This window comes from Diabrotica undecimpunctata, chromosome 5, assembly GCF_040954645.1.
Source record: "Diabrotica undecimpunctata isolate CICGRU chromosome 5, icDiaUnde3, whole genome shotgun sequence".
Lineage (NCBI taxonomy): Eukaryota > Metazoa > Arthropoda > Insecta > Coleoptera > Chrysomelidae > Diabrotica > Diabrotica undecimpunctata.
This window is the reverse complement of record NC_092807.1, coordinates 114,324,435-114,450,570: the sequence shown is the minus strand read 5'-3', so window position 1 is coordinate 114,450,570 and position 126,136 is coordinate 114,324,435. Positions and strand designations below refer to the sequence as shown.

Below are 126,136 nucleotides of genomic sequence, written 5' to 3'. Positions count from 1 at the left end.
TAGGTTTGATAATCGATTTGATTTGATATTTGATTTAATATCCAGCCACCATTGGGCTGTGTTGTTTTTTTAAATTATATTGTGAGTGTTTTGCAGTATTGCTATAGCTCATCAGATTACTTTTCTACTTGTTATTCCACGAATATATTCCGTGATTTGACCAATATTCCTACGCAACAATTCAATCTTCCTTAGCAGCCCTTTTTCTCGAGGTGTAGCTTTGTTATTTGTCCTAGCAATATTAGCAACCCGTCGTGTTCTGATCTTAATACCCGTAACATTAGCAATAGCTGTTGCTGCATAGTATGTTAATATTCCAATGTATGGGCTTCCATGACGTAATTATGTAGGATTTAAGGTTCACAATTTGTAACAGCACACCTAGTTTCTTACAAGAAACTAGTGGTCTACTAAGTGGGTTGGTTCCTTTGAAGTCTTTTATGGCATATGCTATTTCGCTCACTAGACTATCGTGCTACTCGTTGTTGCCTGATGTGTGTTATGAGGTTGAGTTTTTTGTATGTCAAGCTTATGAATCTGGTCATGTGTTTCAGTGGATATTTTGTCTATAACTGTGTCTTGATTGTGAATCTTCTTTTCGACTTCGCTTCTAATTGTACCACGCCTAGTCTCTGGGATAAAATTTTCTCGTATAATTACCCGGTATTAATCTGCTATTCGTTGTTCAGATACTTGAATTTCTGAGTATTTTCTGAAAATTTTGGCATACGATGTTGTCGATAACCGATCGTTTCTTGACTGAGCTTTATCACCTTGTAATAGAAGCGCAAAATGTTTTCGTTTATGGACACAGTCCATTTCACGAGCTGTCTCGTTTTTCCGGCTTAGGTGAGCGCCAGCTGATTCCACCGCATAACCTTCAGTCAGTGGAGCTCTTGTTGTTATATTATTATTAATATTAATATTTAAGACATCTGAACACGTTGTCGATTTAGCATAGCAAGACATATAGCCTTCAATACATAGATAAAGTGTGTGTTGTACAAAGGTAAACAATTAGTTTTTGGTATTTTACCATTTATTTACAAGTTTTATTAAATGTAAGCAAACTGATAAGTTGATATTCAAAATAGTATTGTAGAAGGAATAATTGCTAATATTAAATTTATTGAAGCAAAGATTTTTAAAAATAAATAGTGTGACTTTATACTATAACGTTTTTTCGTTGATTGATTTCAGGTTCATTAATTTCTTCTGAATTTCCATAATCTAAAAGAAAAGATAAGTTTAGTTCAACAGCGATACTGTAAAAAATTAATATATAAGTTTATAAACCTACAAATGATTTTGCAAAATAACAAAACATTAACCTTGCTGCTAACGTTTTATGCTATAATGATCAAGCTAAGTACTAAGAGCCATGTATAACATACAATTTGAAACCTTTTTACCATTACTTAATTTTGGTTTCAAGACAGAGACTTTCAGTAAATATTTTTAGTCTTTAAGAATCCACCCCCTGGAAAGGTAAGTTTTACCCTTACAATTTTAAACAGGACGGTTTCAAGTACTCAGAAGTTGTCAAAAAAAGGAGTAATTAAAAAGTAGCTGCAAAGAGATTATTAGTTTTACAGTTATTATTATAAAAAAAAATATAAGGGAAATATGCCTATGATGGCATGCTGCCTTTGATGGCATACCACTTGTAATTTGTAAATCTTTTCCTGTCGAACGATATCGGCTGCATAGGCATGCGCATAGACAGTGTTTATTTGCAACGGTAATGTTACAAACACTTATTAGTTCCACAGATAAATCTGTAACGGAAAGTGTGATTTGTTGAGTGTTGAACTATTATAACACACGTTAACACAAACAGTTTTTGCCTCTTCTCGTCTGAAGTTGAAATATCCAAAGTAAGTATGCAATTTTGATTAGTATTAAGCTTCAGTAGGCAATGCATTTTAACTTCTGCTTTGCATTGTGGTGCTAGAAGATAACGCTCTGCTTTAAATCTGGTGCGTACTTGCCTATGACGGCATAGCAGATGTGTTCCAATGATAGCACAGTATGCCATCATGTGCACATGTTATATGCCATCAAAGGAAAATGAATAATAATTCAAAAATTTCAAAAACTCAACTTTTTACTTATATTAAGGTAAAAGTAGATAAACAATACCATTTTGTAAGGTTTTTTAAACAAATTTGGAGCTTTCAAATCGCACAAAATCTTCAATAGTAGATTTAAATGTATGTCCTTAAAGGTTTAGTACAATCCTTAAAAATTGAATTGTCGTTATCTAGTTATACCTGAAACAGTCGAATATCTCCTGATATCAGATATATAGGCTTTGTTTTGTTGCAGGGCCTTTGTTAATATGGCGTCTACCAAGAAACATAGGCAGGAGTGGTCGGAAGAGAACATGAATATGGCAATTCAACACATCCAAGAAAAGAAGATGGGATGGCTGTTGGCTTTCAAAACTTTTAATGTTCCTGCTATGACACTTCGTAGACGTTTTGCAAACAACTCCGGTGGAAGAAAAGTAGATGTAGTGGCCGAAGAATTACACGACCTCCTCATCTTGAGAAAGAGTTAGCTACTCATGTGATTGATATGGGATCAAGATTTTTTGTTCGCACTTTGGCAATGCCTTTGCCAAAACAGGGATTCAACCTATTAATTCTGATATTTTTGAGGAATGGATGTTCGCTCCATCATTGGTTACAGATAAACCTATAGAGAGCAATCAAGATCGAACTCAAAACATTAATCTAAACAATCCAGATTTTAATCTAGAAGAAAACCTAAAAAGTGGACAAAATCACCAAACTAAATACTGCCAACGGGTCCTTCTAGAAAATACTCAACAGGATACTCTTCACATAACAATTCAAGATTTATCACACATTCCAAGTATTTCGCAGTCAAACACAAAAAAACAAAAGAAGCGTGGAAAAACAGGGGTAATAAATTCAACCCCTGAAATTCAAGAGTTGAAAGATAAGGTTGTTGAAAAAGAAAATGTAGAACGAAGAAAACTGGCAAACAAAGTTAAACGGCAAATAAAACAGAAGATAGAACCTAAAGGAAAAGCTACGTACAACAGTGTATTAGAAGGGAAATCTGTGGATGACACTTTTCCTGAAAAACGAACATTATACCGAATGGCAAAAGAAGGGATAGAGAGAAATGATGAGAAGGAACAGGAATCCGCGAGCGATAACGAAAATTTTGAAGATGATGATTCCGACGTCGCTTGCTTGTATTGTAATGGCCTGTATTCCCTCTCAAAGTCGAAAGAATGCTGGATTAAATGTCAGGAGTGCCAATCCTGGTGTCACTCTGAATCCGCTGGGGTCGATAAAAAATGTAAGATATTTTATTGTGATTTATGTTCTTAATTGTTTTAATGTATGTTACTTTTTTATTTGTTGTATTATTGTTCTCTTTGAATAAAATGCGAAAATTCCACTAAAACATATTTTTTTCTATTATACTGTGCAGCCATGTCATCATAGGCAAGGAATGTGCCTATCATGGCACACTTGACATTTCTGATATTTCAATTTTTTAATATAAAAATCTACATTCTCTTTGACCTTTATATGTCCAGCCTAATTGGTACATTCAACTGAACTAGAAAAAAAATTGTAACAAATATGATCATGTATTTTAATAAAAAAACGAGAGGTGAAGTTAGGTATGCCATCATAGGCATACTTCCCCTAAGACTTATTTTAGTTCAAATGCAAAATATATATTAAATATTGATGGCAAATAATTTGCGTTAATTAAATGTTGCTTTTTGTAGAGGAAAGTCGCCTAATGATGAATACATTTTTTTCAACCGATATTTTTTACAAAAAAATAATTCTCATTTTGTTTTGTTCTTAGTAATTTGCTGGTATAACTATGTATTATGTTCTCGTAGGTTTAAAATAATTCCAGAAGATACCTTTAGGCGATAATAAAATGTTTAAACCAAATTAGACAGTTAACGCATATTTCATGTACAAGTACAATGTAAATAATTTATTTGTTATTTTGGTGATTACAAAAATATATAACTTTTATTTCAGTAAATGTTATTTATTATCCTGAAATATACCTGTACAAAAATAATAAAAGGTAAAAAGTGACTATCCATCCATACAAAAGTCTCAAATGAAATTATCGTTGCCTTTAGCTCCACTGCATGCTTCATGACACCATCTGTAGCATTTACAGCAGAGTAGCCATTGTTACCCAGGTTTGTCGAAAGAAAAAAACATTCAAAGCAAAGAAGCCCAGGTTTGTCGAAAGAAAAAAACATTCAAAGCAAAGATACATTCCACATCCTCTTCTTTTTGATCCACGTCATGTTCAAAATCGATAAATGGTATTTCTTGCTCAGACTCTTATGAATCCGAAGAAACTACTTCTGTTTTCCTTTTATTTTTGGATTTAATTTTTTGCTTGAGTTCTTGGCCTAAATGAATACCAGCGTTTCTGTTTTCTTTCATTTTATTTAATTCTCCTTATGTATTCGAGTCAAAGTTCACCACTTTCTTAACCCTACTTGCAGTTATTTATAGGTAATTGTGCTTTTTCAAGAGCTTTTTTATAAGACGATTCAGTAATTAAAGCAGCTGCACCAGTTCTTTTGTTTAATTCCTGATGGACCACTAGATATGTAAGGATGATGGCTACTAGATATGTAAGGGTGTAAAAGTATTCAATGGCTGTACGTGGTAAACTACATGATGCCGATACAGCACTGTAACAAGGCAGAATAACATAGATGTTTTCTTTTGGATGTTAGTTTGGGTGTTCAAATAATCCAAGATGCATTTATCAAGTAAATAAAAATCCAATCTTGGTCTATTTTTTTAGAAAGAGCAGAAAGAAATTATTGTGATGCCAGATAGTGAAATAGAAATAAATTTCAAGAAATTAAAAATTAAAAAATATTTAAAGAACAAACATTCAGGACAGAACATTCAAAAGACTAAACAGACAATTAATTTAAAAAAGGGAGTAGTTTGTAGGTTGTACACTACATTAATTGTGTGATGGAGAAACTGGCTAGAACGAATGAGGATACATAGCAACTTATAGTATGCGAAACCGGTCGTTGGTGATAGAATGAATTAATTGTGAGTAAGTCTTATTCTTACTTATTTTACCTAATTTGACCTATATTACTTTACATAACTTATAAAAAGAAACTTTTTAAATTTAATTATTTACTGTTCCGTTTCAAAACTTCATATCTCTGTAATATTGTTCCCAAATTTTACTAAACAAATTAACTTCCATTTTCTATCAAATTCCAAAATTGACCCGGAGACTCTCTTGTCAATTCGCTAACTAAAATCTCTTCTTGGATCTGCGCTCAAATTGAAAGTCGATCTTAGGTCCTAAACATACTTCCTATCTTCTTTTGGACACTAAATTACCCTAGGTTAAACTTCTGTCGATGCAGTGATATAATTTATTGGTACTTACAAATATTAACTTCTGCGCTGCTACCAATCAGCATACATGGAATCTTTATTGCTACCACTTTTTCCAACACTTTTGGAAACAAAAATTACTTTTGAATTCATACAATTTAATTTCCTTCTACCGTTCAAATTCAGCGGCATTCAATCTCTTTTTTCTTCAGATGTTTTTCTTTTTAAGACCAGGAAAAACTTCCTTTTTCTCTGATTTCAAAATACCATCCAACATAAATAACCTCTTCCTCCCTCTCCATTGTTAACCAATGATATCCTATTAGTATTTCAAACAAACACATAATTTCCATATTCTACTAAATCCCTTAAATTAATATTTTCTTGTTTTCGATATGCACCCAACAATAGCATCTGCATAAATTAAATTTTTAAACTTTCCCATTTTTGACAAGACAATAGCTGAATATGGTTAATCGCTTTATTTTATAATCCCCTTATCAAAAAACAATCTCAACGTGGCTTTTCCCTGAATTTTGAAACGAAACATTTTCTATTGATACACCATTTAATAAATCTACCTAATATTTTAAATCTATTAGGTATACCTATATTACAATCTGAACTTTCGAAATTAGAAACTGAAGTGGAAGATCAAGTGAATAGAGCAAACATAGCCGCAGGTTGCCTGAATGAAACAATATAGAGAAATAAAAATATCGGGAAAGAAATGAAAGGCAGAATTTACAAAACAGTCAGACTAATAATGACATATGCGACAAAACTGGAAACAAAACTCAAATCGTACATGAATTCCTACTTACAGTTCTTATTTGCATCTCGGCTTTTTCAGCTTCAGCACCAGGGGAAAGAGGATCATATGAAATTTGCATGTTCTTCAATTGCTCCATCAAACTATTAATCATCTTCTGAACATTTATTGTCGAGTAAGTAGTTGGTTTGCTGCTTACATAACCTTTTTCTTTAAACTCGCTAAATTGTTTAGCCAGATCCTCTCTAGACGGCATTTTGGAATACCTTTCGTCTGTATCGTAAGGTGGTTTCGCGTGGTCTTCACTAGAAAATTTCGGATACATTTCGCTTTCTGACTTTTTCTTCATCCTCCAGCTGGAGATAGTTCTAAGGTTCCTAATTAGATTAAAAATATTATAAAATGTAAATAAATGTTTAAATATATTATTTAAATGTGTATACAACATAAAACAAACTGGAACTTAAAACGACGACCAAGAGATGAAAAACTCTACAAGGAATTATGCTGGGAAAATGACATATACTAAGAAGCATCAAACTAAAACGCCAGACGGAGCAAAATCGTTACGAACCAGGTAAGTCAAGGACAAGTAAACTAGAATTACGGATAATATAAAGATAGCTACTTGACATTATAGAGAATTGTGATCAGGGCCATTCCGACCTGGGAGTGTACGCACTAAGGAGTGCGGGGCACCCGGGCAGCAAGTCCAGGGAGCGGCGCGAGCCGCCCTGAAAATAGGGAGAAACTAATTATGAATATTATAAAAACAAATTATTGATTATAGTTGTACCTGCTAGTAACAGAAAGGATGAACTTAAGAAAAGAAATTGTAATTGTATATTTAAATATCAATTTTTATATAGGTATACATATGATTACTGGCATAAAAACATACTGTTGCCAGTAATCCATCTACCCCCATCCGATTCCTTATTTCATCGTTTCTAATTCTGTCTGCCCTAGATATTCGAAGTGATTGTCTAAATACATCCATTTCTGTTGCTTCGAGTTTTCTTTTATTGCTTTCTGTTAGTCTCCATGTCTCTGTACCATAGGTTAAGCTGGTTTTTATGAGAGATTCATATATATTGTATTTTCGTCTTTTACCAATTTCTGAGCTCCAAAGAACTCCGTTAAGGCATCCAATTGTTCTACGGGCCTGGGTTATTCGTTTTCTAATTTCCCTAGTGTCTGTGCCTGTGGTGTCGAAATCAATTCCTAGGTAGGTATATTCAGTGCAGAATGGAATTTCGGTTGTGTTCATCTGAATGTTGGATAGTTCTGTGCCTATTGGGAGATATTTTGTTTTTTGTGTATTGAGTTCTAAACCCCACTTTTTGTATTCTTCCTGTAGTTTTCTGGCCATATATGTCAGGTCTTCTTTATCGTTGGCTATAAGGACTTGATCGTCTGCAAACTGTAGGGTATATAGGCAAGTTTCTCCCAGGTCAATGCCCATTCCTCTGCACTTTCTCTTCCACTGATACAGTGCTTTCGCCACGTAGATTTTAAACAATGTGGGGGATATGCAACACCCCTGCCGGAGTCCCTTGTTTACAGGAAATTTTTTTGAAAGTCTATTTCCAATTTTTATTCCCGACGTTGATCCTTCATAAAGCTGTTTAATGGCGTTAATTACTGTGTGGTTAATGTTTGTTTCCTGCAAAACTTTCCATAGCTTTTTAGCGGGTACAGTATCATAGGCCTTCTGAAGGTCTATTAACATAAGGTGGGTTTCTTGGTTGGTACTTGATCTTTTTTCTATTATTTGTTTCAAAACAAACACATTATCGGTGCAGCTCCTTCCCGCTCTAAAGCCAGATTGTTCCTCTTCTTCTTGTTCCTTATATTCTTGTTCGATAATGTCTCGAAGTATCCTTCCATATAGGCGACTTAAGTTACTGGTTACTGATATACCTCGATAGTTTGAGCAGTCCAGTTTACTTCCCTTCTTATGTATGGATGATATGAAGGATACTTTCCACTCATGCGGGACTGGTGCACCGTTTAGATATTGGTTTATACACCAGGTTAATCGTTCAAACAGTTTGTTAGTGCCGCATTTGATTAGTTCTGCTGGAATTCCCTCCGGACCTGCAGCTCGACCATTTTTTAGTAGTTGTATCGTTTTTATGACAGTCCTCTCATCGATGTTTATCGTTTCTCCCTGTATGTGTATTTCAGTTGGAGACATTTCTCTATATTCCTCTCTGTTTTCTGTTAATAGATTTTCGTAATGTCGGATCCAGTTCTCTGTTGTTATTAATTGTATGTTTGTTTCTCTTTTTTCATTTGATTTAACTTTTGTCAGGAATTTCCACGTCTCTGAGCATTTTCTACCTCCCATATATGTGTCTATCTCTTTGCATTTTTTGTCCCACATTTCTCGTTTAGCTGTGTTTACTAGTTGTCGTGTTCTCTTTTAATATCTTTGTATTCATCTTTATCCAACTCCTGTTTTGTGTTTAGCCATTTGTGGTATGCTTTTTTCTTCCGAAGTACTAGTTCTTCAATTTCTTGATTCCACCAAAGTTTTTTACTAGCGGAATTAGTTTTTAGTCCAATGGCCTCCTCTGCTGCTTCTTTGATGCTACTCGTTATGTTTTCGTAAATTTGTTCTACTGACTGGTCTTCTATATTATGTAGCAACTTTTCGTCTAATCTGTGCTGGTATAGGTTTCTTGTGCTTTCGTTGATAAGGCTGTTTAAGTTATATCGTTTGTTCGTTATCACTTCTGTTTGTTGAGGTTCCTCATTAACGTTATTGTTCTTGTTAGATTTAAAAGGAAATACCATTTTTGTCCTAACTATATAGTGGTCGGAACCACACGTCGGTCCTCTAAGTACTCTTACATCATTCACTTTTAAGGTAGTGCTTTGTTTGACTATTACATAGTCAATGATCGATTTTAAATTCCTTGTATGTTGTACCCATGTGTATTTGTGAATATCCTTGTGTTTATAGAAGCCGTTCATTATTCTCAGAGTATGACTCTGACACACTTGGATCAGCCGTTCTCCATTGTTATTCAGGTTTATTTCACCGTATGGACCGATCACCTCACTGTTTATTCTTTGGCCCACCCGGCTATTCAGATCTCCCAGTACTATCAGTTCTCGTGACTTTCCTATGTTGGTGATTATGTCGTTCAATTTTTCGAAAATCTCGTCCTTAGCAGCAATTGATTCGTCATCTGAGATGGCGTAGACTCCTAGAATTGTCACTGGCGTTTGATTTATGTTGATATTAACACGTATGATGTTTTCGTCGATTGTCTCGAAATCAGTTATTTTGTGTTTGAATTTTTTGTGTATCATTACAGAGACTCCTCTCTTTGCTCTTTGGTGTTTTGGGATGCCACTGAATATGTGTGTATAGTTATTTACAGTTTCTGTGCCAGTTCCTTTTTTCTTAGTCTCCGTCAAGACTACTATATCCATGTTGGCGTTTTTCAGTTCATGAATAACTTCTTTCATTTTTACTCTTATTCCCTGGACATTCCATGTACCAATATTCAATATCCGTTTCCGTAGCTTGTGTCTTTTTCCATACATTCCGTCCGAAATTCCGAGGCAAGCATTAGGCTTTTTAGTAATTTCCAGTTTTTACAAGTGACAGGGAACTGGCCTGACGCCTAAACCCCCAACCTGGAGGACCAGGTAATTTTTCCTCAATGTTTTCTTCCTCTAGATCGACTGTCTTTCGGGACTTTAGAGATCGATCTTCCCTTCTTGTTTTTTATTCCTGCCACTTCCGCCGACTTCGCCATTTCGATTTTGTTCTCATCCGCCTTCATCGCCGTTGTGGTCTTAGAATAGAGTATTGATTTTTGATAGAGTGTTGAGTAGATTTTTTGATGAGTATTGATAGAATCCCTAAAATCCAGGGATGCCACTTCCGCCATCGTGGAGTTACCCACGTGAGCGACAGAGAAGATGACTCTGTGCTCCGTGGGCCGAGTTAATGGGCATGTATGATTCCATACCCAAAGGAAAATATATGTACTTAGTCTTATATTTTTTGTATTTTAATACGTTTTAACCTATTTTTTGTACCACGTCGAGAATTTTTCAGGAAAATACTTAGATTAAAGAAACCAGGATTTCTTTAATCTAAGGGTAAATGTAATAAGTGTAATCGTAGCAAACTTGAAAAAATTTTGTTACATATTGTGTTGTGGTTACAGAGACAGAAGTAATAAAAGGTAAGTACATACATTAACTTGATTCTATTTATATAAATAAATAAAATTATATATTTTCTAACTTTCTACACTATGATGGCGAATTTATACTTTAAATAAAAATATTAATAATAAAACATCGTTATCCCAGAGACTAGACGCAATACCATCAGAAGTGAAGTCGAACGGGAGATTAATAATCAAGAGGTAAATGTGGATCAAGTCCGTAATGAAATACATGAGCAGATTCCTGAGCTTACCATACAAGAAACTCAACCTGATAATACACAACACGACAACAACGGGATACGCTCATCGAGGAAAAAGACAAAAGAGATAATCTAATCGTTGGGAAAAGGAGACTAAAATTCATAAAAGTGGCCTCTTAATATGGAGGACATATCCGGGAATACAAAAGCGCCAAATTTAAAGTAGCTATAAAATATTTTTCAGAATGAGTCTTAGACGAGAAGGTTTTAATTAAATAATAACGATAATAGTCTAAAATGTGACACAATTGTTAAAAAACTTCAATAGAAATAAGCTTTCATGTAGCAGTTGGGACAAACAATAACATAACCCAACTAAATTTGATTTCTTAAACAAGGAAAGTGACTCTCTTTCCTTGTTTAATGTGGCCTCCCAAAATAGCACTTCCCGTCTAACAATATTTTTGCTCCCACTACCTTTACATTCACTCTTCTGTCTTTTTGCTCCATGGTTACGCTATATCCTGGTAAGCAAAATGGCACGTGCTGTACAAGAGTTTAATGGAACAAACCCACTTAGCAGACCACCGCTACCAAAAATAAACTCTTCTAAAAAACTAGGTGCTCTGTTACAAATTATGAATACTGAAGTCCTACCCAATTACGTCGTAGAAGCCCTTACGCTGGCATATTTCATATGCTTATTTACTGTGCAGCAACAGCAACAGCTAATATAAAGAGAATTAAGACCAGAACACGACGGGATACCAATGTCGGAAGGACAGTTAACAGAGTTGCACCCTGGGAAAAACGGCTTCTAAACGAGATTGGATTATTGCGTAGGAACATTGATATCGTCATTGATGACATCAAATAACAGAATAGATACGGGGGATAACAAGTAGAAAAGTTATTAAAAGAGCACAGATAATGCTGAGCACTGCAAGACACTTGCAATATGATCCAGATAAAAACACAGCCCAACAGTGCCTGGATACATTAAAACAAAAACTCTCCATTTATTCAGGAAGTTAAGGAGGTACAAAGTTAGTAAGAGCAGGAAATGTGACAATGCGCTTTTTGAGCGTGCCGAGAAAGCGAGAAACCAAGCCAAGAAGAAATCCAGGAGTTTTGGAGAAATCAACTTTCCACACCAGCTGCGGAACTACCAATGCTGGATGGATAGAAGATACGACGCACAGCTGTCAACACTACCGTACAACTGTCGATGAACCCTTCACCACAGAAGAAGTCTCTAATATTATCAAAGGGCTTCATAACTGGAAATCTCCTGGACTAGAGGGAGTTCAAAACTTCTGGTTTAAGAAGTTTTGGAATGCTCATGAGTGTTTATCAACATGTTATTCCTAATCATGTTATTCCTAATCCACGGGAAATACCATCATTCCTAACGCAGGGAACAACTTATTTAATAACGAAGGATCAAAATAATACCCAAGATCCAGCCAAATACCGCCCAATTACTTGTTTTCCAACTCTGTATAAATTGGTCACATCCTGTGTAGCCCAGCGTATCTACCAACACTGCGCTCTAAACAATATCATAGAACCTCAACAGAAAGGATGCGCTAAGGGTTCCATGAGTTACAAGGAACAACTTATTATCGACTAAGTCATTTCTAACCAGGCATACACCAAAAAAGGAACCTCTTCACTGCCTTTATTGACTACAAGAAAGCCTTTGACTTAGTTCCACAGAAATGACTGGTAGATATATGAAATATATAAACATATATATATATATATATATATATATATATATATATATATATATATATATATAGAGAGAGAGAGAGAGAGAGAGAGAGAGAGAGAAAAGGAGTACGACCGTCAATCCAAAATAAACTAAGGTACACTCGAAGAGTGGTGGGTTTTTCGGTCAAAGTGGAGAAATAAAAGACAAAGAAGGTGGCTACTTCATCTATTTATTGAAGACGTTTCGCTTTCTGCAAAGAGGTTGGTATTTTGCCTTGCTGTTCTATCATTTTGACCTCAAGGCCATATCTATTCACGTTGTTTGCGTGGGTGTTAAACCTGTAAATTCATTTACTTGCGAGATTCAGTAAGCTTAAGACTGGTAACTTCATTTTTTATCTTTATTACTATATTAATCTTAAATAATTCAATAATGTTATATAATAGTCTCCCGTTTTATACCGCTGTCGCGGCTTTGGGAGTATAGCAGGGTAGTCTGCTATATCTAGGGCCTACGGTATACAAGGAAGGTAACATGGCCAGTGCTACGCTTCAACCGTCTATTATTACCCCTGGTTTTACCCAAGGTACTCATTTTTATTCAGGCTGAGTCGACCTGGGGCCTATAGACATTTTTTAAAATGTCTAGATGTTCTTGCCGGCGGTGGGATTCGAACCCCGGACCACCGGCTTGCGAGGCAAGCATCCTACCGCTTGCGCTATTGCGTCTTCAACCTAAAGTTAAAATTAAAATCTAATTGATTATAAGTAAATTGTTGGAAGGGCATTCTCATGATCTTTCTGGTTCTTTACACAATAAAATAAACCTTAATGTTTTTTACTTAAGTTCTCATAATAACTTTTTTATATACATGTATGTTTATAACATGTTCTTTTGCTGTGCTAATTTTGTTAAATTGCAAACTATACCTAGTTTCAATTAATTGTTTTATACAACTTTAACTCTAAATGTCCAGTTTCGTAAGCTTTTTCATATTTTTTACATCATTGACTGCTACATGTCTTTGTAAGGTAACACACATTTTGTAACTTCTCTATGGATGTTTGGTTTCATATTGTTCTTTTTAGATGAACTGATGATGCTTTCTGAGCAGAAAGCGAAACGTCTTCAATAAATAGATGAAGTAGCCACCTTCTTTGTCTTTTATTTCTCCACTTTGACCGAAAAACCCACCACTCTTCGAGTGTACCTTAGTATATATATATATATATATATATATATATATATATATATATATATATATATATATATATATATAAATAAGTCGCACCTCCTAATACCTGGTGAAAACAATATCGACACGGAAAATATAACAATTAACCGCGGCCCAAGGAGACTCGCTGAGTCCATTGTGGTTCTGTCTAGCGATGAACCCACTATCCCAGTTATTGAACTCCACTGACTCAGGTGTTAGCATTAAAAACACCAATACTGTAGTCGCCAAGCTTGATCATCTGTTGGCTTCCACTCGAAATCACTTATATCAAATGCTAAAAACTGTAGAAACTTTCTCAAATTATATCAGCATGCACTTTGGGCTGGACAAGTGTAGTGTACTAAATATAGTCAAGGGAAAGGTTTAAGCTGGAGGATTCGATATGCAAAATGGCCAAAACATCAAGGCTAAGGCTACTCAAGGAGTAAAGCATGCGCGGAAAATTGACCACAAACAAATGAAAATCGAATTAACTTCAGAGTTCATACGAAGGGTAAAACAGCTACTTCGTTCACATCTTAATAGTAAAAATTTGTTTAAGGCATTAAACACCTACGCATTTTCTGCGCTTAGCTACTCATTTGGGATTATTAAGTGGACTAAAACGGATATAGAAACTCTTCAGCGAAAAGTACGAACAAACATCACAAAGGCACAAAAACACCATCCTCGAGGTGCAGTAGAAAGAACGACATTACCGCGGTATTTAGGAGAACGACGACTTATGGATATAAGCGAGCAATGAGAAAAACAGATTACTAATTTAAGAACTTATTTGCAGTTGTAGGCGGAGACATCTACTCTTCATCGCGCGATTTGTGCAGTAGATGACACAACACCAATCAAACTGAGGGAACAAGAAATGCGCATAAACTATCTTACTAAGAACGAAAAAGTGCGCATCTGGATGGGTAAACCTCTGCACGGGCGACATCCCAATGAAGTCAGTCAAGACTATGTCGACAATATAGCGTCAAACTATTGTTTGGGATCAGGAAATATGTTCCTTGAAACAGAAGGTTCATTACTTGCACTCAGGATCAGGTTATACCAACTAAAAATTACCTGAAATATATCATCAAAGACCCTCAGGTCTAAAACGACAAATGCCGATATGGATGTCAGGTCCAAGAAACCATCCAACATCTTAACGAGGGCTGCCAAACATTTGCTGCAGCTAAATATAAAAAACGGCATGACTCAGTAGGGAAGATCCTTCATCAAGAGATATCTTTTAAACTGTGACTTTTACAAACAAACCATCTCCCATATTATCAATATGTTTCTGAGAGTATGCTTGAGAATGACAACTACAAGGTATTCTGGAATCGCACTGTGCTCACAGACCAAACTGTAGTACATAATAGGCCAGATCTCGTGCTAGTTAATAAACTAATGAGACAAACAACACTAATCGATGTGGCGATACCTAACAACAATAGTCTGCGTGTTAATTACAACAAACCGATCGCCAGGTACAGAGATCTGGAAATACAAATAAGGAGACAATGAAGAATGAAAAGTACCCAGACGATACCTATTATTCTATCTACTACTGGAGTCATTCCGAAGAACCTCCTAGAAAACATAAAAAAGCTGAGTCTAAATGAACATCTATATAAGATCATACAGAAAGCTATGCTACTTTCGACGTCCAGATGCGTGCGAAAAATTTTGGGAGATACACCGACGTACTAAGTCATCTAGAACTCGGTAACATGGAAAGAGTCCCACCAGAGCTCAATCCTTTTGATACCGTAGGTATCTGAGATGAGTGAATTTTCCCCTTAGAGGGAGTGTGAGCCGTATGGCTGAATCTGGAAACATGCTTATATTTTTTTATTTAATGAGATATAGTTTAATTTTTAATACCTTTCATTTTCAAAAGTTTTTATTAACAATTGTTAAATATTTGGACAGATGAATAGCAGAATAGTCAACACGTGTCTGAAAATCTCTTTGCAAAAATTGGCCTTTTCGACAATTTATTCTTCTTTGAATAATCAAAAACAACATTTCTTAGACGCATTATAAATTAAGTGTTGTTCATCATGTTTTTTGATAGATGTCTGATAATACAAATAAGCTTTCTGGAGCTCAGTATAGAAATAGGAAGTGGTAAAAAACGGAATTAATTAAAAAGACTAGTAGTTCACTAGAAACTTTTATAATCCCAACAAAATCACCAATAAAAATGGTTCTTTTAATGTTTTTTAAATGATCGCATGATCATAGAAAAAAAATTTGGACATTTGACAAAAAATGATACTTTATCTTGTTTTCAAATATACAGATTTTTTGCATTTTTTATTGCATACGTTTCACGTTTATTCTGATAAATTCATATCACTGTTTATTAGTGCTTTCAAATCGTATTAGTATGACTCCCGAAAATAATGTAAAAGTTGTGGCATTACATGAATATGGCCATGATGCTCTTGCGAAGTATCGTCAGACTGAAGAATATACCACAAGACCAGGATCATGCAGAAAAATGAGGAGAACAGAAATGTTCTCCCTAGTCGTTTGTTAAAAGTTCGAGGAACTCTTTTCTGCACGAACTGAATAAGAGTCCTACATGAAAGTGGTTTGCGTTCTCATAAGCCAGTAGCATGCTCAAAATTAACAGCAGCTCATCTAGCAGGATGACATTTACGAATGATTACAGAGACTGGACTGTTCTGCAATAGAGTGTTGTTATGTTTTCCGATGGGTCTCATTTTTGCTAACCATCTCCAGAAGAACACGAACGTGTATGGAAGAGGTCCGGAGAACGATTTGCACCTTGCCGTATTTCACCCAGATCGCCGGTTAGTGGCGGAGATGTTCAGCATATTTTGTTAATTTTTGTTCATAATCCATGTTTCGCTTCCGTACAGGACCGTGGATTGGATCACTGTTTGCGCTTAGTAGCTTGTGTAGAACTTCGACCATCTTCTCTCTCCTCTCTCTCTCTCTCTCTCTCTCTCTCTCTCTCTCTCTCTCTCTCTCTCTCTCTCTCTCTCTCTCTCTCTCTCTCTCTCTCTCTCTCTCTCTCTCTCTCTCTCTCTCTCTCTCCTCTCTCCCTCTCTCTCTCTCTCTCTCTCTCTCTCTCTCTCTCTCTCTCTCTCTCTCTCTCTCTCTCTCTCTCTCTCTCTCTCTCTCTCTCTCTCTCTCTCTCTCCCCATCTCTCACTCACTATCTCCCTCTTCTCTCTTTCTCTCTCTCTTCAAGTTATAAAAGCTAAAACTAGACTTCTTGCGCTTTTTCCCAGTTATTGCTTTTTTTTAATAATAAACATTAAATTTTCAATTTCTAGCTAATCAAATATTATGTAAAAGTTAGAAAACGAAATAACTTTTACTATATATATATATATATATATATATATATATATATATATATATATATATATATACATATATATATATATACATATATATATATATATACATATATATACATATATATATATATATATATATATATATATATATATACATATATATATATATATATATATACATATATATATATATATATATATATATATATATATATATATATATATATGTATATATATATGTATATATATATATATGTATATATATATGTATATATATATGTATATATATATATATATGTATATATATATATATATATATATATATATATATATATATATATATTGTGACGATTGGGGTTTATAGAAAATAATTTATAAGTTATATACTACATAATATTAGATATAAAAAAGTATTTGATTATTTTAAGAAGTTATATACTAGAGAATTTAATAAAAATATATTTATGTGAGGGCATTTTTAATAAATTAGCATATAATAAGTGTAAAAAGTTGTATTTTAATGTTGTAAATATATTTAAGTGAGCCATGTGCATAGGCAACCAACTATACAGTAAATTGACAGATAGAAATTAATCATAATACGAACACAGTATAGACAACAAGTTGTTATCTATACTGTGATACGAATATAAGTGGGGTTATAATAATAATGTTAGTTTAAAATGTTTAATTTATATATATTTAATGATTTAAATGTTTATTCTGATCTGAAAAGCCTAAATGTCAACAAAATTATTAATAGAAAAGAATGGAATTCTCTGGATCACCGGAGATGGCCATGTTTGCGAAATGGTTTGTTCCAGAAAATTCAGACATGTATTTAATAGAACAAATTGGAACATGATCTCTTACCAGATGGTTCTAGAATATCCAAAAAGATATAAATACCCGTGATTTGGATTCAAGATGGCAGTTTTTAGTCAGAAGTCAGGCCAGTTTATTATGAAAGTTAGTAGATACATTTAGTTAGTGAAGTAAATTGTTCAGAATTTTCAAGAAGTCAGTCAGAAAAGTTTAGTAAGAAATATGAAAGTTAGTTGGAGTCAGTGAATCAAGTACAAATAGTCCAATTGTTTAATATAATGAGTTAAATGAAGATTAAAAATTATGCATATAATTTAATGCACATTTATAATTATACACAAATAATTATTGAAGATTATAAAAGTATATTAGAAGAATATTGGATGGACATTGGAAGGAATTAAAATTATATTATGATTGGAGATTAGTATAAATCAACTTATAATAATTGGATATTGGTATATTGAAAAGAAGAATAAATATAAATGCTGTTTGCTGGTTTGCTTGGTGGTGTATAAATGCTGGTGAAGAAAAATATATCTTAAATTGGTAGAAGCTGATAATTGGAAAAAGAAATTTCACAAAAACAAGGATAACCGAAGTACGAAGACATTCAGTGGTGATTAGAATATATATAGTGGAAAACAGTTCATTTAGGCATTCAGTGAAAGAAAGGTACAAAATTTTGTTAATATAATTTAGTTAATGTCATAACAATTTCAATTTTGAAGATAGTTTGTTTAAATTTTACATTGTCTATAGAATTTAATTAGTTTTATAAGAGTATCAATTTAAAGATAGTTTATTTTAAATTTACATTGGCTAGGTTAGATATATATATGTGTGTTTCATAATAGTTATAATAAAGATAATTTAAAAAGTACTTACAAACTAATTCTTTGAGAACCGAGATAAAAACCCTATATTATTAAAATACTCATTGCTCATCATTCAAACAAAAAACACATCATAACAATTTGGCGCCCAACGCGGTGGCTCTCTATTTAAAAGAATTAGTTTGGGAAGATAAGTGCTCTCATATAATTAAATTAATTATCAGTAGAAAGAAAAAATTATAGATTTTATTTTTAATTATATTTGAACAAGTAAAGTCTCAAAATGTCTCAAGGAAAGAAAGGTACAAGAAGCAAAAAGAATGAAGAAGATGTGGAAGTAGAAACACAACCTATACAAGAGGAGAGTTTAGTTCAAGTTCCACAAGATACTGCAGAAATGAATCCAGAAAGAGAGGAAAATGTCAATATGGCAGCTTTGATGTCATTAATGATGCAGATGAACAAGACAATAGAAGAGAATACGAAAAAAATGGAAGAGAATTCAAAAGAAGTCAAAGAAGACATGAAAAAAATAGAACAAAAAATGGAAGAGAATTCAAAAGAAGTCAAAGAAGACATAAAAAAAATAGAACAAAAAATGGAACAGAATTCAAAACAAGTCAAAGAAGACATGAAAAAAATGGAACAGAAATTGGAAGAGAATCATAGAAAATTAGAAAAGAAAATAGAAGATAATAATAATAAAATTGTAAAACAAATGGATAAAAAACTTGAAGCTGCAGAGAAAAAAGTAGCAAATGAAATAAAAAGTATACGGAATGACTACAAGAAAAGGATAGACAATGAGAGGACAGAAGTAAAGAGGATTATTCAAGATAATAAGATAGATATAGAACAGAAAATAGAGTTGCAAAAATGTAACTTAGAAGTAAAAATTAACGAAGACAGGAGAAACACAGAAGAAAAATTAGACGATATACAACAAAATATCCAAATAAATTGTAATCAAATAAGAAATGTGGAACAGAGAATAGATGATATTTCACAAATGAGAGACATAGGGAGACCTTACTTAAATTTAACAAATGAGACTGGGATTAAATTCTCTGGTAATATAAAAAATTTGCATCCTAGAGTATACATAAATAGTTTAAAACATAAATTAAGATTTGTGAATAATATTAATGATATTAAAGATTATATTAGAATGACATTAAATGACAATGCAGCAACTTGGTTTGCTAGTATTGAGAATGATTTAGATAATTTTCAAACATTTGAAAATAAATTTTTAAATTATTATTGGGGTGAATTAGAGCAAGCCAAGTTTAGAGAAATTCTATATTTTGGAAAGTATAATCAAAATTTAAAATCAAATATGGTAGATTATGCATTGAAATTGATAACAGTTGCAAAATATTTAGAACCACCACTTAGAGAGGATGAAACAGTCTTAAATGTATCTAGACATTTTGATGCTGATGTTGTGCAAACCGTAACTGTACAAAATATTCAAACAATAGATAGTTTTATTAATTTTATTCAAAGAATACAAAGAGGCAATATGACAAGTAATAATAACAACAGAAAAAACAATAATAACTTTCAATATAATAAAAATGATAATCAACAATATAGACAATCATATAACAATAATACTAGGTATGGTGATAGTTTACAAAATTTTAATAATAATAACAGTAATCCAAATAGACAGAACTTTAATAATAATACTAGTTATAATAGACAAAATTTTAATAATAATACTAATTATAATAGACAACATATTAATAACAGTACTAATAATAATAGACAAGATTTTAACAATAGAAAAAATACAGAGCGACCTAACTATAACAGACAGGTAAATTGTGTACAAAGTAATAGGAGCTGCGAAGACAGGGAACGAAAGAGTACAAGGCAAGAAAATGTGAGTAGAAGTCATAGTAGGGAAAGACATAGGACATCAGATCCAAGTGGTCAGATACAATCTGACAATTCTAATAATCAAAATTTTGTGCAGTAAACTTTCTGAATTACAAGTTAGGCCATTGCTATTATGAAAAACCTTCTGAATTTATTTCTTTAGATGAAGAGAAAATTATTGAATCTATTAATTTAATTTATATAAATGCTTTGGCCAAAAATAAAATGATTAAGATTATGATAGATACTGGTTCAGAAAGTACTTTAGTCTCGGAGAATTTTATTTTTAATACATTAAAATTATCAGATATAATAAAGATTCCAAAAATTAAAATTGTTGGTGCAAATAATAAGAAGTTGGGTGAAATTGATAAACTAGCCAATTTTAAAATTAATATTCTTAATAAAGAAATTAATATGCAAGGATTTATTGTCAAGGATTTATGTGTTGATATATTAATGGGAAATGATGAATTGGAAAAGAAGAAAGTAAAGATAGATTTTGAAGAGAAAATAGTAACTTTGGAAGGGCAAATAATTAAATTTATGCAGAAAGATGAGGTAGAAGAAGGAATAAGAGTTGATAGGATATTATTAAAAGAAAATAATGATGTTTATGAAGAAGAAATGTATTTTGATGATAGGGAAATGTCCCAAAAGAATATAAAGAATAATTATTGTAGTGAATATTTAAGGAATGGAAATTTTAAGCAGATGGATGCCTACGAGGCGGAATGCGTAAAATTGGAAGCAAGGAATAATGAGTACATAATGAAGAATAATTTTATTTGTAAAGAAGAAGATATGATAAAAGTTTTAAATTGCCCTGAAGAATATAAATCAATAGTCATTTCCATATTGCAGCAACACAAGGGACTTGTCAATAAAGAAAATAGAATTGCACAAAATTATATCCATAGTATAAAAGTTAAAGAAGAAAAAGATTTTAAAACAAAATCATACCCAATATCATATAAATACAAAGAAGAAGTAAACAAAACAATTAATAATATGTTAGAAGATGGAATACTAGGAAGAATTACAGAAATGTCATTTTTCACTAAAATCGATTTACAGCATAGTTTTTGGTTAATACCTCTAGAAAGAAAAAGTAGACAGTATACAGGATTTCAGATAGATGGAGTAGTATATCAATTCAAAGTACTACCATTTGGACTTCAATCATCTTTTCTATGTAGATGTCTTCATGATATTTTGGATCAATATGAACATTTTGTAATTCACTACATTGGTGATATATTAATTGTTTCTAAAACGGCTGAAGATCATGAGAAACACCTAAAAATTATAATAAACAGATTAGATAAAATTGGACTTAAAATAAATCAAGAAAAATGTACATTTTTTCAAAAAGTAGTGATATATCTAGGTTATAAACTTAATACTAACAGCTTACTGATATATCCATTTTATTCAATAGACTTGATTTGTTAAATAGATGGTAGATTTCATTATTTTGAATCAATTTGACATCATACTTGTTGAATTTTGTATATATGGAAATTAATTTGTACCCTAAAAATCATAATTTGGGGTTAGACACAAAATTGATACTATAATTGCTATAAAAATGTCTTTCTAATATAATAAAGTGGAAAAACTTACCAATTTATATTGATGAAAGTTATTTTGAATGGAAATAATTCCTAGATTTTGTCTATAAATAAACAGAACACAATATCCATTATATTTTTAATTAAGGTTATATTTTATTCTCTGATATAGCATCCATTGTTCCATTTGACATGACAGTTTGACCATAGAATAGCCGAACTGTGATCCGTTGTTCTCTGCTTTGACATAGACAGCGAACAGGGATGTATTTAACACATTTTAAATAAAAAAAAAAATTTGATTTAATAAATTTAATAAGGTATGAGAAAATTATTATTTAAAAAAATAATAAGTAAATCATTTATTTTAAATATTATTTTGGGGTATTGTGACGATTGGGGTTTATAGAAAATAATTTATAAGTTATATACTACATAATATTAGATATAAAAAAGTATTTGATTATTTTAAGAAGTTATATACTAGAGAATTTAATAAAAATATATTTATGTGAGGGCATTTTTAATAAATTAGCATATAATAAGTGTAAAAAGTTGTATTTTAATGTTGTAAATATATTTAAGTGAGCCATGTGCATAGGCAACCAACTATACAGTAAATTGACAGATAGAAATTAATCATAATACGAATATAAGTGGGGTTATAATAATAATGTTAGTTTAAAATGTTTAATTTATATATATTTAATGATTTAAATGTTTATTCTGATCTGAAAAGCCTAAATGTCAACAAAATTATTAATAGAAAAGAATGGAATTCTCTGGATCACCGGAGATGGCCATGTTTGCGAAATGGTTTGTTCCAGAAAATTCAGACATGTATTTAATAGAACAAATTGGAACATGATCTCTTACCAGATGGTTCTAGAATATCCAAAAAGATATAAATACCCGTGATTTGGATTCAAGATGGCAGTTTTTAGTCAGAAGTCAGGCCAGTTTATTATGAAAGTTAGTAGCTACATTTAGTTAGTGAAGTAAATTGTTCAGAATTTTCAAGAAGTCAGTCAGAAAAGTTTATTAAGAAATATGAAAGTTAGTTGGAGTCAGTGAATCAAGTACAAATAGTCCAATTGTTTAATATAATGAGTTAAATGAAGATTAAAAATTATGCATATAATTTAATGCACATTTATAATTATACACAAATAATTATTGAAGATTATAAAAGTATATTAGAAGAATATTGGATGGACATTGGAAGGAATTAAAATTATATTATGATTGGAGATTAGTATAAATCAACTTATAATAATTGGATATTGGTATATTGAAAAGAAGAATAAATATTAATGCTGTTTGCTGGTTTGCTTGGTGGTGTATAAATGCTGGTGAAGAAAAATATATCTTAAATTGGTAGAAGCTGATAATTGGAAAAAGAAATTTCACAAAAACAAGGATAACCGAAGTACGAAGACATTCAGTGGTGATTAGAATATATATAGTGGAAAACAGTTCATTTAGGCATTCAGTGAAAGAAAGGTACAAAATTTTGTTAATATAATTTAGTTAGTGTTATAACAATTTCAATTTTGAAGATAGTTTGTTTAAATTTAACATTGTCTATAGAATTTAATTAGTTTTATAAGAACATCAATTTAAAGATAGTTTATTTTAAATTTACATTGGCTAGGTTAGAAATATATGTGTGTTTCATAATAGTTATAATAAAGATAATTTTAAAAAGTACTTACAAGCTAATTCTTTGAGAACCGCGATAAAAACCCTATATATTATATTATTAAAAATACTCATTGCTCATCATTCAAACAAAAAATACATCATAACAATATATATATATATATATATATATATATATATATATATATATATATATATATATATATATATATATATATATATATATATATATATATATATATATATATATATATATATAGTAGGTACGTCCACTCTATCTTTTCCCGTGCGTCATGATTCATTTTCAAACAAGTTAAATCAAAATATTAAATATAGGTACTCGGTTCGCTATTCCCAGTCCGAACTATCTTGTGAATTTAGTAATTTTTTTTGCGAAGTTAGTTACTTTTTGACAGACTAAAAGTGGCTGGATATTTTATATATTTTTGTAGGAGCAATATCTCTCGAGCACAAATATTGGCGCACACTTGTTTTATTTTTTCAGATTTTGTTAAATAAAAAATAAAGCACATGGTTTGCGACTGGCAAATATAGTTATTATTGGTACAACGTTTAAATACAAAAAATAGAGACAGAATGGAATCAACATATAAACAGAATGGATGAAAACCGACTAACTCAAGAATAACTAAATTACAAACCAAAAGGAAGAAGTATAAGATATCCCTTAAAAATATGAGTATATTTTTATTTAATATTATAAGAAATTAACTTACTTTTCTTGTTGCAATATTCGTTCTTGATCTGTTAATAATATTCGTAATTCATTTAACCATCCTTCTTTTAAGTTGTTAAATTTCTTCCCGTCACCTCCGCTTAGTGGTTTATTAAAGTAAGATTTTAAGAACAATTTTGATCCAGTTCTACTTACTTTATGTATTATTTTTGTTTTATCTGTATCCCTCTTACATCTCACTAGTTCCGGTGACAGCAACTGTTTTATTTTTAGATCTGGGTTAAAAGCTTGATCATCTGATACTTTTTTTCTGATTGTCCTAACTGTTGAATTTTTGATAGATGTTCTGTTAGATCCTTGACTTGGTTTAACGAATATATCTGTGTGATTATCACTCCCTATTTCTGTTACCTAAAAGGAAATTAAAAAATACTAGTAGAAGATCTGCAATATCTTTTGAAAAAGATACTTAAGGTTGGACAATAGCATTGTTATAAACAAATATTATTTCTTCTTCTTTTTGTATTTATTGTTGATATGACAAAAGTATTTATTGAGAGGTAGACTGGCACATATCTCTCCATGCGACTAGCGAATAAAAGTTAAACTATGACAGTCTGTAATGCAGATTCCTTTGACGTCATGGCGGCGACCATATTGGTTCCGGTCTTAGCTAAGGTTCATGCTCGACCGGTAATGCAGATTCAACGCTTACCGACAGTAACGTCGGAATTAGACTTTCACCGTCTGCGCCTGACCGAAGCCGCCGAGCCATCAAGCATCATTTCCCAGCTTTCACATCCATAAAGTAGAGCAACTATGACCATTTTCTTTTATGAGTTATATCGTTGTATTGTGTTTTTCTTATTCTTCGAGGTTATGTGAATTGCTATGCATATATACTGAAATCTCTTAATCGATCAATGCCTCTATATTTCTCGAAATTTAGACATCGTAATGTAGCACCCTAGATATAATAATTGAAATTACTCACTTGTTCTAAATCGTCAATTAGGTACTATTTTCACTCTTATGGGGATCTTACTTTTAAACGTCTTAACTTTCGTCTTTTTTGTCTTACACGCTATAGTTTGGAGATCGCTCTTTTTAGTCAATACAATGATGATCAATATTATAATATGAATTAGACTGTGTGATTAAAAAATCATATACCTTTATCAGTTGTTCGTTTCTTCTGAATTCTTCTTCATTAGTTAGGGAACTATCCGATCCTGTATTTTTATCTGTATCATCTGTATCATTATCTTCTTCTATTTGCTTTTTGGCTTGTTCGTTTTCATATTGTGCTTTTAGAAAGTTTTTTATTGTCTTTGTACCAGATACTATAATAGGTCTCTTTGGATACATCAAAGGATTATCAGAAACTTGCAGAGCTTTTAAATTTGGCACAGTACCTAAAATACAACAAACTGTAGTTAATAGATACGTAGATTACTTACAGATTATCCTCGGATTTGGTCATGGAATAGTAATCAAAGGAGCCATGTTTACATTCATTACACTCAGGCAGGACCAGAGTGGCACAAAAAAGGCACCACCCTTTAAACGGAAGGCACCAGACCCTCTCTCCTAAGCTTTTTAAATAAAACTTTTTTGAAATACTAATGCATCTAAAGTAAATCAAACATGTTTGTGAATTTTTTTGAGTTTAATTTTAATTTAAATCCATAAACTTTAATCAGCCAAAGTGAGGAGTCTCTCACTGTCTCCATTGGAGATTGGATTCTATATATGAATTTACTCTTTTAAAAAATATGTTAGAAATCATTTTGTTTGGTGGTTAGTAGAATTTCCTTTCTAAATTTTTTTAAATTATTTAGTGCGCTCTAAGAATTGCGTTCTAAGAGCTTGATACAGATCTTGACTGACTGCGAGGCACAGTCTAATGCCGGCTTAACCGGACCAAAAAAAGTGTGGATGTCTGAAGATACATTTTACCTCGTTGAACAATGTAGAAAACTGAAAATTGCTAAAATTGAGAACTTTCTTAAGAATTCCCAGTACCGACAGCTATCTAGAGCTATTCAGGCTGCTTGTAGATAAGACAAGAACAAGCATATAGAGAAAATCTGCAGTGAGAGGACTTTATATGACAATCGTGCCCATAGCTTAAACGACCCTTTATCGAGACCGGATTATAGCAGGTACCCTGTCCGCTAGTGTAATATATACTTCCCAAATGGATGAACTATCCATTCTCCTCAGTATTTCTTCAAACTGCTTTTATTTTCGAAAGATACAGATTATTTTAGGCTGGTAATTTTTCCACTGAGATTCTTGACATAGAGACGACTTACAGTAGACAGACTGGCAGTTGATGTTGAAACTAAAGAAAATCTTTCAAATTTTGTAATAACTGTGCAATATATACTTCCCAAATGGATGAACTATCCATTCTCCTCAGTATTTCTTCAAACTGCTTTTATTTTCGAAAGATACAGATTATTTTAGGCTGGTAATTTTTTTCCACTGAGATTCTTGACATAGAGACGACTTACAGAAGACAGACTGGCAGTTGATGTTGGAACTAAAGAAAATCTTTCAAATTTCTTTCTTTGTAATAACTGTATAATCCGTTGCAAGATAATTCGGATGGAATTCCCCAGATTAAGAGACTGGGCGGATAGCAAGCACAAAATGACTGTACTCCCTTAATGCTGTAACGAACAGTCACCCTTAGTCTTTCGTTACATTGGGTTCAATTTTAAATTCTATCCAAAGTTTAAAGGTACTTTACTAAATAATACAAAGTAGGTGTAGCCAGGTACTTATTGGAATTTTGAGTTGTTAACGATTGGTAAATAAAATTTTAAGCATAATTTTGTGTACCTATTTAAATTTAATCAGTTAATTGTATTTGTACTTGGTATTCAGAATTACAAATGTCTAGGTACGTAAAGAAAGTGTTTATAAGAGATTAGAAAATTTCTTGGAATTTTATTCAGGTAAAAGGATAATGTTTACTTAATATCAAATTATCACTAAATGGGCTTCTATGAGAAGAAAGTTTATTTGAAAAGAACTTCATTTTTCTTTTGTCGTTCATTTAGAATAGAAGTCAGTGTAATAACTATAAATATGAGTAATATAGAAATGATTAGTGACGATGTCCGGTACATTCCTGTCACTATTTCAGGAAGTAAAGACGAGTCTGAACCTGAAAAACGTTCTGGTTATATTCATCTCACACACGATTCAAAGCAAATCGTGCTTAACATTTACAACGGTAAGTACTTGTTAAAAATACTCTTTAGTTAACCTTCCTCGCTGATGATGATCCGGATGATCGCCAACGTCCGGAACGGATAGGCACTTTAAGAAGAAGTTAACCTTCCTAATACCGGGTGAATTTTAAAACGACCAGTATCAGGTGGAGCGACTTCCCGTCCCAGTAGTTTGGTTCACTTTTAAGCGCAAGGATTCTATATATTTCATTAATCTTACCATTTTCTTAACTCTTTATTGTGTGTATACTTTGTTTGGTATCAATTCAACAAATTAAAAATCAAAGACAGAAGACAGTCACATTCAGAAACTCACCAAATAAACAGGTAATTTTAGCAGTTATCAGATATCAGATTCATACTATAGAAATATACGAGCAATATAGCCAACCAACTCTAGCACAATACAGTAAACGGAGAGATTACGGTGGGTAGGGCACGTGGTCCGCATGCATGAGAATAGAATCCCCAGAAAATTACTAAATGCAAGATTGCAGTGAAAAATACCTGTTGGAAGACCTAAAAAGAGATGGGAAGACGAAGTCGATGAGGACGCCAGGAACTGCCTGGGAACGCGTTCATGGAAAAGAACAGCGGTAAATCGAGATGATTGAAGAAGCCTGTTGAAGAAGGCCAAGGCCCGATTTGGGCTGTAGTGCCATTGGATGGATGGATCAGATATCAGACGTACTTGGGGCTAATTGCACTTTACAAATTCTTAGAGAGACAATCCCAACTAGAAAGTGGTGTTTCGAAGAATCTAGACAAAAATATGCTAATAGTATAATTATAAAAGTTTCCATCGTGTAATAGCAAGAATGGAATTTCAAAGATAAAGGAAACACATTACAATCAACTGCTAATATGTAAATAATGCGACTGCACATCATGGCAAGTAATTAGTACAGTCATTAGTAACCATTTTCCAAAACTTTCGTCTAAACTGATAAAATCAGATTTGTAGAACGTGAAAACACTCGATACCACGTGGGACGAATTCTCGCCCCATATACATTTCCGCGAAATCCGACGAGAATATTTAATTTTTTGTTCGCGGTATTTTGGGTTTTACTACTTGTTTGTGCTCTTAATACATCATATACCAATGTCTTAAACCGTTAAAGTGATTTGATTAAACTTAATTACAGATATTAATAAAAACGGTAGACTTGAGGCGAGAATTCGCGGTATTAGGAAGGTTAATTATATTTACGGATTAATTAATTCATAAAAAACACAGAATTTCGATCAGAATAATTCCTTGAGAGGTAAAATTACATATTTTTTCTTAGGTCTTCTTTCGACGATGGTTAAATCAGAAGCGATCAAAAAGACAGTATTTTTGACACAAGTACAACGATCCACTGTGTACGAACTTACAAAAGACGGTACAGTGTTGCGAAAAAAAGAAAGGATTCTGGTGCCCATCGAGTATTACCAAATTTTCATTTATCATATACATATATATATATATATATATATATATATATATATATATATATATATATATATATATATATATATATATATGTATATATATATATATATATATATATATATATATATATATATATACGGGAAACAATATATCATATGTATTCAGTGAATAACTTACCAACTTTAAATAAACTTTTGAGTGAATTAAGAAACAAAGAAATAATCCTCGAGTGTCATAAAACTACTTTTTTAAGGTTTTTAAAATCGAATGTTTAAAACAGTGAATAAGCGGCAGGCAATTATGGAATCCAGCCTATTAATAAAGTGGAGGTTCGATTATTTGGAGAGTCTAAGGTCTTTAAGGAGTGAAGGGAAGAACTTGTATTATTTGGATGAAGCTTGGCACGACACCCACGATATAGTTAAAAAATGTTGGAGACCGATGGTAGTAAAAATTGCGTCACCAATGTTTCTTCCTCTAGAGGATAGAAGATAATTTGTATTTTACATTGTGGGAGAGAATCAGGATGGTAGAAGATGCTTTATTACTCTCTGCTAAGAATGCAAGTGATTGTCGCTTAGATTATCACCAAGATATGGACAGTACTTTGTTTGAAAAGTGGTTCGAGCATCAATTACTAAATAAATTAAAAAGAAATAGCGTTATTATTTTGGATAATGCTCCGTATCATTGTAGACAAAAGAGTAAAATTCCAAAAACTAATTCAAACAAAGCTGAAATTCAAGAATTTTTATCAAAATATGAAATATATTTTATGGATTTTTACATAAAAAACAATTTATAGAACTATTACAATTAGTTAAATGTGAAAAAAATTATTTTATCGACAGGCCAGCTGAGAATTATGGGCATAAAGTATTAAAATTGCCTCCTTACTATTATGTACTGAATCCAATAGAATTGTTCTTGTCTCAATTAAAAAGTAATGTGAGGAAAAATAAGAATTCTCCTGCTTAAATCATTTTCGACTTTTGTATATTTAATTAAGGCCGAGTATAATATTACAGCAAATAATTGGAAAAAATCTATAGAGCATGTCAAAAAACTAGAACAAAACTACTCACAGTTCCAGAACATTATAAATAGAGTAGTTATACAGGGTGTTTCAAAAAAAGGTAACCCCGTCTCTAGGGTAGGTAAAAAATTGAAAAATAATTGGGGTTTGCTTAGTAAAAAAATTTTGTAACGCCATCCGTTTTCAAGATACAGGGCGTTGAAGGAAAAAAAAATTTACGCATTTTTTACGATTTTTCCGAAACTACTGGCAACATTGTAATGACATTTTATACGAATATGTTTTGGAAGCTGATACCATGAATTTGTTTTTATATCTGATTCTCATAGAGGGCACTAGTTACACGGATCGTACTAAGTATTAGTCAATATAACTTTTTTAAGAGTATAATTATTAATCAAAATTTCAACTAAACTTTAAACATCATTCAATTTTACACGAAAAAGTTACTCTTGGTAAAACTCGATGCTGTGTACCGTTTTCGGAATATTTTGATTTGAAAATTATGAAGTAATAATTGATGCTGGTAGTAATGATAAAGTTCTAATAGGTATACCTCTATTTTCTCCAAGTGTGCCATGGAAATCTGACATTTATTGATTGTTATGATGATAAATCAATAATAATTAGAGTTTTGAAACCTTGTTATTTGTAAAATCAAATCAAAATGTACTCAAATGTTGAATACACTGACATGTTATTAACCTTAGGCGGATGTTTAGGATGTTCTAGTGCAGCTGTGACACGTTATGCAGAAAAGTTTCCTAGAAGAAACTTACCAAGCAAAAAAACATTTAGAGCCGTTGAACGACGTTGTCGAGAAACTGGGAATGTGAGACCAAATAAAATAAATTCTGGTAGACCAAGAACAACAAGAATAATTAATAAAGAAAATAATACTTTAAATTTACTTGATCAAGATCCAACAGTTAGCGTAAGGAATATAGCAAGACAAACAAATACTTCTTCTTCAAGTACTTGGCGGATACTGAAAGAACAGCAATTATATACTTATCATTACAGACAAGTCCAAGAGCTCTTGCCAGATGATCTACCGGTTAGAGTGGATTTTTGTGAAACAATGCAACAAAGGACAGTCCACAATCCAAATTTTTTGAAATGCATTCTTTTTACGGACGAGGCCACCTTTATGCGACAAGGTATGTTTAACTCCCATAATGCACACTACTGGTGTGATGAGAATCCACGAGTCAAAAGGGTATCACATTACCAACACTCATTTAAAGTTAATGTTTGGGCAGCAACTTTAGGTAACAAATTAATAGGTTATCATATTCTACCTGGAAATTTAAATGGTGATATGTATCTTGATTTTTTAAACAATTCCTTATTCGAGATATTAGAAGATTTAACACTAAATGAGCGAAGATCTTTATTTTTTATGCACGATGGAGCTCCACCACACTTTGATAGAAGGTGTCGTAATTGGTTGAGTAATCATTTTCCGAATCGATGGATTGGTAGAGGTGCAGAAGCTCCGATTCATTGGCCTCCTCGGTCATGCGATTTTAACCATTTAAACTACACAGTTTGGTCGTATATTAAGGAAAAAGTCTATGCTACAGAGGTAAATTCACGCCAAGAATTGAAAGAAAGAATTCAACGTCAATTTAATGACATCATAGCTGATCCCCTACCGTTTAGAAGGTTAATGGAATCTTTAAAAAAAAGAATAGACTTGTGTATTCGCGAAAACGGAGGGCATTTTGAACACTTACTGTAATTGAATTTTATTTTATGTTCTTAGTCATTAATTTAATTTCCTTCTTGTGAGTTTTGTTTAATTACTAACTATGTTATACCAGCATCAATTATTACTTCATAATTTTCAAATCAAAATATTCTGAAAACGGTACACAGTATCAAGTTTTACCAAAAGTATCTTTTTCGTGTAAAATTGAATGATGTATAAGTTTACTTGAAATTTTGATTAATAATTATACTCTTAAAAAAGTTATATTGACTAATACTTAGTACGATCCGTGTAACTAGCGCGCTCTATGAGAATCAGATATAAAAACAAATTCATGGGATGTATCAGCTTCCAAAACATATTCGTATAAAATTTCATTACAATGTTGCCAGTAGTTTCGGCAAAATCGTAAAAAATGCGTAAAATTTTTTTTCTTTAACGCCTTGTATCTTGAAAACGGATGGCGTTACACAATTTTTTTACTAAGCAAACCCCAATTACTTTTTAGTTTTTTACCTACCCTAGAGACGGGGTTACCTTTTTTTGAAACAACCTGTAGATTTAAACGATAGCGATGATAGTGATACCGATTTAAATGTAGACGATAGTTAAGTTTAAAATTATTATTTTTTATATTTTTTCACTATGTTAAATATATATTTTAATATAAAAGTATTACTTTGATTGCCGTAATTTTGATAAAATGTATCAGTATATAAGTCCGACCCTGTATACAACTATACCTAGAAGATTAAATCCGAAATATCTTGCAACGAACAGTAATCCCATAATTAAATATATTATCAAAGAAGGGTTAGGTACTCACAATCCAAATTAAACATTTTATTGATGCAAATGTCGCAACCGGTTTCGGAGTTTACAATTTGTACCTCATTATCAAACCCAATTGAAACTATCAAGGGTAAAAAATATGCTAGCATGTATTTAGTTATTGTTAGTGGCTCAGTTTTTCGTTCCTGGTAAGTTCTTAAGTTCTATAAAATAGTTCAATAAAATATTTAATTTGGATTGTATATAACCCTTCTTTGATAACACAGTTAATATTTAGATATATTTCATAAGGATATTTAGATAATTGTAAAAATTATCGAATTATAAATTTTCTTTGAATAAGTACCAGTATCTGATATACCTATAAAGATTAAACTTATTATATCTGCGTTATACGAGTAGTTTTAATACAATTATAATTCATAGAATGCGTTTGTAAAACGCTTTTAGGACATACTTACCAAGTTCATTTGGTAGATTATGTAAATTATTGTTCGTTAATAACAAATTTTCTAGTTTTTCATGAAATGCAATACTAGTAGGAATAGATTCCAACAAATTGTTTCTTAAATCTAACCACATCAGTTTGGGTAGCTTCCAGAACAAATTATCCGGTAATGCAGTAATAAAATTCCCCTCTAAGAAAAGCATCTTCAAGTTTGTCAAATCTAACACATCCTGGGGTACTACTACTAATTTTTCTTTAGAGTGGTCACATATTAAATCCAAATGAGACATTGTTTCTTCTAATAAAAATTACCAATTTAAAATTTTAATATTATAAGTTGACAACTCAAGACTGACGGACAGTATTATTGCTGGGAAATTTGTTTATTTCCATAGTAACTTACACCTGTAGGGTGACCGTCTGGTTGTTCTGGATAATTAAAATCGATTTTACGCATTCTTTGCCGCGTTTTATCAATGGCGTAACATATCGAGGTTGTAAGGTCCTTATGGATATTGCTTCATTTATACAGAGTGTTTCCAGAGAGAAGGGAAATATTTATATGAGCGATTCGGCACTTAATTTTAAGACTAGAGTTTGTTCACACCATTCTCCTATCCAGATATCGTTATTTGTCAGGGAGAAGTGTTCACATTTAACATTTTTAAAACTTCGAATATTTTTATGTGGTTCTTAAAATATTCTCTTGTGGAATATATTACCCTGCAACTCTTAGTTTGGTATTTGGTATTTCTACATAGCAGTTAGAAATTCCCTACCTACCTGTACGGCTAGGAATGTCTTGAAGTTTCCTCAGGAATTTCTCAGGAGCAGCAGCAACACCAAAACGGATGAAAAGGAATTCTGTGAAAATGATAGCCCTTTTTACTAAGAATAAATGTAGACAGTTGGGTAGATTGGCACCCGAATTCCAGAAAGACACCAAATCTAAAGCAGGACATCCTTGAAAAATATTACCTTCTTCACCAGATAGGAGTTTAAAATAGCAAGCCGGTTTCCTGGCATTTATAAAAAAACATCAAAAAACCCACCAAATGTCGGAAGGATAATATAAACATTGACACATGAAATGTATAATATGTAGTAAGAACAAAAATGAAAATCAGCCAGGAATTACAAACAATAAGTATGGATTTGGTGGTCTTCACTAAGACAAAGAAAGTAGGACCTGGCACATAATTGATAAATGACTATTAAAGTCTGTCAAATATTAAAATAAACTATAAATCAAAAATCACGCGCCGTAAGAGGACAAATATAGCGGAAATCACGCGCTCTTCAAGAATTCTAGGACATTTTAAATTCGATCATTGGCGACACGTAAGAAAATGTGTTTCCTTGCCGTCACTTAACATTGTGTAGGATTTCATTCGTCAGCAAATACTTTCAGTTACCAATTCCTAACTTCCATTTATCCCGAACCACGAGTCGAAAGCCAGGGTCAACTAGCATTTCAGAATAATCAAAAACACTGTTGATAGGAGGTCGACGAGGAGTCGAGCACAGTGTGAGTAGAACACTAAGACGACGAGGTGATATGCATAGGACGGCATCTCATCTATAGACGACGTACGACGTCGTCTAGACAAAAATAAGTAGATGGAAATTTCATGATATTTGAAGTACCTACCCAGGTTCTTGTTTATCATAAAATTCACACTGATAAAATCAATATTTATTCTGTTGGTACATATTATACAACGTATTCCGTACTGCCATTTTTGATGCCCCGTGCATATCACTCTTCTTACTTTTAAGACGACGTCTATTTTTGCCTAGTTTTGAAAGCACAGGATTGTTTTTTTTTTCCTTTTTTTATCGAGTATATTGTTCGCCATGATATTTTTAAAGCAGCGGCAACCCCTTTTAAAAAATAATTATTTAATAGCAACTGATTAACAAACACGCATTTGATGAACACACACCTTTTGAACAGATGTAAGAGTAAGAATAATTCTTATTATTGCCATAAACGTTTTGTTAACGTGACGGAACGTTACAAGTAGCAAAGGAAAAAGAAGGAAGGGATTATAAATTTAGTTGACACAAAATATAACAAACATTTTAATAAGATCGGTACATAACTTTTAAAAAATTTACATTTATCTGGTATTGGTATTAACAAAATAGGTGGGATCAACTGTATTTAATAATTCTTTCATATAAAAAAATTTATGACCGGAATAGCATTAGGTACTAAGTATATAATCAAAAACTTACATATAATCTTTAAGACGTGAGTTTTTCAATCGAAGTAAAATTGTGCACATTAATTTTTTTATTACAATATTATCTAAATAATACTTATTTCTATGTTATTAATTACTGTATTGAAGTCAAAATAAAAACAAACATATATTAAATATTATCAGGCCGAAAAGGAGACTGAATTCGTAATCGAACCATGAGATGTACCGCCCCTCCCAAAGCCCTGAGACCTTTACCTGGCGACAAGCGCGTTTCATGCTCGGTTTCGTGATTAATAGTTCTGTGAGATGAGCACAACCCACTGAAAACTAACTAATGCTAAAGCTACAGTTTGTTAGAATTAGAACAGTGACAGTGCGCAGCGCACAGCATACACGTACAGCAGAATCTGTTGTACTCAACTCATGGCAGTTTTGGTCGAGTCGGTTTGTTAGATTCTTTATTCGGATAAATATTCTGTCGATCTGAAAACAAGTTTAAAAATTAGTTTCAAGTTTATTCTCTCAAAGGTTGTACGTTTAGAAAAATTAATTCTCGAAAACTTTACGCAATATTTTTATTACTCCAAGAAGAGGAGGAAGAAGAAGAGTTGATACCGTTAAATTTAAATAAAAGAAATAAAAATGTAAACGAAATTTTTTCATGTCTTAATACAGAAGGTGCTTTTAAATTAATAGTCGAAGAAAGATTGTTTTAAAACGAGGAAAAATTTCGAGAATATTTTAGACTTTCCAGGGATATATTTGGAACTGTCTTACAATTTGTACTAGATCCAATAGTCTTTTATCTTCCTCGGGAGAAAATTTAGTACGTATTTACACGGCTAGCGCTCTGCAGTGCGCGCAGCTCAGCAGAACCTAACAAACCGTTATCAGAGAGAACCATTTCTTTGATTTTGACGAACGTACGCGGCATTCGACTGACTGTGAGTTATGCGTCGCTTACTGTTCTAACAAACCATAGCTTCAAGGTAGGCATCAGACTGCCCGACCGACCACGACCAACCGTCCGACAGCGAACAACCAACTTTTGTATTCTTATTTTTAAACTCACATTACTCGTTCGTGTTCCATCGACCGACCGTCAAAACGTCAGGAGGCTGTAGCAACATAACCACATTTTTGTAATATTATTTTACCGGGCTTTTTGTAGAAAATTGGATTATGGATAAAATTAGCAGAGATCATTCTACTAATAAATTGTTTATCACTTATTTGATGTGGAGACGTCTTCGTAGGCGTAGGATAATTTGGGTACGTAACATTTTTTTAAAAGGGCACCAACAAGGAGAATTCTTTGTGTTATATCCCATTCTATTAAACGATTCCAATAAATTTCAAAATGCTTACCGCATGAACAAGCCCAAATTTTATAGGTTAATTACAAATTTTGAAATGTCAATGATCAATGCCATTGCTCAGAACAGTATAAATGAATGCGAAATGCTTCATATTCATCGACCAAACGATCAAAATTCCAACAAGTCCGAATTTCAAAACTGGACGATCGCGATCGGTCGCTGTAAGTGATGGACGGTCCACCAGTCTGACTCTGCGCAAACATTTTCATAGACTAGTAATGTTGGTCGATCGTGGACGGTCGATCTGGTCGAGCATTCTCATTCTTCTCTAACTAAGAGTATCAGTCGATATCTAGATATGCGGAAGCTCTGCCAAAAGTGATCATAGGTTCATTATTTTCTCTTGAGATAAGAATATACCAAAAATAAACAAACAAAGAAACCTTAGTCATTTCAAAACTATGGATCTAGATCCTGTTACAAGCTACACTTCCAAAGATGAAAAAGAATTACTAAAAGGTAGCCAGACAAACAGCAATGAAACTCAGCAAGGTCAAAAAACGTCCAGGGATTAAGCATGAGTGCGCGATAAACGTATCCGAAAACCACGTACATATAAATATACTCTAACCATAAAAGATATTTTACGTCGCTGTTATCACTGGTAATGAAGAACCCCAAACTGCATCGCAGTTTGTTTAAGTGAACATTGGAAATCAAATACCCAATTACAAAATCACAATTTTATGGGTTTCAAATTAGTCTCTGCCTTCTGTAGAGATGAAGGCAAACATGGGGGCACAGCAATCTATATAAAAGGAATCTTATCATGGAGGATAAGAAAAGATGTAAATGCTAAGGCAAAAACATATGTTTTTGAATATTCATGTGTAGAAGTGTGTTTTTTAAATTGCAAAATTTTAATTCTTTGTATATATCGTACTCCAAAGTCTTGTGTGCAGGAATTTTTAGATATTCTAGAAAATGTTTTAATTTATATTTCAGGTGAGAGCTCTCTAGTTTTTATTGCAGGTGATTTTAATATAGATTTGAGGAGTCAAACTAAAGATAAAACAGACTTTCTCTATTTATTACAAACATTTAATATATTGCCATCAGTTTCTGAATATACTCGCATATGTAGAGCTACAAAGACGTGCATTGATAACATTTTTACAAACTGTGAACTTTATGTAGCAGAAGTATTAGATACTCATATTTCTGATCATCTTGGTCAAAAAATAACTTTCAGTATTAATGCTGCAAGATGAAGACTGGAAGGAGCTTTTTTCAGTATCAAATTGGAATATAGAAAAGCAATGGGTTGTATTTATGAAAATCATTTCTTTGTTATTTGACTAATGCTTTCCAGAAAAAAATATAAATAAACATAGAAAATGTATCAAATACTATAATACAAATGAAATAAATCAATATAAAAGTCGCTTAGACCTTTTGCTAATGTTAAGTAGAGTAGATGACAATTACAAAGATGAGTATAAACAAACAAAACGTCAGTATAATAAAATGCTTGTGGATTCACGAAAAATGCAGTATGGGCAAGAAATATATAATAGTCAAAATAGGTCAAAAAGTCTATGGAAAATCGTTAAAGAAATCACACAGGTAAATTGTATCGATAATAATGTAGCTATACTAGGAGATCCAGTCATGGTAAGTAATAATTTTAATGAATATTTTTTAAATGCTGCTACACATCTTTTAGAAAATATACCAAAAATAGAATTCAGCACCAAAATAGAGATTAACAAAAACTCATTTTTTCTAACGCCAGTAACTATAAATGAAGTAATTGAATTAATTAGAAAATTGAAAAATAAATTCACTTCAGGATATGATGGAATACCTACAAATATAATAAAACTGTGTGCATATGAGCTAGCTATACCATTATGTCATATAATAAACAATACCTTCATAAATGGGATATTTCCAGACAACTTAAAAATAGCTGTAGTAAAACCAGTGTATAAAAAAGGTGAAGCCACTTTACTAGAAAATTATCGTCCGATAAGCCTCTTACCATCATTCTCTAAGGTTTTTGAAACAGTCATGTGTGTCAGGCTTCTCAGTTTTTTCTATAGTGAATGACTGTAATGCCAAGCACAACATGGGTACCTTAAGGGAAAATCTATAGAGACTGCCATTTATGATTTTATAACAAAGATAAATGAGGGTTATGAAAACAAAGATATATCCATGGGCATATTTTTAGATTTATCAAAGGCATTTGATACTTTAAATCACAAAATACTAATGGAAAAGCTTTACAGATATGGCAATAGAGGGCCAGGTTATAATTGGGTAAAATCATACCTATCAAACAGAAAACAGAAAGTAAAATTTGAGTACGAGGGAAGAAATTGCTTCTCTGATGAAGGACTCATTTCGGTGGGAATTCCTCAGGGAAGTATTATGGGTCCTCTTCTCTTTGTTTTTTTTATGTAAATGATTTAGCTTTCGACATTACAGACAACAATCAGAATACTCTTATTGTGAAATTTGCAGATGACACTAACATTTTAACTATAGGGTCATCCTTCAATAATTTATTGAATATCGCTAATAATAGATTAGATAAAGCACAGAGATGGCTTAATATGAATAAACTCATACTGAACAGAGAAAAAACAAATTATATATGTTTCGTCACTAAAACAAATAATAGTACCTTACCAGAAACTGTCTCAATTCAATCGCAAATGGTTACTCTAAACCAAAGCACAAAATTTCTGGGGGTACATATTGACCAAAATTTAGATTTTGGAGTGCATATAAATGAGATATGTAACAGGTTAGCATCTTTCTGCTACTCTTTCAGAATAACAGCAAATTATTTGGAGGAAAAATGTAAACGAGTTGTATATTTTTCAAATTTTTATTCTGTAATGCGATTTGGAATAGTTTTCTGGGGGGGAAGTGGTAACGCTGAACAGGTTTTTATATTACAAAAAAGAGCAATCAGAACTCTACTTAACTTGAAATACAGGGATTCATGTAGAGGTAATTTTAAAAAACTAAACATACTAACAATGGCTGGAACATACATATATGAATGCTTACTTTTCATTTTTAAAAATAGACATAAATTCTTGAAACACATAACAAACCATAATACTAATACACCTTCAAGCTGACCTGCAGGGAGACTGAGGGCTCTTATCTGAATCTAAATGTCACTGTTATTATCCTTATACTTTAATATTACTTTTATGTTAAGTGTAGGTTGTTACAGCAACCATAACAAATTATAATTGACACCATTCTCTCTATTGACAATTTATATTTGTGTGTAACTTGTGAATCCTGAGAATAAAGCTTTTTTCTTTTCTATTCTATTCTATTCAAATAACAATTTGTTTGTTGCATCCTCATGCTAAGGTTTTGGTCAGAATTTGTTTCCGTAACTTCGCTATCTGGTCTCGATATCATTACTTTAGTTTTCTCTTCGTTTATTAAAAGGCTCATATTTTCTACGGCAATTATAAGACAAGTAAACGCTTCTTTAACATTTCGGTTTGGACGAGCAATCAGATCCATTTCGTCAGTTTATGCCATACTAAGCGTTGATTTGTTAAATATAGCTCACATGTTGTGTAATTCAGCATCTCTGTCTTTTCTAGTGCTTTGTTAAAATGAAAACCCACGCCACAGCATCGTCACCCTGTCGTAACCTTTCACGTGTTTAAAAAGACTTAAAAAATCGTCTTGTACTTTCAATTTGTAGTTTTATTTTGTTTCTGTAATCGTTTCTATTCTAAATCTAATATATAATAGTGGAATAGGAGTATTATCTACAAAAAGATATAACGAGAGATAAAGAGATGGGAAAAATAAAGAAAAAGGGGGAAATATTGATCGTTGATAACTACTAATCGCTTACCAAAGTTAGTGAAATCAGAAAGGTCGAGTAGATTTATAGTACCTGGTAGTCCATAAAATGCAGTGAGATTACTGGAAGACATCATTTTATCAAGAAGAAGGAATATGAAAAATCACCCTAAGGTACTAGGACTGAGAGGGCGTTTTTCAATTTCGATGGCTTCACGTGTAATTCTCGATTTTAATCCTATCCGCTCCCAGGGCCGTTTGACGGTTTATACATATTTTATATATACACTCATGGACAAAAATATCGACAATTTTAGAATTTTCCAATTTATTTTTGGATTCGCTATCATTTCAAAATAATTTTACATTACTGATGTTACTCATATAGTAGGCTGATGTTCTCAACTAGTTTAGAATATTTTGACGTTTATTTTGACGTTTATTCAGCGGTTAGTGTCATTCGTACATTTTATCATAAAAAACTTTCTTTACGTAAAGGAAAAATCATACTAATTCGTTTATTTTTAGTTTAATTTATTAAGTTTAACTAAATATTGTTTTGATTTAACTAAGGTTAAAACAATTATGCCACGAATTCGCCACTGCGATGAAGCCCAATCAGCACAGATGGTAATTTTGTACGAGGAAGGATATACACAAAATGTTATCGCAGGACGTCTCAGGAGAAGTCAATCTACAGTTTCTAATACTTTAAAAAGATACCATGAAACAGAAAATTTTATACGAAGGCCTAGTCAAGGACGCCCAAGTTGCACAATCGCAACTGATGGCCGTTTTTTGGTTCTTAATTCTACACGAAACTACTCATTGGCATCGATGCACCTCAGAAATGAGCTACTAAATGAGACCAGTTAATGTGAGCTGAGAAACAGTTAGACGAAGATTAAAAAAAGCAATCTAAAAGCCTAGACGCCCTGCCAAAGTTCCACGTCTTCTCCAAAATTATAAAGCTCGTCGTTTAGAATTTGAAAGAAGACATATTCATTGGAATATCGACAACTGGAAAAATGTTCTTTTTACTGATGAGACCAGAATCCTGTTATATAAGCCAGATGGTCGACACCACGTCTACAGAAGAGTTAGAGAACGATTCACCACCTGCAATCTCGCCCAGACCGTTAGTTTTGGAGGTGGTGGTATAATGCTTTGGGAAGGTATTAGTTGGGAGGAACGCACCGCACTTGTGGAAGTGATTGGAAGGATGACTGGTGAATCTTACGTTTAAAACATCCTGCAAGATCGTGTTTTGCCATATCTTGATTACATTGGATATGACAGATACATGTTAATGCACGATAATGCTCGACCGAATACCGCTGTTATAGTAATTAATTATCTTGATGAGTTCCAAATTCGAGGATTTGATTAGCCACCCTTTAGTCCAGATTTAAATCCAATAGAGTACATGTGGATCAGCTAAAATACCACATACGACAGAGAAATCCTGTTCCAAATACGATAGAGCAGCTTCGGCTGGCTGCACAGGATGAATAAAATGCAATTTCCTAAGGATATATCAAAAACTTACTTGCAAGCATGCCGAGAAGGATGCAGGCAGTAATAAGAACTAGAGGAGGAAATACTCGTTACTGATTGTTTCAGTTAAAATGACTTGTTTAAGCAATTTAAATAGACATTTAGTTTAGAGTAAAACAAGTTTAGAGTAAAATAATCTTATTTACCTAATATTAAGCATTATTTTTTTCACAATTTTCTCTGCATAAAAACTTAAAATTGTTCATTAAACATTGTTAAATAAACTCTTCTTCACAATAAACGACTGGATTCACCAGAATTTATTTTCTAAAAACAAATACTTGAAAATTCCAAAATATTCAATATTGTTGTCCATGAGTATATATATATATATATATATATATATATATATATATATATATATATATATATATATATATATATATATATATATATATATATATATATATATATATATATATATATATATATATTGTAACGAAATAGCCCATCTCCGATACGTCATAATTCTTAGAAGGACGAATCTAGAAAACGCTATCTAAATCTGCCCGCCCTTCGGACGGGAGACAATTAGAGGTGGGACAACGCCAGAATGTTCTCGAAAAGTAACTTTATTATATATATGTAACGTTGTTAGGAGTGAGTTTAGTTGATAAGAGAGTACCGAACTGTAAACTTAGAAATAAATATATGTATATAAATTCGAACCGCTCGTTTTATTTAATCACGCTACAGTTGGTGTTACGGTGTGAGTAAAGAAAGAAATAAATTCAGCAGTGACTTTTGAAAAAGACTTTTGAACTTTTGAAAAGTATTGTTCGTCGGTAACATCCGCGTAGATCGGTAGTGATCTTTGTACGAAAGAACATTTAAAAAGTACGTGTGTGCCTGACCAAAGATGCTGCTAGTACAACTCTCAGTAAAACAGTTGCGAGAGCAACTAGAAGAACGCGATGAAGATTGCAGCGGGTCCAAGAAGATTCTCCAAGAACGACTGAAGAATGTTCTTAACAAGAATGGAGATGACCCAGAGACATTCCAGTTTCAGTCAGCGGATGAAGCAGTTTTAAGGAAGATAGAAGAAACTTCTAACAAAATTGAAGAATCTTCTAAAAAAACTGATGATAAATTCGAGACTGTTTCCAAAAGATTCGATGAAACGTCTCAAATGATAGAAGAATCTTCTAAAAAAAATGATGATAAATTCGAGACTGTTTCCAAAAGATTCGATGAAACGTCTCAAATGATTGAAGAATCTTCTCGAAAGAATGATGAAAGATTTAATGAAACGTCTCAAACTATTAAAGAAATAGCTAGACAAAACGACGAGAAATTCGAAAATATGTCTAGAAGATTCGACGAAGTATGTAATCAAAACAATGACAAATTTGAAGAAGTCACAAGAACATTCGATAACATACAGAAGAATGTAAACAACGTAGAAGAGAAGATCAAACAATTAGAGAGCATGATAACTAATACAAAAGTGCTACCACCAGTTAATACAATAGCCTTAGATCCGGTAGTGAAAGAAGAATCACCTAGAGACAAAACAACACATAATATGAGATTCAAATTGCCACCATTTGATGGAAAGTCTTCTTGGTCCATATACCTTAGACAATTTGAAGCTATTGCGACAGCCAATCATTGGACAGAACAAGAAAAAGCTGTTTCCTTGACTGCTGCTTTACGAGGTGATGCTGCAGATATCCTAAGATCGATTCCTAAGGGTCAAGAAAAATGTTACCAGACCTTGTTCACTCGACTAGACAAACGTTACGGAGATGCCCATCTACAACAAGTCTACAAGGCGCAACTAAGAAGTAGAATTCAACGAGCAAGTGAAAATTTACAAGAGTTTGAAGCAGATGTTGCTCGTATAGTGCGGTTGGCTTATCCGGAAGTACCAGACAACATTTTGGAAGAAATTGCTGTAGATACCTTCGTCAATGGGTTAAAAGAAAGTGAATTACAGAAAGCTTTACGACTAGCAAGACCAAAAGTTCTGGATGAAGCGCTCGCTATTGCCTTGGAACATGAAACAGCTAGTCAAACTTCACGGAGCCATCGAATAAGAACCATCGAAGAAGGCGACGAACCAAACGATGAACGTCTGGAAGAAATGGTACGAAAAGTAGTTCGTAACACGATGCCGAAGAGACGCGAGCCCAGATGTTGGAATTGCGGTGACGTAGGTCATATTCGCCGTAATTGCAAGAAAATGATACAACAGTCGGAAAACTAGAACGGGTCGACAACAAGGGGCAACTGCCGACCTCGAGAAACACAGCCCCCATAGTAACTGTGAACATTACGTCCTCAGGTGGAATTCATAGCTTGTACATAGAGGGTCGTATCAATAATAAATGTAGATCGTTTTTGGTAGATACAGGTGCAACGAGAACTATTGCACGGCCAGAAGTAGTACGAGGCCATCTTAAATTATTGCCTGCAACAGTAAAGCTTAGAACAGCAACTGGTGAGATAATTAATACATATGGCGAGGCTAATATGTCAGTATCCATTGGCCAGACCACAGTGAAACATACAGTATTAATTGCAGAGATCTCCGATGAGTTCATATTGGGGATGGATTTACTAAGGAAAGTTGGGGCTGTATTGAATGTCAAAGATGGAGTTCTCGAGATCAGTGGTGAAGAGTTGCCGTTTCATGAAGACAAAGAAGATGTTATCAGCTTAATAACTACTTGTGACGTAACAATACCCGGTAATAGTGAGAAAATTTTGATGACCAGACCTGATGGTTACTCCCGAGAGGGAAGTTTAAGGATGGTCGAAGATGTGAATAATGCCGAGTTCCTAACGGCAAAAGCTTTGGTGAGAATTCGAGATGTCGTTCCTGTAAGAGTTATGAATTTAAAGGGAACTGCTATTAAGTTAAGTAAAAGAACTTTGATCGGACATTGTGTTCCCGTGGCTTCGATTTGTTCCATGAATACTAATGAGAAACCGTCGAAATCTAAGTATCCAAAGGAGCTTGTTGAGACGATGATTAAAACGTGCCAAGATCTTGATGATGAACGAACTAAAAAAGTGAAGTCTATGCTGATAGAATTTCAAGATGTTTTTGCCATGGATAAGAAGGATAATGGCAAAACAAGCATAGTAAAGCATAAAATTAATACCGGAGACGCCCAGCCAATCAGACAACAACCTAGACGACTTCCATTTTCGAAAAGAGATGAAGCCGAAGACATCATCAAAGATATGAACAAACAAGGGGTAATTGAACCATCAAACAGTCCATGGACATCACCAGTAGTCCTAGTAAAGAAGAAAGATGGTTCAACACGTTTTTGTATTGACTACCGACAGCTCAATGCAGTAACTAAAAAAGATAGTTATCCTTTGCCCAGAATAGACGATACTTTGGATACACTTTCTGGTTCTCGTTGGTTCTCCACACTCGATCTGAAAAGTGGATATTGGCAAGTAGACATGGAGCCAGCTGATCGTGAAAAAACCGCATTCTCGATAGGATCAGGGCTTTGGCAGTTCACAGTTATGCCCTTTGGTTTATGTAATGCCCCGGCCACATTTGAAAGATTAATGGATGCAGTTTTAAGAGGTCTAACATGGAAAACATGCCTGGTTTATTTGGATGATGTAATTGTAGTTGGAAGATCCTTCGATGAACATGCCAATAATCTAACAGAAGTCTTTCAACGATTGCGGGCAGCGAATCTGAAGTTGAGTCCGAAGAAATGTCACTTGTTTCGACGAGAAGTGAAGTACTTGGGACATATTGTAGCAAGTAATGGTGTAACAGCTGATCCTGAAAAACTTGCAGCAATTAAGGATTGGCCAGTACCAAGAGATAAACACGAAATTAGAAGTTTTCTTGGCCTATGTACATATTACCGCCGTTTTGTCAAAGGATTTGCCAATATCTCCAAGCCATTAACAAAGTTGACAGAAGAAGGCAAAGAATATACATGGAGCGAAGAGTGTCAAAGAGCTTTTGAACACTTACAAATGGCTCTGATCAGCGCACCGATTTTAAGCTACCCTAGACAGGCAGGAAAATTTGTGTTGGACACCGATGCAAGCAACAGTGCAATAGGAGCTGTTCTTTCCCAAATCCAAGATGGACAGGAGAAAGTCATCGCTTACTTTAGCAAAGTCTTGTCAAAACCAGAAAGAAACTATTGCGTTACCAGAAGAGAATTGCTAGGCGTAGTGAAGGCTTGTGAGCATTTCCATAAATACTTGTATGGCAGAAAGTTTCTTCTTCGCACGGATCACGCTGCTCTAAAATGGCTCCTACAATTTCGTAATCCAGAGGGTCAGATGGCAAGATGGTTAGAACGATTACAAGAATATGATTACGAGATCGAACACAGGGCTGGCAGAGTTCATTCAAATGCTGATGCCCTTTCGAGACGGCCGTGCAGTGCAAATTGTAATCACTGTCTTAAATTAGAAGAACGACTTTGCCCCGTGAGACGAACCACCGTCATTAATGAGCAATGGCAGCCTCAACAGCTACAAGACGCTCAAGCAGATGATCCATGTATAAAAAGAGTATTGGATTGGATGCGTCGAAGTGAGAGACCTTCTTGGCAAGACATTAGTGCATGTAGTCCAGAAGTCAAGTGTTACTGGAGCCAATGGAATTGCCTAGTGCTGAAAGATGATCTTCTGTATAGAACCTTTGAGAACGATGATGGTACAGAAACTAAGCTTCAGTTAATTGTACCTAAAAGTAAAGTGTCAGAAGTATTGCGTCAGTTGCATGACGGTGCATCAGGTGGACACTTTGGTATCACGAAGACTCTGCAAAAGGTTCGGGAACGGTTCTATTGGGTGAACTGTAAAGATGATGTAAGAAGATGGTGCCGGAAATGTGAACTGTGTGCAACCAGTAATGGTCCAGCTGGTAAAAAGAGGGCACCCATGAGACAGTACAATGTTGGTAGTCCTATGGAAAGAGTAGCAATCGACATTGCAGGTCCACTTCCAGAGACAAATGATGGAAATAAATATATCCTGGTAGCCATGGATTATTTTACGAAATGGACTGAGGCTTATGCGATACCAAATCAAGAAGCTGCTACCGTTGCAGAGGTACTTGTTAAAGAATTCTTTAGCCGATTTGGTGTTCCCTTGGAGATCCACTCCGACCAAGGGCGAAACTTCGAGTCAACCCTTTTCCAAAACGTTTGTAAATTGATTGGTGTCAATAAGACCAGAACGACACCCCTGCATCCTCAATCAGACGGAATGGTGGAGAGAATGAACCGAACAATGGGTAAACACCTATCCAAGGTTGTATCAGAACATCAAAGAGATTGGGACCAGCATATTCATTTATTCCTAATGGCCTACCGCTCGGCCGTGAATGAAACTACAGGCCAGACTCCAACCTGCCTGATGTTAGGTCGTGAAGTTCGTTTGCCCTGCGATCTAGAGTTTGGCTGCAGACCTTCCGAAGAACATGTTGCAAGCGAAGATTATGTCGACCGCCTGAAGTTAAGAATGAACAACATTCATGAACTTGCCCGACAACACATCCAGATAGCCAGTGACAGAATGAAAGATCAATATGATTCTCGATGTAAGAGTGAAAGCTATGAAGTAGGTGATCTTGTTTGGTTTTATAATCCACAACGTCGTCGAGGCTTGTCTCCCAAACTGCAAAGACAATGGGAAGGTCCATATGAAATTAAAAAGAAAATAAATGACGTAATATTCCGAATTAAGAAGTTGCCGAAAGGTAAACCAAAAGTAGTTCACATAAATCGTCTTGCACCATATGCTGGCTCAAATGAAACAGAAGAAGCACGAACCCTTCAACATGAGATCAAAGATGACCGGCGACCAAGCTTTAATGAATTTATGTCAAATTACGCAGAGAGAAAGAGTGCTAGATTCGGCGTGACCACAGAAGTTCAGCAGGATCTTTTTAGTGTTCCGCATAACGTCTCTCTAGCCCACTGTGTTGCCCAAGATCTTGAGATGACTAACGGAATCTCATCCGTATTTTATAAGAAATTCGGTCGTTTGGACGAGTTAAAAAACCAGCAACCTAAAGTTGGAAGAGTACTGAGATTAGAAGATGGTTCTCGATCTTTGCTGTATATGGTGACCAGGAAGTCGTATAAAGACAGGGCGAGCTACGAGGATATATGGCGTGCTCTAACTAATTTGAAGAGAATTGTGTGCAATTACGACATTAAGAATTTGGCCTTACCCAAGATAGGCCATGCACTAGATAATCTGGACTGGAAGATTGTCAGAAGCATGCTTGAAGTGATCTTCCGAGAAACCGGCGTACGAATTACTGTGTGTTGCATTAACCCGATGAGATCGTATCCTTCAAAGTCAGTAGACTGTTATTTCTTTCTAAAGGGTTCATGCAGAGCTGGAGAGTCCTGTAGATTCCGCCATCCTGTGCCTACATATAGAGTTGCTGATCGGGACGATCAGATTTAAGAGGGGAGCAGTGTAACGAAATAGCCCATCTCCGATACGTCATAATTCTTAGAAGGACGAATCTAGAAAACGCTATCTAAATCTGCCCGCCCTTCGGACGGGAGACAATTAGAGGTGGGACAACGCCAGAATGTTCTCGAAAAGTAACTTTATTATATATATGTAACGTTGTTAGGAGTGAGTTTAGTTGATAAGAGAGTACCGAACTGTAAACTTAGAAATAAATATATGTATATAAATTCGAACCGCTCGTTTTATTTAATCACGCTACAATATATATATATATATATATATATATATATATATATATATATATATATATATATATATATATATATATATATATATATATATATATTACCACTTGATGGCATAGCGTACTAAACCACAAATATTTTTCAAAAACCAGAAACCTATAACAGAAATATTGTATTTTTTAATAAGTATATAAAAAAAAAATACATATTACATATTTAAATTTTAAATAAGCTTTAACAGAATAAAACAGATTCATCAACAAACATAAACATATCTAAAATGAATAATATTAGAAGGAGTACATTTTTTAATTTGCAGAGTTACTATCACGAAGCCAATTACAATAAAAGCATAAAATATCACACTTATCCAAAATAACGTTCTATTGACTGTTAAGTTTTGGCACTTATCACCATTTTTGTATATTATGAATCCCAAGAGAAGACCGGCAACACCACCAACGCAATGTGCTTCCCATGATATGACGGGTTCCTTTTTCGTGTATATATGAACTATGTTATATACTATATCAAAGAGTACTAAAATTCCTATGGCAACTATTCGGTAGATTTTATAATTTACTTTGGTATAATTCTGAAAAAAAGAAAAATGTTTTAAACACATATTATGATCATCTATAATTAAGTGTTTATATTATATAAAAGAAATATTATTAAATGAATCGTGAATATATATATATATATATATATATATATATATATATATATATATATATATATATATATATATATTTCTAGTTCAGAACTAGTTCTATTTAACGATGCGTCAGTTTTTCGAGAATATTCAATGAATCACAGTTAGGATCCGAACTTGGTACACTGTTCCCTTGTTAGTACTGATTGTCCAATAAGGAATTCTGGGCATTTTCCCTCGGTGGCTACAGGTGTTTCCAACTTTTCACAAACCTTGGAGAAAAAAGTAGCAATCGATTTTTCTTGAAAAGCAGGATTCCTTTGGATTAAAGCAACACACGGTAATTTGTATGCAAGTATGTTGAACAATTACTTTAAACATGCTTCTCACAATCTTCCAACCCCTTGCCTACCTTTGGTAAAACATGCGCCATATATTATTGTAGCTTGTTTTATTGGGTAGAGCATCTCTTCTTCTTCTTTGTGTGCCGTGCTTGTATTCAAGCGTTGGCTATCGTCATATTGACAAGCTGATGAAATGATTCTCGGTCGGCAGCTAGATGAAACAGTTCCTCGACCTTTCGACCTGTCCATTGTCTAATGTTACGCAGCCAGGACAGTTGTTTTCTTCCGACCCAACGTTTTCCTTCGATTTTGGCCTGAATGATTAACCGGAGTAAGCGATATTTAGGTCCTCTCATTATATGACCGAAGTATTTGACCTTTCTCATTTTGATGATGTTGATCAATTCTCGCTCTTTGTGCACGGTCTCTAGCACGCGTTCGTTGGATATGTGTGCTGTCCACGGGATTCTGAGCATGCAACGGTAACACCATAACTCAAACGCTTCTAATTTGTTAAGATTTTTTATTTTTGTTGTCCAGGTTTCACATCCATAGAACAAAGTGAACCAGACGTAGCACTTCAATACTCTTAGACGTGTGGTCAACGACAGACTTCTACTGCATAATACAGAACGCCAGTTAATAAAGTTTTTCCGTGCGAGTTCTATTCTGGTTGAAATTTCCTCGTCACTTTCAACCCTGCAGTCAATCCAGCTACCCAGATATCTAAAGTGTTCCACCCTTTCCAGGATTTTGTTATCTAATCTTAGTACTGAGTCTTCGATATTAATTTTCCGACCACCATCCATTTTGTTTTTTTTGCGTTGATTGTTAAGCCCTTTTCAGTGCATTCGTTGTTTACAGCATTCAACAGGGTTTGAAGATCTTCTAGACTCTCTGCCATTATTGCGGTGTCATCGGCGTATCTGATGTTGTTAATAATTTCACCACCGATCTTAACACCTTCGCGGCGATTATTTAATGCTATTTCAAAAACTGGTTCAGTGTAGGCATTAAACAACATCGGTGACATAACACATCCCTGTCTGACACCACGCTTAATAGAAACTTCAGCTGAAACCTCTTGGTCCACCTTAACACAAGCGGTCTGATTGTAGTAAAGATTTTAAGCAATCTAATGTCATACGTGTCCAGACCAACTGAGTGTAAGCATTGAAATAATAATGTATGTGGTACTTTATCAAAGGCTTTTTCGAAATCTATAAAACATGCGTAAATATTTTTCCTAAACTCAATGCTCTTTTGTAAGAGTATTCGCATGCAAAAAAGAGCTTTTCGAGTAACCAGATAATGATAACGTCGATCAATATTCTATCTAAGTTTTGGTAGGGAACTTAATTTAAAATACGATTAGAACATGACATAATATTATTCTTGTACAGGGTATTTAGTTATCCTCTTTAGGATGACTCTACAGGTAAAGTGATGATAGGCAACCATCTTCTCAACGCAGCATTTTCTACCAACTACTAACTCTAGGCTGCTGATTTTTAAGAGAACGCCAAAACTGCTAAAATCTAGTATATTTACAACTGTACAATACTTCTGATTTGGAATTGCATATGTCTTATTCCAATTCGTAAAATAACCCATTGTTACTAGGATATATTTATTTCCTTTTTTGGAAATAATACTGCAATATCAATAGCTACTTACTTCATAGGACTTTGGCAGACATTATACCGTTTGAAAGATTCTCTCTTTTTACCAACTGGACTATTGTTTTAAATTTTCTTTGCAGTTTACTCAATAAAACCTTCCCATATCAGTTAGCCCACCTGCGGAATTTGCATTTTAATTCGATTACCATAAGCAAATTTTATTCTGCATGTTTTTATAAGTTCCCATATTAATTAATATGACCTTTTTATTAATATTTATTAAAAAAAATTACCCTTGTGGTTTTTGATTTATGATCACAATAAAAAAAATTCACTAAACCCTGGCTATGCATTCACTTATATGTCAACGTATGTTGATTTTTTCATAATTACGTTAAATTCAGAGGTAGCTATGGAAAAATGACATCAAAACAATAATAATTGTCAGTTAATGTCAAATGTATTTTGTAGTATTGTAAAGCTTTTTGCCGTTTGTGGGTTGTACAATGGGTCGAGGTAAAGTTATCGATGAGAAAATTTGTTCAATCATTATTAGATTTTTTAATTCTGGAAAATCCAATTTGGAAATCACGAATATGTTGCAATTGTCACGCTGTAGTGTAAGAAATATACTCAGAAGATACAAAACTACAGGTTCGGTCGTCACAAAACCTAGAAATATACGAAAAAGTAAAATAACCGAAGCAGATCGAAGGGCATTAAGACTCAGTATAGTGAAAACTCAATGAGCAAATTATATGGAGTTTGTGACGTTTTATGGAGCGTTATATATGCGTTTTATGGAGTGAGGTTATTGGAAGATACGTTTCTATGTCACCGATAGGTCCACAAATTAGGATTTGGTACGTACAAAGTAAGTTTTATAGTTGAAAAAATTAGCACGAATTGTTTTTAATAAATTTTATTTTATTTTAGGCGAAGGAAAAGCCACTTTTAACATTACAACAAAAGAAAAATAGACTAAGATGGTCAAAAGAGCATAAAGATTAGACTCAGTCGCAATGGGATTTATTACGATGAAGTGATGAGTCCAGATTTGAAGTGTGTGTTGGAGACAGTAGGAGTCACGTCATTCGCAGGAAAAATGAAGCTTTCCATCCCGACAGTCTGAAGAGAAAAGTCAAATTTCCTGCATCTGTCATGATTTGGAGCATCATGTCGTCTAAAGGTGTGGGTAAGTTGCATTTTAACGATAAAATTGTAAACATGGACAAATATTTGAATATTTTAGAAGAATCTCTTTTAGCGATTATGGAATCAGCGGAAGATTTTGTCTTCCAACTGAACGACGCAGGTTGTCAACCTCAAAAAAAAAATGGATTTTATTGGATGGTTTTAAATGGATTGAAGACTATGGCATACCACTTCTGGAATGGGTTTCTAACAGTCCCGAATTGTCCACGATAGAGACTTTGTGACGCGAAATGAAAAAAGCTTTGAGAAAACATCCTGCCAGGTCCGTCAACGAATTGAAGAAAAAATTGCTAAAAATATGGGATTCGTTTACATTAGAATTTTGTCAGAACTTGGTAAAAACTACGCCTCGAAGAATTGTGGATGTCATTAAAAACAAAGGGGATGTAACTCAGTGGTAAACTTTCTTATTTTTTTTGTTAATATTACATAAGTATTCTATGCGTTCTAATTTAATTTTATTATTAAACTAACGTTGGGCCAAACTGATATGGGAAGAGGCTCGTAGATCCTTTCTCGAATCTTTTGTAACGTCTTGGTTATATCTAAGTTCTCCGTGATATTTGGACTCAGTTTTAAATTAACAGCACGTAATCGTTGAAGCACTCCCCTTAGATTGTTGGAATGCTGGCGGAGTGATCTTCCAACCACAATTACATAATCTAAATAAACCAAACATGTTTGCCATGTCAGTTCTCTCAAACTGAATTCATTATTCTGAGATATAAAACTTATTCTCAATGATATTTATCTGATATATCAAGAATATCTGATCCAATGTAGAATGCGGTTTTCTCTCGATCAGCTGGCTCCAATCCTATTTGCCAGTATCCACTTTTTAGGTCTAGTGTAAAGAACAAGACATAGAGAGAGTATCCAGTGGATAATCTATTCTAGGTAATAGACAACTATATTTCTTTGTTGCCATATTGAGCTGGTAATAATATTCAATAAAAATAATATATAATCATCTTTTTTCTTTATCACGACTACATGTGTTGCACACGGACTATTAGATAGTTCAATAATTCCTTGTTTGGCGATATCTCTTATAATTTCTTCAACTTCGTCTCATTTCGCAAACGGAAATCTTCTTGGTTATTGTCTGATTGACTGAGCATCTCCGGTATTAATCTTATGGATCGTTAATAAGGGTGCCACATGTACTAAGATCTGATGATAAAAGACTCCTCTACCATTGTTTAAACCTGACGGCCCCGTGAAATTTGACTAATGATTTTATGTTCCAAGGCAATAAAAAGTGCTTAATCTAACAATTTTGGTCTTGCTTTGTACTTCGCTCTATTTCAAACCATTAACAAAGGTATTTGCCACTATTTTATCTAAAAAGTGATCAGGGACTTCTGGACTAGCTAGGATTGTATGCTGGATTCTACATCGCACTTGAGCTTTGTATACTTCTACATAGCGTTTTTCCAATGGAATGGAAACCACCACACACAAATCAAGGAAACACCCCTTTCCCGTTCTGTCCGTTGCAATAGATATTGTCCAAGAAGACTTTTAAACAAACCAATCTCAGGTGGTATGGTGAAAAGCTCAAAGTTTTTTTCTTGGTTTTTTAGCTGTAGCAGACATGTTCTCTCTCCTATCTTAAGAGCCGATTTAATCCCTACCTGTATATGTAAGTTTGCCTCTATCATTTTTCTTGTGGTCGATTTCAGCACGTCCGGCTCATTATCGTCTATATTCCAAACCTGTTACGATCACCTTATCCTTTTTCTTCTCTTTCTGTAGGTACTAAAGTCTGGTACTTAATTCTCGAACTTCCTTCTTTGTCTGTTCACTTTCCTTTCTAATAGCTTCATTTTCTTTCTTCGTCTTTTGATTTTCTGGTCTTAATTTTTTTAACAGTTCTGCATAAACTCTGCTCTCTTGTAATATTTTTCACGTCTAAGGCCACCTGTTTTAGTGTCTCCATCATCTCGTCTTTCATTTCGATTGCACTTCCCTTTATTAGCGTTCTATCTACCTTTCTACTTCTCTTAAAGACCTCCTTCTTACCCTCTTCGCATTTTCTTGCCCTCATCCGTCAGTTCGTCGGATGATATTTTTACTTTATCTCCGCTCTACCCCGATATTCAGTCGTTTCTCGAAGGTAGCGTAAAGAGTTTCTTCAACCGCCCCGAGAAAAAAACTCTTATCCACCTTATCATTTAATTAGCTTTCTATGTTTTCTGAATTTAATTTAAGCTAACAGTTACAGAGATATTCTATTTGTTTATAAGCCAAAAAATTGTTTACAATTTTAAAACATTCCTGAGGCCGCCCAAACAATCCGATTTAAATGCCATAAAGTACGTTAAATAGGTAAGGCGCTTTTTATGAGTAAAAAAATTGGCAAACATTGGTCTTATGTGATATCTAAGTGATTGAAAAACATTGAATAATTAAAGGCTTGTTTCCCGCTCTTTTTGTATTTATTGCTATTTTGCAGAAAGGGTAATAAACTAAAATATTGTCAATTAGTGGTATTTAATATAAAATTCAATTGTCGCTATTATTATTTTAAAGTTTAAGGAAATAAAATAGAAAAAATAATGATGTTTTTAGTAATTATTAATTAATTTTTTTACTAATATTTTCCACCTATTTGAGAGGTAGAATGAGTCAATTATTATTACTGAAGTTATCACTGAAGTACTGAAGTATTACTGCAAAAATCAGAATGCTACCTCTCACATCTAAATGTAGTCGTTTTATCACAGATCCGATCTGGTCTATTGGCGAAACAATGAAATATGTGCCTTAATGTAGTGCTAATTATTTGTAGATATATTTGCCAGTAAATTTTTTCTGGGCCAAAAGCTGGTTTTAATTGAACAAGCCTCATATTTCCATTATTTTTTCTACGATTGCCACCATTATTGGTACATTACGCTTGGTAAATTATTTAGTAAAAGGAATATTCACCTTATATTTTTCATTCTGTTCTTTTACTCTTTTGACGTGACAACGTCTTAAATTAGGTTGTGGCTCGGAGTCACTCATGAAAAAGTGTAACGCCCGCTCACGTCTGTTACGATGAGTCACCGAACGAGAGAGAGGCCCTCCGGACCGGCGAATGCCTTGCGTCTCTCTCCCACTCAAACATGATCGGTCCGCTGCGCGCGCAGCACTAGAGAATTAGGCGCGTTGAATCGGTGCGTGCTTGTGTCTCTGTCTTTCTCGTGCGTTTTTGGCGTTGGAAAACCGAGAAAGCGTCATAATACAAGTTCACACGTGTGGTTAAAGTATCGTCAGCTGTGTCTGTAGTGAAAATGTGGAGTGCTTAGATTCGTCATTTACAACAACTACAACAATAAAGGTAAATAATTGTACACTAATATTTCATTATCGTAAACTATGATTGATTGATTAATTGTTAGATTGACACAAAAGTTGAGAAACTGAGTTTATAGGTTATGTCATACTATTGACAAATGTTGATAGTGTTAAGTAAATTATTAGTTTAAATCACTCTGCAATCAATCGTAATTCAGTCGATTGAGAAGAAACAGCGCGTATTGCTAGTCAAACATTTAAAATAACAAATTATAACCTCTAACCTGTCAAAACAGGGCGACCAAACAAACGAACTAAACCGACCAATCACCACGCGCGGAGTTAGAATTTAACTGTGTTTAGCAAGAATTAAGTAATTTGTGCAATTCTTATTTTCATTCAATTCCTTGTTCCTATTGTGCAATTTAATAATATTCATATCAATAAATATTCTACCGAGAAAAAGACGTTTTCACGTAAAATCTTCGCCCGTAAAACCGACTTTACAGGCAACCGATTTTTTTTTTTATTAAAAACATTGGATTTTTTGGTATTATTGGTCTTAAAATATATGTCCATTTGCGATCTTTCTATTAATTAATCTTCTAAATTTTTTATCACCTTGCACGAATCTCGCCCACTTAATAACCGAGGTTAAAAACTACGTTCAAATAATCTTATATTATACCTTTTTATAATTTCTCTTAAAGACTATTGTTAAATTGTCGAAATAAAACTTTTAGCTTTTACATACTTACTAAAATAATATCAGGAATATTGGATATTAAGAGGGCATAAACACCAGCCGACGCCCCTATCACAAGATCAGGATGAACACATGAGGCTCCAAGGACACCTGTAAACCCTCCAAGGAAATATAGAATAAGGACCCGAAGGTGTCCCTGTCTTTTTTCAAGAAGTACTGCAAAAATACACTGAATTACTATATTCAGCATAAAATGGTACCAACCATCGTGGATCAGCATATACGTAAAAAATCTCCATAGTTCGATTCGTTTGTCCGGTTCGAACCTTAAGGCTTTTCGAAGGCTAGCAGTTGCGAATATGTGTATCAAAAGCTAAAAAATAAAAACATAAATGTCTATAGATGTCAAAAAATCACAAAGTAAATTGTTTAAATAAAAATTTGTTACAAAATTGCTTAATATTAGTAGTATTTTGTCAACTATAAGAAAAGAAACAATTTTTGAAGTTATACTTCTATACGCGCGCTCCACGTTGGAAATTTGTACGGGAGTGAATCGGTGAAATCATTATCATATGTAAGATAATGAGTAAGAGAGAGACAGAAGATATATTTTCTCTCTCTTCCTCTCTCGAGAATAAAAATGTTCTTTTTGTATATATATTCAATATTATATATAGATAGTATTATATATAATATATTATTTATGTGATATGTTTTGTATTATTTATTAAATGTTTATAATTATTTTAGACTTTTGTATTTCAAAATAATAATCTCAATAAATAACCGTATGACCGAGAACTGTCAATTTTGAAATACGTTTTTTTTTTGAAAAAAAAAATTATACGCTGGTGTATGTGAGTTCGAATCCCAATATGAATTTCCTTTTTTATTTTTGAAATATTTAAAAACCCCACGTTAATTTTATTAAATATATGTAAGATACGCAAAAATGCTAAATTTTAAAATAAAATGAAAATTTACAACATAATCCGAGTTGTTGGTTTTTGAAGTTATACTTCTAGACGCGCGTTTGACTTTGGAAATTTGCACGGGAGTGAATCGGAAATTTGCACGAGAGTAACAAGCCTCGTTAGGCATGTTAAATTATAAATTAAAACTTGTAAATATCTCAAGAAAGTTCATATGTGTACTTATATATACAACAAACAACAATTAAATATTGTATTTATCTATGTCAGATAAATTGACAGTTGTATCACCAAACAATATTTTTTTTATTAATATTGTTATCATGGCAAATTAAACATATGCGTAAGTAAGTTACGTATATTGTCATTTTTAAATACTTATGAATATTTCATTTTAATTAAATTTATATTAATATTATTATCATGGTAAATTAAACATATGGGTAAGTAAGTTATGTATACCTACTGTCATTTTTAAATACTGATGAATAATATTTATTTAATATCAGCATTTTTAGAATCGGAAACATTTGTTATTTCCGCTATTTGTTATATATTTCCGCTGATTGATTACTTTATTTTTAATTATTAGCGAACTTATTTATATAAAATGGTATATTAAATTAATATTAAGTACATGGTTTCTTTTGTAAACAACTGACCTAAATTTGTTTTAATGGAATCTTGGGTTAGAGTTTTAAAATATTCGAACTATAATCGTAATACACATCGCCTAATTAGCCGTGATCGTCTAGTGGACTAGTTGTTCGGATCCCACGTTGTGGCCGTGTTAATTTTACAACAGCGATTCATTGCTGTTTTTGAAGTTATATGCGTATATTAAACATATGCGTCAGTAAGTTATGTACATTGTCATTTTTAAATACTTATGAATATTGCATTTTAATTTGTATTGTATTATTAGATTGAATTATGTTGCAGTGTATTGTATATATAGTAATAAAAATATACATTTTCATTAAATATTATTATATTTTGATAAAATCCTCCTATTACAAGTCAAATTTTGTTTATATACAGCAAACGATGCACCATATACCTATATACCTAATTCTGTTTCTCTTTCTGCTCTCTCTTACCTATAGCATTACATATGTAATGATTGTGCAGATTGACTCCCATAAAAATTTGTAACGGCGAACGCGTGTATAGAAGTATAACTTCTACCGGCAGTCCCACTGGTCTCCCACACCCGTTTTTATTTCTTTTGAAAATTGATTAGTTGAAATTTTCGATACAATGCTACTCTAACAACGCACACTTTGTTTACGCGAATAACATATCTACAAGTGATATCGTCTTCTTTTCTTGGAATGTTTTAATCGACTTAAATATCCGTTTTTAATAAACAACACACAATACAAACATAGTTTTCTACATTGTTCACAAACCCACACGATGGTCCTTCACTCGCTCCTTCCATTGCGGAAAAGATCAACAACAAAGAAAAAAAGCAGCACAAAATTTACAATTTTTTCAACCATCAGCCCTCATTGATCGTATATAGACTGCTACTAAATAAATACATAAAGGCGGAAGGCGGCCGAGAAAGTGCTGCCTATTTACCAAATTTAGTATATATGTAGTATATATGGTATACATAAGAGGTGATAAGACCGCCCCCTGTGGTACTCCAGCTTCTGGGATTCCGTATTCAGACATAACTTACCCTATCTGGACTCTTAACCTCCGGTTGTCCAAGTACGAGGTGATGAGTCTCGTCCTGACCCTGCTTTATGCATATTTTGTCATTTTAAATGTTAATCTCTTATGCCACACTCTATCGAAGGCTTTACTTACATCCAGGAAGGCTGCTTCTGTATGTTGACTGTCGTTAAATCCAGCTGTGATGTACTCTATTAGTCTAAGTACTTGTAGTTTGCTGGATCGTTAAGCTCCGAATTGTGCTTCAGTGATTATTCCTAGCCTATTTGTCTCTGTTTGGAGTCTGGATTGGATGACTATATCTGCTATCTTGTAGACTACTAAAAGTAAGCTAATCGGCTTGCAGTTTTGCGGAAATATATTGTTTTTTCCAGGCTTTGGTATCTGATTACGTGGACTTCCTTCCATCGGTTTGGGAATGGCCCCTATCTTAATAATGTATTTGTTATATTTGTTAAATACACAATTGCTTTTGCTGGAATATATTTCAGAGCCCTGTTTCTTATTTCATCTAGACCAGGTACTTTTCTTGGTGAGATTTTCCTGGTCAGCTCACTTATTTCTCTAGGTGATGTGGGGTGATTTTTTCTTCTTGATATTCTAGTTATGTTTCTTTGATAAAGTATATGTCTTCCTCTTGGTGATAATTAAGTAAAAACTCTCTCTTCGTCAACTCAGCCGTTTCGGACAAAACGAATTCGATTCCGTTTTCGCCATGTAATGGGGTCAGGGTCATTTCTGATTATTCTTTAGAGCTTTCATATTTCTTTCATATTTTGGACATGTTTTTCTATTTCTTTTACAGGATTGTCCCATTTTTTGCTCCTATGTTATAGTAGCGTCTGTTTGACTTGTCGATTTAGTCGGTTTTCCCCTTTTTTAATCTTCCTAGCTTTCTTGTTCTTCTGGCTCTCTCTTTGGCTCTGTTCTTTACCTTTACCATTTCCCTAATCCCTGGTTAACTCCTGGTTAATATCTCTAAATCTTTCCGTGTGTATTATATACTCTTCTTTAGTAGTGCTATTTCTTAGAGCTTCTTTTATGATTTTTTTCAAACTCTAGGACTTTTTCTTCTAGTTCTTTTGGGTTGTGTATGGTTGGAATGTTTTCAATGCCAATACTTACTAGTCCTTTGAAATTGCACTTTGTTTTCTTTATTTCCTTTGTTGTTTGATAGTGTTCTCCCCATGTGCCTATTTATAGTAGTTTGGAGTTAAGTTCTCCTAATCCTTTGTTTAACGTTTGGATTTCTGTCTGTAGTTATATGTTATTAGCTACTACTATTTTCAGATGGATTAGTAGAGCATCTCCTCTTGGATGAAAAATGAGTTGGTTCGATGTTTCCAATTATCACGGTGTATTCGCTGTTTACTAGATAGTTATTTAATATTCTTTCGTTTCTGTTTGTAGCTCTACCATTAAAGTAAGGGGATCTAACAGTTAAGTCTCCTTTTATTATGAATGGTTCTTCTATGTTTAGGAACGTATGCAGATCGTCGTCGTTTAGAAGATTTCTGGGCTTTAAATATGCTGAAGTGATCCTTATTCTTCGTTATCTCATCTGGACTTTTATTGTCGTTGCTTCCATAGTGTTTACTGCCTGAGTCTGTTGAATAGGGTGAATGATTCCTTTTCTCATTAGAAAGCCAGTTTAGATATCTTCTGGTTTTGTATTAAATGGTAGACTCGTTACCACCATTTTTGGCTTTATGTCTTCGTCTAATGGGACGGATATCCATTTTATTTTAGTTGTTTTATTGTATTCTTCGAGGATGCAAAAGATTTGCCTGTAGTCCTCAATGCTTTTAACATTGTGCTCCATTTTCTGTAGGAATTGTCCATCTCTTAGTCGATATGTTCTTATTATTTTTATAGGCGACGGAAACTTACCTCTCACGTACTCTTATCAGTTGCATAATGTATACCTATTGCACGCAATGCATTCAGTAGTTACAAGGCACTTAGGGGAATAATTTAATTTGTGCTCTTAAATATTATTGACAAGTTTATACGTTTTAAGTGCGTTTGCAATTAATGTTGAGTCGTCCATATAATTATAAGCAACTATCAGGGACGCTGAATTGAAAAGAAAAATCTAAAGATACTAGATTACTATTTTTAAACAGTCTAATAACTAAATTCTAATAAACTTACAATATAGCATGATAAGTTACTAATACTAGCATTGTTTACAATAATAATTATTTGCAAAGTTAATGATACAATTGAAAAAATGGACCTCTCTATTTTCTTATCTTGCTACCTTTTTTAAAACTATGTTAACTGTCGGTTTTTTTAAATTTATGTGATAACTGGCCATCAAATTAAAATGTAAAGTGTGTTCTATTTTTATTTACGGACATCATGTAGTAGATTTATTATTTATATAATTATAAGTTAATTGATTAAACCCTTGTCTTATATGCCATGTTTCCATAAAAACTCAATTAAAAACATGTTAAGAGACACCTATAATAATGTTATTTACATAGTAAGATAAAATAGCAACAAAATGTTGAAACACCACAAATATTGCAACAATTAATAGAATACTTAATATATCTCTATCTATAAAAATTAATGCAGGAACTCGGACAAAAACACTTTACGATACTTCACTTCTAATTACCCATGTCATTACACATAGAGGGTGTCCCAATATTAACTGTACATCAGTTAAAGGGTGATCAGGACATCAAAATCGTCTGAGCTCAAATCGTTTTAGCAAAATGTTTTTTTATACTTTCTTTTTAATTAATAAAAAATGTTGGAGTGTATGAGGTGATGGCTGGATATAATACGCTGATCAAACTGTTAACCTCACCTGCATACGATGCACCCTGCTAGATAAGCAACGAGGCTCTGAGGACCGATGGCGATGATTAGCCAACAACTACGGATCAAGTTGTAAGTGGAGTAGTACTTTTTGTCCTAGGCCATGTAGAATAATGGCCATTTTGGAACAGAACTTCCTGAAGAGAGGTTGTGGAGGTTAATTGCGGCGGGCAGAATCTTAGGAAGGAAGAGAGTTAAGTTATTTGTGTTATTTTTTTTTTTTTTTGGGAATGGGATGAGTTTTTAGTTACAAGAAGTTATTTAGTTTATGTGAAGTCGAAGTTATGTTGTTTTATGATAAATAAAACTTCCAAAAGATTCTGGTAAGTTACCACAATTTACAAGTAAATTTACAAGTCCTAAATCATCTAAACTTTCTCACCTTATTAAAAATATTCGTATTTTTTTTTATACACATATATAATATATTCCAGTGTAGTAACATTAAAGATTTCAGCCAAGGTCACTTAATGACAAATGTATTCTAGTTTTTGTTACTAGAACAAAAACTATATTAAGTACAAGAACACAGAATAAAAAGGTTTTGTTGTTCTCTTGTAGCCTGCCGGCTCCAACCTCAAGAACTGGAATTTTCATTTAATTTTTGATTTGGGGAAGAAGATTTTTTAATTTAAGAAGAAACTTCGATTTGGGGAAGAAGATTTTTTAATTTGGGAAGAAACTTGGATTTGGGAAAGAATTTTGGTTTGAATGTTCTGGTTGGTCTGCCAGACCTTAAAAGCTGTTACAAGGAACGTAGACACCAGCTGATCTTAGAGCCCATCCACTACCTGGACAATAGACAGCAGATTAGGGAACTCCCTTTCCAGCAATAGGATTACTAAGGACAATTATATTCTTATCAAAACTATTAATAATTTAAATTTAAATTTTTTTTATAATATATATATATATATATATATATATATATATATATATATATATATATATCTTGGTTACTTAGGCCTTCAGCCTAAGTGGGTTACAAAACAGGTTTGTGCACAATCCCTGGATAGTACCCTCACCTATCTGAATCCTTTTACTTGCTTTAATTTTATTATTCCCTATTTACTTTGCATTTATTTATTTATTAATATTTTATATAACACTTATAATAAGTTGTCAGGATCTATTATCCAATTTTATGGTCATTTGTATGTACCTTCATAATATCAAATTGATGTAGTATTGTTCCAATTGCTTAACTGACTATTGTCATACTTTTTTAAACTGCCTTTTATTAACTGGTATAGTTATTTTATTTTTCTGTAATATTTTAATTACTATTTACTCCATGTGAGTTATTCAAACAGTTTTAACATACCCTTTTACCTCATTGTCAAAGGACTGTGTAGATTAATTTTTTTTGTATATATTTATATTTTTGGGTCCTAGTTTTAGGTAACTGTTCTTTGTAAAGATATTTTGGGGAATATATTTCAGTAATTATTTTAGTGTATATAAATATAGGGTTGGTACATAAGTAGATTAAGATTATAATATAGTGTATAAAGCATTTCAGATTTTTATTTGTTTCCCATAATCGTTTATTTCAGTTAGTATATAACTATAGATCCCCCAAATTGGAGTAATTTTTAAAATTCACCCTGGCGTCCATCTCAAGATCATCTTAGGATTGATCTAACCTTAAGTTACTACAGGCAAGCAAACTTGCCGACCTCCTCTCTGAGCACAACTCTCATTCTCTTGAGCTAAGCCAATTCTCTTGTAGTGTTTCAAGTAAGCTTCATATTTTCTTTTGTATTGGTTACATTCCCTGTTGTTTGACAATTTATTTTAGCCATGAGTATTTTTATTCACTACACTTTATCTTCATTAAATATAATTTCCCTTTAAAAGGCTAACACCTGGCTTTTTTCCTTCCTCTTATTAATTGTAACATCTTACATAATTTCTAATATTGGCTTCACCATCTCATTCTTTTTCCCTATTCATTTGCTACAAGAACTTATCGAAGCAGTCATTCTGATAAGGCTTCATGGGATAAAATTCCCATGAAGGATGGGTAGCATGCTCATCGTACTAGAGTTGCGCACATAACTCTTGTGCAGACGTAGATAGCCAGGATGATGAATTAGTTTTCATCTGTGAATTATGTGTAAATTAAAAATTATGTTAGGGACAATATTAATAAAAGTTATTTCCTACTAATTATATTTTTAATCCTTGCTTTTCTTATAACTGTATTTATTAAAAGTTATTAAAACATTAAATTCCCTACTACCCTGTTTATGGGACAGAATGAGAAAAGTTAACTACTTTGCATATCAAGTAAAATTGTCAACTATCTTGATTTTTTTTAAAGCTTGCTTCTATTTATTGTTTTTTGGAATAATTGATTAATTAATTCCTGCAGTTTGTTTTAATTTTCAATAAAAACTTGTTGACTAGCTAAGGCATCAAAATTAGAGGTGTTATTCCGCCCGTGTTCACCTAGAATGGGGCAAGTGCAACAGAAATCATTAAATAAAACAAACCGGCACATCTATGTTTCGTGGATCTTGAGAAGGCATTTAACCGATTCAAAATAAAGCATTTTATCTACTTATTTTACGCAAGAGAGACACCTGTAGGAATAATCAAAACGATCGAAAATATCTACCAAAACAATAAAATAACAGGAAAATTAGAAGAAGAACTAGTTGACCCTATTGAAGATGACAATGACATAAGAAAGGGAAATTCTCTGAGTCCTCTATTGTTCAACCTGATTATGGATGAAATAATAAAAAAAGTAAGAAGTAAAAAAGGATACCAAATGAGTGTAAAATAACTTAAAATAATCTGCTATGCAGACGATGCAATACTACTCTCTCAAAGTCAAGATGATTTATAACGTATGCTGCACCAATTTAATATAACCGCCAGAAAATTTAACATGTTAATTTCCCCAAAAGACAAAATGCCTGGTTATAACAGCAAATTTACTAAAACGTAAATTAGAACTAGAAGGTCAGATAATAAAACAAGTTCTTCTTAGGGTGCCTTCCGTTGATGATGACTTTGTTGGTTGTTATACGAAATAGCTGTGTTGAGGTCTTTCTATACTATGCTCTCAGGTTAGCTAGCCAGGATATTCTTGTTCGTCCTGGGGCCCTTTTTCCTTTAATTTTTCCTTGAAAAAAGCATTGAAGTAGCTCGTATCTGCCTTGATTTCTCATTGTATGTTCCAAGTACTGCAGATTACGGCCCTTCACGATGTTGACCAAATCCGCAGTAGTGTTTATTCTCCGCAGTACTTCTTCATTGGTGACTTTGTCTGTCCATGGTATCTTCAGGATCCTTCTGTATAACCATAGCTCAAAAGCCTGAAGTTTTGATAGAGTTTCCGCCTTCAATATCCACGTTTTTACTCCGTACAGAAGCACTAAGTACACGTAAAATTTAAAGAGCCTTATTTTTGTTTCTAGGGTGAGATCATGGCTCTTGAACACAGAGCCCATAGTCAAGAATGCACTTTTTGCCTTTCCGATGCGACATTTAATCTCTTGGGTATTGTCCCACGACTCATTAATTATAGTTCACAAGTAGTTGTATTGTGAGACACGTTCAATTTTCATTTGGTTCACATACAGATTTGCTCCAGTTATGTTTTTCTTGCTGATGATCATTAGTTTTTTCTGTCTTACTGTATGGCTGTGAAAGTTGGACAATGGACTCCGAAGTAGAAAAAAGAATAGATGCCTTTGAGATGTATATATACAGACTAATGTTGAGGATTCCATGGGTACAAAGAGTTACTAATGTTGAGGTACTTCGTCGCATGTGTAAACAAAAAGAATTACTAAGAATAATCAAAGAGAGGAAAATGCAATACTTGGGTCATGTGCTGAGAGGCGAAAGATATGAATTACTTCAAGTTATACTGGAAGGAAAAGTACAGGGCAAAAGATCAGTAGGAAGACGCCAGAACTTGTGGCTGAAAGACCTGAGGAGATGGTTCGACCGCTCATCCGCAGAGATCTTTCGCGCAGCAGTTTCCAGAACTACAATTGCCATTTGGATCGCCAACCTTCGAAAGGAGACGGCGCAATGAGAAGAAGAAGATCATTAGCTTGGTTTTGCTTGTGTTTATATCCAGTCCATAATATGTTCTACTTGTTTCCGTTATTTTGTTTATTAAGTTTTGCAGCCCTTCTACGATATTGGAAAACACCGATGGATGCGGTATCATCCGTATACCGCAGGTTATTGAGCTAGACTCATTATTAGAACGTAAATTATGCATTATTAGAACAAGTGATAGAGTTTAAATACCTAGACATTAAATTATCTAGCTACGGAAAGCTCGAAACAGAAATGGAAGATCAAGTGAATAGAGCAGACAGAGCTGCAGGTTGTCTGAATGAAACAATATGGAGAAATAAAAATATCGGGAAAGAAATGAAAGGCAGAATTTACTAAATTAGACCAATATTGACATACGCGGTAGAAACACGACCTGACAAACAAAAGACACAAAGGATGTTAGAAACAACAGAGGTAAAAACACTTGAAAAATTGATGGTAAAACACAATGGGACAGAGCTAGAACTACAGATATACGACGTAGACGCAAGGTGGAGAACATCAAGGACTGGGTAAGAAATAGGAGAGTAAAATGGAACGACCGTATAAGCCAATGAATGACAACAACTACAGTAGTAAAGACGATAAGAAAGTAGTAGAAAGACGATCAGTAGGAAGACCACGAAAACGATGGAACGATAACTTATTGGAGGCATAATGAAAAACAGACAAAGCCATGTCTACATAAAAAGAAGAAGATTATAATGTGGAATTTTAACGCTAATATCTTGATATTAGCGTTTGAGTACTTATTGAATAGCGCAATAAAAATTTTATTGAATAGCACTGCAGTGTGACAACTTATAGTAAACAAATTCATAGTTTGGCGTTGATTGGAAAAAAAATTTAAACACTCTGTACATTGAGACTAGCAACTTGCGTAATAATATAATAATAATAATAATAATAATTTATTCATCCTGAAAGATCATTTACATGATATAGGATAAGTCGAATAAAAAATATAAAATACTTATAAAACATCACAATTTCAAAATTACAAGATAAAAAGTACAATAGGATTAATTATTTACATCACCCAGATATTCACTTACACTGTAGAAACATTTTTGCAATAGAAAAGATTTTAATTTACCTCGAAATTTATTTAAATTCGTTTCAGATTTAATACTGTTGGGAAATGATTGAAAAGTCTTATACCCATATAATACTGGGATTTTTCAAATCGTGCTGTATTATGTTTTGGTACTCTGATGAAGTCATTTCGCCTAGTTGAGTACTGGTGATAATCAGAGTTTAAATGAAAAGAAGTTATATTGGCTTTTATATATAGTATATATTTAAAAATATATATAGAAGGTACTGTTAAAATGTTGTATTTTTTTAAATATTGTCGACATGAATTCCTATATGGTAAATTAAAAATTAATCGAATTATCCTTTTCTGAGACACAAACACTCTTGCAGCATTCACAGCACTACCCCAAAGATTTATATTGAGGGCCAAGTGAGAATAAACAATTGCATAATCTTCTTCTTTATGTACTGTCTTCTACCGAAGGTTGGCGACCATCAAACGATAGGTTTCTCTGTTTTGTGCCGCATGTATTATGTTCGCAGCTTCTGGTATTTGAAACCATTCTCTCAAATTTCTCAGCCAGGATTTCTTCTTTCTACCCAAACCTCTTCTACCTTCAATCTTGCCTTCCACGATAAGCTGTAGCAGACTGTACTTATCATTACGGAACACATGGCCCAGGTATGACGCTTTCCTCCTTTTAACAGTTGTTAACAATTCCATCTCTTTACCCATTCGTCTTAATACCTCTGTGTTGGTCACTCTGTCTGTCCAAGGTATTCTCAGTATGCGTCGATACAGCCACATTTCTAGAGCCGCTAACTTCTTTATAGTTGCTGCTGTTAACGTCCACCCTTCAACTCCGTAAAGTAGCGTAGAGAGTACGTAGCATTTCGTGGCGCGCCATCGGAGGTTAACGCTTAGGTGGCGGTGGCTTAAGAGCTTTCTCATTTTGATGAATTGCATAATAAACATTCAATAACTGTTCGTTTTTAAGGAAACTTTTTAATTGCAATATTGCGTGATACCTACTATTTATTCTTTTGCAAACATGATTAATTTGAGATTCACAGCTCATGTTACTATCCAGATACAAACCTAAAAGTTTGGTTGAAGTTGTAGAATGAACCAGGCTATCATTTACTTTTATAGAAAACTGGTAACTTGAATTTGATCTATAGTAGAATTGCATGCTTGTTTTCGGCAATTCCTCGACACTTGAAGCAGATGTAGCAATAGTTGTGTCATCTGCATACATAAATATGTTATTTGAACTGACATATCTGGGCATATCATTAATATAGCATAGGAATATTAATGGCCCCAATATTGAACCCTGAGGAACCCCAATATCAATATCACCATAATCTGATCGTGAGTCACTAAGTTTAATGAGGATCTTCCTAGAATGTAAATAAGATGACAGCCATAATGAGAACTGACCCCTAAAACCAAGATTTTTTAAATTCTCTATAGCAACACTTACGTTTATGGTATCAAATGCTTTTATTATAATATTATTCCGCAATATGTAAACGTATATCTACATGAGTGTAATAAAATTTGGTAGTGAATATCCAATTGTTGGAGTCCGGAAAATGGTTTTCCTTTTTCTCTCTAAGTTATGCGTGTCCGAATGTCATTAACAGGCTCACCTGACATAATATCTTGATGATGGGTTTACTACATTGTATGTATGTGTGTATGTGTCTGTGTGTGTGTGTGTGTGCGTGTGTGTGTGCGTGTGTGTGCATACATGTTTGTATATCTTTGTTTATATATTGCACCCTAATTGTGAGAGGCACAACAGTTTCATTTTATTTCATAAAACTCGGCAAAGAAATTATTTTTAAACATTTTAAATTTTACTTAACGTACAACTAGAAGATTTTTACAAAGAAAAACAAAATGCGATACGGATGTTATTCTAATAGTTGTAACATAAATAACTATCTAGCTTATTTTTGTTGCATCTACGAACATATTAAAACCTATTTATCTGATCTAAAGGTTACGCTAACAGTTTACACCATTATGAATAACGCGTCTCTTTGGTAAACAATCGAAATGTTAGGCAGTTATTCTTAGTAACAACGAAAAATGTAAATAAATATGCCAATTTATATGAGATCCAAGTGAACATACTGTATTGCTTAAATTTTAAATCAATACAATAATATACTATTTTGATATTGAAAACCTGTCTAAAGGCATAATAGCCCAGTCTGGTTATGCAAAAATCCAGATATCTGAAGCTTTTAAGACATCGGTGGGGGTTACTAGATGACGAATAGATGAAAAAGTACTCGTATTTTTACCTTGCGTTTTTTTTAAACAGTAATTTATGGTCACAACTTGATTTTTTGTCTTTAAGTTTTTTCCCTTATATTTTACATAAACAATATTTATATTTTTTTTTTATACAAGAATTTTATTTTATACAGTTTTATATAGTTTTTTTGCACTAATTTATAAATTTTATTAATTTTTTTATTAAAAAAATAAAATATTATTAATACATTTGAACATCGAGGAATTCCCGTCTTTTAAATTTGTGCGAAATTTCCTCCCGATCGGTCAAATAGTTTAAAAGTTATTTAATTTATTTATCCCTGAGGCTAAATATTTAAACTATTGAACTTGCTCTATTAATGATGCTAGACACATTTAGCAAATTTCATAGGATTATTTAAGACTTAAACTATCTCAGAAGTTAAATGCATATTGCGTTTTCATCGAAATTATTTACAAAATAAATGTTTGAAAAAGGTATGTTTTTTACTTACAAACAGTTGTAATAACTTCTATATTTTTCAAGCTACAGACTTGTACGTACAACCATTGGATAGCTGGTAAAAAACTCACATTAAAAAAAACCTTCTATGGCCAATAGGAACGAAGTTAGGGACTATTTAAAAAAAAATCATATCTCCATTGTTTATAGTAATTAGTCTCCATTGTATTTATTAGAAGTAAAATTTGCACAAATTTTGAATGAAAATCTAAACTTTATATTGAAACATATAGCTATAAAATTCATCCAATTTTTCGAAACTTAAAGCCCCTCGAACCGAAGTTACTTTCGAAAGATCAACATAGGAAAGTGGAGGGGATACCTGTTTCAGCTCCGTTTTTTTTTCGAGATCGGAACTTCAAACAAAAATTAAAAATTAAAAATTTACATTATTTCGGCTTTCATTGCAGCTACAAGCTTCTTTTTAATCTGGGGTAGCTCGTCGAAATATGAATAACTACATAGTTTTCACTGACCGGGAAATATGGAAAACCTCGGAAAAATTGAGTCCATTTGAAATTCACCGTAAAAACTTACTTTTTTTTTAAATTTTGCTGGAATAGCCTGTCGCAATATTATCCCGAAAAATCAACATATATTTTTTTTCATTTTATATCAATGATGTAATAATACTTATATATTTTATAAATTAAATTTCAGGTAATTTTCAGGTAATTAAATTTTAGGGGATTTTCCGAGATTTCCGGAAAGGTGGTAAAAATTATGTCATTATTATTAATACCGCGACAGACTATTCCAGCCAAATTAAAAAAAAAAGTAAGTTTTTACGGTGAATTTCAAATAGACTCAATTTTTCTGAGGTTTCCCACCATCGAGTTAGAATCTATGGAGAAGCTATGAGCAGAGTAACGTGTGTATTAAAAACGGCGTAGGTAGGCGTGGCTAACGATGATACCAATATGGCGGTGGGATCATGGCCGGACTCAATAATATTAAAACTACTATAAAAATATGACTAGTTATTCAGAAGATTTAATCATAATCTAAAAAAGTGCAATACATTTTTAATAAACTATGATTTATTTATCCCGCGGTAAACACTAAAAACACGATATATTATACATAAAGATAAATTAATACAGTCAAATACTATTAATTTATTCTCTGAAGTACGGGCCATTACTTTGTTTACATATTTTAATACTAACCTGTAGAACGTTATTCCTGAAGATTTTTTATTAACATTGCTTCTGCTACTGCAACTACGTTGAGAACAAGAAACCATTATTATGCACTATCACAATATATTATTACAGTTTCTATAAAAGTATTATAAAACTAAAAATATTCGAAAAACAACAAACGTAAACAAAAATATACGATCTGTCAAAAGTGTCAAAACAATCTTAACGATATGGCCGAAGTGAGGTCGTTTGTCACGTGATGCCCTCTCCATAGATTCTAACTCGATGTTTCCGACCCTCCACTTTCCTATGTAGATATTTCGAAAGTACCTTCGTTTCGAATAAAGTTTCGATTTTTATTCAAAATTTGTGCAAATTTTACTTTTTAATGTTTGTAAACAATGGAGATATGATTTTTTTTAAAAATAGTCCTTAACTTCGTTCCTATTGATCATAGAAGGTTTTTTTTAATGTGAGTTTTTTACCAGCTCTCCAATGGTTGTACGTACAAGTCTGTACCTTGAAAAATATAGAAGTTATTATAACTGTTCATAAGTAAAAAACATACCTTTTTCAAACGTTTAATTTGTAAATAATTTCGATGAAAACGCAATATGCATTTAACTTCTGAGATAGTTTAAGTCTTAAATAATCCTATGAAATTTGCTAAATGTGTCTAGCATCATTAATAGAGCAAGTTCAATAGTTTAAATATTTAGCCTAAGGGATAAATAAATGAAATAACTTTTCAAAAATGTCAAATAACTGTCAAAGTTAAACTTGATAATTAAGAGTTCTCCCATTAGTTTTTAATAATTTTGTGTATATTAAACAGTATTTAATAGTTATATTACAATTAATTAGTATTCAAGATTCCCATTGAGGTAACCAACGAGTAAACATTACCTTGTGATGTGATAATTCGAATTATTTTGTGTGTTATGGAAACAGCAATTATTATTGGACTATAATATTATTATATTCAACTGAAGGAAAACTGCAGATACAGGTAACTGTTATATTCCTATTATTTTATCCACAGTGTCCTAATAAGACGACTGTTGCAATACTAAAAATTAAGTGAAGTGTTTTTGGTATCCAGGAACACTCACTAAAATGAACTCAAATCAAAACCTCACAACTCCACAAGTCCTCCCCACAAAATCATATGTCGCTGCTACTTTATCCAAACCTCCACCTCCTACTTTCCCACGTAAGGAGCAAGCCATTTTAATGCACGCTATTCCAAATACTGTTTTATTTGACTATGTTAAAGCTATAGGGGACATTGTTATCCCAAAAAACATTACCTTTGCATCACGTATTCCGAATAACCGCATCTGTATTTATCTTTCCTCGCCTACAGTTGTCGTTAACCTTCTAAAAACACATCAAAATATCTCTATCAACTCTACAGTAGTTCCCATCAGAAGACTTATCACCCCAGCTAAACGCCTTCTTATATCTAACGTATCTCCTTCAATTCCACATTCCATAATTGAGAAAACCCTTAAAGATATTGGATTACAGCTGGTCTCTCCTGTGTCATTTGTGAAATGTGGTGCACTCGGAGAAGGTTATGCACACATAATGAGCTTCCGAAGAGTAACGTATATTATCCCCGATAAAGAGAACTTTTCAGTAGATAGAAACTTCGTTATTACATACGAAAACACACCTTATAGAATATTTATTTCTACGGATAAATTGCATTGTTTTTTATGTAAAGAGGTCGGACATACCGCTGACTCATTTACCAATAATCCAACTACTTTTTCTCAAACTGAACTACCCTATCTAGAGCCCTGTACATCTGAAATTACTGATATAATTTCTGACGTAAACACTCCTGTTCAATCTGACCTAACTACTTTAAATTGCACAGAAACCCACACTGAAATAGATACTGAAACTACACACCCATCAATTCCACCCACACAAGGACAAAAAAGAGCTATATCAACAGACAGCAATTCTGATATTCCTTCTCTATCATCTTCAGCAAGTACACCCGAACTAGCGTCTAACCAAATGCTTCCTCCGTTATCCACAAAAACAAACACTATCTCCAAACCTCACAAGAAAAAAACAAAAACTACAAAATCAGAGAAACATAATCTAACAGCTAGTTCACTACAATCCGTAGCGGCCATTTATAAAAATAATCCATCTGGTCTAACTTTGACCGAGACTCAGTTTATTGCTTTCCTAGAAAATACACATGGTAATCCTAGTCCACTTAATGAAGCTTTTGTTTTTACGTCAAATATTGAAGGACTATTACAAGACATAACAGTTCTCCATTTAGAAACCAAGGAAAGATCCCTTAAAAATCGACTTACGAGACTTCAAAAGAAAATCAAAAGACAGCTAAACCCAGATGACTCTGATAATATCAGCGTCTCATCTGAACTCCTAACCGATGATGAAACCAAAACCCTTCTCTCCCAACAGCCAGAACAACCATCTCAGCTGCCCCTTACCCCTTCAACTCAAGATTCACCTTCAATTTAATAAAATGGAACTGCGATGGGTTCTTTCCCCGTATTGAAAGAATCCAACAACTAGTGACAGAAAAACAACCTGATATGATATGTCTACAAGAAACGAACTCAAAAATATCTAAGCTTCCCACACTAAAAAAGTTCGAAGGATATCATTATATCAGAACTAATTCTGACAGAGCCAGTGGTGGGACATCTATTTTTATTTCAAGTGAAATATATTCATCCCATCTTCTCATCAACACCGAACTCGAGGCTATCGCCGTAACTACTTGGTGTCCTAATAAACTTACGATATGCAGTGTTTACATTCCTCCTAACTACCCCCTTAAAGAAATTGAAATTCTAAATCTTATATATCAGCTCCCCGTTCCATATATTCTAGTAGGTGACTTCAATGCTCATAGCTTTATGTGGGGGTCAAACCACACTAATGGCAAAGGTAAAACTATAGAAAACGTTATCAATTGCACAGGCTCCTGTCTACTAAATACAGGCTCTAATACGCATCTGAACTTTTCCTCTGGCACATTTTCGGCGATAGATCTTAGTTTCAGCGACCCAAAAACATATACTTCACTAACTTGGAAAACTTCCGATGATCTATATGAGAGCAATCACTTTCCAATATTTGTATCATCTGATATCTCCAACCATGAACAAACTATAACCAGAAACTTCTGGCGGCTAAAAAATGCCGACTGGATAGACTATACTTCACAAACAGATAACACCTTACCTTCTCTATCCCTATCCGACAATATTAACAATAATATATTATTAATCACAGATTCCATACTTAAAGCTGCAAATTTGCACATAGGCAAAAATAGTATTTCCCATAAAAGAAAGGCAGTACCTTGGTGGAATACATCTTGCCAAACTGCAACAGAACAACAAAAATTAGCTCTTAAAAATTACCGTAAAAACAAAAATCTGGAGAATCTTATTGAACTAAAGAAAACCAGAGCCAAAGCCCGATTTATTATAAAACAAAGTAAAAAATCATCTTGGAGAGAATATGTATCCTCTATTAATTCAAGCACCAATCCGGCGGATCTCTGGAAAAAGATTAGGCAAATCCAAGGAAACAACACCAACCTCAAAATCTCTAGTATTGCTGTAAATAACATTACAATCACTGACAAGCAAGAAATCGGTGAAACCCTAGCAACGCACTTCGACACTAAATTCAAAAGTAAAATAGATACCTCCTTACGAAAACCATTACCTAACGCCCCACCCTGTTCCTCACCCGAAACAATAATGGACATCACACATCTTAATTCTCCCTTTCTTTTTGAAGAACTAGTATCAGTCATTCAAACTTGTAAAAACAATGCCGCTGGTCCTGACGACATTCCTTACATATTAATCAAAAAGCTCTCAAACTGTAGCCTACTCAAAATACTGGAGATGTATAATTTAATCTGGTCGTCTAACCAATTTCCCAATCAATGGCAAACCTCTATCGTAATACCTATTAAAAAGCCTAACCTAGAACGTTCCTTGGCCAACTCTTATAGACCTATATCACTAACTTGTACGATGTGCAAAATATTCGAAAAAATGATTAATAAAAGACTCCTATGGTTCATTGAAAAACATAAGATATTTGCTAGTGAACAGTCAGGATTTCGTCAGAACCGTTCAACCCAAGACAACCTTGTAATCCTCCAAACTCATATATCAGAGGCCTTAAACAAAAGACAAGAAGTCGTAGCTGCCATATTTGATATCGAAGGTGCTTTTGACACTATAAGTAGGCAATGTATATTAAACAAACTTATCCTTCTTAATATTAATGGTAATATATTTAACTTCATACGAAATTTTCTATCTTCTAGATCGTTCAGAGTCTCTGTCAACGGTATTTTATCTTCTACTCATACTCAAACTGATGGCGTACCTCAGGGATCGGTACTAAGTCCTACACTTTTTAATCTAGCAATAAGTGATTTATGCTCTCACCTCATTTCCCCTATTAAACATATCATGTATGCTGATGATCTAGTACTTTACTGTCATGGACAAAACTCTTCTACCACCTCGAAGCTTATTCAAACTGCTGTTGACACACTTTAAAAAAAAACTAGTGACATGGGGTTATCTTTATCCTATGTAAAATCTAAAATTATAAACTTTAGTAGACGTCCCCTTTCTCCATCTCCACTTATTTTGATCAACAATGTCCCTCTTCCTGTTGTTAAACAATGCAAAATTCTCGGATTAACGTTTGACTCACGACTAACTTGGAAGCAACATATATTTGCAATAAAAGGAGAAACGAGCATAAGACTAAACATAATAAAAACTCTATCACATCATTATTGGGGATCTGACGAAAACTCACTTCTTAAAATATACAGATCACTAATACGCTCCAAGCTAGATTATGGTTGTCACATATATATATATATATATATATATATATATATATATATATATATATATATATATATATATATATATATATATATATCCGCCTCCAAAACATATATTAACCTTCTAAACTCAATTCACAACACAGCCCTTCGTCTTTGTATTGGCGCTTTTCGATCTAGTCCTGTAGATAATCTTTATTGCGAAGCTAACGAACCTCCTCTTTGTATAAGACGAAAACAACTGCTACTCTCTTATGCAGCATCGGTATCAGCTAACCCCTCTAATACAGTGCATCACTTATTTGTAATGTCCACGTATAATTTACACAATACCAATTTCTTACCACCAATAAAACCTATTCCACTAATTTTAGCACAGACACTTAATGATATCTCTCTTACACATACCCTTCCTCTTTATCTCCCTCCATCTCCTCCTTGGATCATGTCCACGCCCAAATTTAACACCTCGCTCACCAACTTCGATAAAAATAAACATCCGAAAGAGATCATTATAAATGCATTTAAAGACATTATAGATACAAATAAATACGACCTAATATTATACACGGATGCCTCAAAAAATGACACAGGAGTAGGCTGCTCTGTTACAACCTCTCATTCACTAATTAAGTCATCACTTATACCAGCCATTAGCAGCGTTCATACTGGCGAATTATTTAGTATATTGCAAGCTTTTAACCATATATCTCCACCTAATAAGCAGGTTGCCATATGCACAGACTCTTTAGCATCAATCTATTCTATCAAAAATATATTTACTGATCATCCAATCGTCCAAAACATCCTAGACTCTTACCAAATTATCTTGTCCCAAAACATAACAGTTACCATAATCTGGCTGCCATCTCATATTGGTATAGAAGGCAATGAAACTGCAGATCACTATGCTAAACTTGCTACAGCATCACCTGAAATCACCGATAAAATTCAAATTTGTAAGGACCTAAAATCATATATTAAAAGAAGAACCAGACTCCTTTGGCAGCAGCATTGGAACTCTAACCGTTCGATCTTACACGAAATACAACCGTCAATAACCAGTCAGCCTACATTTGACTATTCAGCCCTCTCAAGACGAGATCTCATTGTGATAAGACGACTTCGGATAGGACATTCAAAACTCACACACGGCTACCTAATGTCCTCTAGCATCCGTCCCTCCTGTCAAATCTGCCAATCATATTTGACAATCAAACATATTCTCACTGAATGCGATCAACATTCGGCCAGAAGATTACAATACAAACTCAAAAGTGAAGTACGAGATATCCTAAACAACCCTGACCAAATAAAAGCTGTGCTAGAATTCCTTAGAGATGAACACTTATATCAAAAAATATAATTAGATTTTAATTTAGACATTGTATAACATATTATTATCATTCCGTATTATTGTAACATATTCTTAATGTGACACTTAATGTTTGTGTAATGAAAATTCATGTTATAGTACCTGTGTAAGTGGCCATAGTAGCCGAGCACGTTAAAGTTGAAATAAAAAAAAAATAACTTTTAAAGTATTTGGCCGATCGGGGGCAAATTTCGCACAAATTAAAAAAAAACGGTAATTACTCGATGTTCAAATGTATTAATAACATTTTATTTTGTTAATAAAAAAGTTAATAAAATTTATAAATTAGTGCAAAAAAACTGCTTTTTTGCAAATATCTCAGTAAATTATTTATCAATTCTAATTTAAAAAACGGAAAAATAAAGATATTCTTGATATAAAAAAATAATATAAATATTGTTTATGTAAAATATAAGGAAAAAAACTTATAGACAAAAAATCAAATTGTGACCATAAATTATTGTTTAAAAAAGACGCAAGGTAAAAATACGAGTACTTTTTCATCTATTCGTCATCTAGTAACCCCCACCTATATCTTAAAAGGTTCAGATCTCTGTGAAAAATTTTTCGACCTTTTTTTTAACCAGACTGGGCTATAAGTAAATTTAACATCAACTACAAACTAAATATTGTTCAGTGTTTCCTTATTTTTTGTATAGTCGCTTTTTTCTTCAATATCGTCGAATAATATTTATATTGAAACAAATTGCCTGAGTAAGACAGGTTTCTTATCGTTTCAATCTTAGAGTAAGGAATTTTACTCGTCTAAATTTACTCGTCAAGTAAAATTCCCTACTCTAAGGTTTCAATATTTTGTCCCTCTTATCAGTTTTATCTGCTTCAAGGCAGGTCCGACCAGATGGGGGTACATATAGTTATTGGAAAATAATGGAACTACAAAATAATTCTTCCATTTTTACTGACACCAACTCTAACAATCAACAACATAGTTACCCAAGAGCTCTTAGCCAACCGAAATTCCCAACCAAGGGGGGTCAATAAATGTCCACATATATATTAATCAAACACGTACCTATTTATTACTAGTGATTTAAAAATAACACTTTTACAAATAAAAAGATATTTCCAGATGTTAATGGAACAGTTAAAAAGATGAACTTATGGTTTTTTTTTTCTAGAATTTACGTAACATGAATGGCATCGTCCCTTTCCATGTTGGAATGGTGTTGAAGGTACAACTTGGAAAAGTTTGCGTTCGAGTATATTTTTCATGGCATGCACTACGAAATGATGAAATCAATCTAATTTGCAGCTCTTCTTTCAATAAGCGGTAGCGTTAAGGCAAGTCCTAATTCTTGCAGAAACAAACGACGACGATTGCTCTTATTTTCGTTCCAATTTTAAAATTGAGCATAAATATAGAGTACTCATTGATGGCTGCAATATACAACAAAGTGAAACAAACTGAGAGTAGCCATCTTCGTGTCGATCGCTTCAACGTATATTTTCTCGCCATCTGGTCTAAAGTATAAAAATCTCCCTTAGTCTCATTATAAAAAAGATTGATAGCTGATTTATTTTTGTATTCGTCGCTTACAACATCATCAGAATGCTCGGTTAATAGAAAGAGAAGTATCTTTGTAGGCTTCTGACGTGTTTCATAAAAAAGGAGAGTAACTGGTGAGTTTCCGGACTTTAGATCTAAAAATGCAAACATATTTGAATATCATTGTCTTCCTTCCGTTTTCTTAAGCACTGCCGGTATATGCCTGCGATTTTGTTGGAGGACCGATATTAAACTTCCAGAAGTGTAATATCTGTCCGTCATTACGTTACGTCTAGAGTTTCGAATCGGAGACAGCGATCTTTTTACCGTTCCCTGTGGGCCCCTAGATGCTGGTTTGGTGCCTTCATATTTGTCTGCACAAACCTTCATACGCAAAACGTAACGAGTTGAACAATCTGTAAGTATCCGTATAAGTACATCATATTTACCAGGCTTTTCCTTCATAAAAACTTTAAACGGACATCTGCCCCGAAATAAAGATAACATTTCGTCTATTACGACGTTCATACCTGGTGTAAAATATTTCAAAACTGTATCGTTTACCAAATCAAACATTTTACGTAAGGGTGCAAACTTGCCTGCCTGCTTTCTCTTAGCTCTGATGGTTTTATCGTAAAATATTAAAATATTAGTCACTTCTCGGAATCTGTTTCGACTAATCGTCATCATTAGCTCCCATCGAAATGAAAATACCAAGTAAAGCTAAAGTTTCGGTATCATCTCTTTTTGGCACGTTTTTACGTTCAGCTTCTTCATTGGTATGCTGCACAAGATTTTGTAGTATTTCCGGAGTAAAGAATTTTTGGAACGACTGCAATATATTTTCTAGTTTGCCTTCGTGTCCTAGCTGCTCACGAGAAATGTTTGGTACAGCTCGTCGGCGTAATGGGTGGGCTACGTAGATTTTTCCTGACTTCAGTTTTCATCAATTGGTCTTCGTTTTCAGTCACGCTGCCAGAAACTAATGTCTGACCGAACCTCAAAATCAGAGAGGTTTGCCAGTTTTTCTAATTCAAATTCAAATAATTACAAGAAATCCGTTTATAAATACTTATTTTGGGAATAAGTTGAATAAAATTCGATGATCTTGACATTGTTACATTTGTCCCCTTTACGTCTCACAATTTTCTCTCGAATGGGTATAGATGAACATTTGTTGTTAATTTAAAATGATGCATTTTCTAAAACAGTTATTATAGTTACCTAATTAATAAAACTTTCAAAATAAAATTGGACATTGAAGTTAAATGTTCAACCTATATTCCCCAATTTTTATATTCCACTTATATGGAACCCATTTTTAAATAAAAAATTGTTACGACTGTTACAATGTTAGAATTGTACCCGCCCACCCCGACTTGTACTTTCTATTTGAACATCTTGTAATTTTTAGTTTACATAATGACGAGATTACTCAGCTAAATTTGGCAGATGATTTGTCCCAACCTACATACAATCGACCTATTGATTACTTCAATTTGATTTTTAGCGATGAGCTCATAAATTTAATACCTTAGAAAACTTATGCATGCGCAGAAGAAGTATTTTTATCCACGGTAACAGAAACGGCTCGAATAATAAGATGAAAACCAATAACTCGAAATGAAAAGTTTTTGGGTCTTCTGTTCCACACAGGCACAATAAGAAGCCTGGGTCCTTAGTTAAATATAACAAATATATAGGCGGAATCGCTTATATATAGCCTATAACGGTGGATAAATCCACATACTTGCTCCCTGATCACCAAGGAGAACGTCATGACGGAAGAAACCAAGCGAAGAATAATCCTAGCAAACAAATGCTATTTTGGACAAAATAGCATTTGTTAGATAAGCCAAAAAACAAAAATAACCGTATACAAAACCCTTATACAACTAGTATTTGCATATGGATCGGAGACATGGGCCATTTCCAAGGCAGATGAAAACCTCCTGGTTATATTTGAACGAAGGATCCTGAGAAGAATATTCGGTGGCATCTGTGAAAATGGTGTTTGGAGAAGGAGGTACAACTACGAGATATATCACAGATATAGACATATATTTGGTGGTAAAGACGTAGTATCTCTTATAAAAAATAGGAAGACTAAGATGGGCAGGACATCTGGCAAGATCACAGCAGAACAACCCTCCTCGAAGAATTCTTATGTCGCAACCTGTGGGAAGTAGAAGTAGAGGTAGGCCAAAACTCAGGCAATAGATAGAACTGACTGGTGTAATAGACTTGGGAAGGTCGAGGCTCTTTTATAGGGCTGTAGCACCCATGATGATGATGATAGGCGGAAGATCAACTAAAGGCATACAGCATTGATACAGAAGTGATAAAAGGTCTTGTCAGGTTACAAGAAAATACTCCTCACTACTCGAGGTAACGTTAAGTATGTAATTACCAAAATTAAAGATCGATGTGAGAAAGAAGAAACAAAGAAGAAGCGCAGGCGTCGGTTCGTAAAAGGCAACATACGAAAGGCAATAATATGATTTGAATATTGCAGATTGTATTTTTCAAACGGCCTATAAACATCATTTAACCTTCATAGATTTTTCTACACTGCTACCTAAAAGATTTTGTATATCTTACATCTTTGTTTAATACAACATATCCAGGCCTTTAGGAAAGCCTGTTTCGGAGAGACATATGTTGCCTGGTAAGAGTGTAAAAAGACGTGTTCTACCTATTTATGGCGTTGGCGAACAATTACCCTGCAGTTGCAGACTATGTTCGACCGCTTCCTATGCAATTTTGAAGAATCTACATGTTACTTTGTCCACTTTGCTACTTTTGCAGAGATGATATCTGAAAAAGATGAAAGACGTGTACATCTCATCTCTAATGCAGCAGTAGGATATCATCTCATTGCACCCATTATTCCTACTAGTAGTCTTTGTACTTTTTGCACTTGTTTCTTTAGTGGCGATATTTGTCTTTTAAAATATGATCCTCTAAGTTTTAGCTTTAGATTTTACTATGGTGTTATGCTGGTTCCTAAAGAGTGTCCACTAACTAAAAAATGCTATTTTTTACGCCTTGAGATTAGTCATATTTGGGCTATTAACCTTTAACATCTCATTGCTAAGAAACGAAAACAGTTACATTAGTCGTTTGAATTTATAATTCACAAATTCGCATGGTTTTACATTGTGGATAGTACCTCAACTATTTTGCTTACTTTATGCGGTACATACAAAAATTTATTTTTATCGTATATTAATATTCTCTTTGAGTATTAATTTGCATTGCTAATGCTTTGCGCAATATTTTTCGAAAGAATAATTCGCATTTGATTCCTGTTGTATGTAAAATCTTCAGTGTAAAATATTGATATGTATTGTTTATTTCTAGGAAACGCTTCAGTTGATTTTATTTATTCTTAACTCATATCTTCATTCAAACCTTTGTGATAAAAATTTTAATTTTATAATTTTATTGGAGATATCACTAAAATGACTAAAAACAATATATTGTAGAAAAGTGAAGATAGCCAGTAGATATATAGTGAAAACTCTATTAACATTTTCTTTATCGCCATTTTCTATAATCGTAGTTTTAAAAATTCTGACTGTTACGTCTTTAGACCAGATATTTTTTAGCAGAACCTTCACTTACAAATGTCTTTGATAACTAATTAGTAATGAATCTTTTGTTTTATTTTCCTAGAAACAATTGTTCAAAATAACGTGACACAAGATTTAACTCTTAGACTCATTGGTCGTCGTATTCGTGCAGATATTTCCGGTGTTTTTCTTATTTACTTATGTAAAAATGGTTCAGTTAAATTGACTGATATGAAATGATAACTTTTAAAAACATGACCAAAGCTACCAATCTGCAAAGTTTACACAATCAGTCAATTTAACAATAACCACTATTACATAAGAAAAGTGCCGAGGTCTTTTGGGGTCAAATTTAGAATAGTTAGTAAGTGCAACGACCGGTTTCGCATACTACAATTTGCTATGCATCTTCAGGTCTTAAGGTACATGTTAAAATTAAACTAAATGCTGAAATTACAAGAACTCGCATTAGGGTGCTGTCTAGTAAAGAAATACAGCAATTATGCCAATATTATATGTCTGTGATTATTAAATATGACTTAAATTGAATAAAGCAGACAAAGTAAAATTAAGTGACACAAAATAATCTAGTAAATTGAAATTCTTCTTCTTCTTCTTTTTATATAGATATGACTCTGTCTGTTTTTTAATGTGCATCCAGTAAGTTCCTACTGATCGTCTTCCTATTGGGGAACCGCCTGTTCCCTTCTTTACTACTCTATTTGTTGTCATTCGGCTTATATGATCGTTCCATTCTACTCTTCTATTTCTTACCGAGTTCTTGATGTTCTCCACCTTGCATCTACGTCGTGTATCTGTACTTCTAGCTCTGTCCCATAGTGTCTTACCATCAATTTTCTAAGTGCTATTTTTCACCTCTGCTGTTTCTAACATCCTTTTTGTCCTCTCTGTGTCAGGTCTTGTTTCTGTCGCGTATATCATTATTGGACTGTTTTGTAAATTCTGCCTTTCGTTTCTTTCCCGATATTTTTATTTCTCCATATTGTTTCATTTAGGCAGCCTGCGGCTCTGTTTGCTCTATTCACTTGATCTTCCACTTCAGTTTCGTGCTTTCCGTAGCTAGAGAATATGATGCCTAGATATTTAAACACCATCACTTGTTCTATTATCTGACCTTCCAGCTCCAATTTACATCTTAGTAAATTTGCTGTTGTTATCATGCATTTTGTCTTTATTGGGGAAATTAACATGTTAAATTTTCTGGAGGTGATATTAAATTGGTGCAGCATACGTTGTAAATCATCTTCAATTTGAGAGAGTAGTATTGCGTCGTCTGCATAGCAGATTATTTTAAGTTGTTTTTCTCCCATTTGGTATCGTGATAGGGTCGGTTAGTTCTTCTTCTACTTTTACTTTTATTGTGTTGTTTTGTTAGATATTTTCGATCGTTTTGATTATTCCTAGAGGTATCTCTCTTGCGTACAATAAGTGGATAACGTCTTTTTTTGACCCCGTCAAATGCCTTCTTACGGTCCACGAAACATAGATATGCCGTTTTGTTGTATTCTAATGATTTCTCTTGCACTTACCTCATTATAAATATAGCGTCAGTGCATGATATTCCCAACCTAAAACCTTGTTGTTCTTTAAAAAAAAATTATAATAAAATATGTGTATAAGATGGAAGGCAACCGTATATACGTATTTCTGACTATTGGTCGTCTTCAGTACGGTGCATCCAAGTTACAAAAAGAGCATGTTAACTTGGGAAAGGATAACTACAGGACCAACGCAACCAATTTGTGGCAATAATGTTAGAAGACACTGAAGTTTCCAGCGCTCCTGTAGTGATCCTTTCCCAAGTTAACATACTTCTGTTCTAACTTGGCTGCACCGTACTGAAGACGACCAATACTCAGAAATACTTATATACGGTTGCCTTCCATTTTATACACATATTTTATATATTTTTTCTTTGTTGTATATATATATATATATATATATATATATATATATATATATATATATATATATATATATATATATAGTTTGTTGTTTCCTGGCCGTGAATTTTTAAATAAAAACTTTTTTATTTCATGGGTTTATCGGTCTGTTGAAAATAAAAATGCTTAAACGTTTCGACTATTTGCCATTTTCAATAAGCTCTTTATTTTATAAACATTACATTATACAATTATATTTTATGGAAATTGATATTTATTAGAAATGCAAAAAATTGCTCGGTTTATGCTCTGCTTATGGGGGTAAACCGCTCACCTCTATATTTTAGGTAACTAAAATATGTCTGTATTATAAAGTTATTTTCTTGTGGCATTTTAAAATTATTTACTATCTCTAATGTAAATTAACCACAATTCCACGTTTATTCTGACGGCTTTATTTAGTTTTATTTATATTTATCAAAATAAGTCTATTTGCACCCGTAGTTGTGGTTAATTATCATTAAAGATAGTAAACAAAAATAAAGTTTATTTACATACGAGTAAAAGCTTAACAATGATTATTTCATGTGCAAGCAAGTTACTATTTTTGTAATTTTCGAACGCGATTTTTGGTAATTGCTAAGCCAAAAATATAATAAGCTACCACTACTAGAGAAAAAATTAAAAGCATTTAAAAATAGTGTATCACTTGGCCCCCCTTCCTATTTAAAATTTTAAGGGTAACATTTACCCTTGCTAGGGCATTGAAGTATCAGAACTAAAAATATTCACTGATGTCTCCCTCTTACCCTCTTACTAGTAATAAGCCACAATTGAAGGTTAAAATAAGTTTATTGACGTTTCAATTTTCACTTCCGAAATCGACATAAGTCTACTATAGAGTGTAAGTAAATCTCTTTTATTATTAAAGAATTACTGTTCTTAAGAAGTATGTTGAATGTATACATAATCAATATATATATATATATATATATATATATATATATATATATATATATATATAATTTCCTTATTCTGTCTGTCTGTCCGTCCGTAATTAAAACCCAGCGCCGGCATTACATCATATCTTCTTTGTTATTGCAGCGTGTGATGCGTTAAATGAAATGAGAGATAACGATTATATTAAGATAGAAACAACGAACCAGGCGACTACCAAAAGAGCCTATACCTTATCTTAGTTATTACTGAACGTATAGCTCCATACGAGATATCACATTACAGTATGAATACCTACATATAATTTGCTTATTATAGCTGTCTGTCTGTCTGTCCCCAACGAAAACCCCAGTGCCGGCATTACATCATATCTCTATTGTTATTGAATGCGTTAAATGAAAGGGGAGGGGATAATGATTCTATTAAGATAGAAAATGAATAGAAAATGAACAAGGCGACTAGCAAAAGAGCACTACACCTTATGTTCTTTATTAATGAACATATAGCGTCAGACGATATATATATATATATATATATATATATATATATATATATATATATATATATAATTTGCTTATTCTTTCTGTCTGTCTGCCTGTCTGTCCGTAACGAAAACCCCAGCGTCGGCATTACATCACATATCCGTTGTTATTATCAGATGCGTGTGATAATGTTAAATAAAAGGGGCGGTATAGGGATTATAATTAAGATAGATAAAATAAACAACGCGATTACCAAAAGGATACTACACCTTATCTTAATTATTAATGAACGTATAGTGACATACGAGGTATCATATGACAGTATGGATTATAATAGGCACACTATAAGGTAAATTTGCTTTATTTATCTGAAGAAGGCCTCTGACTGAGTACAAAATAAACAACTGATCGAACCCTAACATGCGACATAGACAGGGGGACATAAAACAAGGGGAGAAAATAACGAATATATTAAGATAGAAAAAATCAATCAGTTTTTATTTGTTACCATCTGTGGAGAAACGATGCCGACGATTAGACCGAAATCTGTTTGTTACTATAAGTGGCGAACACGATACTATAGCTTATTTCTACCCTTTTGTGGTCTTAAAACGTTTTATTTTGCATTTTTTCATATTCATTCATAATATTAAAGTAAATCTGCATAGAATATTTTTGGTGTGACAAAATAAAAGGGTTTTAGTAGAACATCATACGTTCTAGAATCCCGATAGTACATTATATAATAAAATTACAATAAAATCCTCCTATAAAATAAATTTATAATACAAAATATTATATCACTAAATATTGGAAATCTATTTCATATATTCCTTAATATCAAAATGTCGTAAATCAATAAAAGAGGCCAAATAGAAGACCGTCTGAAACACTGGCTTTAACACAAAAAGTGTGTGCAGGCACTAAGGGTCTGTCAGATAGTAATTGAAAGATATACAATCTACCAGACGTCATAACGATTGATAGCATGCATCTCAAAATAAGAGGGAAAAATGAAATGCTGCGAGTGATAAATTAGATGGTATGACATAATACATATAAAACGGATAGGCATAGTTTGTTTAGTGCATAATAATAATGGAGATCATCATTTTATAAAACTTTTCAAATAAAGTTTATAGTGTTCAACTAATATTCAGAATTATTTTAACTATGGTTTTGAGTCCTTGATAGAAATTACACAAATTATAAAGCAATGATATCATATTTTACCTATTCACAATAATTATATAATAATTATTATGAAAACAAAATACAGGGTGCTTCCAAAGCAATATTAAATATATTTAAACTGATTTAAAACTTTAAACGCATAGGATATAAATAATGACAAAACTTATCACGTTATAAAACTTGGTATAGTCCAAGCTGTAGAGAGAAAAATGAATGATTTTAAGCATTAATTAGTTAATTTTTGAAATCAGCACAGCGTTATGATGGGCAATGCTTGGAGTAACCTCCAAGTCCGTGCAACTCCAAATTTTTGAACTTTATAACGCTGTGCTGTTTTCAGAAATTCACTCATTAATACACTTACTGCATTAACTTGCTTGGACTATACTGAGATATTCTATTTCTATAAATCTGATATTCAGCAACATTTTTTCAACTGATTCGTTTTTTAAGTTTCCATAGTTTATTTGAAATATAATATATTTTGTTATAATATTACGTACCTGGATAAAACTAATGGCCAAAATACCAAAAGGAGTATTTTCCCACCTAATCCATTTTTTTCTAAATTGAGGACTTATTTGATAAGGCACCAAGCATTTTTCTTCATCTATGGAAGATCCAGGAGTAGTTGCGGGACTTAATTCGTAATTGTTTTTCGAGGTTACACTCATCCTTCATGTCTTTCAGTCGATAGTGACATTTTATACTCTAAAAAATATTAGATTTTAGTTTTATATCATTAACAAGATGTGTAACTAAATCACACAACAGATCGCAGTTATTAAAGCAAATTAATACCAATTTTACTCAAACATCTTAGAACCAATAACTTTTGCAGAATTTCTAATAATATTTTCATAAAAAGATGGACGGTTAGAGCTAAATTAAAACATTTTCTAATGTTTCTAATGTGTAATAAACCATCCCAAATCTGAGCCTACATGTCGTGAAAGTCTTTTTACGAAAATTGTTCCTAAGTATTAATTCATTAATGAAACTGGATAGTCTTCGAATTGTGCATAATCAATATGGTCTTAGAAGCCCCCAGTAGAAAACGTAAATGCATCAAAGAACGCATAAAGTCAGTATAAGACCACTAACGACATATGCACCAGATACAAGAAACTCCACAGGCAAAAACACAGACGCTATTGTAGAACAACGAGGTAAGAAAACTGAAGAATTACAAGAAATGCACTGTGAAATCGAATTAGAATTGAAAATATTCGAAAAAAATATAATGCACAAAGAATTAATGAGTGAATATTGAACATAAAGAAGAAAGGGATAATCAGATACGTAGAATGGGGGAGTACCAATTTGTCGAGACAAATCACAAGGGACAAATCAATAAACTCTGCGAGTAATATTCTAAATCTAGACATCCTTCTATAGAGTCATGATTTCATCAATGATTTGTTCATTGGTGCAGTATCGGCAATTATGTTTGTTCACCAAGATATTTAATGAACATAAGCATTCATCGGAAAAGCAAATATTGCTTAACAATTATTAATGATGCATTGTGTCATTAATTCGCAAAATTCGAGACTATGATCAAAAACTTCTTCATTTAACTCTTGTATAAAAAATACACCACCAATTATATATTGGTTATACCAATTTAATTTTGAATGGATGGAATTAAAATTTATGGAAGATTCGGAACGTTAAAGAAGGTGAAACACCGATTGCTCTGCTCATTGTTGACAGTAACTGTGATTACTTAGCCTCTAAGTTAGCTTGTCCTAAAACGGATTGCTTCGTTATTTACTCTGTCCCTGTCGGTTATGTTTTTTTATTGCAAACTGGCCCTGTTGCCCTAAATTTCTGAATCAATTCAATCACATATTTATGAGTTGCATGTATATTGTGGTGTGTTTTATTAAAAATTCTAGCATCAGCTCTTGCACAATTAGTATTTTTGTAGTATAAACCTACAATTTCGATTCTTTTAATTAATATAAAAAAATTTTACCAAGAAAATACATTTCTTGTCAAAGAAACAATCTGGATTCGAGCAATATACAAAACGCCGAACAATTTTTCGTGAAATTATTTTTTGTATACCATTTTTAGACACAAGAGTAATAAGAACAAATGACAATATTTTGACATTGGATTGGTACCAAAAGCCGACAGCATCAGGCAGGTATATAAATTACTATTCAAATCATACCACCCTTCAAAAATATTATACCGTACTAGGTATGAAAAACAGATTAATGTCCATTGTTGATGACAACTTTTTACAAAAAAATCTGGACGTAATATGCAAAATTTTTCGTAACAACGGATATCCTAAACAAATTTGAAAAAAAACTGATTTACAGCACTAATTTCTATGACGGTCCCGTCCATGATTTTAACAACAAATCAGTCAAATATAAAAAACTCCCCTTTATTAATGGTCTAACTCATTCTGTCTTATCCATATTCAAAAATGTTCCTAATATTAGTATAGCTAAATATAATACTATGAACAGCAAACAACTATTTTCAAAAATCAAAGACCCAGTACCAACCTTATATAAAAGTAATGTTGTTTATGAAATACCGTGTCTAGGATATCAAAATAGCTACATTGGCCAAACATCACAATGGCTAAAACAACGCATCACACAACATAAAAGTGATTGCCGCTTGAGCAAAAATACTTGCGCAGTAGTTAAGCACTATGAAAACACTGGTCATATGCTAGACTATAACAAAGCTTACATTTTGGCACAGACTCATAACTACATAGTAGATTATTTCTTGAGATGTATTACATTAACAAAAATAAAAAACACTTTAAATTATAAAACGGACACTGGACAGTTAAGTAACATATATTGTAATATATTGAACAAAATTTATAAATATTCAAAATAGCCAACATTCACCTTAATAACAACTAACCTTAATAATTCATCAAAGAAATATCATTCTTCTAACGTTTCTTTTATTGTTATTTTTATTTTTACATTTGAAGTAATTTTAATTTTTTATCGTATTGCTGTAACGAACGTGCTTAAGACAATTTAATCTTGACATTCAATATTTCAAATACTTCAATGTCAGTTTTTATTTGCGAAATCTTTTAATTTCTGTGAGTGTTTTTAAATGTATTGGTACGTCATTTTTTGTAATGTTCAAATTGTTTCAGTTTATTCCTGAGGAAGCTATCAAATAAATAGCGAAATATTGAGTATCTTAGAAAAAATAAAGATTTTCATTAGAGACCACTTTACCCGATAATTCCAACGTATTTATAAATTATTTTTTGGTCGAAATACTCACTTCTAATATATATATATATATATATATATATATATATATATATATATATATATATATATATATATATATATATATATATATATATATATATATATTCCGAATAAAAGTTTCAATGGCTTATAACTTTCTCTATCAAGGATTTTATTACAATTAGGTGGTCATTATAAGTTCTATAGTTCCAAAACTACTATTCTGAACTATAAAAAAATTTACGAACAATAAATTACAACTAGTTGTTCGGTTTTCGGTAAACACTATTAAAAACTTTAAAAAGACAATTTATAAAATTCAGCGTGTGTTCGGTCGACGATGCTACTAAAACATCCTACCGTAAAACAGTGATGCGAGCAATAGGAGAAACAGGATGAAGATTACAATAGTTCCAAAAAGGTCATTCAAGAACTATTGAAGGAAGTGCTCATTGCCAATGGAGAAAATCTAGAAACATTCGAATTTCAGTCGATAGACCAGGCAATGCTAAGAAATTTCGATTTGTGTTCATCAGTAACGAAACTCTCATTGAACTTTCATCGGTGTGTTTCTTGTTAAGCCAGGTTTCGTCATGTCAGTAATTATCGCGCATTTAAATTCATGTAAAGATAGTTCAAACACTCCTGATCATGGAGTAACGCGAAGGCGAAGTCAAATTCGCGTAAAGGCAGAAGGGTTCTATTGTAAGTGGAATTATACAGTGCATAGTACATAGTACCATGCGTTTCGCATGGAAGTGGGGACTAAACCAAATTTCGTCTACTGCGCCGTGGTCAGGAATGCTTGCACTATCTCTACATTCTCGCAAGTTCGTCGTAGAGCCATAGTCATAGACATAATAAGAATTAACTAGGTAAGGTAGGGACCGCTCTGTGAATAGTGGGGAAACGACAATATGCACTTTGAGTGGTCTAGCTATCTTTGTCTGTCATACGCGCCTTATCTACCTAACTAAGATATGTGGGAGTGATGAAACATTGGAGGTAGGGGTGCATTTTTATTATACTAGGTGCTAAAGAAATAAGTAGACCACCGATCGTGTGCTCCGCGTTTCATTATTTTGCTCATTTTTTTAGTCTATTATGATATCGTCGACAAAGGCTATTGTAAGCGAAGAACCATTGACAGGACGAAAAAAAGTAGTAATTTTTAGTCTTATTATTTGGACAGTACTCAATAAGATATTATAAGAAGAACAATAAGTTGTTCTTTACGAAAATCAGATAGTTCCTACGTTAGATAAATTAAATTGAAGTTATAGGAAGAAGAAACAAATATAGATACCACTCTCCATACAGTCCTTTCTAAAATAAGTTTTAAACACTTGAAGAACTGAGTATATCTCTGAAATTATAGGTTAGAAAACAAATCTATCATATATCTGGATAAAACATGGTTTGATACTCATGATATAGTATGTAAAAGAAGGTCGATTTTAGTAAAAAATGTCATACGAAAGCATCTTTAAATAAAGAAAAACGCATAACAATAATTCACGCCAGTTCGAAAGATATGTGGGTTCGAAACTGTTTGTTCTTATCTGCAAAGAATATCAAAGACTTCAGCTTAGACTATCATGAAGATACCAGTGCAGAACTTTTTGAAAATTGGTTTCAAAATTCTCTTTTGAAAAATATTCCTGAAAGTAGTGTAATCGTCATGGATAACGCAAGCTACTACAGTCTACAGCTACAAAAAGCGCCAAACAAGTACTAAAACTGAAATTTATAAGTCTTTATTAAAAAATGTTAATTATTTTAAAGCCATATATATATATATATATATATATATATATATATATATATATATATATATATATATATATATATATATATATATATATTATTGTGATATTTAAAGTCTTGGTGCGCCAAGCAATAATTAGCTAATTAATTTTTGATTAATTAAAATTATTTAAATGATATGATTATGACTCTATCACAATTTTTAATTCTTTTATCTCAGGGTTAAATTCGTGCTTCAATATCTATGCTATTACATGTGAAAGGTAAGGTCCAAAGAATACCGGAATAATAAAAAAACATATATGATCTAACACTATATATTGAAATAAAAATAATGAAATAATTCACACTCAAAAGTTTTCAATAAACAAATCTCATATAAAGATTCTCAAAATTTTGTTCTCCGTACGTGAACAATCAAAATTAATGGTACAAACAATATTAATTGAAAACTCAAAATCCCAAACTATTCTAACTCTCCTAATCAAAATATTTATATCCTTTCTAAATTACGTGTAAAAATTGTGTTATCAATAAAAGAAAAAAAAAACTGCAGAAAACAAAAATATCTCTCTCTGATGATGAGTGGTCCAAATCCTTGTTCCTTGTAGACTGTATTATCTCCTCTCAACCGCTCCCTATGTAATCAGCAATCTTACAACAGATTGTTGCAAGTATATCGTCCTTAATGATCTTCTTCAAAAGCAACAATCATTCAAATTATGATAGCCTTTCTCCTCTCGATAAACTGAATCTTTCGTTGGCCCGAGTGAAAAATGACTCTTGGAATATCTTCTCTTTACGATAAACTGAATCTCTCGTTGGCCTGAACAGTGACTCTTGGAATATAAGTAGGAAAATATGACTTACAATATTTTGCTGCTTCAGCTTCTGTCAGATACACTAACTCCACAAAAACTCACTAACATTCAACACTACTGCTTGCTATTTCTTGGGAACCACCAGAGAACAATCACTGTTCGTCTTACAGACTTGGAAAACCAACTCATTATCCTTTTCTCTCTCCTCAATCTCGCTAAACTTTTTCCTACATACTTATCCCACCTTTTTCAATCTCCGCCAATCAAAACTCGTCACAATTCCCCCATTTTTTCATTTCGATAACAAACAAATTCTTACCTATAATTATAAAATTTCCTAAAACTTATTTACAAATAATATTTTCTATAATTCTTAAAAACTAACAAAAACCTCTTTCTAAAATCTCTTCTATTTGTCTTTAATCACTGCATTAATGTATTTCAATTGTCTTTGGATTTCACTTAAAATTATGCGGGTCACTCAAGTATAACAAAGAAATAATTTATGCAAAGCTTACATTTTGTTTAGTACAGGTAATCCAAGAATTTAATAACTTTCCTTCTCCGAAATGTTTGTTGGATATTATCCTACTTATCTGAATTATTTGAATTATTTTAATGTTTTTGAACTTTGAAATATTTTTAAAAAAACCAATATTTTTCTCGATTTTACATATCATAACAATATATATATATATATATATATATATATATATATATATATATATATATATATATATATATATATATATATATAGGTATATATAGACTACAAATTACTACTTTTTTTTCGTCTTGTCAATGGTTCTTCGCTTACAATAGCCTTTGTCAACGATATCGACGTTTTTGTAAGTAAATATGTTCTTTTCACAACATTCTGTTTGATTAGGCCCATATCTATTAAAGTATGACACACATTTTTAACTATTTTTTTGCGTCCAATGACAAATGCTTTTGATTATGTTTAGTAGATCTCGAGCGATTATTTTTCCGTGGACGAAACATATTTGTTACGAACAATCTTCACTAATATACTATACACACAGTAGCAAGTAGAGATTTTTAATGACTGATTACATTAGCCGTACCTGATTCAACCCTGAGCGGTCAGGTAGAAATTTAAAACGTATTTGTCTATTAATAATGGCGAAAATACCACTAATCCTTTAACGACGGGAAAGTCAAAACGATATATTTTGAGACAAACTATAGGTAGTTTTCTTCTGGTATGTCTCCTATAGACTTGACTTTAAAATGTAGTTGTACCTGAAGAAATCAGACGAAACAGTAGTTATAAATTCGCCAAGAAGTTTTTTTGAAAACTTCGAAGAGATTTCTTCGGTTTTATGAATTGGTTTTGTTAATGCTTAATTTCACCTATTCATTATATCCTGTAAAGGGTTTCAGTACCCAGTATCCATAAAAGGCAAATATAAATTTGAATAACAAAATATTGAGGTACATATTAAACTGTGTACTGTGTACTTATATTGTATAAAAATACCTATCTACTTACCAAAAATGAAACACCAACAAGCCAAAATGATCGAGAACACAACACACAACTATTATAATATCAGAATTGTGTGACGAACGTGTAAAGATGTTTGTCTTATTATCCATAACATAATATTTACATAATTTGTTATGCAGCAAATATAATTAGTCATGGTTCAAACTTGTTCAAATACTCAAAACATTTTATTAAGATACTGACCTTCAATAATGAATTGCCTAATTTTCCTCTCGATATCACTATGCACACATTTTAGTATTAATAATAATTACTGCTATGCTTGTATGAATTATTAAAAGTCTAAATATAAGAAATCGAATCAGATATTTCTCATCCATAACGTAAGTAGTATTGTCCTTGAGTTCACGTATTTTATTTTAAATTGACAATTTAATAATTATATTTACCGATAAGTATTTTTTAATAGAACTAGAGACATGTATGAAAGCCAATAATAAATAAAAATAAAAGTTCAAATGAAAAAATAGTGGAGACCTTTTAAGGTGTAGTATTCCCTGCATTATTGATTTAAGCAAGTTATAACGATCACCTCTCATGTCATAGGTATTCCAAATATTACAGATTTCTAACTTTTAATATTGTTATTCTGTATTACCTCTTATATATCTCTAATTTTCCATAAAAAAATAATATCATTATAAACACGTATCATCTTCGAATTTTGATATGTTCTAAACATATTCTTGGTATTTGTTTTAGACCATGTTCTCAGGTCCTTTAGCCAATCGATTTTTGAAGCATAATGGCATTGTATCAATTTTTCTCTATAGTAAAATGCAGAGCAGATCGTCACGATACGAAATAGTTGGAAGAGTCAATTTACTTGACAAGGAGAGTTCGTTATACAACATGTTAACATTTCATTTAGTTCTAAAACATAACTGTACATACCTACTAGCCTTTTATTTATATCGTATTAGAGCGGAATATTTCATAATTTCTATTAGAATCATGATTATCATCATTATCAACCTATATACGTCCACTTCTGGACATAGGTCTTCCTCAGCTCTTTCCATCTGGCTCTGTCTTGTGCGACTTGCATCCCGTTATTGCTAATACCCTTAAGGTCGTCAGTCCATCTAGTTGGTGGGTTGCTTCTTGCCTTGGTCTCCACTCTAAAATACGTTTTGTCCATTGGTTGTCTGATAATCTAGCGACGTGTTCTGGCCAATTCCATTTTAGCGACGAGATTTTTTCGATGACGTCTGTTTTTTTTTGTTCTACGACGTATTTCTTCGTTTGGGATTCGGTCTCTCAGAGAGACACCCAACATCTGGCGCTCCATAGCCATCTGAGTCACGCGAATCTTCTTCTTGTGCCACTCCTATCGGAGATTGGAAATCATCAAGGCTATCCTGACCTTGTTTACAGCTGACCTAAAGAGTTCATTAGTGGTACAGCCAAACCACTCTCTCAAATTACGCAGCCATGACATTCTTCTACGGCCTGGATTCCGTTTTCCTTCTATTTTTCCTTGCATTATATTTTGAAGTTATGCGTATTTATGTCCTCTCATCACGTGACCCAAATATTCGAGTTTTCTTCGTTTGATCGTTGACAAAATTTCTGGGTCTTTTCCTATCCTTCGCATTACTTCAAAATTTGTAACTCTTTCAACCCAACTTATCTTCAGCATTCGACGGTAACACCACATCTCGAAACTTTCAATATTTTTTATATTGTTCTGCTTGAGAGTCCAGGCCTCTACACCGTATAATAGCGTGTTAAATAAGTAGCCCCTTAGCATTCTTAATCGGAGAGGGATGCTTATGTGTCTGTTGCAGAAGAATTTCCTCATCTTTATGAAAGTGGCCCTGGCAATTTCGATACGTCTTGTTATTTCATTGTTTTGGGTCTCCAGTTTCGTTTATTGAAGTGCCCAAGTATTTGTAACTTGATACTTTTTCAATTTGAATGCCGTTTATACTAATATGTGTTGGTTGTGTCATGTTCTTACTGAAGACCGACGCGAATCTTATTCACTACCTTTTTTGTGGGTGTTAATGTTTCCGGTCCATAAGTGAGTACAGGTAACACACATTGGTCAAAGATTTTCCTTTTGAGGCATATAGGTAGATCCGAATTAAATACCTAGTTTAATTAACCAAACGTTGCCCAGGCTAATCCTATGTGACGTTCACATGTTTGCTTGTCTCTGCCCAACCGAATTTCATGTCCTAAGTCTGCACAATATCCCTTCCATCAACAGCAATATTTCGATTTAGCATCAGAGTATTATCATTATTCGTATTTTGTTTATATTAATCTTTAGTCCGACCTCCAAGGAAGCGTGATTTAATTTTTTAAACATTATTATTACATCATCTGTACGATCGGCTATCAGAACGATGTCATCTGCAAATTTCAAATGACTGAGCTTGTCTCCATTTATGTTGCTCGTTCCGATGTGCCTCCTTACAAGTATGTTCTAAAAGGGTCGTGAATAGCTTTGGAGAGACGGTGTCTCCTTTCCGTACTCCTCGCTGTATATAGAATTTATTTGTTTCTTATTCAGATAGTCTTACGCTAGCTGTGGCATTTTGGTAGATATATTTGATTATGTTAGTGTAGCGATGGTCTATTCGACATTCTGTCAATGCTTTTAACATTTTCTGATGGCTTATGGTATCGAATGCTTTCTCGTAGTCGACAAATATCAGTACCAGGTTTCTTGTATTCTGCAGACTTCTCTATAAGGTTCTTTATCACTAGTAAGAGGTCATTAGTGCTGTACCCCGATCTAAATCCAGCTTATACTCTAGGCTGATAGAAGTCTAATTTAGCGTCCAGTCTTTTTTTGATATTTTTTGTGAAATATTTGTATATGTGTGAGAGCAAACTGATAGGACGGTAGTTTTTTAGATTTATTAGAATACTGGATTATTTATATTGAAATAATGACTGATATCATATAATCAATAATCAATTTTGCTAATTAATATTTTGTTGCCTCTATTATGATATTTACATAATATTACAACATTATTGTTAGACTGTAGTTATCGAAACAAATATTCAGGTTTATTAAACTGAGTAGAAAGTGTAAATCCAATCTAATTAAAAATTTTTAGAGTATTAAATTTTCTACCAGAAGAACGTGAAAATTGAGTTTGGGAACGAACCGTGCTATTATAAATTAAAATTATTTGGTTCATTTGTTTTCTAAAATATTTTTGAGGAACATCGAGAATATAGCAATTAATTTAATTTACAGGAATGCAAGGCAATCAATTTTAATCTATTTTCGAAATAGAACATGGGTTACAAATATTTTAAGCGAGTGATAATATTTTTGACCTAGTTCCATCCCTGTAAATTAAGCTTTAAGTCTATGTTTTAGTGTTTCAAGAAAAGCTTTATCCAGAAAGTGTTCAATAAACTTTTATTCATAAATGAGCTTAAATAAAAGACAATTTTTCTTTTAGTTATATTGTTAGATTGCATCGTTAAAATAAATGTAAATTGGGTGAAAGCCATTATTTTAAATTTATTTTTTTATTTAGTCAAATAAATCTACATCGACTGCTAAAATAAATTCTTGTTAAAGTGTCCTCTCCTCAGGGGAGGTTGGCTACTACCAATTGCAAACTCTTTTTTGTCTTCAGCTATTCTTATTGTTGGAATATCGCAAAATATTATATTGAATGGATGGTATTACCCTTCTTTAAAGGTTGGTAACCATCTTATATACTAGAACGCTAAGCCCTTTTCTTGTCCACCACTTTACTCAAAAACCATATTAGATAATTAAAATATTTTTTCGGAATATTATTAGTATTACGTATGAGATTGTCAAGATATACTTTTGGTACAAAAATTCACTTCCGGTTTTGAGATGACCGGAAGTTAAAATTTACTTTAAGTTATAGACCCCACAATGTATATATGGATCGAAAGGTCTCGTCGAGACGAATCTAAATATGTACTTCCGGTTGCGATCCGACACCGGAAGTGACCGGATTCGTGATCAGCATGCAAAATTAACTGCTAAATGATAACATTGTAACAAAAAACATTGTTTTCGACGAAATATTTCGTGATATTTAATACACTTTTTACTTGCATTATTATTGATGAATGTTATGTATATTCTTGCTTATATTGTTTGTATTGATCTCTTAATTTTTCTCGCAAAATAAAAATTTCATTTAAGAAACTCGATGTCGAGTTGGTCCGCTAGTGTATACTGTTTCATGAATTAAATTAGTCTGTGTTGAGATCTCGAAACGTATTGACGCTTATTTATTTGAATCTAAAACTTATAAACTGTTGAAAATCTAACTCTGTCCATTGTCGGATGTTTCTTAGCCACGATAGCATTTTCCTTCCTAGTCCTCACTTCCCTTCGATCTTTCGTTTCACTATTAGTTGAGTATATTATTACTTATTATTTATCAGTGTGTGGCTTGGGTATGATGTTTTTCTAACTTTTATTGTGTTGAGGAAGTTCTCGTACCTATTCTATGCAGCACTTCTTCGTTTGAGGTATGCGATCTCCATGAAATCTTGACGAATCTCCGGTGGATACAAATTTCAGGCCTCCAATCTCCAATTTATTTACGGTTTATGTTTTAAGGATCCACGTTTCAACGGCGTAGAGAAGAGTCGACCAGACGTAGCAGTTTGATAAACGTAATCGAATTTCTAGTTTTACTCGAGAATCACATAGCAGTCTTTTGATTTTTTCGAAAGATTTTCTGGCTTGTTCTATTTTTGATCTTATTTCTAAATCAGGATTTAGACTGCTATCAATCCAACATCCCAGATACTTGAACCTGTTGATCTGTTCTAAAATGTGCCCGTTTATTGTGCAAGATTTAGGTAAATTGGGTTTTTTTTTTCGGATTGACATCACTTTGATTTTCTTAATGTTATTCTTCTTCTTCTTCTGGTTCCTATCCGTTTCGGATGTTGGAAATCATATTGGCAATCATGACCTTGCTCGCTGCGGCTCGAAACAGCTCCGTTGAGGTTTTCTTAAGCCATGTTCTTAAATTCCGCAGCCATAATATTCTCCTTCTACCTTAATGTTATACCATGCATAAACTTTTTTGGATGTTGCTAGAAAGGTCATCAATGGATATACTGCGAACGGCAACCATCTGGCTGCCGTTTTTTTTTTCGAAAAAAAAATACATTTTTACGTTATGTATGCTTAAAATTGTGCTGAGTCTTATTTTTTAATAACATAGAACGTAAAAAATGAAAAAATTGAATTCTGGGAATGAGAGCATGTTTGCTATCTTAACGTGGGTCATCTTTTAAATGGTCAATAACATTTAATGGTCAGCTAATCCCGTACCTTCTGCTCGATTACATATACAGGCAAGATATCAACCAAAATAGCCAACATATTTACCAACACCTTATAAACTGCAAGATGTATACTAAAACAGGTCACTTGAAAAAGTGTGATACCACCAAAATATTTGGGTACAGTTTATATTTCTTTGTGAAAGTTAAAAATAAGGGTACCCCGTTATGCAACAAGAAACCAATTAACATTTTTTCGAAAATGAAGTTCTTGGTTCGAATAGACTGTAAATAATATTATTCATGTTGGACATTCATGGTGGACGATAGAACCATATTGCAGAATAATAAATTCGGTGGTACAGGTTTTCAATTTCGAACCAAGTACGTTTTTTTGTAAGTAAGTATGTGTAAATATTGGTTCCTTGTTGCAGATATCTGTAACATGTTATTTTATTAGATTTCTGATAACTGTTGATAATCAATAATTATTGTGAAAATGTTACCTTACCAAAATAAATTTCTATCGCATAGTGCAAAAAATTATGAGAAATGTAACGTTGATGCCATCAACTTCCACTGAAGGTTAAATTTGCAGTTGCCGAGAGGTATGTGTATTGATTTATATTTTTTTAACTTCTAACCTTAAAACATTTTTAAAATTGTATAGAATATTTTTTAGTTGCTTGTATCTAATAGTATGTTAGTTAAAGATTTTTAAAATAATAAGCTTTTTTTGCTTATAATTTTTTAATTCCACTTTGATTTTTTTTTTGTAATATGTAAATTGGTTCCTTATTGCAAAATTATTTTTTAGGTCCAGCCAATTAACAGCGAGGAAAAGCAGGGACCAAGTACCAGCAGTAGTTCATGTGCAGAATTAGAAATCAGTAATTTTAATGAACATAATGTACATAATGTGTAAAAATTACATTAAAGACGCAGCAAATAACATTCTAGGGCCGCAAAGACCACCACCACGCAATGAGTGGTTCGATGCTGAGTGCGAGGACATTACAAGAAGAAAGAACAATGCATATAAACTGATGCAGCAAAGAAGAACCCGAGAAAAAGAACAAAAATATAAAGATCTCAGAAGAGAAGAGAAGTACATCGATCGGAGAAAAAAGCGAACTTATGAAAATAGAATATTGGAAGAACTTGAGGCATTAAAAAAGGAAAATCAAACAAGAAAATTCTATAAAAATCTAAATAAAGCAAGAAAAGAATTTAAACCAAGGATCGGACTATGTAAGGATAAGGAGGGGCATATACTCAATACAAAAGAAGAAGTATTGAAAAGGTGGGTGGAACACTATAAAGAACTGCTTACTATCGAAGTAGAAGATCCAAATCAACCACCCCCAGGAGCAAACAACAATACACCATTGGAGCCTCCATCAATTCAGGAAGTACGGGATGCAATAAAACACCTAAAAAATAATAAATCTCCAGGAAGTGATGGTATACCCGCGGAACTTATTAAATGTGGAGGTGCTACTCTGACTAATCATATATATAAAATCATACTGAGAGCCTGGAATGAGGAACAAATCCCAGAAGAGTGGTGTATTGGGATCGTTTGCCCGCTATACAAAAAGGGCGATGAATTAGAATGTAGAAACTATAGGGGAATAACCCTCCTTAATACAGCATACAAAATATTTTCGAGTATTTTATATGGTCGCCTGAGTGAATATTCAGAGGAGCTTCTTGGAGAATATCAAAGTGGTTTTAGGCCTGGTCGATCAACAACAGACCAGATCTTTGTGCTAAGGCAAATACTGGAAAAAACCAATGAATTTAATATCGACACATACCATCTTTTCATAGATTTTAAATCGGCCTATGATAGTGTCCTAAGAAATAAATTGTATGAAGCCATGGATGAATTCCACATCCCCGATAAACTGATAAGATTGGTTAAGGCTACAATGCGTAAAGTTGTTTGCAAAGTCCAAATACAGGGCGAACAATCACAGGCATTTGAAACGCATGTTGGGCTGCGACAGGGAGATGCGCTGGCGTGTCTCCTTTTCAACATAGCTTTGGAAAAGGCGGTCAGGGATGCCCAAATAGACAGCAGAGGAAACATTTTTAATAAATCATCCCAAATTTTGGCATATGCAGATAATGTTGATCTAGTTGCCCGCACAACACGCAAGCTAGAAGAAATGTATACCACCTTGTCACACGCCTCAAAAAATATGGGCCTGCAAGTAAATGAAAATAAAACTAAGATAATGGCATCAACACCCAACAATAGAGCCAGAAACATCGGCCACCAATTCACGGTTGATAATTCTACCTTTGAAGTGGTGGACAAATTCACATACTTGGGCTCCCTGATCACCAAGGAGAACGTCATGACGGAAGAAATCAAGCGAAGAATAATCCTAGCAAACAAATGCTATTTTGGACTGAGTAGACATATGAGAAGCAGAAACTTAAGCCAAAAAACAAAAATAACCATATACAAAACCCTTATACAACCAGTGTTGACATATGGGTCGGAGGCATGGACCATTTCCAAGGCAGATGAAAATCTCCTGCTTATATTTGAACGAAGGATCCTGAGAAGAATATTTGGTGGCATCTGTGAAAATGGTGTTTGGAGAAGGAGGTACAACTACGAGATATATCATAGATATAAACATATATTTGGTGGTAAAGACGTAGTATCCTTTATAAAAATAGGAAGACTAAGATGGGCAGGACATCTGGCAAGATCACAGCAGAACAACCCTCCTAGAAGAATCCTTATGTCACAACCTGTGGGAAGTAGAAAAAGGGGTAGACCAAAACTCAGATGGAGGGATGGTGTAGATGAGGATGGTAGACAAATAGGCGCAGCAAACTGGTGGCAATGGATAGAACTGACTGGCGTAATAGACTTGGGAACGTCGAGGCTCTTTTATAGGGCTGTAGCACCAATGATGATGATGATGATGAATTTTAATGAACAGGATATATCGATTAATAACGATGTGGGTAATGAAGAAGATTCTGATGATTCTGTTAAGGATAAAAATTTCGAACCTACCTACAGTGACATATCTTCATAAGTGAACAGTCTACTTTAAATGCAGAAATATCTTTCTCGGATCGTCCAAGAAAAGGAAGAAAGAGAAAATTTGCACAACAAGACAGAAAAGAAAGAAAAATAAAAACTAACAGCAATATGGAATATTACTCATCAAGAGGAAAACTAGTAAAATCAAGAGGTTTTATCAGATACATGTGTTCATGTGCCGATGCCATGAAAAATTTTCTGTTCAAACCCTTCAACGGTTTTTCGAACAGTATTGGCACTTAGCTAATTATAATCTACAATCTACATTTATATCAACATCCGTTAGAGAACATCCTGCACAGAGAAAAAATTTGCAGACCACAAATCCTGCAGCACGATAATTCTCAAGAAAATACTTTATAAATAAAGTTAATTTGTAGAAATATGTGTACCAATACATTGCAAGTGTCAACTAAACGCATAAATACTGCTCTTCAAAAAGTAAGAACTTTTACTACACTTGATAAGCGTGGAGTCCGCGGTGGGCCCAACAAAATGTCAGCAGATGAAAGAAATATTATAGTTAACCATAGAAACCAGTTTCCACGGTATGTATCTCATTACTGCAGAGCACGTAAAATGAACCAAGAATTTTTGCAAGAAGGAACTACTTTATCAATAATAATAATCTTTACAAACCAAAAAGTGAAAATCCTGCCAGTTTCTCAACTTTTAAAGTTGTTTTTTTTAATGATTTTAACGACTAAAAAAGCCAAACAAAGACACCTGCAATAAATGTGATGCCGTTAAAATTAAGATACAGAGTATTAAAGATGATGAAAAAAGTATACTGTTAGACAACAGGAACTGCATTTGGAACAAGCTGAATTAGGAAGAAAACAAATGAACCTTGACTTATCCAAAGCAATAGAAGATGAACAAATAGAAACTCTGACCTTTGATTTAGAAAAAACGCTGCCTTTACCTCGCATATATTCAAATATTATATTTTATAAACGACAGTTATGGGTATATAATTGCGGAATTTATGCAGGTAAGCAAAAAAATCTTTTTTTCATTTATGGCTCAAATAACAGGCAGGCCGTGGAGCTCAAGAAGTGGGGTCTTGTCTAAGAAAATATATTTTCAGTAATGTTAGCGATAAATTTGAGTACATTATTCTGTGGAGCGACTCTTGCGGGGGTCAAAACAGGAACATTAAAATAGTACTTCTGTTAAAATGTCTTCTAGAGGAATCACAGCATTTAAAGACAATCAGATTGAGATTTTTAGTTCCAGGTCATACGTTTCTTCCAAATAATAGTGATTTTGGAGATGTGGAATGTGCACTTAAAAGGCAACATAATATATTTTTACCTGGGGAATATAGCAATATAATGAAAACTTGTAGACAATAACGACCAAATAATGTAAATATTATAACGTAAGAAGATTTTTTGAGTACCGTAAAATTAGAAAAACAAATCACCTACAGAAAAAAAATAAAACCAACGAGCCAATAAGTTGGTTACAAACCAAAGAAATTAAATTGTGTAGAGATAAGCCTTATAGCATATTTTTTAAAACGGCTTATCAAGAAACTGACGATTATACAGAAGTAAACATAAAAAAGGAACAGGAAGGGAACTTTCAACTGAGTCACAGTTTGCCACGTATTTGGAACCATTGTGGCATAAAGGAAAGCCAGTTTCGGAAGCAAAGCTTAAAGATATAGTTATCTTTACTTAATACCATATACAAATCATATAGCAGATAATACTATAATAGAGGATATAGACGGATTTAACGGAAAACCAGATTTCGAACCAGATGCGAATTGTTAATGTTATATTTAACAACAAAGAACCACGTGATTTTTTTCTTACTTACTAAGTTAATTTTTTAGTTGTTAATTTGATTATAGCATTAATATCCATAAGTTATAATAAACGTAATTACTTTTGAGTCGTTTTTTATTATTTTTATATCCAAATAATTTCTCCAAATAAATACAGTTTTCTTGATTTTCTCAAAACTTACTTAATGTCAGTTGGTTCCTTGTTACATAACGGGTTTTATTTATAAATCACCAAAGGGATTAAAATAACAACTTCAATTAATATAAGCTAACAAGTTTTCAAAGTAAATGAGATGAAAAAATCAAAAATTGAAATTAAGATAAACAAGAGAATGCTTTTTACTCCTGATTCCGATTGAGACGAACTAGTCGCCACTGCATAAAAATCAGTCAGACAGTTACAACTACACCGTACTATATTCCTGAAACTAACAAAGACCTAAAAATACATCACTGCATCCAAGTGCAAAAATTCAAACAATGATGACTAAAATACTTAATTGGTCAACACCTACCTTCAATTTAGCCAGAAATTAAAACGAATTTATAGAATCGACCTCAATATAATACACTTTTGACATTGTAGTCTATAAACCTAATAAAATATTAGTTTTTTCTTTTCGTATGATAACAACCATTACCGGATGTGGTTATATGCATTAGTATATAAATTAAAAGTAAGATTTAGGAGGCACTGATAAAACACAAAGTTTGTTTATTAGGGATTTACTTTGAAATATTCAAGACAATGATGTGAAATGGAAAGATATGTAGTTGTAATATTTGATCTTGTATTGATTTATATGAGACATGTAAAGATATACTTTAACCCTTTCAGGACTCAATATATTGCGCAGATATCCAAAATTTTTCAAACAAAAAAATATGATCAATCGTCTTAAATTGTGCCCAAAGTGATCTATTTTTTAAATTTCCCTAAATCTTTGGTAGTGCATGGGATAACTGTGTCCCAGTAGTATTTTATATTGGGATCAATGTGTCTCATTAGGAATACAAGAATAACTTTTGAAGGTAATTTTATTGGAAAAAGACATAAAATTACATGAAAAAAATTAACAATGGTGTGGAAAAAAACACGTCTTATATAGTAGCAAATCACAGGTGATGCAAATTGACGGATTCGTATACGAAACGTCTTCAATAAAGGATGAAGTAGCAAGATCCTTTTGTTTTTCTTCTCCAAATTGTGACCGAAAACCTTCTATGTACCTAGATATAACGCTGCGAGTAATTCTTTTTTATTATGTATAATATCATGAAAATACTAAGTGTCTACTAATTATAACATTATACAGTGTGTCCGTAAAGTATGGAATAAATTCGATATTTCCTAAATGAAAAGACTTTTTAAAAAAATCTAAAACACGCCTATTTTTAAGTTTAATTATCTACATTTTACAATAAAATTTCATTATAAAAGGTGATACACATTAAGGTGATGACGTCATCGGCTCTTTTTTAAATGTAACTCCCTATATTTTATGACATTTTTACATCGATAAAAATGAGCGGATTCCAAAAAAGTATAATACTCGGGGTCTAATGGATATAATTTGAAAGATATGCGCTTAGAAAATAAATTATTTATTATCAATTACAAAAAAGTAGCCTACTACTAGTTTTTAGTGAAATGTGATTATTTTTAGTAACGTTAAATAACAATTAAGTAGTACAATAATTGTATTAATTCGTGAATGTTCTGTATTATTGCTTAAAATTAATTTGAAGTAGAAATGAATTTGAGTGTAAAGCAAAGCATTGAGATACTCATGATGATTGGGTATGGAGACAAATCGCGAACTCAGATGGAAGTGTGTAATTTATTTAATGATAAATATCCAGAAAGACCGATACCGCAGTCAACGGTAAGTAAGATTGAAAAGAAATTTCGAGAAACTGGTACGAATGAAAAAGCACGTAAATCAGGTCGTCCCTCTGTAAATTATGATTTACAACATTAGATGTTTTACTTGCTTTTGAAGAAGATGCACTTCTGTTAGTAAGGTTAGTCGTGATCTCGATGTCAATAAAACTTAAAAAATGGCACCCCTTTAGATGCACTCTTGCACAGGAATTAAACGAGGATGATCCAGATAAAAAAATACAATTTTGCGAAACAATGATGGATAACTGCCACCGAAACCCTCTCTTGGTTCAAAATATTATTATTTCTGATGAGGCTACATTCACATTAAATGATGAGGTCAAGCGTCAGAATTGTAGATACTTGGCAAAAGAAAACCCTAACTGGATGCAGGAACATCATACACAGTATCCGCAAAAAATAAACGTATGGGCTGCTGGCATTGTAAGAAATAGAATCATCGGACCCTATTTTTCGAAGGTAATTTAAACTTTAGTTTAACTTTACTTTTAAGTTTAGTTAAATTATTCCCCAGTAGAATTAATCCTAGAGGTTTTGATGAAAGTATATGGTTTCAACAGGACGGTGCGCCTCTCCATTATGCTGTAGATGTTCGAAGGTACCTAAACGAAATTTTTCCGAACAAATGGATTGGAAAACGTGGACATATTGAATGGCCAGCGAGTTCACCAGACCTCAATCTTTTGGATTATTTTATGTGGGGTAATTTGAAGAATGTTGTTTATAAAACGAAACCTGCAAAATATTGAAGACTTAAAAACAAGAATTCGTAAAGAAATAAACAATATTTCTCAAGAAACCATAAACCAGGTTCTACAAGAATGTGTACAACTTTTGGGTTATTGTCAAATACAACAAGGGCTACAATTTGAACATTTAAGATAAAGTCATGTATTAATTACTGGATTACTTTCAAGTTATTTATTATCATTTATTTATAATTTATTAATATTAGACATCAATAAAAAATAATTTTCTAAGCGCATATCTTTCAAATTAAATCCGTTAGACCCCCAGTATTATACTTTTTTAGAATCAGTTCATTTTTATCGATCTAAAAATGCCATAAAATACAGGGTATTGCATTTAAAAAAAGAGTCGATGACGTCATAACTTTAATGTGTATTATCTTGTATAATGAAATTTTATTGTAGAATGTAGATAATTAAACTTAAAAATCGGCGTGTTTTAGATTTTTTTATAATATACAAGGATTTCCACAGTTTTCACTGTATTCCTTCGCTCAACCGTTTTCTCCAATTTTTCCTGTTTAGCCAGTCCCCTTCCTGTAGGTTTCTTCTACTCGTTGCTTCGTCCACCTCATACCCGTTCGGGGTCTGCCTCTCTTTCTTCTTCCTATCGGGCTCCACTCTGTTATTCTATTTATCCACCGATTTTGGTCTGCTCTTCTGACATGTCCGTACCATGTTAATCTCTTCTGTTCGATGTAGTCTATTATGTCGGAGTTCATTCCCATTCTCCTCTTAATCTCCATGTTATTTATTCTGTCTCTTCTTGTTACTCTGCAGCTTCTCCTTAGGAATTCCATCTCTGTTGCTCTTATTTTGTTTTTGGTTTTCTTATTTATTGTCCAATTTTCACACCCATAAGTGAGGATACTTCTTGTCATGGTATTATATATTTTTTTCTTTGTTTTCATGCTGATGTTCTTATCCCATAGTACCGGGTTCAATTTTCGTATGCAGTCTCTTGTTTGTCCTAGTCTATTTTTTATCTCTTCCTCCGTTGTTCCTTTGTTTGATATTATGAAACCTAAATACTTATACTTGTCTGTTCCTTTGATTTGTTTACCTTCGTCTATTTCCAGCTGTTTTATTTCTGTATTCTCCGTTGTTAGGTATTCAGTTTTCTTTAGGTTTATTTCCATCCCATTCTTTGTATATTCCTGCTCCAGTTTTCTCATCATAAAACTGAGGTCATCCTCGTCTTGTGCGATCACTATTTGGTCGTCGGCAAAACTTAGCGTATATAGATATTCGTTCCTTACTGGTATACCCATTCCTTCGCACTTTCTTTTCCATGGTTTCAGGGTTTTTTCCAGGAATATTTTGAACAGGGTGGGGGATGTGGAGCAACCCTGTAGTAGTCCCTTTGTCGTCTTAAATGGCCTGCATATTCTATTGCCCGTTTTGATAGCTACTTCGTTATTCTTGTAGTGCTTTGCTATTTGCGATTCTTGTATTCATTGCTTCCCATAGCTTGGTTCTAGGTATTGAGTCATATGCCTTCTTAAGATCAACAAAAGCCAGATGGACGGATCTATTTTTGGCCATTCTTTTTTCTATTAGTTGTTCGACCGTGTAAATGTGATCTAAGCATGTTTTCCCCGCTGTGAAACCTGCCTGGTCTTCTCCGATTTTATCTTGTATATATATTTCTAATTTTTCCTTTATGGTCTTTCCATACAGTCTGCCTATAGACGATATAATGCTGATTCCCCGATAGTTTTCGCAGTTTTTTCTATTTCCTTTCTTGTATATTGATGTCATATATGCTTGGGTCCATTCTGCCGGTAAGTCTTCTCCATTCAGTGCTCTCTCAAACATTTTATGTATCATACGGAATAACTTTTCCGATCCGTTTTTTATCAATTCGTTTGGTATTCCGCCGGGACCTTCTGCTTTTTTGTTCTTTAAAGTTTTGATCGTTCTTTTTACCTCAGCTAGGCTTAATTCGATTTCGTCATGTGTGTAGATTTCTATTCCGTCTATTTCTGATTGTTTGAATTCGGGGCGGTCTTCGGTTAGCAATTTTTTATTCTTGCCATTCGTTTTCTTTGATTTGACCGATCTTGATTTTCTCTGTCTTATTTCTTTGGAGCGACTTTAAGATGCGCCATGACTCTGAATTTCTCGTTCCTCCTATGTGCTGTTCTATCTCTGTGCATGTTTTTTCCCATCTTTCATTTTTTTCATTTGCTACTTTTCTTTTCACTTCTTTATTTTTTTTTCTGTATAGTTCCAAGTCCTCATAGTTTTTTGTGTTCAGGTATTTTATATGAAGTTCTTTTTTCTCTTTTATGCATGTTAGTGTGTCTTCGGTTAATTTCGTAGTTTGTTGGGTGTATTTTTGGTCCACTTCTCCAAGAGCTTCTAGGGCTGCTGTCTTCATGCAGGTTTTTATGTGTTCGTATGTTTGTTCTAATGATTCATACCGAAACTCTTCTAGCTTTTGGTCCAATCTTCGCTTATATAGGTCTTTTATTGAGTCTTCTTCTAATAAATTGATTTTGAATTTCTTTTCTTGTGTTGAGCACGTATTGACAGGTGTAGCCGGAGCCGTAACTTGGTCAGACTCTCCCTGGGTCGGTTTCTGTTGGGTCCATATGAAGGGGAATTCCATCCAAGCGATTACTAGTTTGTGATCTGTGCCGCATTCTGCGCCTCGCGCTTAGATTTTTTTAAAAAGGATTTTCATTTAGAAAATATCGAATTTATTCCATACTTTACGGGCTCACTGTATATTATATTTTGCATTTATTTGACACGGCAGTGACATCCACGGTAGTGAATTCCTGTATTTTTCACTTTTCTAAAGCACTGCTCGCTGAAAATATTTCGCCGATTCACTGTAGCGTGTGTACATGAATGGCTATCAATAAGCAATGAATAGAGGATTCAATTATTATTCAAATGATAGAATTTCTCTGCCACGGTAGTGACGTGGTTGTTTACATTTTTCACTTAGTATAATGTAAACTCCTGTTTAATCAATTTTTAATCATTTATTTGCCAAAAGTTTTTTTAACAACTTTTACTTTTTTTATAAATTTTAATTAATTTCAGTCCTTAATGTTCGTAACAGTGATTTAAAAAAAACAAAAAAGGGGCTGTCTTGGCTCCTAAGGGTTGTAGAACCCTTTTTTTAAGTTGTGTTTTATAACCAGAACTTCGAATATTTTTGTGTTATTTTCTTCTTCTTACGTGCCGACCCCGTGACGAAGGTTGGCAATCATCACGGATATTCGAACTTTTGACACTACAGCCCGAAAGAGTTCAGCTGACCTGTTTCCAAACCATTCTCTGAGGTTTCTCAGCCAGGACTTCTTCTTCTACCTATGCTGCGCTTTCCTCAAATCTTTCCCTGCATTATTACTTTTAGGAATTCATATCTGTCACCACGTGTTATATGATCCAGATATTGTAGTTTTCTTATTTTGATGGAATCCAGTATCTCCATGCTGTTCTCTATTCTTCTTAGTACTTCTTCATTGGTTATTCTAATCAGTCTGTCCAGGAGATTCTCAGTATCCTTCGATATGTATTTTTTGTTATTTTGTTATTTAATTTAAACTAAATTCTACGGAGCTATTGTAATTGTTTATAAGCTTAAAAATTTCTATTTATTATTAAATCATTTTGTGTACATAAATATAATTATTTTTAAAATATTTTTCATAGGTTAATAGTATACGTCTTAATAAAGAAAATAAATCCCGGATTATTGAGATCCATTTAATAAAATTATCTGGACCAGCCTTAGAAATAAGCTCTTTTTTCAAAAAATCTTATAAACAAATTAAATTTCGCAAAAACCATTTAACCAATCTGGCCTATCTTTTGCACACAGTTCAAACACAGTAAGGCCCTCAACTTCGGGTACATTTTAAAAAATTTTAATAAACAATAAAAAAGTTATTAACAACATTTTTGTTGTTCACTTTATAATAACTTTTTTGTTTATTAACCGATTTTAATTTAGTATATCTCAATTTAAATCTCTAAATAGACAAGTTTTTAAGTTATGAACAAAATAATGAGTTTCACGTTTCGATCGTTTATTTAAAAATATTTCCATTAAATAATTAATGAATTTCTAGATGTGAGTCTTTTTGTAATATCTCATACCTACACATTTCAACTGTCAAAACCATTTATACACTTGTGTCAAGTAAAAACCTAACTTAATTGTGCTAATTATCGGCAAATCGAAAGTTATATGTGTACCAGAAAATAAAAAAGATAAAATCGAGGAAAAAGCGAACATGGCAGATGGACAACAAGGCTTCCGGAAGAACCGCAGCACAATAGACGCAATTTTTATTATCAGACAAATAATAGAGAAGTCTATTGAATATGGAAAACCAGCATACATGTGTTTTGTAGATTTAAAAAGTGCTTTTGACAGGGTGAAGCGAAATGACATCTTAAATTTATTACAAGTTGAACAAATAGACCATCAGATAATAAGGACAATTAATGAAATTAACAAGAACAACAAGACCAGAGTTATAATGCCAACAGTGGAAACAGAATGCATAGAACTAAAAGAAGGAATCCGCCAAGGAGACTCGCTCAGCCCATTGTTATTCAATATGGTGATGAATCAAATAATTCACGAAGTAAAAAAACGACACGGATACCACATGGGAGCGCATAAAATCACGATACTATGCTATGCCGATGATGCAGTATTAATTGCTGATAACGAAGATAACCTACAAAGGCAGCTCCACACCTTCAATATCACAGCAAACAAACTTAATATGAGAATATCAGTAGAAAAAACTAAATCTATAGTGATCAGTAAAGAGCCGCGTAGATGCAAACTTGAAATAGGCGGCAAAATTGTAGAACAAGTAATGTAATTCTATTACCTGGAAGTAGAGATCACTAGTAACAGGGATATAAGAACACAGACCACAAGGCAAGCATCAAAAACGGCAAGAGTAAGTGGTTGCCTCCGAGAAACCATATGGGGAAACAAATATCTGACCACGGAAAGCAAAATGAAAGTATACAAGACAACAGTAAGACCAATCCTACCATATGCAGAGGAGACAAGGCCCGATACAAGAAAGACGAAACAACAAGTCAACAATATCGAAATGAAAGTATTAAGATCAATAGCGGGCATATCATTAAGAGGCAGTCAAACAAGACACAAAAACAAGAAAAAAAACTGGAACGAACATGTAAACCGAATGGGACCAGATAGATTAGCGAACATCTGTAAAAACAACAAGCCGTATAGCAGAAGACCCGTTGGAAGGCCGCCAAAAAGATGGAAAGATAATGTACAGTCAACAACGACTGAAACAGAATAAGAGGCAGACAAACAGGAGTAATCCTAGTCGCGCGAAGAAGAAGAAGAAGAGTTTGATATGTAATAACTTATCTACTCGTAGTTAATACTAGTAGCTTTAACCAAGTTTGATACATTGCTGATTTGCAGAAGCGATTTATATAAAAATTTAATAACGCTGACACGTGACAACGATTAATGGAAATAGAATTAAAACTTGGAAATTTAAATGAGTGACTTCTCTCAACGTTTCTTACTTAAACTTAACCTTATATATACACTTTAGGTTTTTAACGTAAGCATATTCTCATATAAAGTTTATAGCTTTTCCAGCAACAAGACATGAGTTTTGTTCTTGATGGAGGCATTCCCTTTTAAATGAACGTTTCTATTTTTATCATTCGCTTTAAAAACCATATTTATTTTCTAGTTTTAAACGACAGAATATAAATTAGTAATCATAAATCACAGTTGTTAAGAACACCAAAGAGTTCTTCACGGAAATACTTAAAGGCTTTGATAATTTAAGTAAGATTAATAGCCTAGATTTAATTAATCATAGATTCTTTTGGATAAAATATAAACGAGATTTATAAATATATACAGTTCTAAATATGTACAAAACATTTAGAAAATATGACTCGAAATACGTTTCAAGCAGAACTAACAAAATCTTGCATATCAAGATTCAAAGCGATAAAGCAAATATATCAGTTACGATATAGATGCAGACAAAAATGTGAAATCGAATATTTAAATAATCAGAATGAAGAGCTTTACGAATAGCAAGAGATGATTGTGAAATGAGACACCGGTAAGCAGAACGACGTCTAATGCAGAATATATATCTATCCCAACGATACTATTCTGGAATACATAATTATTCTATCCAGTTTTTGATAGAGCGTGGTTTTTGGTAAAAATTCACTCTGATCATATCTACGAGTTAGAAGATTCTCCGAATTATCGTCCATATTCTGTTATCAGAGCCTCTACACTTATCTAATAAGGTGTTCGTCACTCTAGTTTACCACTATTGAAGATTAGATTGATATATTACCTTATACTTCTGCATTTCTATATGTCTATGAAATATATGACAAAATAGATAAAGTTCTGATATTAAAAGTATTAAAATTCTTTACTCCTCATCCCAAACGACCTTTTCTTGTTCGATCCGCCAAAGACAACAGTTTTAATACCTTATGAAGGTATAGAATTCCGTGTGCAGACTGTTTTTGATCTTACATATATATCAAACAGCATCATCTTCAAACAAGTCATAAGATAGACTTTAAAAATTACAGTATCGAAGCAAATAAAATCTAGACATTATGCCTCTTCAGGGGATGTTTTCGTCATTTAGTTGTATATGCTGGCCAAAAGCTGGCTAAAAATGGAAATTTCAAAAAATAACATTTCGGGCCGATTCTTGTCCCTATACTAGGTAGGTATGTGACCTAATGTGGCACGATCTCCATCCTAAATAGCATTTCCAAACAAATTTTACAGCACCCACTTCGTAATAAGTTTTGGCTGCGTTTGGTAGATTTGGTATTTTTTTATTTTTATAATTCAGATGATTTTGGTGAAACAGGAGTTATGGATATGCCAGAAGAAGTTTATTCCTTAGAATAGAATAGTCCTAGAACTTCAACCAAAATGTATCCAATTTTTTGTATAATATTCAACACAAGCAAATTTTCAGTTACTTCCCAATCAATAGAACTAAAGAAGTGCAGAAATACTGCACGAAACGTTTTCTATTAAAAGATTGAAATAGTATTTTCATTTTTTTTATTTCTCCTTGACTGATAACCTCAATTGCAGTAGGATTTTTATTACACTCATTTTGAATATTTAAATTTAAACAGTCGTACTCCTTGCCACACATGAAACTTGCACACAATGAAAATTTGGGAGAGAACTGTAGAGCGACGGTTAAAGAGAGAAACATCGATAGGAGAAGAACAGTTTGCGATTGTGCCAGGAAGGAGGACAACGGATGCCTTGTTTGCGTTGAGACAGTTAATAGAAAAATACAGCGAGAAGAAAACAGAGCTACATTTGATATTTATAGATCTTCAGAAGGCATACTACACTGTTACTAGACAAGAGCTATGGAGATGTCTGAGAGAGAAATGGGTTCCTGACTGACTTACAAAGTAAGGTCTGCTCTTGGGTTAGACGTGAGTGGACCTCTACTTTGCTCACAAATGGTTCCCGATTTGGATTTGCACCAGACACACACCGGACAATAATTTAGAGACGGTCTGGCAATGCTGAACGATTGGCTACCGTGCAGGAGATTCATAGACACAAGGCGGTAGTATATTGGTATGGGGCGGCATCACTCTTAGTGGAAGAACCAATCTCGTTTATCTGGAACGATTTCTAAATGCAACAGACCACCGCGATATTATTCTCGAAACTATTGTAGTACTCTTTGCACAATAAGCTGGTCCCTAATCCAATTAATGCATGACAAGGTCAGTGCCAGGGTCATACTGCCAGGGTCGTACGAAAATTTCTCGAAGATAATAAAATTGAGGTTTTACCATAGCCTGCACAATCGTCAGATTTAAACCCCATTGAGCATGTATCGGACATATTGAGCAGAAGTATTTTACAACAAAATATTGATTTCAATACAAGACAGCAACTGTTTGAGGGCATTTCAATAGAGTGGAACAGAATACTGCAGCTAGATATTGACCATCTAAACATGAATTTGCCTTACAGATGTAGGACAGTAATCAACACCCGTTTACAACTTAGCCTAAGGGCTACTTTGTTGGGAGTTGAGGGGCAACAAATTAGTTTTTTATTTTTTTGTTTCTTATTTTGTATTCGGGACACTTGTTTATAACTTTTTATTAAAAATATTTGAAGTAATTTCACATTTTGTTTTTGTCCCCTAGATTATTTTGATGTATATATATATATATATATATATATATATATATATATATATATATATATATATATATATATATACAAAACTCAAATATTTGGGTGTGCAGCGGAAGATAGGACAATATATATATATATATATATATATATATATATATATATATATATATATATATATATATATATATATATATATCAATTTAGACTGATAATTATTTTTTTTTGTGTCTTGTGGTCTATTATTTAATCAATATCTAAAAATTTTATATTCCATATCGTTCTTGAATATAAACAATCCAAACCAAACAATTCATGTTCAATAAAACAGTGTCATTTCAAAATTTTAGTACCAATTAAAACCTAGTCCGCCTTTAACGTTGAAATATGAATAGTGAAACATAAATAAGACTCTCATAAAAAGTTCTCAAAGTCTGCTTATCTTTCTTTTTTTCCAAGCTTGTCTAGTTATTTTTAAAAGCAACAACTATGATACGAAATAGTCAATCAAAACCGTTATTAGGTATTTGTTTTAATATTTTTCTCTACTTCCATAAAATTAACATATTTCTAATTTCTAATAATTTGTTTTCGTAACAAACCTCAAAAGAAATATTCTTTCTTTTAAGAACGTTCTCCAATTCACGAAAATAAATAAACACTCATAAAAATGTCTGATTAAAGGAAAGATCCACAACACCAATAAAACTTTCGTGTAGGTCGCCACTTACCCTTACAAAAACAATGTTAGTTTCTATACTTAGTTTCTCAGTTAATTGATAACTAAAAACAAACTGTAAACAGCTACACATCTGTACAAAACTAATTTAAATTAATTTTCCTGTCTCAATGACAAAGAGCAGAAGGGTGCGACACTGCGTGAAAATGTTTACCTACAAAAAACTTCAGCTATTGCAGATGTTTAAAGACAGTGACGTAACTCAGGTTTATAGAAATAAGGAGTATATTTATAAGTTGTTGATGTATCAATATCGCAATAATAAAGTCCGTGTCAGACGGTCAAATATTTGATCAAACTAGTTTGAGCAAACTGAATTTGAATACATTCTTCAAAATAAAGGATCAAATGCTGAATCTGTTTTTAGCAAACTTTACTATGAAGTAAAGGAAATAGCTGAACAACTGGACGTTGAATTGAAGATGTCTCGTATAGTTTCTTGTCAAACCTGCTAATTCTTGCTAAGAATATTTCCGAAGATCTATATATTTACCCCTTTTAGACAATATCTCAACTGATTTAGAAGAACGACTTTTACCGAAAGTTATGAATCTATTTAATTTTCGAGTTGTTTTACCTTAAACTAATAACATTGCATTAAAAAAATTGTTGACACCTTCCAGGATATTATTGGACCATCTACTGCATATTCCACAGTAGAACAAAAGTTTTCACTGTGGATTCAAAAATGGAAAAGAGTGTGCAAAATAATGGAAAACTTCCTGATTCTATTTTAAAAGTATTAGAAAACTGCGATATTCATATGTATCCAAATATCAGAATATTTCTGCAAATATTAAAAATTGCACTGCCAGTCAGTGCAGCAACAGCAGAGTGTAGTTTTTCTACGGTTAAGCGTCTAAAGACTTGGCTTAGACATAGAACTTAGGAGGAAAGGTTAACTGGTTTAGCACTCATCAATGTGCATCCTGAAATTGCTCTAGATATTGATGCAATCATAGAGCGATTTGCTAAATCGGATAGGCGAAATGAATACATTTTATAAAATTATATAATATTTACTTATCTTATTCTTACAGTATTTTTATTCACTGAACTTTTATTTATCACTCGTTGCCGGCTGTTGCTGACAATTCGTGAGAAAAATTTCAATACCGAGTAAAAAATATTTTACTTACTTGTAGCCTAATACGCCTAATTATAGAAATAACTATTCTTAAAATATATTATGTTTTTTTTTTGAATAAAATAATTTTAATTAAAATGCTGCTTACACTTCTTGTTAAGGTTCATTCTTCATTACGGAAGGGTGGCTATAACTACGGCTAATTGCTCTCTATTTTGAGCTGTTCTTAGTATCGAACATGTGTCCATGCCTGTCCAGTCTCTTACATTCTTCAGCTAGGAGCATTTTCTTTTTCCTAGAAATGTTTTTCCTTCTACTTTCCCTTCTATTATGAGTCGTCGAAAGTTATATTTTTCTCCTCTGTAAATATATCCTAGATAACTCGTTTTTCTGTTATTTATAATATTTAGGAGTTCTCTCTCAGTCCTCATTCTTCTCAGCACCTCGTTGTTGGTCACGTGCTCTATCCACGAAATCTTCAGCATCCTTCGAAAAACACACATTTCAAAGGCTTCTATACGCCTCATACTTGTAATTCCGAGAGTCCATGTTTCCACTCCATATAGCAATAAGGAATAAATGAATGTTTTTACAAATTGATAACGGATATCCAACGATAAGATAGAGTTTATTAGGAATGTTTAATGCATTCATTACTGTTTACACTTACATTGAGTTATTGCATTTAAATTACTTAACTTTGGTTTATACTTTTATTTTAATAAAATAAAATTTTATATTTTAATAACTTTCCTTTAGTTTAATAGTCTTGTACACTGTCATAGAGTAGGTATGTGGGTTTAAATTATTTTTTTGGTTTAAGTTTAAGACCCCTTAATGTTCGACCCTTCTTTCCACCAGTAGGGTATTTGGGTTTTAATATTTTAATAGGTTCTCATTGGTTTAATATATCGCTTTAAATAATTATTGAAAAAACGGTTCCCTTACATGAGGCACAAATCATATCAATCAGAGGTGCAAAAATCTAAATCCTATATCAAAATCACCCTCAAGACCCATGACCCCTCCCTCGACAAAAATTTCTAGATCCGCCAGTGATAATAAGGTTCAAGAGGTTGCCCAGGCGAAAAGTTGTTCAAATTTTTTTTATACCAATTGTAACAATCAATTTTTTCGGATCAGAATATTATTTTTTAATTTTTTGCATCATTTTAACAAAATAGGTCTCTTGTGGTTTTTCTGTAAACTTAATCGTTTTCGAGTTACAAATAAATTAAAACTGAGAAGAACGCAAAATTACGATTTCAAGTTCAAACCTTTTTCTATCATTTCCCGATAAGTATTTTGGGCCTATTTCATTTTAAAACATTGTTTTTTAATCGTTTATGAAGCTCTTAGGACAGGACTGACGCTCGGGTTGCGGCGTGTATAAGAGAGAGAATCAAGATCTAGGGCATAAATTTTTGCTGGTTTAAATTGTACAAATGACCACTCGCCCTGCCATATGCGCTTCATTATCAATTAAAAAACGATGGTTTAATAATTATTTATGCACCAAGAGTGTTATTAAGATGATTACGCACGGGCGGAATATAATCCTATAATGAATGTTGCTCGATGGGCATAATCATTCGGTTACACCTAATAGCAAAGGACGTATACGAAATAAGGAGCAAATTTACTAAGATGTAAATTGAAGCGGGAAGGTCAAATAATAGAACAAGTGATGGAGTTTAAATATCTAGGCATCACATTATCTAGCTACGGAAAGCTCGAAAGTGAAGTGGAAGATCAAGTGAATAGAGCAAACAGAGCCGCAGAGAGAGAGAGAGAGAGAGAGACAGAGAGAGAGAAATTTATTGTTTTTAAAGTGAGTTAACATTTATAAAACACAACATGGTATAGTACAAACAAGGTACAAGATACATTAAAAGATTAATTATAAAATTTCCATAATTAAAAAAATATATATGAATTAGCGCAACTGTCCTCAAAAACTTCCTCTATACTATAGTAACATTTAGATAATAAAAACTTCTTGATTGCTCTTCGGAATACAAAAATATTGCTTGAGGATCTTATATCGAGTGGTAGGTGATTATAAACACTTTCTTACTAGTGTACATAAATGATTTTTTAATTAATGTAGTGTTATAAGGGGAATCTGTCCGAATATTTTTTTTTTTTTAATTAAGCACCCTAATTCAAGGATATACATACAAGAACGTGTCAAGATACCATGTTTCCGGAACAGAGGCCTGCATGATGTACCAAACTTGACCTTGCATAATAATCTGAGCGCTCTCTTTTGTAGCATAAAATTTCTACTGAAATGATGAAGAGAACAGATATCAAAAAAGGCAATACCGTATCTCAGATTAGATTCAATCAGGGCCACATAAACACTTTTTGCAATCTTGAAATCTAAATGGTGAGCAACTGATTTGACCGCGAAGCAACCCGATGATATGTTTTTGCTTAAATATACAGTGTGTTGCTCAAATTTAAGTTTATTATCAATATAAAGACCTAAAAATTTTTTTACGGTAACAGAACAAATGCCTTCATTGCCCAGAGTAATGTTGTTTATATCATTCTTAAAAGAAATTAATTTGGTTTTTGAAAAATTAAATTTCAAATGATTAGCTTTGCACCACTCTAAGATTTTTAGCATATCACTACTAATAATCTTGTTCAGTACCTTAGAGTCCTTGTTTTGCCATAAAATTGTGGTGTCATCTGCAAATATAGTAAACCGGCCATTAACGTCGAGGTTAGTTATGTCGTTAAAATATATCAAGAAAAAGATAGTACCCAAGACAGAGCCTTGAGGTACTCCACAATTAATAAAGATATTACTAGAGGAGCGCTCATTGATTGATACAGACTGGCATCTGTTTGCTTCAGTTCAGTTCTGTTCATCCAAATATGAACTGAACCACTTAAGAGCAGTGCCTCTAAAACCATATCTTTCCAGTTTATTAAGAAGTATTTGGTGATTGACACAAAGTCTTTAGATAGATCACAGAAAACTGCGGCAGCAACATAATCGTTATTTAAGTCCAAGTATAGTTTTTCCATGAATTTGAAGATGGCATCATATGTACGTTTTAATGACTGGAAACCGAATTGGACGGAAGAAAGTAAATTGTGTTTTTGTTAGAAAGTCATCATTCGGATTTTTACCAATTTTTCTACAACCTTTGAAAGCGACGGTAACAAAGAGATACGACGATAATTAGCAGGTAACTCGTGGTCACCACCTTTATACAGAGAAATAACCTTGGCGTATTTTAAATAGGATTTTTAATGCCTTGTATAACATTTTTTATTTCAGTCGAGTTAGTGGGAAGAAAATAAAAGGAATTTGTAATGTTTACTGCATTTAAAAAATGCATTGGATCAGAAGAATTAATTTTTTTAGCGAGTTCTGGACCTACCGAGCAGTAATATTTATTCAGCTAACTAGAGTCTAAGACTATATCAGTAGTTTGGGGAACTTTAGCTCTAATATTATTAACTATACGCCAAGATTCCTTTTGTTTATTGTTGGCATTTTCCATTCTAGGCAGGCTGCCTGAATGAAACAATGTGGAGAAATAAAAATATCGGGAAATAAATAAAAGGCAGAATTTACAAACCAGTCATCAGACCAATGATGACATACGCGGCAGAAACAAGACCTGACACAGAGAGGACAAATAGGATGTTAGAAACAGCAGAGATGAAAACACTTAGAAAAATTGATGGTAAGACACTATGGGGCAGAGCTAGAAGTAAAGATATACGACGTAGATGCAAGGTGGAGAACATCAAGAACTGGGTAAGAAATAGAACAGTAGAATGGAACGACCATATAAGCCGAATGACAACAAATAGAGTAGTAAAGACGGCAAGAGACGGTTCCCCAATAGAAAGACGATCAGTAGGAAGAAAACGAAAACGATGGAACGACAACTTACTGGAGGCACATTGAAAAACAGACAGAGTCTTGTTTATATAAAAAGAAGAAGAAGAATATTTTCATAGCAAAAACCGATGTCTTTAATACACTAGTCGCCGAGATGAAAATGCCACTTAACCTCTAAAAATCATACGATCAAAAGGAATTTTGCCGAAATGTCGGCAAATTAGATGCATGATAGTTTACCACTTTTAGCCCTGGGGTTTCCCCTAAAAGCCCCCTCTTGGAGGGGGGAAAATGGAAAAAATCGATTTACCAAGAATCTGTACGATATAGAAAAAAATGTTTCAAATAAAAAATGTAGCTAAGATAATTTTGAACAAAAATATTTATTTCCATTTTTAGTGTAGAATGAACAATTCTTTAAGAAACAACGATTGAAGCGATCGGCGATTTTTAATGTCAATTTCTCGCGCGAAATCAATGTTTAATAAAATTTATATCAGCTCGACGGTAAAAATTGGATATCTTTTGATCCGAGTGTCCTATTCACAAAAATTAAGATGCGTTTTAAAGGCAAAGAGTGCAGCTCTTTAGCCCTTTTTATAAAAATGTTAAATAAATAAACATTTCGCGATTTTTGTCATTTTTTAGCATTCTTATCAGATCAATATGCCTTTCATTGACTGGCCACTATAAAGTTTTGATAACTACAGCCAACTCTTCGAAACCTATAGCACGAAATTTTAGTTGTAAGTTTTGGCAACTTATTCTTCTTCTTACTTGGCAACTCAACTTGAGTTTTTTATTCATTACTTTATCTTTAAAAAGCATTTTGATTTTTGTCGATACGACACTCTGATCAAAAGATATCGAGTTTTTACCGTCGAGTTGATACAAATTTTGATTTTGTGCGTGCATGACATTTTCTGATACCCAGATATCCAGATACCGCCCAGACGAGGAGGGTTTTAAGGGGAAGCTCGAGGATAAAAGTGATAAACTTTTTTGTATATTTTTTGGGATTTTAAAATTGATATTCTTGGCGAAATTCAGCTTTTTCGTATGATTTCTAGAGATGAAATCTCTGATGACTGGACTATAAGTAATTTATATATTTTATATAAATATTTATATATGTATATATATATATATATATATATATATATATATATATATATATATATATATATATTATATATATATATATATATATATATATATATATATATATATATATATATATATTAATCTAATCTTACTCATATAACTTTTTATAACTTGCATGTGTGTTTAAATGTAAAAACTCTAATTTTTCAACATACATGATCTTTTTAGATCAACTTCTATAGTGCAAACGTTTGTTTGTACTTCAAATATTTGCAAAAATAATTAATAAACAATTTACCATAATCAATCAGAATATGTGTAATATTTTTTTTTTTGTTTTAAATACCAATTTTTAATATTTTTTAAACCAAGTTTGTAGAAAATTTACAAACGTAATTTTATTTTATATTACAATGTCATCCAAAAACAATAAGCTTCATTCATAATTTCAGAAAAATAGCAATAAACTCACCAAAACAAATATTTTCTTTCGCCCGACATTGACACACGCGCCACACACAAACAACAGAGGTGTGACAAATAAACGAAAATCTACAGAAAAACTTTTACCACATTATTCCCTCTCCACGAGCGAAGCTGTACTGTATGCTGTATAGTAAATACTCGACGCATCGTTCGAAAGTGAAAACGGTGGCCAACCGCTTTTCAGAATATATTAATTCGACCAGAGAGGGATTTTCCGCTTTTCCGACTTTCCGCGGGCATCGGCCGCGACGCTCTAGGCGCTTTCCCGATGCTGAAAATATTTCCCCTGGTTGTTATGGCAACCTAGCGATTTGTCTCGTGTACGGGCTGAAGTCAATAGGTAGAGAGGCGGTGATTTGAACACCATTATAATTTTTTAATAATAAATCACTTTTTATTACGTAAGATTATATTTTTTGAGAGTTATTATCAATCAATTGGTTAGATTTCAATCTTAGTGGGCCAGTCTATCTGTGAAAGAATCATTGATTTCACGTAAAAATTTATACAGGTATATGAAAGTTCTAAAGGGTATATGGGGTGGCTGATGAAAAATCTGATGCTGATAAAAAAGATGTACAGCTGATTTTGCTTTGTCTTTTTTAAACAATCTTAAAAAGTGAAAAAAATATTTTTTATCTATATTTTATATTTTAGAGAGAAATGGTTCAAATAAATGTTGTAGAATTATCAAAATTCTTTAAATTTGACGGTTTCCAAAGTAAAATATATAAACATTTGACGAGATAAACGCAAAAAACCCTACTTTTTATATTTGTATATTTTTGCATATTGACATGTAATGTAACTACTTAAAATTGTGACAGTTAATGACTTATTAAAGTGTACTAAATTTCAAATATATCTACCAGACAGTTTATTACGGATAGCGATTATTTGAACAACTGTACTTGCCCAAACAGTCACTCTAGAGATATTTTGTAAATCGCAATCGATTTTTTGAGGCTTCATTTTTATTTAAAAAGTTATATTACAGTTATGAAGTTATAAAAGTTAAGTTATATTTAAATAAACTACACCATTTTTTTAAATTTGTTATTAAAAAACAGTTTGAAAAAGTGGTGACTTATTGGTTATAAACATGAGGTTATCATCATCATCATCTTGGTGCTACAGCCCTTAGAGGGCCTCGACCTTCTCAAGCTTTCTACGCCATTCTATTCTCGGCATCCGACTCCGATCTTCTCGGCATCTTGTGTTACCCCGTCCATCCACCTCAGCTTTGGTCTACCCCGTCTTCTCATTCCCACGGGTTGCGCTGTTAGAATCTTTTTTATCATGTTTGACTCAGGGGCCCGGGCTACATGTCCTGTCCACTGCAGGCGGTTTCGCTTAATTATAGTGGTAATATCTTTACCACCAAACGTATGCTTGTAGATATTCTGCAGTTCAAAGTTATATCTACGCCTCCATATTCCGTTCTCACAGACCGCTCCGAATATCTTGCGTAGCACTTTTCTTTCAAAAATCGATAGAGCGGATTCATCTGTTTTCGTTAGCGTCCATGCCTCTGATCCATATGTGAGAACGGGGACTATCAGTGTTCTATACAGCCTGATACGAGTTTTTTGGGACAGACGTTTGTTAGCTAAGTACTTTGATAGACCATGATAACACCTGTTTGCAATTATTATTCGCCTTTTTATTTCCTCAGATGTGTTATTATTGGGGTTAACCGATGTCCCTAGATATATGAACTCTTTGACTGCTTCGAAGTTTTGGTCATTGATGATTAAATTTGTGTCAACATTTCCAGCTCTTGTGTTTGTGTTAGTCGCCATGAATTTGGTTTTATTTTGATTTATCTGTAAACCCATTCGTTCTGCTGCTGCTACTAGCTCGGTTAGGATTTCCACAGTTCTCGCCCTAGCTCTTGTTATAATGTCCACGTCGTCTGCATATGCTAGAATTTGGACTGATCTATTAAATATTGTTCCCCTGCTATCTAAATTAGCGTCTCGTACAACTTTTTCTAAGGCGACATTAAAAAGCTGACACGCCAGCGCATCTATCTGCCTTAACCCCCTATTTTTTTGAAATGGGGTTGACGAGTCGTTTTGACTTTTTACTGCTGATAGCATCTTCGCCATTGTCACTTTTACCAAACATATGAGTTTTTTTAGAATTCCTAACTCATTCATAGCGTTGTAAAGACTTGGTCTTAAGACACTGTCATATGCCGCTTTAAAATCGACAAAAATATGATACATATCTATGTTAAACTCTTGCACTTTTTCGAGGATCTGTCGTAGTGTAAAGATCTGGTTAATGGTTGAACGTCCACGCCTGAATCCTGCCTGATATTCTCCTAGAAACATTTCAGTATAAGGCTTTAATCTCTCGTGCAAAATATTTGACAATATCTTGTTTTAACAGTTTGAAAAAGTGGTGACTTATTGGTTATAAACATGAGCTTATAAACATTTATAATAATTGCTTCATACATTTATAATAATAAAAGCTGGTGAAAAACACACTTTAAAAAAAACAAAACATTTTACGACCAATAGGAAACAAGATAGAATTTTGTTGGCACAAACAGTGAAGGAATAAAAAAGTTATAGTCCGTTAAAGTGATGCTACTCGTAAAATATCTTCTTCTTCTTTGTCAACCATTTTCCATCCACTCCTGAATGTAGGTCTCTCCCAATTGCTTCCATCTTTCTCTATCTTGCGCCAATCTAATCCACTGTTTGTCTGCCACTGTTCTTATGTAAAATATAGCAACGGAAAAGTAAAAGGGTAAACTGTCCGCTGCAATATCCCGGCTTTTATCGCACGTAGAACCTTTATTATTTTTTTCTTCTTCTTCTATTGCTTCTTTAAATGCAATTATAATAAAATTTACTATTTTGTTGAAAAGAAAAACTGTAAAATCAACTAAAAGAATTAAATGTTTTGTATTAATTTATAATTGTTATTATATATTTATATAAATAATATAAACGTGTCACTAAAATTTAAATATTATTACGAAATAATAATAAAATTCAATTTACTTTTAATACAATTAACTTTTTTATATAAAAAATTAAGTTAATTTATTTTTCTGGGATTTTTCGAGAGGTAAAAATTATATACGTATGTACAAAACTCTTGTTCTTCTTCTAATGGCGCTACAACCCTTTGTGAGTCTTGGCCTGCTTAACAATGTTCTTCCATTCTGCCCTGTCGGATACTTTCCTTCGCCACTGCCTGATGTTCATGGTTTTAAGATCCCTCTCTACGTCGTCTATCCATCTTTTACGGGGCCTTCCTCTTGTTCTGTTTCCTTGGGGCTTCCATCTCTGGACTACTTTTACAGCTCGATTATCTGGCATTCTTTCTAGGTGACCAAGCCAGTTTAGTCTTTGTGATTTTACAAATCTGACAATATCTGCGCTCTGCATTAGTTCGTCCAGCTCGTGGTTCATTTTAATTCTCCACGAACTATCGCTGCATTGGGTTGGTCCAAATATCTTCCTTAGTATTTTGCGCTCAAATATTCCCAGTTGATTTTCATCAGTGGTTGAGAGGGTCCACGTTTCACATCCATATGTGACCACTGGTCTAATTACTGTTTTGTAGATTCTCAGCTTAGACTCATGATTCAGTAACTTACTTTTCAT

General features: G+C 33.0%; 2 protein-coding genes across 6 annotated transcripts; both read right to left on the bottom strand.

The window, feature by feature from the left end:
- Positions 1–1,031: 1,031 nt before the first annotated feature.
- Positions 1,032–33,383, bottom strand: LOC140441692 (uncharacterized). The gene is made up of 5 exons (XM_072532573.1): positions 33,020–33,383; positions 25,507–25,748; positions 24,374–24,744; positions 6,227–6,551; positions 1,032–1,230 (listed from the first exon to the last, which is right to left on the bottom strand). The coding sequence occupies exons 1-5, from the start codon at positions 33,294–33,296 to the stop codon at positions 1,171–1,173; spliced, it is 1,275 nt and encodes a 424-aa protein (XP_072388674.1). The 5' UTR covers positions 33,297–33,383; the 3' UTR covers positions 1,032–1,170.
- A 1,695-nt stretch (positions 33,384–35,078) lies between these two features.
- On the bottom strand, positions 35,079–122,729 carry rho-6 (serine protease rhomboid 6). 5 transcript variants are annotated; one of them, XM_072532572.1, is made up of 4 exons: positions 122,494–122,729; positions 87,357–87,564; positions 56,501–56,821; positions 35,079–35,699 (listed from the first exon to the last, which is right to left on the bottom strand). In XM_072532572.1, the coding sequence occupies exons 2-4, from the start codon at positions 87,525–87,527 to the stop codon at positions 35,544–35,546; spliced, it is 648 nt and encodes a 215-aa protein (XP_072388673.1). In that variant the 5' UTR covers positions 87,528–87,564; positions 122,494–122,729; the 3' UTR covers positions 35,079–35,543. The 5 variants fall into 5 exon arrangements, with proteins under 5 accessions (XP_072388673.1, XP_072388669.1, XP_072388672.1 ...); XM_072532568.1 differs by lacking the exon at positions 35,079–35,699 and adding an exon at positions 48,816–49,216 and having other exon boundaries at positions 122,494–122,710; XM_072532571.1 differs by lacking the exons at positions 35,079–35,699; positions 122,494–122,729 and adding exons at positions 48,816–49,216; positions 104,875–104,899.
- Positions 122,730–126,136: the final 3,407 nt, after the last annotated feature.

What these genes read in the sequence shown, in the direction of transcription:
- LOC140441692 (XM_072532573.1), bottom strand. Translation starts at nt 33,296, where the DNA reads ATGTCTCATTTGGATTTAATATGTGACCACTCTAAAGAAAAATTAGTA. An exon ending in TAATCTACCAAATGAACTTG is followed by an intron (nt 25,749 to 33,019) that starts GTAAGTATGTCC and finishes GTTGTATTTTAG; the next exon opens with GTACTGTGCCAAATTTAAAA. An exon ending in CGAATATTGCAACAAGAAAA is followed by an intron (nt 6,552 to 24,373) that starts GTAAGTTAATTT and finishes TAATCTAATTAG; the next exon opens with GAACCTTAGAACTATCTCCA.
- rho-6 (XM_072532568.1), bottom strand. Translation starts at nt 87,527, where the DNA reads ATGAGTGTAACCTCGAAAAACAATTACGAATTAAGTCCCGCAACTACT. An exon ending in TGGCCATTAGTTTTATCCAG is followed by an intron (nt 56,822 to 87,356) that starts GTACGTAATATT and finishes TTTATTTTTTAG; the next exon opens with CTTTTGATACACATATTCGC. An exon ending in ATATTCCTGATATTATTTTA is followed by an intron (nt 49,217 to 56,500) that starts GTAAGTATGTAA and finishes TCTTTTTTTCAG; the next exon opens with AATTATACCAAAGTAAATTA.